We start from the raw sequence: 139,060 nt of genomic DNA, 5'->3' as shown, positions 1-139,060 counted from the left end.
GCTGCGGTTGCACACACTGGCCAACACTCAGACTTGAACCAGAGGGAAGCTTTGCCAATTCCCAAGGGTCTAAAGTCTTGGCTCTTGTCAACAATACACATACACTCAGAATTTCCTTTCAGCATTTCCAGAGCGGACAACTGGCTGGCCTCACTTGCTTAGCAGGGAGCTTCTGCACGATCTTAGGGGTCTCACATTCTTCCAACCTTGCAAGTGCAAATTCCACCCAGGCACTGCGGTCGAGGAGTACCAGTTACTGACCATCCAGGCACTGCCACTGAGGAGTACCAGTTACTGACCATCCAGGCACTGCCACTGAGGAGGACCAGTTACTGACCATCCAGGCACTGCCACTGAGGAGTACTAGTTACTGTTCACGGTATGCTAGAAGGTGTCTGAGTAGAGTGGAAACAATCAGGAAAGGAAGAAGCTTGGGCTTAGGAAGCAACTACAAACAGGGTGTGCCCAGGAACAGTCCTGAAGGACGAGGACGTCAGAAAGGCTGGGAGATGGCTGAGTCAGATCGAGGGGCAGAGTTCTATCCCTAGAACACATGTAAGACAGGCATGGCGGCAAGCACATGTAATCCCAGTGCTCTGGAGGCAGAGACAGGCCCATCGCAGCCTAGCCAACCCAATCTTGACCAATTCCAAGCCAGTGAGAAACCCTGTCTAAAAAACAAGGTAGTGGGCAGGAGAGGGCTCGGCAGTTAGGAGCACAGGCTGCTCTTTGGTTTTCATTTCCAGAACCCACATGGTGAGCCATCTGTAACCTGTCGCAAGGTCTCCATGGGCACCATATGCATGTGATGCACAGACATACATGCAGATAAAACATACACATAATACAAAAAGCCCAGGTGGATAGTCCTTGAGGAATGACACTTGCCGTGACCTCTAGCTTCCATATGCGCCCACATACACAAAGCTGTCAGATTCTGAACTTGTCCTGAAGGTGCACACTGGATGTGGAAGAGAAGATTAAAGATGCCTCAACGGGCTGGACTGGTGGAAAGAGGTTGCATGTCACCGATAGGGGGACAGTGGGTGAGCACATCTGGGATGGGACAAGGGACTATGACAAGTTCAGCAAGGCGACTTTAGCCATCAAGTGGAGAAGACAAGTAGATGAGGCAGATGGGTAAATAAATGCTGGAAGAGGTGATCAGGACATGCAGGTGCAGCCAGCATGTGGAGGTCACTTCTAGCTGACACGCTGGAGAACTATCAGGCCGAATTCAAGCCCTTCTGACTTGGCCGTCATTCCACACCACTTAGCTGCCATGAGAGCCACTCACCTACATTTGTTTTCTTTTTGTCTATTTTGAGACAGGGTTCCACTATGTCGCTCTGACTGTCTTGAAACTATGGAGATGAGGCTGGCCTCAAACTCAAGAGATCTACCTGCTTCTGCCTCTCTAGTGCTCAGATGAAAGGCACTGGCCAACATGCCCAGCCTTTGACTCCTTTTGTTTTAAACCCTGGGTCTATGTAGCCCGAGTGAGCCTTAGCTCCCAGTCCTAGCTGCAGCCTGGAGCACTGAGAGCAAGCACAGTTGTATGCACTGCTCCTGGCTCAGCTACACTCATGCCCCCCACAGCCTGCTTATTTGCTACTTGGGGAGAAAGCACAAGAAGAAATATCTGGACCAAGCTGCTTTGGGGCTGAGTCTGGACTAGCCCAGCACCATTTCCTCGGTGCCTGGATGCCTGGGCTGCCGACAGACCCAAGTGGGCCGGCCAGTGGTTGAGCTGAACCAGATACCCCAGGTCTACTGCTATGCTCACACCTACATAGCTTCAGGGTATCCCTGCCCCCTCTATCCCAGATCCCAGACCAGAACTCACTCCTAGAATGCTTGCACTGCTAGGCACTGGTGGTATGTCCTGAGATGGGCCACATCCTGCTCAAAGTCCATGCAGGGAGCACTGGCGACAACAAGGGGCGGGCAGAGGGCCCTGATGCACCATGACATGTCACAGCCTCCCCAGAGGAAGAAGCAATGTCCCACACATGCAGCTTTGGAAGCAAGAGTGAGCCAGGTAGTTAAGGGGTGTGTGGTTGGTGAACAATGCATTTTGTCAAACTGACACGCCAGGAAGAAAACGTGGGCTATGAGCAAAGAGAACAGTTAACTCAAGTGTGCTGGAGAAGCTGGGGGTCGGGGGAGGCTTGTGCTTATGGACGTGCTCTACAGGGACCCAGCGTTCTCTAAGAGGAGGTGAGGGAGGGCAGGCTCCAGAGGTAGTATGTGACCGAGTGAGTGGTCTTTTTCTGCTTTGTTTTGTTTTTTGAGACAGGGTTTCTGTGTTACCCTGGCTATCCTGGAACATGCTCTGTAGACCAGGCTGTCCTGGAACTCACAGAAATCCACCTGCCTCTGTCCCCCAAGTGCTGGGATTAAAGGGATGCAGGAGCACTGCGAGCTAAGGAGTGGAGTGGTCCTTAATACCAAACATTTTCAAGCACTACAGAGACTCAGCCATTCTGACACGCTGCAGTTAGTCACTGTGCTCTGCCTTTGCTAGTAGGGTTTTCATGATCATATGTTATATTTACAGAAAATCTCCCAGCCAAAACCAGAGATGGGGAATCACTACGAGGGATGGGGGATAAAGCTGAGAAGGCATTTCTGGCCAGGGTGGACCCAGCACTCATCACAGGCTGGGGACTCTTCCCAGGCCTCACGGAGGACGCAACAACGACCTAGGAGGGTAGGCATTTTATTACACCAGTAAATTCAGCGCCCCTCCCACAGTACCACAAGCTCTACTGCACCCCATTACCTGGGCCAGCAGAATGTCCTGTAATGACGGAGGCATCTCTCTAGGCTGTCCAGTATACAGCAGCACCGGCCCCTTCTAGGTAGACATGTGGCTGCCACAGGTGAGGAGGGAAGACGGGATTTGGCTCAAGTCTACCACAATGGAAACCATACCTTAGCCCAGACCAGATCCAGGGGGAGTTAGCTTCAGAAGCTAACTCTGGGGAAAGAGGGCATGGCAGAAAAAGCCCTGCCACTGCTCCCCTGGGGCAGGTGAGTATGAAGCTGTAGTTGCTGAAGAAAGGGAATCTTAGAGAGGGGGAACACCACGAGCACGCCGGATGAGGTTAGCCAGCCGCTTGGCCAGGCCGCCGGATTTGGGCTCTTCAATGTGGAAGGTTCGGGTGAGGAGATTGTAGAAGGAGCCATAGCACACGGCCACCACAGTGCATGTAAGGCAGATCACATTGTAGGGCATGCTGAAGTCGGGGGTGGGCAGGTTCACTAGCAAGGGCTCTGTGTAGAGTCGGACAAAGTAGCTGGAGCCATCAGACACCGGGAACCTAGGGATGGAAGGACAGTGAGACAGGGCTGCTACCCCTCCCTCCCCATCTCCCTGCTCTCCTCCATAGCGTGTGCTGCAGACACCTAGTAAGGAAGTAATCACTGGAGAGCATGCACTCACCTGATCTGATCAAAGCAGAGCAGCTGCACGGAAGCAAAGGGCCCACCTTGACTACTGCCTCAGTCTCAGCCTTAACTGCTCTCCTCAAAAAAACAGGTAACCTACTGCAGGCCACCACCGCCACCACCAACAATTGGCCCCATGGGCTGTGAGCAGGGGACCAGCCAGGTGCTCTCTGAGTCCCTGATACTGGTAAGTGTTCGCTGATGTTTGGTAGGCAATGCTACTATCCTCACCCACAGTCTTTACCTTTTATACTTCTTTACAAATGTCACAGACCACCAGGACTTTCAAGAGGGCTGGCTAAATCTCACATGACTCTGGAATAGCAGAAGGGTGTGGCACACTCACAAGGTGTTGAAGAGAGGGCTCTCTTCCCAGTCCACTGGTTTGGCTGCCACCATGCTGGGCACAAGGGCACTGAGGACAGATGGGCTGCAGAGTAGACAGATGGCCATGTTCTTCACTAGCTCCTCCCACCAAAGGGTAAGAGGTAGAAGCGGGGCAGTTAACTGGGGTAGATCCCACCTGACATAGAAGCCATGGTTGGGGTCTGGCGTGTATTCTGTCCACTTGAGCAGGGCTCGTTCAAACTGGATGGAGACCTTGGTGACGGAGTTGGCCGGCAGCTGAATGAGCATCTCCAGGAGGTGGGGCTGCTGCCGGTCCTGGGCAGGCTGGTAGTGGATATAACCTGGATGGAGGCAAGAGCCACCCAGACTCTGTATCTAAACTCAGACCACCTATGTCCCCCCAGGACACAGTCACAAGAGGCTGCCATGGAACTGCAGCCTGTCAATCTTCACATTGCTAAACTGTGGCATCTTGGCTAGTGAGATGGCTCATGAGTAGAGACACCTGTCACCCAGCCTGACAACTCTGCTTGTTTCAATCCTTGGAACCCACATGGTAAAGAGAATCAAACCCCCTGCACAAGTGCCTCACAACTGAACTCCTCCCAAAAGCAAGCAAACAATCAAATGATGAAATAATGAAATTGAATCGGGGGCAGCAGACGTCACTGTCTGATATAATACAGGAGAAGGTCTAGTCATTTGGGAATCCTTGCCAAAAATATAGGACATAAACCTAATCAGGTTTCTAATCTAACACTGGCTCACAGGAAATGCAGGGTGAGGTGCACACATTAAACAGCGCCACAAGGACAAGGACAGAATGTGAAACACTCCTCATGCATATTAGGTAATAGATGACCCAGTTTTAGCAAATAACACTTTTTTAAAAGTATGTATGAGAGAGCCATAAGAAAACCTGTTACTTTGTAAGTGAATTAAAAGATAAATTAGGCCAGGCGGTGGTGGGGCACACCTTTAATCCCAGCACTTCAAGGCCAGCCTGGTCCACATAGTACATTCTAAGACAAACAGGGCTACAGAGGGAGACCCTGCCTCAAAACCCAAGACAAATAAATACATGGATAGGTGGGTAGAATCAACACCAAAAGCTGTGACCCTTTGCAGATGAGTATTAGTTCTTTTTTAATTATTTTTTGTTTTACGTTTATGTATCTGTGTCTGCCGAGAGGGTGTGTGCACAAGAGTGCAGTACCCAAAGCAGACAGACGAGGGGTTAGATCTCCTGGGGTTGGAGCTATGAGCTGCCTGAAGTGATGCTAGGAAGCAAACTTAGGTCTGCTCGAAGAGTGGCAAGTGCTCATAACCTGCTAGGCCATCTCTGCAGTGCCCCCACCAGCAGAACCATTGTTTTTTTAAAGGAGGGGAAAGGGAGCCCAGTGGTAGAACAGTGGGCTCACATGTACAAGGCCCTGGGATCACCCCCAGCAATTCCTGGGGGCAGAGAGGGAAGCACAGGAAATGCAGCATGGAGTAACAGCAGAACTGAGTGCGCAGAGGAACAACACAGGACCTGAAACTCCCTAAAAACTAAAGCCCACGTCCTTCATGATGGACTACAATGGGGTTTTCCTCCCCGTCTTGCTTTTACTCATGGTATTCCATCTCAGCAACAGGAATCTGACTAGGACCGAAGTTGGTACCAGGAATGGGGTGCCGCTCTGACACACATGACCATGTTATAAAGAGGACTGTAGTAGGACTTTGGAACCTTGAGGTAGAAAAGCCATTAGTGTTGACAGCTTACTGAGCTGCTCTGTAGGAGCTTGGAGGATGAGGATGTTCAGAGCAATGCAGATGGTGGAGATGGCTTGGGAAGTTTCAATGGGAAACAAAGACTCTACCAGGCCATCTGTGTGAAGAATCTGTGGTGTCTGGCCAACTGGAGTTCAAGAATTGGCTGTGATTAACAAAAGACCAGAAGCACTAAGGTAAAAACCTTTGCTTTGCTGGACAATAAATGGTGGTGAGTTGGAGCTGAAGAATTAGCAGTGATTAAGAAGAGACCAGCACCATGAGATGAAATCTTCTGGGAAGTGTTTTCTGAGAGTCAGCACACAGAGGCTGTGTTCCAGAGGTAGCCAAGGTTGTACCTAGCTAGTGTTGGGCAACAAAATTTAGTAATAGAGTCACTTAGCTGGTGCTGGCTTTAAAGGTATGAAGGTGTCGTGAGAGCACGTGAGGCTTGGCACTATGTGGCAGGGTTGGGATCTCTGAAGAAAGCTCAGGAAAGTCTATTGGTGAAATGCAGCCTGGTTGCAGCAGAAGACCCAGTATTTTGGAGATGCCAATCCCCTGGGATGACCAGCAAGAACAGCAGCAGCAGCAATGGAGTGGAGCCAAGGGAGCCTAGCAAACAAGCTGTGTGTGCTGCAGCGGGCAAAGTCAAAGAGGTGACCCAAGCTACTCAAGGAGCCCGCACACCCAGGAGTGAGTCCCAGACACTGGAGACTGAGCTGTGTGTATTGCTGGATTTGGTTCTACTTTGTGAGATTGTGACTGTGCCCGGGTTCTTCCCCTTTGAAGTGAGGAAGTATTTGTTTTGATTTTATAGGAGCTGAGAGACTTTGACTTGTTTGGTTTCTTTGTGTAGCCCTGGCTATCCTGGAACTCACTCATAGACGAAGCTAACCTCAAACTCTAAAGGCATGGACCACCACAGGCTGGCTGAGACTTTGAGCTTTAAGACTTTGGGTATTTTAAAGACATGGAATTTTCTTTTCTTTCTTTTTAATTTACTTTTTTGTTTTGTTTTTTGAGACAGGGTTTCTCTGTGTAGTGCTGGCCTCAGAAGGCTCTAAGAATCAGCAGGAGTATGCGTTTTAAATGCATCTGTTACTTCTGAACCAGACACAGAGAAGCTTTCTGTTGCATTTTTGGAACCTGTTCCTTATCCTCTCTTTGTGAATCTGGAGGACCTAAAGTTGGGTGAACTGGGGTGTGCGTATGGGTGTGTGTAGGGGGATGGGGTTGGCTCCTCACTTGGTTTATTATCCTTGCCCTTGGAGGTGATGGTGAGGGTGTGCACATACAGCCGCAGGTACCAGGGCACAGCATCCAGTAGCAGCACAGGGAAGGCCCGGTAAGGATGAGAGTTGTACAACAGGGTGCTCAGCTCGCCCTTCTGTAGCCCATAACCACTCACGTACCGCTGTGCATGCAGGAAGGGCACGGGCAGGGCTTCTGCTAAGAGAAAAAACAATCAACACTGTCTTGCTCCTAAAGAGTCCCTTCCCATCCCAGCTCCCTGGGCCATGCTCAGAGTCCTAGGTAGGGGAGTGGATGCAGAAAAGCACTGGGAAGCCTGGGCTCTGGAATCATCCATCTTCCCTTGCTCACAAAGAGAAGAAAGTGCCCAAACCAGTGCTCATGTGTCCAGCACTGTATCCCCTTCCTGCCATACCATACTCTAAGCTGTTTCCTCCTTCCCCCTAGTGACAGCATAACAAACTGAGGGTTCTCTTTTCCAGCATAGGCGTGGTGAATAAGGCAGCACTATTTACTACTCTAAGTCTGCAGCATGGCATCGACTATTTACTACTCCTAGTCTGCAGCCATCAACTATTTACTACTCCAAGTCTGCAGCCATCGACTATTTACTACTCCAAGTCTGCAGCCATCGACTAATTACTACTCTAAGTCTGCAGCCATCAACTACTACTCTAAGTCTGCAGCATGGCATCGACTATTTGGCCAACTGAGTGTACAATGAACTCTGTATTCACATTAATCATTACCTCCTGCCCACCAGGGACCACTAGGTGCCTGTTTTGTTAGACATAAATGCTCAGTGGAACTAGGAACTTGCCTAGTCTCTAAGCCTGGAAAATGCGTGTTTAGAACCAGGAACATATTAATGCAGAGAGTTGGGTCTGAGCCCCTGCGAACCTGAAGAAAAATCACACCTGAGTCTGCTGCACACCCCACGTCCACAACTCACCATTATCTGGGGGTCTCTTCCATTTGAGCTGGATGTTGAGGTTTCGGGAGTTATTGATCATGGCTGTGTCAAACAAGTCATAGACGGCATAGGTCTTCCTGGTGCCCAAAATGACATCCTGGTATGTGGAAGTTGGGGGAGGGCTCACCTCCAGTGTTTCGTTGTCCTAGCAACACAAGAGCAGCACTCAGAAGCTGTCAGAGGGGCAGGCTAATGTTGGGGAAGAAGGGTGTGTGTGTGTGGCTAGACACCTTGGTACCTGGCTGTAGCCTGTGATGTCCACATAAACTAGGCTCTGAGATGCCAATGGACAGGCCTCTGTGAGAGTCCGGGAGAACATGCGGAAGAGGGACCAGTCTGAGAAGAAAAAACTGGGCTGAACGAGGGCTAGGATAAGTGGGTCCAAGCAGTCAGAGCAGGATTGCAACAGGTAGATAGAGATGAGGTGTCAAGACAGCTTACCTTTCTTCCCCTGTCCGGTGATGAAGGCATCAAAGACAACTGAAAGGGTCTGCCTCAGCTCCCAGGAGATACTGGTGCAGTGAGCATTCTGTCACGGGGCAGAGGGTAGCAGTCAGGGACCATGCTCTCATCTAACATGCAGCTCCAAGGACTGGCTTGGACGGACTCCCCCCGACCTGCTTCTTCCTATCTTCTCTTCTGCTGCCTTGCTACCATCCCCTGTGGAGCAGACCTGACCCCGAGCCAGACCCCATGTCTGCTGACTTTACGTGTATCAGTTTGATGAACCATTAAAACCACCCTCAAAGTAGAATCTATTACTCTCCTGTGACAGTTGAAAGAAGGAAGTTCGAGGAAATGAAACGACTTCCTCAAGGTCATGCCAGCTGGCGAGCGACTGGGCCAGCAGCTGCGTCCACAGGCTGCTGTTCCTGACTGTGCTCCGCGAGAAGGATTTATTGAATGTTCCCCGGGAAACCACTCAATTACCCTGGTGCACAGCCAATACCCCACGTCATGAGTATCACTGCAGCCGCTCGCTCCTCAGCTGGACTCAGACAGACTTACCTGCCCTGCCTCTCAGAGCCACTGATAACACCGACCCTCATTCCCCACGACTTACTCTGCAGATTGGCCGGATATGCACTGCCTGGGAGTGGTAACTGGTGTGGAACAATCGATCTGCTTTCAGTAGCACGGACAGCCCTGCCTGGAAGGGACGGGAAGAGACACAGGGCTGGTCAGTGTCCCACTTCACATGGGGCACAGATTCTCTTAGATGGACTCTGGCTTCCAGGCTGTGAGGGCATCTGCCAGCTGCCTTCTCGTGCTGGCCCCACCCACCCACACTCACCTTGGAGCTACAGGGCAGGAGCTTCTTCCACGGCGTGAGATTCTCGGTGCAGACGACCTCCCGGGGCAGCACAGCATAGCGCAGGAAGTAGTGGTCAGTGTCTGAGGGAGACAGACGTCTATCAAGGGAATCTCTGAGTCTTGTCCCTTAGAAGTCACACACTAAAGATGTGGGTGACCTCACCCACTCACTGCTGTGGCACTCAGTACTACTGCCCAGAGGTCCCACCTCCAGGAGATACTCCAGGGAGTAAGCAATGCAGAGACAGGAACCTTAGGAGGGAGGCTACAGGGGACCTGTATACCCACCACGGTTAGGATCTAGCCCAGCTGTGGAAGAGGAGCCCGAGGGGAAGGACACAAATGCTAGGGTGGAGGGTATAAGGAGGAAAGGCCCCAGGGGCTATCTCACCATTGGCCAGCCCCAGAGGTTTGAAGGAGGCTGTGGGAGTGACGGTATTGGTGGAGTCGATGAAGTTGAGGGACGCGCAGAAGATCCCTGAGAGGACATTACTGAGCTCCTTCCAAGACTTATCCACACTAGACAGAGACACAAACCTACTTACTGTCTTCGGTTATACCCTTGTAACTCCACATCTTGTGTGGTGGTCTCCTTCATATAGCCACAGCCAACTGTCAAGTCTATGGTAGAATGAAGCTGCAGCTCAACCGTAAGATAAACCAGATGATGGGAGTTAGAACATCACCGCTCCTGCTTAGGGATGCCCTTGCCTCGTCTTACCTCCTTAGCCCCTTCTCAGGGCATCTCAGTGGCCCTAGAGGTCTTTGTTCAAGTGATGCATCTTACCTGGGAACACTCTGCTCATGGTTCTGCTGCCTTCAAAGTACTGCTCCAGCCTTGTCCCCCTCCGCCAAAGGGCTTTTTCTGTTCTCCTCAAGCACAGTCCATAGTGTTGTGTTTTCTGAGTGTTCAAGGCCCCACTTAAGCCCCCTTTAGGAGATGGCTAGGTGGCAGTAGCACATTGCTTTAAGCACCACGCTATATCTGGTGTGTGCAATACCAACCCATATAGCAGTCCATAAACTTTAAAATTAATTGTTGGAATTTAAATGTCATTTCTCATGCAAAAGTCTGATCTCTCTTGGAAGTGACAGTCTGATCTCTCTTGGAAGTGACAGTCTGAACACATTAGGTCTCCACTGTCATATGGTTACAATCCATAGGAACGAGTGGTGACTATCTCAGACTGTCACGGACTCTTAGATCTGCCACAAACCTTAACCCTCCCTATCAGGGCTCTAAACCTGTTAATATTTTGCATTACTGATCCTTGCAGGGTAGTTAGGAGGCAAATGAGACACCCTTAAATTCTCATTCCAGGGTTTCATCAATGCCTTAATCCCTCTGTCATTGGTATTTTGTAGCCTATACTGAAATAAGTTTGCAATCTCTGCATGGAAAAATTCTACTCTAGGAAGGTCACAGCAGCTACTGGAGATTTTCTGTAGTTCACAAGCAACAGCTAGAAACTTGATTCTGCTTTGAAATGAAACTCCAGTTTCCTTTCACAAAGACCATCCTGTAGCCCAATGCTATCCCACAATGTTTTGTTAGGCATGGGTTTTTTGGTTTTTTTTTAACAAATGAATGTCTTTAAAACAAAACAAGACAAAACAAAATGGAAAACCCCACCTAGTCTGCTGATTATCACGGCCTTACATCCATCCCAAGCATGGCACCAACCACCTGCTATTTGCCTCATTAGAAAAATGCACGTAGTACCTCAGACGTGGAAGTATTCAGGAGAGGATATTCACTCAGCAAAGTAAAGAATGTCACTCAGTGGTAATGTAACTTCTTCGTGTTGTATGTGCATGCATACTTATGCAAATAGCTATGGAAGTCAGAGATCAACAACATATGTCTCTTTCATTCCCTCTGCACTTTGTTTTTTTTTTTTGGGGGGGGGGGTGGTTCTGTCACTGAACTTGGAGGTCACTGAATCAGGTAGACTGGCTTGTCCAGCAAACCCGTTTTCCTGTCTCCACCAATTACAGGATTACAAACCTGTATCACCAACCTGACTTTTAAAGTGGGGTCTGGAAATTAAACTCAGGTCCTCAAGCTTGAGTAGCAAGCATTTTACTGACTGAGACATCTCTCCAGCCATGTAACATTACTTCCCAAATCGGTTTTAACTCAGTGGGATCACCACCTATTGGAGTAGCTGATCTCAAGGCCAACGGCAAGATGGCAACACCTTCCCCTGCCACACTCCCTCTACAGCCTTTAACAGGCCACAAGGTAGGAACTCACTCTGTGACAGTGTCTTGGAACCAGACCCAGAGCTCTGCACCTGATGGAGCCTGCAGGAAGGGTGGCCCCCAGTATCGGGTCCTCCAAAAGCCTTGCGTGAATGACAGGTGTAGCTCCCGCAGAGAGTACTTGGAGATCAACTGTCCCAGGGCTTTAGGGAAGAGCCTGTAATGGGACACTGAAGAAACCAGGGCAGGTGAGTAGCGACCCAAGCCCCGCCCCCTGAGATAGCTTCTTTAGGAACTAAGCAAGGTGATGCAGAAATTTTCCTCAGGTCCTGAACTCACCTCCTTCCCGCTGCAGATCGGAATCCCAACGCGTGCGGAACTGGAATGTGGCGGCCACGTCGCCGGAAGGCAGCGGAGTGATAACGAGTTCCTCTCGCAGGCTGTCGCGTGGGCCCTCCACGCGGCCACAGCAGCCCTGCCCCACTAGCACCAGCAACAGCAACGATAAACCCAGCGGCATGGCAGCCGCCATACCTGCGGCTGCTTCCGCCTCCCAGCAGCGCCTGCGCCCACTAAAGGTGGCCATCCAATAGGAAGCGCGGGTGAGAAAGAACTTCCGGTGCCGTCCCGGAAACCACTCCGAGGTTACCGGAGGGACACGGACGTTGGTCCTCGAATGCTAGAGATTGCCGACCCAGCGTGAAGGAGTGTGGGCGAGTGGCGGAGGGAAGAGCTGGCTTGAGGGCCCACGCACCTCGAGGCGCTTTCACCAGCTAGGAAGTGCTCGATGTGCAGCATGGCCATCCCAGTACCAAGTGCTGGTGGTATTACAGGCGTGAGCTAGAACCGGCTAGTGCCTCTATTTACTTGGCTCTAAACCTAGCTGGCAACTCTGAAGGCAGAGCTGTCCTACTCCACCTCCCTGTGGTCTTAATAAAAGATTAACTTAATAAAATAAATAATTTAGTGTGCATAGCAAAATTTAAAGAATGATCAGCTATTAAACATGTAAATTCTACCATGGATATGTTGCTATGGGTACACACCAACGAGCCCACCCATCTATCTTAGCTTTGAAGTCGTCACGGAGTAAATTTCACACATGGGTATCCTGCATTCTCAGAATTTAGTTTTGTTCAAAATTCACAAAATTAGCTGGGTTTTGATTAATATAACATTGTAACTCCAAATCTTACAGAGATATAGAACGTTCATAAGAACTGTGACTGGGGATGTAACTAACTCAGTGGCAGAGTGCCTAGTAGGCATGAGACCTTGGGTTTTACCCGCCACAGCAATGTGTATTGGGGCGGGGAGACCCCCAAACTTAAACCTAAAGTCCCAGAAAATGGTTCAATGCCTCTTTCCTGTCAACATCTATCTCCAGAACACATTCTCGAGGCAACCAGTGTTCTTGTCATAGATTAATCTGTTCTAGGACTAAATGTAAGTGACAGCATAGTGTAAGGTTTTGTGTGTTCTTTCCTGAAAGGAATGAGTTTGAAACCACATTGTGGTTTGGAGACAGAAACCATAGCTTCATGGGAGTTGGCTCTGCATCCTCCTCTCATCTCCAGAGACAGTGCTGATTGGCCTCATGTTCCCATGTGTATAAAACCTTTACTGCTGTGCAGCGCTAACGTCGTATGGATAAGCCAGTTTCTCCATCCATTGATGGACATCAGGGTGCTTGGCAGTTCTGGTTATAGTGGACAAGGCTGATTACAGTCTGCGCAAGGTGCTGTGTACACTTAGGTTTATTATGTGCCTTGGGAGAATATTTAGGAGTAGGATGACTGGAGCAAAGAGAAAGTATAAGAAATCATCAGACCTTTTGCCCAAACCTGTCATTTTACTTTTCTATTAAAAATAGGGGAGTTTAACCATGTGTGGTGGCACATGGTTTTAATCCCAGCACTCGAAAGGCAGAGGCAGGTTGGATCTCTGTGAGTTTAAGGCCAGCCTGGTCTACACAGTGAGTTCTGGGACAGCCAAAGCTGTAGTGAGACTATCTCAAAACAGACAGACAAACAACACGAAGAGCTCTGGTGGCTCCACGTCCTGGCTAACATTTGGTATTATTAGATGTGAGATGCAGTGATCCATAGGATGATCTCGCGTAGGGCTAATTTGCATTTTTCTTACTAATGGTGTTGAGCACTCTTAATGTTCACTATCCATTCACTTACCTCTCATGAAAGCCGTTATATATCTTCTGTACACCTCCTTTACAAAACTTTATTATTGACCTGTAGCTGTTCCCATACTAAGCTGATTTGGCTTTTCCACTTGCCTGCCAGGAAAGCCATTCATGAATAATTTATGGACAGATAAAGCTCACAAGTGTATTTTTTTTTCTTTTCTTTTTTTCAGAGCTGGGGACCAAACCCAGGGCCTTAGCAAGCGCTCTACCACTGAGCTAAATCCCCAACCCCCACAAGGGTATTTCTAAGAAGAGCCCAAACTTTGTTATTAGGATGGCCTACCAAGAAAGACTCCAACCAGAAATGAATTGTTGAAAAGATGACTTTAGTGGCTGCAGAGATGGCTCAGTGGTTAAGCCATCCAGGTACCTGAGTTTGGTTCCCAGAACCCACACTGGATGGTTCACAACCACCTGTTAACTCCAGCTCCAGGAGAGCCAATGCCGCTAGCCTCTGAGGGTGCTTGTACCCATTTGCACGAACCTACACACAGACACATAATTTTTTAAAAATAAAATTATCGAAAAGAAGACTTCATTCTCCCACATCTAGTGTTTCTGATTCCACTAGACATGCAGGAATGAAGGAGAGATTAGATGTCAGGTAATGGTTTGGACACTCATACTGGCCTTTAATCTGTATGAGCAACCTGAGAGTTTCTTCTTCTCACCTGAAAAACCTACTTTCAAGGGGCTGGTGAGATGGTTCAGTGGCTGGAAGGACTTGCAGCTCTTGCAGAAGACCCTACTTCTATTCCCAGCACCCATGCTGGTTGCCCCACAATTGCATATCCTCCAATTCTACGGTCCCTTACACCCTTAGGGCTCAATGGATATACATTTACAAATAAAAGGAATTTAAAAAATTGCTTTCAGAGTCATCCTTAATATAATAAATTATATACGTGTTGAAGATGAACAACCACATCTCTTCAAACAACTCTATCAGTTAAGTAGAACCATCTTCATGTAATAGATTTTTTTTTTAAAGACTCAAACTAAAGTGTGGAAACAGGTAGCTTAATCTCATGGTGACTGACATAGCCAGGAATAATGGCCACATTACCATAAAAATAAAATTCCAAATAAAATTTTACAAAGGAAGCCACCGTCGTGATTATTTCAGTTTATGCTGTTTCCTCCTGAATTGTTCCCATCACCCAAGGCCCTCTTGCTGTGAAGACCACCCCCCCCCCCCGGACTCGCACTCCCACCGCTTCTCCTCCTGTAGCAGGCCACAGTCATCCATGCACTTGTACCGTGGCCTTCATTTCATTACACTCTTTTCCTGGAAGAGCTCTTGGTCAACCTGGTATTTTGTCGTCAGTGCAAACGGCAGCACACTGCAGGTGTACTCAGTCATATCTGAGCGAACAAATGAGCTCAGTCGTACCACATTCCTGCTGGCCTCACACCACCATGCTGTTTGCAGGATCCTGCACACCCGAGGACCATTCCAGGTGGTTTTGGGGACTCTGCTGACCTGTGATCCCTTCCGTTTCCTCTATAGCACAGTTCTTCCCTTTCAGAGTTAATCAGGATGTCTACCCAGTAAGCCTTGCACTAGAAAGAAGCCACACTGAGGCTTGGAAGGCTGAAAGCTGGGCCCTTTAATTTGGAGTTGGCTCTAAATCTGCATGTTGTCTCCAAGGATACTGTGTGGTTTGAGGAAACAGTCAGCTGTGGATGGAGCCTCTGAAGGCTAGCCAGCCCCCTGTGGTTTGGCAGAAGGAGAGATCATTGTCCCTACCAGGAAGTGGTCTGGTGGTACCACAGACCCTAGTCTTTTCCAGACAGAACTGGGGCTCGTACTAGCTCAACTGGAGATTTCCCAGAGACTCAAACAATCCTAGTTCTCAAGAGTACTGTAGATCCCTCCCACAAGAAGGATCCTGCCCCAAACTCCACAATCTTAGCATTGTGTGGTAGAGAAGGGAAAGATTTATTGGAATGTTGAGGGTAACCAAGCAAGTCCAGCTTCTCATCACTCACCCTGAAGGAAAGAGGGGTGGTCCCAAGGAGCCCTGTGAGAGAGCTTGGGTGGGCTCAGAGGCACAGATGAGCCCATCAAGAGGGGAGGTAGAGCTCTGCTATGCTCAGGGAAGGTGGGCACAAGACAAGGACCATTATCTGTAACAGGAGCAAATTACAAGACATTTTAACATGAGGCTGGGTTCCTGGCCCAACTTCATAAATGATCTCAACTTGAACCCAGAGATGTTAGGGCAAAAAGTATTTGTGGTACAAGTTCTGAGACAGGAGAGAGCTGAAGGACAGTCTAGCTTCCTTGGAGATCTGACAAACTTCCCAGTTTCCTAGTAACATTAACAGGACTTCCTGGTGGGAAGAAACATGAAGCTGTAAGTGGTGTCAGTCAGCCTGAGGAGCTCTGACTTGGGCTAAAGGTCATTCATCCTGCAGATGTGAAAATGAACTGGAGACCCTTAAGGCTGGGTCCTAACGTTTCTTTCAGCATTCTCAGGGCGAAGTCACTCTTACCACGGTTTTACTTCCACCCAGGCATTGATTAAAGCATGTGTGTTGACTTTTTCAGTCTAATCCTTTTTACCCAAATTCCACACTTCCTGGATCCGGGTCCCTGCTTACCATATTGTCTCAGATGTATTGAAAAACACCCAAAGTCAATACATCTGAACAGATTTATTACAATTTCAGCCCACACCCTACAATCATCCTGTAGCATGAGGTAGAAACAATACTGTGCCTTTGTCCCCTTCCTTTCAATCTCACCCAATAAAATGGTGTCCAAGTTTGCCTCTGAAGCCTAAATCCCCCACCTTCCTTTTCTCCACCAGGTCTAGCCTGACCACTCTTATCTCTTATTTTGATAAATGCAATGCTCTGGTTTGCGGGCACTTGATCCCTGTAATCAGCCTCAAGGGGCCTTCCAGCCTCTCTCTCTTACCCTAGCTCATTCCTACTTGTTATTCAGATCTCAGCTCCAGTGTCACTTCCTCAAGGGAGACTCCTGTGACCTCTCTGAATATGTTGGCTGCTTTGCCGCACTAGTCATAGTTGCAAATTTACATTTGGGCTCCACTACACTGAGCTCCATGACAGAAGCGACTTTTCCCTCATCAATACTGTATCTGTGTTTTACCCATGTTAAATACCAGCCTGCACTATTTACAGGACAAAATGATGTCAATTTGTTTATCCCCTGCTTGAGCCTGAGAAGGAAGGGTCACAGCAGCCTTCGGGACCTGCTGTGATTTTCATGTTACTGTATTCTTTGCCTGTCTAGAGCCTGCCTCCTCCTGTGTATTCTCTAAGCTGCAGTCAGAATTACCTTTTAAACAAGCAAGTCCAACGGATGAACCAGCCCGCCTCCGTCTTAGGCATGAAGGTCATCTTATGGTGAACACCAACTAGGCTCACTTGTTCCTGTTTGTGATTCAACCTGTTTCTCAGGGACTGCGCTGTGTGTCAGCTGTAACAAATGGTTCTGATGGCCTGTCCCAGGAAACATCAACCATGTTTGTTTCAAAAAGTTATGACCATCTTGGAACCCTATCTTTGTTTCTAAAGGTTGCTATGACTACCTTGTTATGACCACCTTATTCTGCTTCTGTAACCCTATTTTGCCTGCCAAATCCCCAATTTGGAAATGCCTTACCTCTGAGCTATAAAAACCTCTTCCCCACTTCCACTGTTGATCTCTTGAAGCCTGCCTTTAGGGAGACAGCCTGGGTACATGAAGAAAAAGCTTGCTTTAATTAATCTGGTCGTGGTCATCTGGATTGGTGGTCTTTCTCCTTGCATCTCTGGGGTTAACACAACCACTTGTGTTCACTATTCTCAAGAAAGTCCAAACCTTTCAACATGGCTTCCGACCATGTACACGGCTAAATGGCTACTCTCCTCTTACTCCATAGGAACAAAACCCTGACCAGTCAAGATAGTAGAGTGCCTCTGAAAAAGAGATACCCCAGCCTCCCCCTAGACTCTGTGCTTCCGAAAGATGTTAGGTGACACTGGGCCTGGTGCAGCGGTGGCAATTCAGGGACTTAAAGGGTTATCGTCTTTCCAAAAGCTACAATGTACTCTCTTGAGAATGCTGTGTTACCGTGTCTGTAAAATGTCTATAAGCTTTCTCTTATAAGATTCTGGGCAATGACTACCCAAAGACTATACATGGACTGACCCTGGACTCTGACCTCATAGGTAGCAATGAATAGCCTAGTAAGAGCACCAGTGGAAGGGGAAGCCCTGGGTCCTGCTAAGACTGAACCCCCAGTGAACTAGATTGTTGGGGGGAGGGTGGCAATGGGGGGAGGGTGGGGAGGGTAACACCCACAAAGAAGGGGAGGGGGAGGGATTAGGGGGATGTTTGCCCGGAAACCGGGAAAGGGAATAACACTCGAAATGTAAATAAGAAATACTCAAGTTAATAAAAAAAAAAAAAAGGACTCAAGAGAAATAAAAAAAGATTCTGGGCAATGAAATGTAAGTGAGCACCACTGTTAGAGCTTCAAGGTAAGAATAGACCCCAGGCTGTGCCCTTTTGGCCCATTTTCCACGGCATCTTGTTTCCTGCCATTTTCAATGCCATTCTGGCTAATGCTAAACTTGAGACACGGGCGAGAATGGACCTTACATACTGTGGTTAGCTGAGGAAAACAACAAGAAAGCAGCATGTGCTCGGCTACTGTGGACCTTCCCCAAGGAGCCCTGTATTTTTGGCTTCTTGGGTACAAGGAGGATAAATTTGTATCTTAAGTCATAATCTTTTACTAGCTGTCAAACTGAAACCTAATACAGGCTTCAAAGCATTTCACAACCTGACCTTCATTAAGCTTACCTCTCCCTGTATATTTTCAAATCTAACAATGTAGCAAACCAGGTGTGTTTTAGCTTCCTTAGCCACTTTCTTCTTGTGCTCTTCCTTCTCCTTCTCCTCTTCTTCCTTCTTCTCCTCCTGCCTTCTTTTTTTTGGGGCTTATTTTATTTTTGAGACAGTCTCATGAAACCTAGACTGGCCTCAAATGTGCTACGAAGCCAAAGCTGTCCCCCTGCTTCCACTTCTGAAGTGCGGAGGTTAAGGCGTGAGCCCCCACACCCAGCCCAGCCTCTCCAGTTAGCGTTCTAGGGCAGCAGCTTCTCCCCAATGGGATCCTTCTGCCTCTGCCTTCCTTGGCTACTCGTGTGCTTCAGATCTCTGCTTAAGAAACCATCTTGTCAATTTTGTTTCCTGATATCAGACGACTAGATCATGCTACTTACTATACTGGGAATGATATTTACCTGATTTTCTCCACCAGACAGTAAGCTCTGAAAACAGGAAAGTACTTCATCCTACTCAGAACTCTATTCCAAATGCCTTACAGAGACATGAAATTCCTAAGTACTTCTTGACAAAATGGAGTAAATGAGTGATGGAGATATGTATGGTACTAGTTAGTTAATGACAGCGGGGCTGGGATCTTTGCAATATGAAGAATGAAGTGAAATGAGTGGTACAGTATTATTTATTATTTATACCATATCCTGTTCCCAGAAAGGACTTATAGAGGCAGGATAACTGCAAAGTGGAACTCCTCAGAACTTTCCCTCAGAGACACTGGCTTAGGAGACTAGTGGGAGACTACAGGATCATTTGGGGGCAGGAGGGGAGTAAGAAAACAGTGGCATCTTGTCCCACCTCACCTTCGAGAGTCTCACTTGGAAGTCCTATCTCAGAAGAAAGCACTGTGGGGGCGTGGCAGCAGGACAGCGTTATCAGTAAAGCGGGGAGGCTAACTCTCAGGCACACCATCCACCATCCTTCCCTCCCTTTGGTGCTGATGTAAGTAAAGTGTCAGGTCTTCTCCAGAGTGCTCTGGTGGACCTAAGGTCTCCTCTCCATGGAGAACAGCCAGATCGCTCAGTTTGTAAGGGGCCTCTGCTAGCTGCAAGGTCCAGGTTCTGCCCCTCCACCGTCCCCATCCTCCTCGTCAGACTGTGCCAAGGGAGTGTCTCCTCCCCCATCACTTGGATTTGGACTGCGCAGGTTGGAGGAGTCAGAGGACAAGGAGGAGGTCCGGGATGTGGTCCTGTCTGACGTGGGTACCAGCAGGCTCAGCTCCTCTGGGTGGTCATCCACTCCTGCACAGGGAGATGAGCGGGTCAGGACTACATACAGTGCCAGAGAACTGGCCAGAAAAGCATACAGAGGGCGGGAGGGAACCTGTCTAGAATTACTTCCCCAGTCAGTGAGGAGCCAGATTAGGACCTCCAGCCCCTTCCATATCATACAACATTTTACGTTCCGGAGTCAACTCGAGAGCTCAAGATCTACCTCATTTCTTCCTGGAGAGCTTTAGGCAAGCCATTTTCCCTACCGAGGACTGTTCTTCCTGCATTTCTAAGTTTTTAGGGTAAAATCCTAAGATGTTATCAAATGTCTGGGAGGCCATCAGGAAATTAGAGCCATTTGTTTTTTTTCAGACTGGGTCTTGCTCTGTAGCTGGCTTCAAACTCGTGATCATCTGTTTTGCTTCTGTTTCCTGAGGGTTGTTATCAGAAGGAGCTACTGATCTCCATAGCAGTTTATAACAAAAATGTGAGTTTCACAGGGTAAGCATACAGGGTCTGGAGCGAGGCAGAGGGTTTGAATATCAGCTTTCTACTTCCTGCCTATGTGACTGAACTTCCTGAGCCTAATTTTCTTTTATTTCTTTTTTCTTTCAGTGCTAAAATCAAACTCAAGAGTGCTTGCCAGGCAAGCATATTGTGTAAACTGTGCTTGTGAACGCATTCCTAGCCCCTAGCTTCCTTCTTTATGAAATGAAGAGCCTTTTCCCTACCCTGACACATTAGGGTCGAGAGAAAACAGGTAAAGTACTTTAGCACAGTATTAAGAACCTAGTAAATTATTCAGTAAAATTTAACATTATAGGGTTTGGAGTGATGGGTCAGCAGTTAAGAGCAATATCTGCTCTTCCAAGGACCTGGGTTCAAATCCCAGCACCCACATGGCAGCTCATAACTATCTGTAAATCCAAGATCCAACACCCTCAAACAGACATACATGCAGGCAGACTACCAATGCACATAAAATAAAAAATAGATACATTATTAAAATAATTAATATTATAGCCATGCATGGTGATGGCCATCTTTAACCCCAACATGCTGGGAGGCAGAGGCAGGTGGCTCTCCATGAGTTCGTGAACAGCCAGGGCTACACAGAGAAATTCTATCTTGAAAAACAAACAAACCAAAAGGAAAAAAACACCCCAAAATCTGATAATAATTATGTTACTTCCACAAATGTAAAAATTTAATAAAATAGCTAGCCTTTGTAGAACTTTGGGTGAAGAATCCATACCTCAGTTCCCCCTGAGAGTCAACTTCCCTAAGGCAGAGCAGCCAGCTGCTTCTCTAGCAGAAACACTTACTTCCAACTTCTACTTCAGATTCTTCCCTGGTTCTGACCTACAGCCTCATTTCTGGCCCAAACACCCAGCTCTGGCCAAATGGTACCCCGGTCCCCAAAGCAAAGGGACGTACCAGACCTCTGGGGAGTTGGAGGAGAATCCTCACAAGGTAAGAACACATCTGCTCCATCCTGATCCGCAAGGTCAATAAATTCCACCTGCTCCAGTGTGTCCACATTCACTTCCATCGAGGAGATGCTACCTATGGGGGCTGTACATCGGGAGAAGTAGAGCACAGACTGGGCTGCGTTCGAGAGCATGATCAGACTTAGCTGTGAGATCACAATTTCAAAGTTTATTGGGGCACAAAAACAGGAAGGGAGCTGGCCCCCAAGATCTGAGAGCCACAAGAACATCTTCCCCAATCTACCCCAATTCTTCCTCAGAACTTGAAACTTACGTCTTTGTGACTCGAGATGCAGATGGGATAGGGGGAAAACAAACTCTGTCTCTGGCTGTAAAATGTCCTCGAAGAACTTCTGCCGCTCCCTGAGACGCAGCTGCTGCCGCTCCAGGGCTGCTCGTGGATTTGGGTCCATGTCAGCCCCTGGGGGTAATGGAGTAAGACACGCACAGAAGTGGGGCTGAAACAGAAAGTAGTGGGGGCCAAGGCTTAAGCAGCCCCTCGGCAGCTGGCATCCCAGCAACACAGCCTTCGCTTCCAGTCTGGACGGCTCTGACCTCAGCAGCCTCTTAATCTTTGTGAAATAAGACTCGTCCTACAAACGTCAAGACTCAGATAGAGGCAGGGCTGGCCCTGGTTCCACAATGGGGATGTCAGTTCCAGACACCACAAGAGCCTGCCGTTCATGAAGGCTGTCAATGCTGGCTAACTGCCTACATGCCCTGCTGAGAGACGGGAGGGGCTGGCCATTTCATGGACCCAGCTCCCCTCAGAAGGCCAGGGAAGGGGTTGGGGATTTAGCTCAGTGGTAGAGCGCTTGCTTAGGAAGCGCAAGGCCCTGGGTTCGGTCCCCAGCTCCAAAAAAAAAAGAACCAAAAAAAAAAAAAAAAAAAAAAAAAAAAGGCCAGGGAAGAACAGAGTGAGACAGACAGTAAAGTGCCGGGCGCTATAGCTCTGGTTCTTCCCGCCCCTTACAAAGCCCAAAGAAAGACTACACACACACACACACACACACACACACACACACACCAACACCACAATCCTCATTACCTCCAAACCCTTTCTCTGAGGGCGAAGACCTAACTTCCTGACTTTCCCTGCCTCTTTCTGGTCCCAGGGTTTCCACCGAAGGTATCACCCTATCTACCTCACACACTATCTGACAATACTTTGTGAAGGAGGACTGTTTATAGAGAATTGAGCATCTGTCCTCTGAACTCTCAGAGCTGTCCCCTCCTCTCACACATCTGTCTGGCTTATTTCTCAAGCTAGCAGGTACTAACTAGAAGGGTGGGGGCTGGGTATAGTTCAAACCAGGTGTCTAGACTCCCAACACTGAGTTTTGCAGAACACCAGAGCTCTAGGGCCAGCCCTGTGCATACATTCCCATTCGTGGTATAGTACTCTGAACCCGTCCATCACCAGGAGCAGGGTAATCTCCAGGGTGAGGACCAAATTGTCATCCTCCAAGAAACCTCATCTGGCCACAGTGTATCTCAGCTCTTGGTCAGGTCTTCGAGTACTTGGGTAGCTCAGGAGGGACCCGAAACTAATGAGCCAGGCAGGGCCAAGTCAGTGCTTGGAGCTGATGTGGCTGCCGGCTGGCCAAGGAGAAGGGAGACGCTGACGCTGACTCCAGAGAAAGGCTCTTAGAGCTGCCGCCCAGGTCACAACGCTAAAAATACCCAGGGCCCCAGGGGCGGTCTGCGGAGCTGCGGAGAAGGGAGGTGAACTCGTGAGGGAGCTGCAGATGACCCGGGACCACCCGGACTCCTCTCTCCACTCCCTTCCCCCTGACATTGTGGTCTTACCAGGTTGAAGGGATGGCTCTGAGGGGCTGCGGAGCCAATTCCCAGAGCTAGGTAGTTGTTTACACGACCATAGGGACTGGGAAGAGTAGGGATTTGGAGATAGGAGGTTGACACCCGGGCAGGACCAGGGAAATGGAGAACGAACGCCCTCTGCCCCGGCCCCACCCGCGCCGGAGGAGGCAAGAGGCAAAGAATTCCCTAAAAGGGGACTGCCGCGTGGGCGAAGTCCGGGCAGGCGGAGGAGGGCACCCCACGTTCCGGTGCTGCGGGGGCCCGGTCTGCCGTACCTGAGCCCAACCCGCATTCCCCCCTACCTGCAGCGCCCGCGCCTTCTGGCTCGCTGGGTGCGCTCCCGACAGGCGGCGGCGGGGGCGTGGGAGCGAGCAGCGCCGGCCGGGTGGGGCTGTGCCTGCGGGGTTCCCTGGGGACCGGGCGGCCCTGGGAGCCGGGAACGAGGAAGAGGCGGGAGGCGGAAGTGGGGGCGGGGCGGGCACTCGGGGCTGGCGGCGGAGGACAGCTCCTCTGAACGCCGGGACCCGTACTTGCGGGGCGGGCGAAAAGTTCCCGCACGCATCCCTCCTCGCTCCGCCCGTGCGAGGCTGCGCGCGCCCAAGGCACTTGCGGCACCCCCGCCCCGCGCACAGCGACTGCGGGCACACGCGCCGGCTCCGGCCCACGCACACTTGATGCTCTTCGACTCCAGAGCAGCGCCCACGCAACGACCACGCGCACGCGCCAGCTGCCCGCTTCTCCGCACCTCGATCACCCTGGTCGCGGTTACGCGCACACTTCTCCAGAAGGTGCGGGGTGGGGAGGCGGGAGTCGGCTGCCGCCCAGCGAGTCAAGTGCATTGCCTCGGTCGACCCCCGGGTTCTTGGATTACCTCAGCTGGCCTAAGGACCACACCGAGCCGCCGCCCTACGGGTCAGCGGAATGGGCGAGTCAGGGCTGGAGGGGATGAGCCGGCGCCGCACCCTACAAGCCGGCAGGGAGCCAACACTTCGAGGTGCTCCAGAGATGCCAGACGTCCAGCCAGGCGTGGGTGGGCGGTCCAGTCGGAAACTGCCCCCCCCTCAGCATCTCCTGGCTCAAACCAGGGATAGCAGTGTCCAGTATAGCAGCCCCTGGATCAATGCTCCATTCCCTTCCCCACTTTTTCTCTCCCCATCCATCCCCTTGCCTGACTCTCAACGCAGTGTGAGGACGAGCCATGACTCTGTGTGTGTGTGTGTGTGTGTGTGTGTGTGTGTGTGTGTGTGTGTGTGTCTGTGTGTGTTCCACTAGGAATCTGTGTTGCAGCCCAGGAAACCGTCCTTGTCATCTCCCTCTCCTTTGAGGCCCACATTAAAATACACCTCCATTTCACATCATTTCTCTCTCCTACATATCTTTCCAATACACCATTCCTCTGTTCCCACCACTCTGGCTTGCCTCCTTCTGGTTTTCCTGTGTCCTCTCTTGCCTAGCTACATTGTCCACACAGGACAGCTCAGAGCCCAAGTCTCATGTTTTAATCGCCTGTGTTAGAATAAAATCTAGGCTCTGGTATTGTAAGCCTTTCTTTTCCTCCTTTCCTTTCGACAAGGTTTCTCTGTGTAGCCCTGCTGTCCTGGTACTTGCTCCGTAGACCAGGTTAGCCTCAAAATCCTAGAGGACTCAAGAGATCCTCCTGCCTTTGCCTCTCACCATACCCAGCTTCAAGTGGTCTTGAAAAGCAGGGAAATGGGAGGGTGTGTGCAAAGGGCTGGCTGTGAGAAGCAGGTGCATCTGGGTTTCCCCACAGGGGGACAGTACTCCAGCAATGCCTGAGTCGGGGACTCTTCTGTGTGGCTAGGTTGAGAACAAGCCTGCGAGGTAAGCACAGCGCAGCTTTCTCTCGTTCAGAAGAGTGGAGCTAGTCTGTGGAAAGCAGGGAGTGCGGAGGGTAAGTCACAGCCAGACCCCCTTGTGAGTTGTAAACCATGGCAGTTCCTGGCCAGCTGGGCAAACCCTTCTCTGACTCTTGATCCTGCCTGTTAACCATGGCTAATTAATCCCGCCCTCTTAGTGTAGGACTTTGGACACACTGCAAATGCTCCATAAACCATAGCTCTCTTGGTTGGGATGGCTTCTGAGAAAGGGAAAGACTGTGTTCTACTAAGAACTTATGCCATAGGAAGGGGGCCCGGACAGTTAGCGCTTCTGTGGGCGTTACTGGTGCCTCTGAGGTAAATGTCATTATGTCCACTTTATAGACACGGAAACAGAGCTACAGAGACGTAGGGGACTGTTGACGTTCTAAGCTAGTTGGTGACAGGGCTGGAATTGGAACCTGGGCAGGCTGCCTCCTGAGCTGGCTGTCACTACAGCTCTTTTATCCTGTTGTAAGTTTCCTTTTTCAGAAATATTATACCAAGTTTGAGTCCTGATTCTCATTAATGGATGGAGTAGATACTTGGTCTCATTTTTCTCTCACAGAAATGAGGCCAACTCCAGGTGGTCTACAGCAGCTGGAGCTTAGCTCCCAAGGTCAAGGACTCACTCTCTCACCCCTTCTCCCTGCCCCGGCTTCAAACTCATCTCTGGAAGAAGGACTCTAGAAAATAGACTTTTTAAAGGCTAGTCAAATTCGGGAGTGCAGGGGAGAGTGTGTAGAACAGGAGTTCCTGTCTGGTTGAATCAACTAAGCTCGAGGTTATTTCAATCAAAGTTGATGAAAGATCAGGATGTCTGCCCCTCCTAATCCCAGATTTTCAAAAACTGGTCAGAAGAAGGCTATGTCCAAGCTGAAGTCAAGTCAGCAAGCTCCACTAGAACTGTGTCATCCAAAAGAATGATCCCGGGTGGCAAGGAATGAACTGGCCGGGAGGAGGAAAGACCAGGAAGAAGTAGATGGCTTGACACTTCTGCCTTCCAGCTGGGACGAGCATGGCCACACTAAGAACAATTTCTACAACTTGTTGGACAGTCTTCATAGCTTTTGTCAAGAGAACTGAGATTGCAAAGTAACTAATGAACGTGAATTTCAAAGGATAGGAGTCTCCATGAGACATAGAATGTAGGCACTGGCTTACTTCTGAGGGGGAATATGAAATCTCCACGCATAAAGGTAAGAGAAATTAGAAGAACCAGTTAGCTAAAATGTTTATGGAGCTGTTAAAGGCCCACTGTGGTTCAAATGGGCTACGTCTGCAGGAGTGCGGACGACAGAACAGTGAGAGAGACAACTCAGTCACTCACATTAATGGCTTCACACAGGAAAGCAATGTCCAGGCACAAGTAACACTGTGCTTGGTGCCTACCATTCTATGTACTATGTCCATGGCTTGGTCACAATACACATGGAAATACAAGACCTATGTCACGAGTAAAAGTCAGAGGCTGGAGAGTAGTGCACACCAGCACTGAGGAGGCAGACAGCAGATGTCCGAGTTCAAGGCCAGCCTGGTCTACAGAGAAGAGTTCCAGGACACCCAGGGCTACACAGAGAAACCCTGTCTTGAAAAAAAAAACAAAAAACAAACCAAAAACAAAGTCAAGACTCTTTGTCAAGACTCAAAGTAATCAAGAGGATCAGGTCTGAGCCCCAGATGCTGCAGCTGTCTGACAGAATTTAAGAGAATGATGATCCATGAAATGCTCTCATGGAAAATGGAGATGATGTAAATGAGCAGAATTTTTAGCAGAGAGCAAGAAACTATCGCAGATCATATGCAACAGGAGAGACAGACACACTCGAGGTTTGAAGAACACCTTTGACAGTATCCTCAATAAAATTCAACATAGCTAAGGAAGAAATGGGTGAACCTGAAGACAGTTCAACAGAGGCTTCTTTTTTTTTTTTTTTTTTTTTTGGTTCTTTTTTTTGGTTCTTTTTTTTTTCCGGAGCTGGGGACCGAACCCAGGGCCTTGCGCTTCCTAGGTAAGCGCTCTACCACTGAGCTAAATCCCCAGCCCCTCAACAGAGGCTTCTTAAGATGATAAAAACAGTTAAACAAAATCACAACGAGGCCTAGGGATGTCACTCGAGTAGGGAGTCCTGTGTAGAATGCACAAGGCTCTGCTAAGACCAGGGCCTGAGAACATGCAGCTGTGAGCGCAGCACTTGGAGATGGAGGCAGGCAGGTCAGAAGGTCACCCTTCATCTGCATAGTGAGTCTGAGGCTAGCAACCCTGCATCAAAAGAAAGATGTCTGGAGTAAAGTGTAGGCTGGGCGTGGTGGTGCACACCTTTAATCCCAGCGCTCTGGAGGCAGAAGCAAGTAGAACTCTGAGTTGGAGGCCATTCTGGTCTAATTTAGGGATATTAATTAACTAATGGAGACAGTGTTAAATTGTCAAAATGTTAAAATAGATAACTGGTTTGCCTTACTATTTCATGTTCTCTCTCTCTCTCTCTCTCTCTCTCTCTCTCTCTCTCTCTGTGTGTATGTGTGTACATGCCTGTGGGAATACAAGTGTGTCAGCTGTGCTTGCCGGTGTGTACATTGTACATGTGTGCCCAGAGGCTGCCGTAAGGTATCTTCCTCCACCGTTCACTCACCTTATTTTTGAGACAAGGTCTTTCTCCAGATCTTATCTCACACATTGGCTAACCTGACTGTCCAGTGAGCCCCAGGAATCTAGCTGTGGTAGCCCCCTTCCCTGTCGTCAGCAGCAGGGTTGGACTGTGGTCAGCCAGCACCCTGGCTGTTATGAATCCATCTCAGGTCCCCATGTGCACAGTAGGTGCTTTATTGCCTGAGACATTACCCAGCCCCCACCATCACTATTTTATTATTATATCCTATAAAGTCAGACTGTGTATCTTAATTACAGACAATGCAACTTCACAGATTGCTGTTAAACACTACACAGATAAACCACTAGTAACTAGTGATTACCCTCCTTGGGCCTCTTGGTCGAGCCTTTGATGAGCACGCCAGGATTCGAAAGGCCTTGACTCTCTGTCGGGATCTACCTTGAAGTCACTAAGAATTAGTCCTATGCTTTTGTTGTTTTTTGAGACAGGGTTTCTCTGTGTAGCCCTGGCTGTCCTGGAACTTGCTTTGTAGACAAGGATGGCCTTGAACTCGTGTAGATCTGCCTGCCTCTACCTCCCGAGCGCTGGGACTAAAGGCGCGCACCACTACGCCCCACTTGCTCTGCTTCTTTATGTGTTTCGTAGGTTTCAGGTTTCCATAAGACTCGTTTTGAGTTAATTTTTATAAGTAAGACCTGCATTGCCGCACTGCCACAAAGCAGGGATTTAATACAATGTGATGAAGAGATTGTCTTCTAAACCGGAAAAAGTTCTACAATGCCTTTATAATACTCCATAGCTTCACAGAAACACGTAACATCAGACATGAGTCCTGCCATTCTCCAGTCATGTTGCATTTGCCTCTCCTCATACATCTGACATTACATTGTTGATTTCCATACGGAATTCCTGTAGGATTTTGAATCTATTCTGCTTATTTTGTGAGAGCATTCTGCAGTACAGTCCTAGCTGCCCCAGAACTTGTGGCAGTCCTCCTGCCTCTGTCCCCCCACCCCACCCCATTTTTGGAACTGTGGGTGTGCACATCATACCCTGCTGTGTACTCTGCTCGTGCGCTCTGCTCTGTGCGACCCACCTGTGCATACTCATTTGCAGTTTAATTTTCCAACCTGTACCTTCCAATGTAATTTTGGAGTTCAGAAGCCTTTTCTTGCTGTTAAAAATATTTTAAAATTTACATTTATTTATTTATTTATTTACTTACGTACTTACAGCTTGCTACAGCATGCATGTGGGGGTCAGGGGACAAGCTGCAGGACTTGGTTTTCTTTTTTTTTTGGGGGGGGGTCTTTTTTTTTTTCGGAGCTGGGGACCGAACCCAGGGCCTTGTGCTTCCTAGGCAAGCGCTCTACCACTGAGCTAAATCCCCAGCCCCAGGACTTGGTTTTCTTCTCCTACCACGTGGGGTTCAGGAATCAAACTCAGGTTGTCAGACTTTGTAGCGAACATCTCTATCCAAAAGCCATCTTGCCAGCCCTAAAATTATTTTTAAAAACTTGAAATGATTATAAATTCAAAGACAATTGAAAAGTCTCCCTTGGTCTAAGAGAGATTTTCTCATCCCTCAGAACTGCCAGGGGTGTTAGGCCCTCGGACTGCAGTTAGGGATTAGGCAGGGTTAGGAAAGTGGGGCTGAGAGGCCCTCTGAAATCCAGGGCCTCACACAGCACAGCTCCTGCACCTGACTCAGAGAACATCAGGGAAGAGGAGATGGAGGACTAAATGCTGAAGCACCAGGAGAGGTGCTGTGAGGTTCTGTCTCCTAGGAATGACTGAAAGATTTGCCCATGATGCTTCAACAGCATGGCTGCCTAAGCAAGGTCAGGAGAATTACCACAGCAGTCAGCACGCTGACTTGGAAAGGGCGAATCTCAGGATGCCCCACCCCACTCATACTCAAAGAAGTCAGCAATCCTGACAGTGGGAGGAACAGTCTCCCTAGGAATGAGCTCCCCACAATTACATTGGTCAGCCTTGGAACCTTAAGTAGGAGGGGACATAGGAAGGCAGATGTAATTATATTTTAATTTCAAAAACAGTGAAAAGACAAACCATACAACCACTATGGCATCTGGATACAGAAGGAAGAGTCTCTTTTCTTTGGGTGGTGTCAGACCCCATGACCAAGGCAAATCTTAGAAAACATTTGACTGGAGTTACAGGTACAGTTACTTGCTTAAGGTTTCAGAGGGTGAGTCCACTATCATACCCAAGAGCTTTATATCCTGATCTACAGACAACAGCAGAGAGACACTAGGTAGGCCTGGTGTAGGCTTTTGAAACCTCAAAGCCCACTCCCAGTGACACACCTCCTCCCAAAAGGTTACACCTCCTAATCTTTTCGAAACAGCTCATCAACTGGGGACCAAGCAAGGAGAAGTACAAGCCTATGGAAACCACGCTCAGTCACAGCACCAGAGGTGGCCACAGGAAGGCCCCAGTGGGTGACTCTGTACCAAGCACCTTGGCAGCACTAATCAGTCTCTGTGTTACAAGGACAGGATGTTTACAATGGGAGGGAAATGTGTTGGGGACAGAGTCCAGGGGAGTTGAGAAGGAGGGAATGGGGGTAGATATGACAAGATACAGTGTACATGTATGAAACCTTCAAAGAAGAGAAGCATTCAGACGGTAGACTGTGTTCAGACTTTCTTCTCTTTATTATCCCGGGCTTCTCACCCCATGCAAGCATTTTCTCTATGGAACTAGGAAGAACGAACCAGATGGATGATGGGAAACTACTCATGAGGCACTGTTACAGAACAGTCTGGCCTCAGGTGGCTTTACCTTGACGAGGTGGGAAGCAGATAAGGAGTGATAGCGTTGACTGGGTTGGGTGTAATGGCTCACGACTAGGGTCCCAGCACTCCCAGCACTCTGGAGGCTAAGACAGGAGGACTGCAAGTTTGAGACCAGTCTGCACCATAGAGTGAGTTCCAGGCCAGGCCAGTTATAGCCACAGGAGACGGCTCAGTGCCGTCTTGCACAACTAATGATGATGAGCAACTGCAGCCCCTGGCTTTATCCTGAGGCATGGAAAGCGTGTGTCTGCATAAACACCCCAGACAGCTGTTCACAGAAGCTTTATTCATAACTGCCCACACCTGAAGTCACAAAAGATGGTCTTTAGTAGGTGAGGATAAATAAACTGAGAGGGTTACAGAAATCAGTATTATTTAGTACTAAAAGGAGGTGATCACTTGGGTTGGGGAGATGGCTCAGTGGTTAAGAGCACTGACTGCTCTTCTAGAGGTCCTGAGTTCAAATCCCAGCAACCACATGGTGGCTCACAATCATCTGTAATGGGATCCGATGCCCTCTTCTGGTGTGTCTGAAGACAGCTACAGTGTACTTATCATAAGTAAATTTAAAAAAAAAAGGGGGGGGTAATCACTCAAAAGGTATGAAAAGGCATGGAGTATGTTTAAATGCTATTATTAAAAGCACCCATCCAAAATGGCTAAATACTTATTTTATTTTGATCACAGGACATACTGGAAGGCAAAACTATAAAGATATAAGGAGGTCAGCATTTGCCAGGGCTCGGTTGAGAAGGAGGGAGGAATAAAGTGGAGCACAGGAATTTTTAGGGCATTGAGACAGTTCTGTGTGATGTAATATCAAGGACACATCATTACACATTCATCCAAACCCATACACTGCACAGTAGCAAGTGGGACCCCTACATGAAGGATGGTCTGTCATGATAAAGCTAACGCACCATCTATGTTTGTCAGAAACTAACACTGTTGGTGGAATTCGGAGGGGCTACTCCCCAAGGTGGGAGGGTGGTGGGAAATTTCTGTGCATTCTACGTAATTTTTTTTCTTTGTGAGACGGGGTCTCACTGTTTAGCTCTGGCCAACCTGGAACTCCTTATGCAGAGCTGGATAGCCTTGAACTCACAGAGAAATCTGTTTCCCAAGTGCTGGGATTAAAGGCATGTACCACCACATCCAGCTACTTAATTTTGATATAAACTTAAACCTCCTCTAAAGGACAAAATCTTATGTAAACATTCCAAAAGATGTATGAAAGAATGGAATAAAAAGGCAGTCGGGTGGGCCCAGCACAGAATTTAGCCATTGTATGTCCAGACCAAGCTCTCCTGGGGCTCTCAAAGGTGATTCCCCGGCTCACAGCCTGGATCCTAAGCACATAGCAACATAGTACCTACATTGTGTCCACTTTCCCTGTCCATCCTGCTGCACGTGGCCTAGAACACCCTTTAAATCCCCTCTAGTGAGATGGCCCTGCTCACCCTATATCCTTTGCCTGGCTAACATTTGTTTTTCCTTCAGGCCTCATTTACCCTTGTCACAGACAATGCTACATAATTGTGGGGTTTTGTTTGATTTTGGTTTTAACCTGATTATGACCTATGATTCTGCCAGACACAGCTCTAGGTGCTGGAGGATTTATCAATGAATGCAACAAAAACTCCTGCCCTTGAGAAGCTACATTCCAGAGGTGCCTACCTCCTTGGCCTAGGGGCGTGAAATGGACACAGAAAGGGGACATGCTCTGCCTACAGTGCTGCTGTCCAAGGTGCCTGGTACTGAGCAGGCACTGTAAGTGGCCTGACGGAGCCAATGGAGCTAACAGGCCTCAGAGCATCTGCAGGACTAACAACTCCCTGGATAAACACCACAGTGGCAGGAGCAGCAGTAGGATCCCTGGGCAGGTAAAATGGCCAATGAGCACTGGGGTCCACAGAAGAGTGTGCACAAGAGACTGTCCTTGACACCTATCTTCCTTCCTGATTACCCCTGTTATCTTCCATGAGGCAGATGAATGTCCCCAACAGACCTTCATAGGACAGATGGATGAAGGACGTTTAAGAAAGTCTAGGATTGGGCTGGAGAGATGGCTCAGTGGTTAAGAGCAGTGACTGCTCTTCCAAAGGTCCTGAGTTCAAATCCCAGCAACCACATGGTGGCTCACAACCATCTGTAATGAGATCTGATGCCCTCTTCTAGTGTGTCCGAAGACAGCTACAGTGTACTTATATATAATAAATAAATCTTTAAAAAAAAAAAAGAAAGTCTAGGATTGGGGTTGGGGATTTAGCTCAGTGGTAGAGCGCTTGCCTAGGAAGCGCAAGGCCCTGGGTTCGGTCCCCAGCTCCAGAAAAAAAAAAAAAAAAAGAAAGTCTAGGATGGAGTGGGTACTAAACTTGATTGGGTATCAGACTGGCCAGGTACTGGGACAGTGCCTGAGAAGCTATTTCTTGCAAACTCTTTGGATTATTCTGATGTAGCCAACCAGACAGACCATCATCCTTTAGGGTGGGCCTCAATCTATCCCTACCCACGGTAACTCCCTCTTCAATCTCATGTCCTGCTACCACAGCCTCCATTTCTTCCAGGGATCTGCTCAAATCTCGCCTTCTTGATAAATATTTCACAAACCAGACTTCGGCCTTAAGGGAAAAGTTATGTGTGTGTGTGCCTATGAGTGCAGACACCTGGGAACCGGAGGGCTGGTGGAACCCCTGGAACTGAAGCTACAGTTGGCTGAGGCATGGCACCCACAGAGGTGCTGGGAACTGTTGGGTTGGTCCTCTGTAAGAGACATGTTTTTAACCACTGAGCAATCTCTCCAAACTGGTTCTCTTTTGTCTGGGAGATAGTGTCTCCATGTGTGGTTAGGCTGGTCTTGAATTGATTCTCCTGCCCCAGGTTCTCACATGCTGGCTTATCCCATCACGCTGTTTAATACAGCAAGACCCTTTCTTTACCTTTCTTATCCTCATCCCCCTGTTTACTTTGATGCAAACATTTAGCTTCATCTGCTGTAAGTGACAAGGTAAGTCTGACTTGTAGGCTCAGGAAAGTTTACCCCTCCATTCTGAGAATCTCCGCAGGCTCATTCTAAAGTACAGCCAGCATCAAAGGTTAAATGGCTAAACTTACAATTACATGTAATACAATACTGTGCATACACTAAAGTTAAAAAAAAGTTCTCAAAAAAATATTCTCGCTTGTCCCTTTCTAACCTGGAACACCATTGTTTGTATGTCTCCCTGAGTCTTTACCCTGCAGACTTGAGAGCACAGACATGATGTATAAAGGCACGTTCCTGAATATTTTTCTTATCCTAAGTCCAGTGACACCAACTGCTAAGCTGAAATGAACTTCAGTAGGAGTGGTTCCCAGGAGAGGTAAACAGGGCAAACTAGGCTTAAAAGTATCGTTTCATTGATTCATCCCCGGTTGGCATGGGTCAAATTCAGCTCATCTGTTGTATTTATAAATAGTCTTCTTGCAATAAAACCATGCCCACTCACATACTATCTGCGGCTGCTTTATACAGAACCAAGGTAGGCAGTTACAGCTACAGCTGAAAAGTCCCACTGTAGCAGCCCTTCACAGAAGAAAATGACTGGCTGCTGGTCTGGCTTTAAGAAAGTAATGGAAGCTGGGCTTGGTGGTGCACACCTTTAATCCCAGTACTCAGAGGCAGAGGCAGAGGCAGGCAGATCTCTATGAGTTTGAGGCCAGCCTGGTCTACAGAGCTAGTTCCAGAACAGCCAGGACTACATAGAAAAAATTTCAAAGAAGAAAAGAAAGAAAAACCTGGAGAAAACACTAGCAATGTAAAGCCAGTCAGGAATGAGAAGTGTTCAAGTTTCTCTCATCGTTTCAGGGTCTCTATTATTTTGTACTTTTATCTTCTTGCCTTTCAGTTTGAATACAAATTCTAATCCTTACGTTGGCACCACACTTGTTTAGACATGACCACATGCTGGCTATGGATGGAAAGAAGACTCAGGCAAAATTCAAGGAAAGTATATTGTAAATATCGGCTAAATTGGGGGACAAACTAAGAGAGAGAGAGAGAGAGAACTAAGATAGCTCTCTGAGTTTGAGGGTAGCCTGGGCAACATAGCAAGACAATTATTTCAAAAATAAAATAGGGGGCTGGAGAGATGAACCTGTGGTTAGAAGCACATATTGCTCTTATGAACAATCCAAGTTTGCATCCCAGCACCCACGCAGATCATAACCGCCTAGAGCTCCAACTCCAGGGGATACCACTCTCTCCAGTCTCTGCAGGCATCCCCCCAACACACACACACACACACACACACACACACACACACACACACACACACACACTATAAATAAAAAATACTTAATAAAACCCAAAACAGGCTGGGTGTAGTGGTGCACGACTTTAATCCCAGCACTTAAACAGCAGAGGCAAGCAGATCTCTTGTGACTTCAAGATCAGCCTGGTCTACAAAGAGAGTTCCAGGACACCCAGGGCTCCGTCACACTGAAAAACCTTGTCTCCAAAACCCAAAACCAAAACTAAACAAAAGAATAGTAACTGAACAATAAAATGTATAATAAAGAGCATTGAACGATTATTTCTAGACTTCATCAGCAAAATTTATAATACGCACACGTACCATCTGGGGGATACTTGCCTCCACTAAAATGTAAGCCCTCTACAGCCACAGCACCCAAACTATGCCTCATTTCATCTGAATATAAGCTCACTTTATTCTAGGAATTATATGAAGAAAAAGAGGTTGCGGGTGCCAGTCAACTAGGTGGCCTGGCTGGAGCGAGGAGGTTTGGGAACTCCGGTTTTCATGGCTTGACTTGTCAGACCCACATCATGTTCTCAGCTCTACCAGCAACCAGTCATGAATTGGTAAACTGCATAACCTTTTAAAATCTCAGCTTCATTTAAAAAGAGGGTCCATCTTCTTACCTCATAGGGAGGTCACGGTCGCGTACATACCGCCTGCCTCATACTGTGTTTCTCCACAGATGGGTGTGGCCTTTTGACCCTCCACCCTTCACCCCTAGAGACATAGCCTGATGCTGTCACACATTTCAGTGACGTCACAGCTCCCCTGCCTGGCAGCTCCAGAACCATCATATGGTACTCAGCCCAAGTGCTGATGTGAGAGGGGCAGGGTGCAGGCAGCACTGGGTCCAGTCTTGCTCCTACAGCCCCAGTATGAGTCCATCTACAAAGAAGAGGCTGAAGAGTAAAGTGGCTTCTAAGGTCAGCCCTGTGCCAGAGCCCGGCAGGCCCCATAGAAGGAATCGTACCAGAGAGTCCAGCCGCAAGAAAGAGTCTTTCCAGCCTTGTGGAAAGGGGGAAGGTGAAGGGTCAATGGAGGCTGGCAGAGCTAAGATGCTCTCAGTTCTGTTCCAAACCCAACGTGATAAGACTCTAGTCTAGGACTGGTCTAACCAAACTCAGCCAAATGAGCACAATACGGCACAATACGGGAATGCGAGGGGACTCCCCTATACCAGGACGCGCTCTCTCACTTTCTTCCCATCCCTCAGATGCAAGATGAGAAACTACAGGACAAGATAAACCAGCCTGTGGGCAAAGTAATTGAGCGGAACCGACTTAAAACGGTGAGATGCTCCATTTTAGCCCCTGCTTAGGGAACCCGACCCCCACCTGAAGTGTTGCCCCAGGTGCCAGACCCAGTGACCCAAGGGAGCCAGCAGACTCAGCCCTGGGCTGAGCCAAGCAACTGGCAGGGGAAGAGGGGCTCTCCTGGGAGATCTGGAAACCTCTTTCTGGTTTCTTGACCCTGGCAGGTATTAAAAAACTTGTCCCTCTTGAAGCTATTCAAGAGTTCGAATAGCCGGATCCAAGAACTCCATAGGCTGGCCAGAAGGTGCTGGTATTCAGTGCTCAGAGTTCCACAGATCCTGCAAATCTCTGCTAGGTAAGCTCCCCCACACCCCTTCCTCATACACTCACAAAATGGACCCAGTGGCTATCTTTCCTAGGGACAGGCACTGTGGGGGAGGGTCAGAAACAGTGGCCTACTTTATAGAAGGGCTCTGTGCAACAGGTATTTACACATGCTGCTTTACTGATAGGGCCCGAAGCTCAAGAAGTGAACTGATGATAAGTGGTAGAATGAATGCCTGTTTGAAGTCTTTCCCACCTTATGTCAAAGCTGTGGCTGCAACAGTGACCATAGTCATCTGGCTAAGAGCCCACCATTGCCCTGTGTGCTGAGTGTGTATGTGGTGGGAGCTTTCCTTCCTTCCTCTCCCTGGCAGCAACTCACTCACAGACCAGTCGCCCTCTCAGTCTTGCCCAGAACCTAATTATGCGGAGGTGGCCCTAGAATTCGAGGAGCATTTTCATGAGTGCCTGCTCTCTGCTTGGCGTGTTACATATGCACCCCACTTAGTTCCTGCTTCCCAGCAATCCTAGGTTCATTACAGCACCCACTTGATGATGGAGACCCAGGGCCTGGGAGGTCACCTGATGATCAGAGTCTAGCATGTCTGACTCCAGAGCCCGCTCCAGTCTGCTGCTGCCTCACGGCTTCCTACTTGGCAGATCTTGACAGCAGTCACCCACTAGCCATCACTGTCACCAGCTAGGACGAGCTTGCATGGGGCTTGGCCCCGCTGGCACACGTACTCCTGAGGAAATCTCCTTTCTGGTAGAAAAAAAAAAAAAAAAGCTGTTTATTCCTTCCTAAGGTTCTTTCTGTGATGTGGCCTCCCAGATACAGGTGTCCAGAAAGCCCAGCACCACAAGGCTCAGGGCCACAGAACATCATAGCTTTTAAAGCACAGAAACATTTCTTAAAAATAGTTGTCCCTGGGGTTGGGGATTTAGCTCAGTGGTAGAGTGCTTGCCTAGCAAGCGCAAGGCCCTGGGTTCGGTCCCCAGCTCCAAAAAATAGAAAAGAAAAAAAAAATAGTTGTCCCTGGGGTTGGGGATTTGGCTCAGTGGTAGAGCACTTGCCTAGGAGGCACAAGGTCCTGAGTTCGGTCCCCAGCCCTGAAAAAAAGAAAAAAAAAAAAGTTGTCCCTAACTAGCCCTCCATGTGAGAGGCATCTTGCCTTCATCCTGCCTTCTACCCAGGACAGGTGAGGGTACTGGAGAAGACTCCTCAGAGCGCCATGATTTCTCAGAATCTATTTTGAAAGGAACACTGAGACAGCCTAGCACAGTGGCAAGTGCCAACAACACACTACCCTTAGGCTCCTCAGAAATTGGTCATGCTATCCGCCTCACAAGATCTCACATGCATTCTGCCTAAACTTCTCTTACACCTTCCCCACGGCACGAGAGACATTTCTTTTCAGTCTATCTCTAACGGCTTCCTGAACCAGCCACAGAGCAACCACCTCAGGACTGGGTTAGAAGGACCCTCTTAGCCGTGCTCTGCTGACAGCTCTCCTTCTCCCTCTCAGGGACAATGATGTCTGCAAGAAAGTGAAAGAAAAGAATGCAGAACTCCAAGAGGTTAGGGCCCTTGAGAAGAAACCAGACTATAAGAAGGCAGAGTCCATAAAGGAACCTAAGCAAAAGACATCCAAGCAGTGGAAACTCAAGCGAGGATCTAAGGGGACACCTGCAGCAGTGACACGGAGAAAAACACAGAAAAAATCTAAAGTCTCCAAGACGTCAAAGAGCCGAGGCTCGAGAACCAGAGCCCAGAAGAGGAAAGCATACGTTAAGAAGCCACGCGTCGTCTTCCTGAAGACCTACCATCACAGCCTCCCCATGGGGGACATGAAGCCGCTGGATATAACTGACCAGTTGGTCTGGTTCGAGGGGCTCCCCACGCGCATACACATTCCAGGACGCCGGATCATGTGCAGATCGTCTGCCTTACGCTGCTTCAAGCGTTCCTGTACCCGTTTCTGTTCTGCATCACTTTGAGCTGCCTATGCACCATCCATACAAGGTAAGTGTGACATTGCCACTCCGCCAGGCTCACACTCGGGGCTTTGGGTCTTGGTGACTGTGGCTGGCAGTACTGAGAGGCCCCACATCCAGAGAGAGGAAGCTATTGACCCGGCCACACAGCAGGCTAATAGCTGGGCTGAGGATACATCTTGGTGTGACTCTGAGCTCTAGAGGAGGTGTGCTGGAAGTGTGAGACCTGACATGTACTGTCTCATGTGAGGAGGCTTCAGAAGAGTGGGGTACTACTGTGTCTGAATCTCAAGTGATGTTTAAACTTAGGGAGAAGTAGCCACACTGGGCTTTCTGCATTTCCTCCCTGCAGACCAAATCAACTCTGATTCATTCACATTTTAAATAAGATGAATGCTAAAAAGAAAGTTCTTAAAGCAAAGACAACAAGAAACTCTCTTCATGGGTTGAGTTCCCCATGAAAGGGAGAGGCTGACTGGATCCTGAAGTCCATGTTAGTGTTTCCCTTTGGGAAACCCAGATAGCTCCAACTTGCCACAAAAAACAAAGACCCAGGCCGAGCCCGCTCACTGAGCAGCAGCGCCCTCTAGGGGCGAGTCTCATAACTAACAGGGCGCTCTGCTTGCAGGTGGTGTGACCCTGGATGGGAACTTGAAGTGTAAAAGAAGTAGAGATCCTGCTATCTATCAGCTTAGTGGAAGGGATAGGCAAGAAAGTCGCAAGTCTACAAATAAAATCTCCCCTATGACTACTCGCGCTGCCTAGCTGAGACTGGCAATCTCATAAACATGGAGCAAAGGTATCTTGGGGGAGGTCTGGGGGAGGAGGCTGGGTTGGTAAGTGTCATGAGTCTGCTATCTATCCTCCTCCATCCCTCGACTCCTAAGGTCATTCTGTAAAACGGGAACAGAAAATCTACCAAGCTGTGTCCTTCAATCTCTCCTAGCTCCCCAACAAGGTGGGTCCTTTGAACAGTCAGTGGGTCTTCTGTGAAGTCAGAGACCACTTGTCTCCTGGGTACAGGTGCCTCATAATGGTCCAGCAACCCAAGGAGAGGCAGACACTTGTATGCTATACAGCAGGTAACTCACCCAGGCTTGCTCAGAGAGGAGTCAGCAGAGCAAAATCTACCCTCCACCCCCATCTCCTGGCTTCTCTCCCTTCCATATTCCTAAGAAGAGAAAGTCACACAGAGCCTGCCTTGGCCAACGGAGTCTTCCCAGAATCCAGCTCACCACTGATTATCAGTGCATGTGGTGTCAATAACTGGGCCTGCTGGGTCACAGGTCATGGATCCTGTTCAACCACTCTAACTTAGTTCAGAGATGGGAAAGACCAGGACAGGTGGGGTTGTAGGCACAGTGTCCTAACAGTACGTTCAACACCCTTGAGCCTGAGCCCTGGCTGACTTGATTTCATAACTGTCATCATTTGTCAGTGGGAATCAGAGGGCCTTGTACACACAGCTGTGGAGATGGGTCAAAGGAACCCAGACCTCCTTCAAAGACCATAGCCCTTCTTATATTCCCCTGGAGCTGGCTCTGATGAGTGTGCCCTCGGGTGAGGCACCCAGCTTCCAAGCCATGGAAGGGCAGGCCCACAGAGTTCTCTGGAGAAGCAGGCAACAGTGACAAGATCCCCTTTTGGAGGGACAGGGATGGGAGGACAGCCTCACTTTCCCCTACACTGTTGCTCTCTCTACTGGGCTTGGCACTGCCATCAATATTAGAAGGGCAGCCTGAGACCATGGACCACCCAAACGTGGCATCGGGAGTGTCCCACCATATTGCTGCTTCTTATGGGTGGAGCCCAGGGCATCTGAGCACTCTGTACTGAACCACCCCTGGCATTTCCCAGCAGCCTCCTCCCTGGTCACTCCTCTCCAGCTGTTTTCCTGCTCAGTGGTCTCCATTTTTGGTTTCATCAACCTTGGTAAATAACCTTTCTTCAAACTCTTTCCAACCTCCTGTTTATCAGCATATGACTTCACATCAACATCCCTCAGTGGGTGGTCAGGGCACAAACTGTCTTCATGGCACCCTCTTCAGAGAGTGATTCAAGCACAGGCCCGAGAGGAGAAGGCCTGGCCAAGGTGGCCATGCTGCAGTCTGCGCCCAGGGGAGGAGTTGGGCTGAGGCCTGTGTGCAGAGGCCGAGACCCACCATGGCCTAGGGAAGGAAGAGCATGGTGGAAGACACTTCTGCCTCCCAACAGAACTTCTTCCAACTCTGCCTTGTCCCCAAGCCCTGGGCATTTGTGACTGCCATCTGCTTATATCTGAGTGCTCCCTTTCCTGAATTTAACCACTTAAGTCTGAGCTTCTCCTAGGTTTGGTAGGAGCCATTATTCAAGAAAAGAGTATCCCAGAAATGGTGTTGAACTCACTCTGTAGACCAGGCTGGCCTCCTAACTCAGATCTGCCTGTCTCTGCCTCCCAAGTGCTAGGACTGAAGGTGTGTGCCACCACACCTCGCTATTTCAATTGGTTTTGTTTGTTTTTTAAGGGACACTAGCTGGGAGAGGTGGGACCTCTAATCCCAGCATTTGGGAAACAGAGATACAGGGATCTCAATGAGTCCAAAGCCGCCCTAGCCTACATAGACAGCACTTGCCAAGGCTACAGTGAGACCTTGTCTCAAGAGGCCATGGGTGGGGGTAGCACTAACAGCCGTCTAGAGGTCTTGAAGTGAATATAGCTTATGTAGGAAAGTCAGTTTGTGGGGTGATGAAGGATTTTAGTCTTTCCCTAAACTTCCTTCACAGTTCTGTGCTATAACATCCCAGGCTTGGTTCTGTTTCTCCCTTGTGAGCTGCTACCTAATTGCCTGCAAATAAGGACTGGCTGTCAGTTTCCTAAGATACCCAATTATCGGGGGTTGGGGATTTAGCTCAGTGGTAGAGCGCTTGCCTAGCAAGCGCAAGGCCCTGGGTTCGGTCCCCAGTTCCGGAAAGAAAAAAAGAAAAAAGAAAAAAAAAAAAGATACCCAATTATCTGGATCAAGTTGGAACGGGAGTTGTGTGATGTTAAGCTGATCGAATTGTTAACTCCCTAATTCTTTGTAGTCTCTCTCTCTCCCAGTGGATTAAGTGAGAATATTCATGAGTAAGGTGAGGCGGACTGGAAAAGTCTCCTCGTCTGTAAAATGGGTATATGGGAGGGAGCCTGCTAACTTTCAGAATCATGGGTTATTTTCTACTTTCCAGATGTGTGCTACCTGTAGTATCTCATGAAAATCTCACAATAATCCAAAGGAATGGGTCCAATCTGCCCGCCACAGTCCTGAGTCCTGCATACATGGATTCAGCCAGCTATAGGTGGGAAATCCTTGTTAAAGCTGTCCCTCCATGCTGAGTAGACAGGCTTTCCTTGTACCCTGAACTGTATGCCCCACCCCCACCACAGCACTACCTTTTGCAGGGGTGGGGTTAGGGACACAATCACAGGCTGGCCAAGCTGGCCTCTGCCCAGCTGTCACTCCGCTGTAGCTCTGCAGTGGCCCAGCAGGTTGCATTCCCGCTGAGTAGGAATGCACCAGGACACTAGGCTTCCATGCCCCTCTCCTCCCTAACACTGTTTCCCTTAGCTCTTGTCCCTCTCCTACAAGCCGTGATGTTTAGTCTCTGACTGCCCTTTAGTCAGAAGGAAGTCACCCTGGAGCGCCAGAGAGCCCAGAAAGTCAGCTTCCAGGAGAGCCTTTTTGAATTATGACCCCTTTAGGACTTGGAGGGCCTAGGGCCTTCCCTAACCCCTCCCTCCAGTGTATCTTACCGATGAGGAAACTGGAATTGCCATTGCATTTTGGCTTCCATGGAGTCAGTCAGAACAGGGCTGCCTAGAATGAGTTAGATGTGTCCTCTGAGCCATACTCCACCCCACCTCACCGTCATCTTTGGGGTTAACTGTTCGGAGTGGCACAAAGTCTCCACACATCTCTTGAGTTCAGGTGTTAGGTAGAGTGAAGGGAGAGGCAGGGTCAAGACTTCAGGTCTCCAGAGGAGGGACGTTCATTCACTAGGAAGCTGGAGGTAGGTTTTAGATTGCAGCCTTCCTCCTCTGGAAATTAACACATGACCTGCATTCCTACATCACTTGTTAACCTGTGGTCCTTGTGCACTGCCCATCTGTTTTTCTTGAATAGCTAGTTATGTCTGTAAAGCTCTGTCCAACCTAACCTACAGTGACACAGTGAGATCTGAAGGTCTGACTACGATGTCATAGACTGCTGAACCAATCAGAACTTACACACCCTGATTACTGCCCTCTTCTACATGAGCCCAAATTCTGAGGCTGACAAGTTCGTTTTCTCATCTGTAAAATACGGCTGATGGCACTTCCCACCGAAGTTGTCACATGTGAGATAAGTCCCTGGCCCACTGCTACACAACACCTGTTCAGCATCCCGTGGATGCGATTATTAAAAGGATGAACTATCACCACTCCTGCAGACTGGAACTCACCTCTATAAACCATGCACAGTGTTGCTTCAGAAACTGCACGTATCTTAAGGTTATAAAACTCATGTTTGTTACGTGCTCTACTGGCTGGTATCATGTGTCAACCTGACACCAGCTGATCACAGAGAAAGGAGCCTCAGTTGAGGAAATGCCTCCACGAGATCCAGCTGTAAGGCATTTTCTCAACTAGTGATCAAGGGAGGAGGGCCCAGCCCATTGTGGGTGGTGCCATCCCTGGGCTGGTGGTCTTGGATTTTATAAGAGAGCAAGCTGAGCAAGCCAGGGGAAGCAAGCCAGCAAGAAACATCCCTCCATAGTCTCTGCATCAGCTCCTGCTTCCTGTCCTGCTTGAGCTCCAGACCTGACTTCCTTCGGTGATGAACAGCAATGTAGAAGTGTAAGCTGAATAAACCCTTTCCTCCCCAACTTGCTTCTTGGTCATGATGTTTATGCAGGAATAGAAACCCTGACTAAGACACATGTGTATGGGGTCTATAGGTTGAGTGTGGATATGCACACATGCAGGGCCCAGCAGGATATACAATTTTTCCCCCTATCACTCTCTGCCTACTGTCTTGAGACAGGGTATCTCACTGGACTGGAAACCTGTCATTTCAGCCAGGCAGGACGGTCAGCTAGCTATGGAGATATGCCTGTCTCTCTGCCCTCTGGGGGAGGTTATATAATTTTTTAAATCAACTGTCCCTCATCTCAGTCATCGTATTACTGGGATAAAAAGAAATAAAAATAAATCACCTTGGTTTCTTTAGTGATTTTACAATTTCCAAAAATCAAATAAGCAGCAGAAGGACACAGGTTTCTCATTACAAAAATAAAAAGAAAAACAAAAAAACCTTATGCAGGAAAAGTTGGCACAGCCACTAAGAGAAACTGCTAAGAGACGTTCCTGTCTGGAACATCAGAATCCACAGCTTAAGGGGGTGGCAGCCACACTCAATTGTCTACACTGTTCATTGCAGTCATGTGCCTTCAGAGTTTGGGAAGGAAACCCACCAATCCAGCTGGACCCAGGCCCTGCAGCCAGTGGGGCCACAACCCTGGGTTACCCTGGACCTCACCCTAGCTCACCTAGCCTCTGCCCAGGGACCGTCAGTCTCAGATTCTCATTCTGCCAGCTCTGACTCCTGCTCTATAGGGCTGAGAGCCAAAAGGCAAGAAGGGCTCCCTGTGCAGGAAGCTAAACTTAGCTGTGATATGCAGCTATCTTGGACAAGCTCCAGAAACCAAAGAATTACAACAAAGGCTTCACGAAAAACGTATGGTACTGTCCATGTTCAGGAATCACAAGTGTGTGTCAGAGGGGGTTGGGGGGGAACACCAGGCATCACAGAGGGAGCTGCTGGTGGAGAGTGGGATATAAGATTTTGCTTGTTTTCTTGAGATAGGGATTCACTATAACCCCCGAGTCTGTCATGTGGCCTCAAACTCATGATCCCAATAGCTCAGTCTCCAACGTCTTAGGGCCAGCAGGTGCTGCCACTCATACTCTGGCATTTAGTATTTTACCTGGAGAAGTAACTGTGGGGCCCAGAGAAGAAGGAATCCTCATTATTTAGAGCCCTTGTGCACAGGTGACGCTCTTGGTCCCAACAATGACATAAGTACAAGCCAAAGTGTGGAAAATAGTGTATTTATGCACCCAGGAAGGACAGCTGCCAGCCCTCACAGAGGAGACCACTCAAAAGCAAGCTCTAGCCTCAGCAGAGCCTCTAGCACCGTTAGGATCCCCTCTCCATACAGAACACAAACAAGACCACAAACAGAAGCTCTTGCCACAACTGAGATCCAGTGGAAGCTGGGTGCCTGGTCATTTCTAGAGCGCAGACAGTGGCTTTTATTATAAAGCTAAGGCGGGGGTTTGGGGGATGCTGAGATCTTCTCTGGGCCCTGTGTCTTTGACTCGCTATGTTGAGAGCCAGCAGCAAGGGAGAGTTCATACAGGAAATTGGAGGAAGTCAGTAATGGGTTCTTGGGGACACACACACACACACACACACACACACACACACACAACACAGGTACGTGCGTGTGCATGTATCACAGGGCACAGTTGTGCATTTTTCTTGTGCTTGGTACCTCCTCTACCCGCCGTCCTCTCTGTCAGCAGCCTAGTACTTTGTACCTACGATTCCTTCTGTGGCTATGGACCCAGAAATCAAATGTTTCCCCACACAGAATCACTGGTTTGGCAACATGGCAAAGGTACCAGCTGTCACAAGGCATAGGACAGACAACGAGAAGAGTGGTTTGTTCCAATCAGATATCCTTGATTTTTTTTTTTCTTTTTAAAATAACAGGCTGGTGACAGTATGGTGGCTCACACGACATGGTTCCAAATCTGTCACTACCCTCCGTGAGGCCCCTCACCGGCCTCCAAATACCAAGGCTCCAGCAGGCAGAGGCCGTTCTTGCATCTGTGACCATGGCTGCTACCTGCCTTCATGGCAGGACCTCACTATCTCTCCACCAACAGGCTTCACATTTCCAGGGTTCCTCTCAGACTTGGGCCGGACCCCATCTGGAGGTCTGAGCAGCCCGAGGTGATGGGGCACAAGTGCCAGCAGAGTGTCCGATGGGCCCAAGTCTAGACATTGGACTTAGGGGCTGAGCTGAGGGGGATCTCCTTGAGCTCCGTCCGCATGCACAGGTACTCCCCGATGACGGCCATGAGTGCAATGCACACAGCTTGGACCAGCCACCAGGTCAGCGCCGAGGGGAAACGGGAGCTGTAGAGCCAGCAGCCCAGGAGGTGAAAGAAATGCACAGTGACAGTGAAATCCAGGCACTGCTTCCCGCGCCGGATGAAGTACAGCAAGCCCAGGGCACTGTGGGGAGAGGATAGCAGCGAGTTGTCACTGGGTTGTCCTGGCCTCCCATCAGGTTGTTGGGGAAGTGGGGACATCATGGTGGTCAGAAGCGAGCACGGTACATGAGAAGCAAGGGTCATCCTATCAGACGCCTAGAGAAGCCTACTGGGTAACATCAAGAGTGGATCTGACGGAGGGAGGCTGGGGTGGAGAGATTGATGATAAACAGCTACCCAGGAATGGTGCAGACTGCTGTGTACTGGGAAGTATACACAGTCTACATAATGCAGACAAAAGCGATTTGCCATCTACGCGAAGCTTAACACAGCCAGGAATAAATCTGTTTTCCCACTATTCAAGAAAAGCCAGAAATCTGAGCACTTCCCCATCGTCAGTGTAAAGTCATAACATAAAGGACAAGACACTGTTAGAAGTACTTCCTAGGGATTAACAGCACTTTACAGCTATGACGTAAGTGACTGATTGGATTCGCCCTACTTTACTGATGAGCAAACTGGAGATAAACTGCCAGAGTCACTCCACAGTGGTAAGGCAGTAGAAGGTTCAAAGCCAAGTGAGTCTGCTCTTAAGTCTCAGATCTTGGTCCCTATGCTAAACTGACCCTCAAACGGAGCAATGGCCATGAGTGACCTAGGATGCTGACAGATGAGTCCAGCCCCTGGAATGTACACAAGGAGAGGAGAAAGGTGACTCGAGCAACGGCACAAAGAAGAATGTAAGCCAACCTCCCAGCTTCTGGTCTAAGTTCCCTCACCTCACATATTCAAGCAGGCCATCAGGCGGCAGTGCATACACAGTGACAGTTGAGCTTTGCACTTAATTCCAAACAACAATGGGGACCATGACAGGGCCAGTCCACAGAAACAGGCTCTTGACCCATCTTACTACCCCCAAGAAGTGCCAGCCTGCCTCATGGTTAAGTTTAGGAGGTTAGACCCTAAAAGATGAAGAGTAGAGCTGGTGATACTCACCAGGTGAGGGCGTTGAGGACGAAGGACATCATTGAGAGCCGGCCTGGAGGGGTGGAGAAGCCCAGGATCTGAAGGGGAATCACAAGGGGAAACAGGCTAGAGGCCCGGCTTCGCACAGCCAGGACCCTAGCAACAGCCTATGACACAAGCATTCTTCTCAGAGTACAGGAGACAATATGGTCTCTTCCCACGCACCCGTTATGGGATTTCGTTTGAAGCTCAAGGTATATGGGGGGATACTATTATTCTTTTACAAACGATACAAGAGTTTAGGGAAGTTGCCTGAGGCAATACCGTGTCTAGAGCGCAAGAATCAAGTCTAGAAAGCATGCTTAGCAAACTATGGCTCCACGGGTCAGGCACCCGCTTTAGGAAATACAGCTTTATTGAAACATAGCTCACAGATATTTTCTGATACATTGCTCAGGAGCGCATTTGCACTGTAAGGGCAGAGTTGAATAACCATGACCAAAAAACCTCTACGACCTCATCCTTCCAAAAGCTGTTGGCTGGACCTCGAGGTGGAACTCAGGCTGTGTACATCAGACCAGTCCTCAACAAAGCCTGATTCCCATATGCCCTTACAATAAGGATGGAGCCTCCTACAACGTGCCACTACTCGGCATCCAGTAAGTTTGCAATACTTACTGCTGACAGAGTCTACTAAACACTAAATATCTGTGCCATACTATAGCTTGCAAAGGCCTTTAACATCAATGATCTCACAATGCTACTACTGTCTCTTTGCACAGAATTAGTCACCCAGAGGCTAGTGCACACAATAGTGGCAAAAGCAAGGCCAGGTGACCTGGACCAAGAATTTTGCTTCTCATCAACCACCACTGCCTCTCCTCTCTCACAACCTCTTAGATTTCCACCATATTTTACAAAGTATTTTCTTACTCCTCAACCCCCTCTGCGCCTTTTAACGTTTTACTATAGGTGACGCGACAGGATTATCCTGCTCACCTTCCAGAGGATAAACGAGATTGGAAAGGTAAAACAACTCAAGTTCCCTCAGCTAGATTGACCCCTAAGCACAGGTGGGCTCTTCGAATGACAGTTTACTACCCAATACCAACAGTATGACATTGGAAACGGGAGAGGAATCATTTGCCCGAGTCACACAGCAGAGTGGAATTTAAATAGAGACCAAATCTAAACAGTTCCCACTCCATCACTACTGATGCCCAGTTATCGATTCCTCTTTCCACTGTGGCTCCTGACGATCCGAGCTGAGAGAAGGTTAAGTCATTTTTCTAGAGGGTCTCAAGAAAGAGACTTATCTATCATGCTTGCCTGGGACACAAGTCTGTTGACTGTATTATCTGTCATGTGTGTTCAACCTCAAGTCACAAGCTGCAGAGCTAGGAGAGCTACGAGGCTGAGTGCGGCCGCAGCCAACACAAAACTGTAAAGTTATTTAAAATCCTATGAGAGTTTGTTTGTTATCTCGAATGCGCAGTTTCTGAGCGTGAACTTTGTAGATCAGTACTTAGTTTCCCAATATCTATCTGCCTCCCTGTCCTCAGTCTTACAGATGAGCAAGGGGGGTCGGGGAGGGCACACTGAAATCCCTTCTTTTTGTAAAATGTCCACAAAATAAGAAAGTGGCACAGCCGGATCTAGAGCTCCGGGATACCCGACCACGAAAACCTACTCTATCCTGCAAAGCCTACCTCGGCGTCGAACATCTGGTCCAGGGACGGGCTGCTGCGCACCAGCGCGTCCACTAGCGCCAGCCACAGGCCCAGAGAGCCATAGTAGACTGTCTGCATGAGCACGATCTGCGACAGAATCAGCAAAGGGTCCCACACGTAGCTGCGGAACTGGCCCGCCATGCCGGCCCGCGGGGCTCGGCAGCCGCCCGCGCCTGTCAGTGCCGCCACGCCATCGTTCCGCGGCCGCTGGACTACCTGCGGGAAGACACACGGAGCTTCAGCCGGCCGGCCGTCGCCTTGACAACGCCGCGGGAGGGAGGAGGGTCTGAGACCCAGGAGCGAGCCCATTCCTGGGTGGGAGAGGCGGGGCGGGCCGACCCACCCGTTCCGGCCGCCGGGCTCCTCCCGGGTTCACTCACCCGCGACCCGCTCGGGGATCGAAGCGTCCGAGCGCGGCCGGGCCTAGGCGGTGGACTTCTGAAACTGCGCTGACAGACAGGACCATGGAGCGGAAGACCCACCGGCCTAGAGAGGCTGAATAGCTGCGGCACACGGCTATCAGCGAAGGAAGCGCTTCCGGGGACGGCTACCGAGGGGCATTGCGCAGACGCAGTGGATGCACCCCGCACGCCATCCAAGTGGGCCCATGAAAATAGCCCGGAAATAAACTATGCACATGCGCAGGAGGAAGGATGAAGGCAAACGGAAGTAAGGCACAAAACCGTGGATCTTGCGCGCCCTCTACAGGTGGGCTTTTAAACTAGCAGGTCCATTCCTAGGAGGAAAAAAGGTGGAAGGTCTAGAATATATGATGATGATGATTGATTGATTGATTGATGATGATGATGATGATGATGATGATGTGATATAGTAATAATACAATAATAATATACAAAAATAAAAAAACGTTCACTATTTGAGGGATGGTGAGATGACTCAGTGGGTTAGAGGCCCTGATAACCTGCGTTTAATATCTTGAACTGATTGCCTCCTGTAAGCGCTGTCATCTGATTATCACACTCACACAAATACAATATAACAAGGGGCTGGAGAGATGGCTCAGCGGTTAAGAGCACCATGGACTGCTCTTCCATAGGTCCTGAGTTCAATTCTCAGCAACCACATGGTGGCTCACAACCATCTGTAATGGGATCAAATGCCCTCTTCCGGTGTGTCTGAAGACAGCTACGGTGTACTCATACATAAAATAAATAAATTAAAAAAATACAATATAACAAATTAAATTTAACCAAAAGGAACTTTTTCTTTTTGAGACAGAGTCTCACTATGTAGCCCTGAATGGTCTGGAACTTGCTATATTCTAGGCCCACATGGAACTCACAAGGACTTAACTGTCTTTCCCTCCTAAGGGAAACATTTACTATTTAAACATTGACTATTTTCATTTTAGATTCTCGGTCTTTTCTTTCCTTAGTAAAGACCTTTCAGGCTCTCTTCTATATATTTTTCTTTTGGTCACTGCTCCCATCATACATGTCTTTAAACCAAAGGCCGGAAAAGAGAGGCAACATACTGTCTTAAAGACATAAAGTTTGCCAGATGGTGGTGGTGCACACCTTTAATTCCAGCATTCAGGAGGCAGAGGCAGGTGGATCCCTGTGAGTTTGCAGCCAGCCTGGTCTACAGCACGAATTCCAGGACAGGCAAGGCTTCACAGAGAAAACCTGCCTTGAAAAAAAAAAACCTTCAAAACCCTAAAATAAACAATTAAATAAAGTTAGTGGTAAAATGGGCTTTTTTGTTTTTTGTCTTCTTGAGACAGGGTTTCTTTCTTTGTGTAATTACCCAGGGTGTCCTAGAACTTGCTTTGTAGACCAGAATGGCCTTGAACTCACAAGATATCCGTGTGCCTCTGTCTCCCAAGTGCTGAAATTAAGGGTGTGTGCCTTACTGAAGCAAAGCAGATGTTATAATCCAAGTGTTTCCAGGGAGTACAATGTTGGGTTTGTGTCTGTTGGAGGCTGGGAAGGTTTGAGCACATGAGACACTGCCCTGCACTCAGATAGGACTGCATTTGATGTGGATGTTGAGATGGCCCTGCCAATGGAAAGAAAACAGATTCTGAAATCACAACTGGGATCACACCATGACCTTGCCTGCCTCCACATTCATTTTCGACCTCTGCCTTCTCTGAGACTGAGTAGTGGACAGTCGGCAAATATTTGCCCAATGAATCAAGAACAGAGAAAGGGCAAAGGCAAATCCATGACTCACTTGATTTCTGTTCCCAGAGACCCAAGTTCCCCAACTCCACAGAAGAGCACAGGAAGAGTGTGGGCTCTCCCAGCTGACGCTACCGCTCGCTAGCAGTGTGACTGGGGAGCAACTCCCCTCTTGAAACCTCAGCTTCCCTGTTTATGAAATGAGGAGTTGGAGCAGATGAACATTTTCCAACATCTCATTGACACTGCTCTAAGGATTTCCCCATTTAAACAGCTTACGGAAGGCCTCACACATCTGCTAGTCATAGTTTCCGAAGAGTGAGTGATGGCCATGTGACCACTTTGAATTGAACTAGAACTCTGGACAAAAGTAAAGAAACAAGCCTCTTGTCCGGGTATGCGACTTCTCCTATCAGTTGGAAACTATAAACAATTCACTTGGACTCTAGTCTGAAGATTGCCGAGCCACTTCTGGGTTCCATCGCCTTTGAGGCACCTCAGTTCAGTTCAGCACAAGTGTTCAGACTCCTCCGATCCACTGACTTGCAGGATCCAGTGTCTATGAGGCTGTCAGGTACACACATGAGTGATGTGAGTCTCAAAGCCCAGTGGAAAGAAACTGAAGTGACAGCGTATAGCTTTAATCTTAGCACTTGGGAGGCAGAGGCAGAGGCAGAGGCAGCGGCAGCGGCAGCGGCAGAGAGAGAGGCAGAGAGGCAGAGAGGCAGAGAGGCAGAGAGGCAGAGAGGCAGAGAGGCAGAGAGGCAGAGAGGCAGAGAGGCAGAGAGGCAGAGAGGCAGAGAGGCAGAGGCAGAGGCAGGGAGAGTGGCAGGGGCAGAGGCAGAGGCAGGAGGATCTCTGAGTTTGTGGCCAGCCTGGTATAGTGAACAAGTTCCAGGACAGAGAAGCCCTGACTCAAAAAGCAAGACAAAGAAAGAAAGAAAGAAAGAAAGAAAGAAAGAAAGAAAGAAAGAAAGAAAGAAAGAAAGAGAGAGAGAGAGAGAAAGAAAGCAGGCAAGCAAGCTAACTTAGGCTGGGTTTAAACAAAGGCAAAGCACCAAATTCCTTTCCACATGACAGGAGAAAGAAGGAGGGAGAGGTTAGCACTGTAGGAAAAGAAAAAGGAGCCATAAATTCCTCCACTCAGCCTTGAAGGATGGATCAGGGAACAGAGGTGGGGGAGGTCTAGAGAAAGCACAGCATGGAGGACTGTCTTAGTTCCCTCAGGCAGGTCAGGCTGGACTTGATCCACCACAGCTGGGCTCCGTCCACGCCATCTTGTCCCCCAAGGGAAAAGTGCTCCCTCTCATCCTGAAATAGGATTCACAGGTAGCTTTTGCGACTGTAAACAGATCGTGTCTGATGTCATTCCTGCAGCTTAGAGCCTGCCTCTGGGAAAGCCCCAGTGGCTGGCTACATCCTTTCCTGCCCTACTGTTTCCCTTTCCCTTTGGAGGTTCAGCTTTTAGATTCCTACCTTGCTGATTCTGGGAAATGGCCACCTATGTCATCGTAACCTGGCCCTGTCAAGGAAGCTAAGGGCTAAAGGGCTATGATGGTTCTCTCAGACAGCCTCCTTAGCCTATTTTTGAAATTTGATCAAAGCGTCCAGGATATGCCATTGACTTGCCATTTAACCTTGGGCAAGTCCCTTGGTGGGCCCTAATATTCTGAACCGTAAAGGAAAAGCCAGGCACTGTTTCCAACTTCCAGATGCAATGCCCAGTGACGTCTGAGCCCGCTTGAGAAACAGGGCATATTTAGATCCCTCTACAAAAGCTGAGTGTGGAGATCAGTCTCTTGGGACTGAAAGAGAGCTAGCTCAGCAGACCAAGGCACTTGTTGACAAGCCAAAAAACCTGAGTTCACTTCCTGGGACACATGTAGTGAGAGAAGGGAACTGCCCGACTTCCACAAGCGTGTGGTGTGTGTGTGTGTGTGTGTGTGTGTGTGTGTGTGTGTGTGTGTGTGTGTGTGTCCAGTGCTAAAGATCAAACCCAGGGCCTCATACATGTTATATGAACACTATGCTACTGATCTATACTTCAGTCAAAAATATTTACATTTAGGGGTTGGAGATTTAGCTCAGTGGTAGAGCGCTTGCCTAGCAAGCACAAGGCCCTGGGTTCGGTCCCCAGCTCCAAAAGAAAAAAAAATTTACATTTAAAGCTAATCCCAAACTGGGCATAGTGATACATGCCTTATACTCTGGACCCTAGATAGGATCGCAAGCTACAGAAAGCTTGGAGACATAGAGATACCTTGTCTCAACGACAACAACAACAACAACTTTAAAAGAGTGAATCAGAGCTACACATATGGCCACCCCAGAGGATGCTCTCTAATTGACCCCAAACCAGCTCCACCATCCAACAGAGAACTTCTCTGCGACCTTCATGTGTCCACGGCTCTCACCGAACTTTAGGGTTTTTTTCCATTTGTAATATGAGGGAGTTGGATTAGAATAGCTGGTCCCTGAGGGCCCTCCCCACACTGCCAAGTCTGTGGTTACAAACTTATGAATGAAATTCAAACTTTGGGTCAGAGGCAGAGGTGGCAAACAGCCACCAGCTGGGACAAACTGTCCTCTGATCGTCTGGTCATTTGTTCATTTACATCATCCCCACACGGGGACCTAACTACAAGCGTGTAAGGACAACTAGTACTAGGGTCACCTTCTGATCCACTCTGGGAAGTCACTCAGGTCCCATGAGACTAGAGTTGAATCCTGGCTCCACTTACTGCTTTGTTCTCTAACCTTGGAGAGGCTACTTCACCCCCACACCTCGACCCTGCCCCATCTCATTGTTTTTCTCTTCCATAACAGGGGTCACAGTAGCACCCCTCCTGTGGGCTGCACTGAGGATCTAGTGTGTGCCTGGCCCAGTAAACAGTCCGTGTTGTGTAAATGTTGGCAGTATTAATTACTGCTGTTATTTCTTCCTTTGGAATGTGGGAGTGGAAATACCTAAGCTCTCAGAATTGAGACAAGGATCTTACTATAATAAGTATCAGACAGAACTAACCTGGAGCCCAGGACATAGTAGAAGCTTAATAAACATGGTTCCTTCTCTGTCTGTTCATCTTTTAGTACTGGGGACTGGGCCTAGGGCCTTGCACATGGCTGGAGAATCCTCCACCATGGGCAAGTTTCCTTCGCCCCATTTTCGCCTTTTATTTTAAGGCCAAGTCTCACTATGTTTCCCAGGCTGACTCTGCACTCTTTCTGTACTCCTGGCAGGCTTTGAACTTGTGATCCTCCTGCATCAGCCTCTGGCATAGCTCAGGTGAGAGGCTTATAGCACTGGGGCCAGCGAGTGAGTGGCTTCTCTCTCCAATCTCACACCCACACTTCAGCTCCCCTCCTCTCTCTGTGGAGCTCTGCTCACGTTTCCTTTTGGGGAATAGTTTGTGGAAGTTCTCTGAAGACACGTCCTGGATGTGTTACGCAACACTGTGCTCACACTTTTTTGGAAACTCCGTGTGGGAGGTTGGCATGGGTTCCTGTTCTCCACCTCACTGACTATCTTGGACTCTGGCCAGTGAGTTCCTTTCTTAGAATGGAAACGAGAGAAAGAGAGAGAGAGAGAGAGAGAGAGAGAGAGAGAGAGAGAGAGAGAGAGAAAGAGATAGCTAATTGGCTGCCTGTTTTCTCCTCCAAACTGAGAGCACTTCGTTACCCTGACTACATTAAGGGTTATGTGTGTGCACATGTGTTTGAGAAGGAACATTTGCTGGGCACCTACTGTATGCCAGAGGCTTCTCTTATCTCCTTTAGCCCTTACTTGATTTCTAAAACAAGCCTCCGAGTAGCACACACTATTGGTATTCTCACATAGCAAATAAGGAACCCGAGGTTAAGAGAAGAGGCTACTTACCCAAAGCCACACCTCCAGAAAGGGGCAGCAGCTGCACTCCAATCCAAGTCAGCTCGACTATACCAAGTCACAGGGCGCACTGGATATTGCAGTTTACAAAAAACCCTCTCACCTCCATAACCTCATCTATGTTCCCCCAGTAAGGTGAGCCTAAATACTGCCTCCATTTCCCAGAGGACTGGGGCTCAGCCTGCGTGAGGTAGGTCTCCTCCGCAGACAGAATCGAAATTAGGAACCACAATGGCTAGAGGTGTCTCTCCGAGGTAAAGCCCTCCATTAGCACGCACAAGGCTCTGGATTCCATCACCAGTGCTGCAAACCAGGCAGAACAATGGTAACACAATTAAGAAGTGCGGTGATGGGGTTGGGGATTTAGCTCAGTGGTAGAGCTCTTGCCTAGCAAGCGCAAGGCTCTGGGTTCGGTCCCCAGCTCCGGAAAAAAAGAAAAAAGAAAAAAGAAAAAAAAAAAAAAAAAAAAAAGAAGTGCGTTGAGACTGTGCCTGCCTGCAGCCTGCAAATTTCCAGTTCTTCTCTGGACCGCAGAGGGGCACTGGGAGAGGGCTCTGTCTTCTAAGCCTGATCACTGAGATTTTTCTGCAAAGCATCTCTCTCGAGGGGTGGACAATGCCAGGCATGCCAGTGGGCGCCTGGGTCCCTGGTTGGATGGTATTATTTCTCCTAAGTACAGGACTCTGCTCCAGGTTTTTCCTGTCTAAGTTCCCGATATCTAAGACACCTTGGAAAGAAAAAAAGACAGGCAACATATTCTCAAACAATTGCCTTCTCCTTGCCTGACAGGATTTATTTGATTTGATTCTTTTTTGTTAATTGTTGTTTGTTTTGCTTTGGTTTTGAAACAAGGTCTCATTGTATTGCCCAGGCTGCCCAAACTCTTTATGTAGTCTAGGTTGACCTCGAACCCATCATCTTCCTGCTCAGCTACTCAGGGGCTGGAATTGCAAGCATGCGCTCTCATGCCTGGACTCTTAGCTCGGTTCCTGACCCCGTCCTAGAGGTAACTCCCTGCCTCTGCCTAGAAAGGACTCTTTGCTCTTAACTTTAAGGACTCAGATCTTTTTTAAGCTGTTCATTCATTTGATAAACATGCATTGGACACACATTGTCTGCCAGGAAGGGGCTCCAATGGTGGAAATGAACGAGGTTAGCAAAGAGGAAAACCTCTAGCTTCACGAAGGCCACAGACAAGGGAGTCGGGCAGTAATGTAATATTTAATGTCAAGTGATGAAAAGCCTGAAGGAGCTGGTGAGACAGAGCAGCGGGTAATGCACCTGCTCCTGCTAACTTATGCACCCCTGGGGCATGAACAGAGGGACGGAGTCTTCGAGACATGAGTGAAGAGGTTAAAGTGGGGAGCAGATCAGTCCACTCACCTGCCAAGTCCTACAAGCACCTCTAAGTGCTTCCTAAGTAGCTGGCACTGTGGGAGGCCAGCATGAACGCAAAGCAGAAATAGTCCCTCCTCCTAGGGGCCTTAGAGTATATCGGGGGCAGTGTACAAGGAACAAGGACACAGGCACAAACACAAACGCCTAGCTGTGAACATGTGAGTGTGGTGAAGGCTGGAGGGATGGCTCAGTGGGGAAAGGTGCCGGTAGTGCAAAGCTGATGCTCTGAGATCAATCCGCTGAGCCTGTTGTACCACGAGATTGTCTTCTGAACGTCACGGGGCTATCGTGACACACAAACTGCCACCCACACCCCTACCCCAAGTCAAACTGGTGGTGATGATGGTGATGATAGTGATGATGATGGTGGTGATGGTGATGACGGTGGTGGTTGTGGTAATGATGGTGATGATGGTGATGGTGATGATGGTGATGATGGTGATGGTGGTGATGGTGGTGATGGTGGTAATGATAGTGATGATGGTGATGGTGATGATGGTGATGGTGATGATGGTGATGGTGATGATGGTGATGGTGATGATGGTGATGGTGATGATGGTGATGGTGTTGGTGGTGGTGATGTGGTGGTGGTGGTGGTGATGATGGTGATGGTGGTGGTGATGATGGTGATGGTGATTGTGGTGGTGATGTGGTGGTGGTGGTGGTGATGGTGATGATGATGATGGTGATGGTGATGACGGTGGTGGTGATGGTGGTGGTGGTGGTAATGATGGTGATGGTGATGATGAAGGAAGTTGTGTGAAAGAATTTGAGCAGGGAAACACGTTGAGGAAGTAGCATTTCAGATTTATCCTGAAAGTGGGGGGTCGTAGTCAGGGTGTTTCTAATAGTTGGGTGTCAGCAAATAGATGGAGAAAAAAAGCAGGACCCTGAGACATGGGAGAATCATCATCGATGTGCACAAGAAGAAGGTGAGAGCCAGGCAGGCTTAGGCACACCGATGTGCCCCCCACAGCCCCATACTAGGGATGAACCCAAGACACACTTGGCAAGCAAGTTCCCTACCTGTAATCTTTGCCTCCCTTCCCCAGCACCATTCTCTCTGGCAACAGCTCTTTGTAAGAGCTTATTCTGATTTCAGTAACATCTGGAGCACAGGTGCACTGCCTTCTCATTGACCAGATGTTGAATTAAGGAGAGGAACTTCAAGGGAGCCTGAAAACCGGAAGGCTAAGGAAAGCTCAGCTAAACGCCCGGGTTACTGCCTCACAGTCCTTGCTACACTCGTTCCAGGAACCGGAACAAGTGAACTACACGTATGGCATTGTGCCCACTACACAGGAAGTGCCAGATGATAGTCTTTGTCAAGCACTCAGCACCAGTAGGGTGTTATGAAATTAGCCCAGGGCCAGAATCCAAGAGATGGGTTTCCAAGTGAAGCTTTGCCTCCCAGACAATTTCATTTCCTCTAAGCTTTGGTTTCCTCAGAAACTGCAACCACAGAGTGCAGCTCAGTGGTATAATGCTTGCTTGGCGTTAAATTGCAAGGAGGGGCAGAGGAATAGGGGCTGTATAACAGCATCAGCCCTTTAAAGATGATTGTGTGTGTGCATGCATGCGTGCGTACGTGCGTGCATGGATGCATGTGTGTGTGCTGCCTACAGCAGGAATCAGGGGAGCAAGCTCAATGGAAGAGAATGGGAGGCAGATAGAATTTTTAAAAAACTGAGTTTGAATCCTTCACTACCCAGCTCTTGTGATTTCTCCTTTTTCATCTGTAAAATCAGAAACTACCAACTCCATGAGCTCAAGGTAAGGTTGGTATTAACATTCTCTGCTCAGGGGATGTTAGACGTTGAAAGTCCAAAACAACTTTGAATGCAGACTGTGGTCTCAGTTATAAACTTCTAGTCAAGGAACAACAGATATTACTGGTGATGCCAAGAGTAATGGCTGTCCCCCAAGTACAGACTAGAAGAGAGACACCCACTAAGTCAATAGAAGGGAGTCAACATCCAGGGAAAAGAGGCCTCTCAAATAAAGACCATGTGGTCTTAAAGGTCTGGAGCTAAGGGCAGTGTACATCTTGCAGGTGAAAGCAGGAGTCAGCGGTCACACATAAAGACTGTCTCGAGGAGGAAGAGGAGGACAAGGGAGAGGCAGAGGAGGACAAGGAAGAGGCAGAGGAGGACAAGGAGGAAAAGGAGGATAAGGAGGAGGAAGAAGAGGAGGAAGAGGAAGAGGAGGGGAAGAGGAAGAGGAAGACGAGGAGGGGAAGGTGAAGAGGAGGAGGAAGAGGGGGAGGAGAGTTTGTCATTGTCAGGTGTGGTGGCACATACCTTTATTCTTCCCAGTACTTGGGAGGCAAAGGCAGGAAGATCTCCGACCTCTGTGAGTTCAAGGCCAGCCTGATCTACATAGTGAGTTCTAGGACAGCCAGAACTATGTAGAGAGATTCTGTCTTAGGAAGAAACAAAACAAAACAAAACAAAACAAAACAAAACAAAACCTAAGGGAAAAACAGAAACAGAAAAAGAAAGAAAATCTGTAGCTAATTACAAGCCTAAGAAATCACCATTATATGTGAGTCTTCCTTTAGTCTTGGTTCTGAGTTTTGCTTCTCTAAGTCCTCTTTCTGTTGTCTCTCCTCCCAGGAGACCTGGCCAGGGTCTTATTATGTATCCCAGGATAGCCTCCAATTCACCATCCTTCTACCTCTGCCTTCTAAGTGCTTGGATCATAAGCCTGTGTCTCTGCTTCTGCTTTTCTGGTTTCTTCTTAGCATGTTTGAGAAAGACATGTTCCTTACATTTCCAAGAGCTGGGCAGAGAGAGAGAGAGAGAGAGAGAGAGAGAGAGAGAGAGAGAGAGAGAGAGAGAGAGAGAGGTGTCAGCACAGAGTATACTACACTGCTGTGTGACAAAACTTGGTGAGCCAATGAGTTTTATTAGTGCAACATACAGAAATATAGGTAAGGGGTCTTACAGGAGCAGAAATGGCTCAAGGTCAGGGGTACTACCAAAGCCCAGTCCAACATAGGTTCAGTTCACAAAAGCTGGGAATCCCAGAGCACATTGCACAGCCTACAAGCAACTCAACTGGTTAGAAAGTGTCCATGCCAAGTGACTCTGGTCTAAACTTCTGATTTCTGCTTCTTCTAGGCAGCTGGTTTGGTCTCAAGGTCTTCTTTGCAGCTTTTGGTCTTCTGAGAGTCTTCTAGGCAGCTTGACCTTACTCTTCAGCTTCTATTGTTTTCTCTGGCAGGGAGGGGGCATTGTGAATCCTGTAAATTTCAGGGACTTCCTGAAGCTAGTTTGAGTTATTTATCTTCTCACTTAAGTTGGTTCTGTGCAGAATGGAATTTTGTTTGGTTTGATTTGTGGTTTTGAGACAGGGTTTCTCTGTTTAGCCCAGGCTGTCCTGGAACTCAGTTTGTAGACCAGGCTGGCCTCAAACTCAGAGATCTGCTCACTTCTACTTTCTGGAGTGCTAGGAATAAAGGCATTAACCACTCTATCCATCCAGTCATATGGATAGATACATCCATGTAACTTACATTGGACAGGCAAAACAGAAGAAAAGTGAAAAAACAAATCCATGACGTCAGATGAGGAAAATGTCAGGAGAAAGAAATTAGGCAAAGCACACAGGGTAACGGGAGGAGCTATTTTCAGAACCTGAAAAATACCTCTGGTGGCTGACGACTCCCAGAACTGACCTTGGTTTGCCTATCTCACAATGGGGGTACTGTTGGGCCGAGTGGTCTGGGAGGATCCCTCTAACCAGAGTGTTTCCAGTTTCTGTGGTTATGCAAGGCAGCGGCTGGACATTCCACAAGCTCTGGAAACTCCAGGCTGTCATTATGTAGAACTGGGGAGAGGTTTGCAGGGAGCGAGGAAGATCAGAAAGAGTTGGTGACATTCTGGGAGAGAGGGTGTCACAATCCAGTCCCTCAGCTGTTCTGAAAACATGTTGAAATTACCTCTTTGTCGTGTGGGGGTTGCTGCTGGAGAAAGGAATAATGTCAATATGCTTGCAAGGGAGACAACTTTGATTTTAAGTGGTTTATGGGCGAGGTGTTTACACTGTCAACATTCTCCCTATGATGCCCCAGTGGCCCAAGAGCACATGGAGGTACACAGAGGTAGTGCCTTGCTCCAGATCACACATGTAGCCCCATTCTCTCTAACTGAAGTGCCTGTGCTTTCTAACACAGGGGAGAGAGACGCTTGCCCGAAGGGAGCAACATTAGATATTGTGAAGGAAGAGACCAACGTTAGAAGGTGAAGGTTCTAGGATGTCTAGGAGATGGAGCCGCTGATGACAGTTTGGAGAGCCCCAAGCCTGGTGTTTCTGCTGTTCCAGGTATTTACCCAGGCTCAGTAAACTCTGGCCTCTCCCAAACCGTTTCATTTGTTTGAAATGAAGCTAGGGCATGGCATAAATATGTGGCCTGTGATGGTTCCTGGACTCCCTCCAACTCAGGGATAGAAAATAAGGAAACGGTAGCAGGAACCAGCACAGCTAAGTATATGCTGTGCGCTTGCCTGCCCTCCACCCTTCTTCTCCTAATTGCCCCGGGAAGGAGCAGAGGAACATACTGGCTTGCAAACCGTCCTCCAACTAGCAATTCCTGGAACCAGCTTCTGACTGTAAGAACTACGTAAGGGACCGACGGGATGGCTCAGTGCATAAAGTACTCGCTGGACAAACATGATGGCATAAGGATTCCATCCAAAAACCCACATAAAGGTGAAAGGAGAGAACCAAATCCACACACTTACCTTCTGACACATATTTTCACTACATGTATGCACTATTCTTTAATTTTACACACACACACACACGTAATAATAGTAATTATAATAGTAATAATAATAAATTGAGATTGGGGGGGTGCTGGAGAGATGACTCAATGATTAAGAGCACTGACTGCTCTTCCAGAGGTCCTGAGTTCAAATCCCAGCAACCACATGGTGGTTCACAACCATCTGTGACGGGATCTGATGGCCTCACATACATAAAATAAATAAATCAATCTTAAAATATCAATCAATCAATCAATCAATCAATCAATTTAAGTTTTTTTAAAAACTAGGTTCTGTGTTGGTCAGTTCTTCCTTTCGTTTTGGTTTTGTTTTGCTTCTTTTAAATGTTGGCTCCATTTAGGGACTTTAATTTGCTATTATAAATTGTGTGTGTGTGTGTGTGTGTGTGTGTGTGTGTGTGTGTGTGTGTGTGTGTGTGTAGGTCAGAGTTCAACCTCAGCTGTCACTCCCTAGTCGATATTCATTTTGTTGTTGACATAGTCCCACTATGTAATGTAGCTCTGTCTGGCCTGGAACTCCCAGAGATTTGCTTACCTCTGACTCTTGAGTGCTGAGATTAAAGGAGTTTTCTTTTTCTTTTTGAGTCAGGGTCTCTCTTTGGTCTGGAATTGGATGACTGCTTGACAACAAGCCTTAGGTAATCTCCCTGAGTCTGCTTCCCCAAAGCAATGTTTCTATGGAAGCTGGCCACACCTCCTTAGGACTTTTTGTGTATAATCATTGCTCCCAACCCAAAAAGCCCAGGTTTGAATCCCATAAACCTAGGGATGACTGCATTGAAACACATTTGCATCCTTTTAAGAGATTCTCGGAATTTGGAAAAGAGACAATGAAGTCCATAGATCCAGGTGTTTGGGACCATCTTGGGAAGAACTTTTACTAACTATAAACTGGCCAATTCAACCCCTTTGGGCAGTATCCTCCCCACACCCCCACAAGTTACTATTATTTTAAAGCCATATTTTAAATTTGGTAGCTTACATTTTTTTCATTAGATGTTCAAATAGTTGCAATGATCACATTTCCCAGTTTATTGTGAATCACACACTTACAAATAAAATGTTGACATTGTTCTTTTGTACATATCTAGTCGAATCAAATGCTGGAACAGTAGGCTATTTTCAACAGTCCATCTTTAAAAAAAAATAGAAAAGAAAAGAAAGGAACAGGCTGGAGAGGTGGCTCAGTGGTTAAGAGCACTGACTGCTCTTCCAGAGGTCCCGGGTTCAATTCCTAGAAACCACATGGTGGCTCACAACCATCTGTAATGGGATCTAATACCCTCTTCTGGTGTGGCTGAAGACAGCTATGGTGTATGCATATACATTAAATAAATAAATAAATTAATTAATTAATTAAATAGAAAAAAGAGAAAGGAACAGGGGCAGGAGAGATGGCTCAATAGTCAAGATCACTGGTTGATGTTGCTGAGGACCCAGGTTCGGTTCCTGGGCCCTAAATGATGGTTCACAACCATCGGTAACTATAGTTCCAAGGGGATCTGATGTCCCTTTCTTCTTCCCCACGCACCAGGCATGCATGTGGTGCACATAAATGCACGCAGGAAAAACACTCGCACACATTAACAAAACCAACCAAATCTTTAGAAAGATATATGAATAGACGAAGCTTGAGTTATTGACTTTTCTACCTAAACTTGAATTTGACACTGCCCAGTCTGCCACAGAATTTCCTCGTACTGTATTTTTTATTGGAGACTTAGTGATGACTTTTCAGTATTGCTCACATACGTGTGCTCGAGCGTGTGTGCGTCCACCAGCTGCATGCTCCATCTCTCCAGCTCCTCTGTATGTTACCTGAAACAGTTTTAGTTTACAGACCAGGCTGGTCTCAAACTCGGCATCCTTCTGCCTCAGTGCCGAATTACAGGTGCTCACTGCCACACATTATTTTACTTTCTAGAGCATGAGACCAGGTATTAAATTTTCTGTCATTACGACTGTTGTTAGAGTACGATTGATCAAAACATTATCATATTACAACTTTTTTTTCTTTTTTCTTTTTTTCTTTTTTCTTTTTTTTTCGGAGCTGGGGACCGAACCCAGGGCCTTGCGCTTGCTAGGCAAATGCTCTACCACTGAGCTAAATCCCCAACGCCTCAACTTTTTGAATTCTCGTAATAATTTAAGCAGCTTTCTTAAGGTTGAACCAACAAAATAAAGCACCCAAGGTTCACAGTGCGCACTTTGACACATACAGGCAAGAGCTGAGGTTGTAGCTCAGTGGTCAGTGGTAGAGCACTTGCCAAGCACTCATGAAGCCCCGGGGTTTGATCCCCAGCATAGCAAAAGCAAAACTAAAATAAATAACTACACATGCCAAGAGCCAGGTCTAACAAGTTCGATCAATGCTTACGAAGCAGAAAAAGTGAGATGTGGTTAGGACTGTCTGTCATACTGCTAAGTGGGGGCATTTTCTTCCCTCCTAACTTGATCGTTTAAGCCTGGATGAACATTGCTTACACTAAAATGGGATAAATTTACCCCCACAACTTTACCCCCGTTTTTCATTTTGATGTTTCCCAGATATCAGCATCAGGAGATACTTTAGAAGAATCAAATCTGGGAGCTCTGGGAGTTATTTGTGAAACCTAACTACTAGTATAAGTTAAATTACATAAACTTGCAGTATATATACCTTTTTTAAAAAGGAGAGTTGGCAAGATGGTTCAGTGGGCAAACATCCTCTCATGACCTGAGATCGCTCCTTGGGACCCACATAGTAGAACAAACCTCTGCTGCTTGTTCCATATATGGGCTGTGCCCTGCGCATCGACCCCTCCAAAAAATAATCTTTAAAAAAAGAGAAAGGCTAGCAGATGATGGCGCGCGCATGCACACACAGACACACACACACACACACACACACACACACACACACACACACACACACGTTTAGTTCCAGCATTCAAGGCAGAAGCAGGTGGATCTCTTTAGGTCTACAAGTGAATTCCAGGACAGCCAGGACTACACAAAGAATATCTAGTTATGGGTTGGGGATTTAGCTCAGTGGTAGAGCACTTGCCTAGCAAGCATAAGGCCCTGGGTTCGGTCCCCAGCTCTGAAAAAAAGAAGAAGGAGGAGGAGGAGGAGGAGGAGGAGGAGGAGGAGGAGGAGGAGGAGGAGGAGGAGGAGGAGAAGAAGAAGAAGAAGAAGAAGAAGAAGAAGAAGAAGAAGAAGAAGAAGAAGAAGAAGAAGAAGAAGAAGATCTAGTTATGGGTCTGAGGCCTTCAGAGGCTCTTGGCTCTGACAATGGGTACATTTTCACAAAGAAGAGGGGTTTGTTTCAGATACTGTTGCCAAGTCTACAGCCCAGACTCCAGGTCTCCCAAGTGTAGCAGCTAGCCCTGTTACTCAGGGATTTCCAAGGGCAAAGAATGTAAAGTAACATTCTGGTTTTGTAAGGTACGTCTTTCAGGTGTTCATGTCATCTCCAGCAAAAAAAACAAGCTTTTGTTTACCGAAGTAGAAACAGCATTTGACCTCGTGGAACCATTATCTTGCATAAACGACCGTTTTGTTAAAGTTGTACAAGCTGGGGAAGTTGTACAAGCCCTGGAAGTTGTACAAGCCCGGGCAGTTACAGAGACAACCCTTAACCACCCTTAAGATTCAGAGGTCCAGTTTTGCTTGATAGTTCATTTAAGCACAATAATATTTAAACTTTGAAACAACATAACCTTAGCCATCAGTAAAACGTTAGCCATCAACATAAGACCTTAGCGATCACAAAAAGCAGGTACAAAGAAAACCACTCAGAACTTACACTTCTGAATCTTCTCACTGGACTTCTGTTCTTGAGGTTGTTCACACCAGCATGACATGTCATAGGCCTGTTTTACCAGCTACTTGGGTGGCTGAGGTAGGGGTGTAGTGAGTTTAAGGCCAGCTTAGGGCAATGTAGCCAAATCCATGGAAAGACTGGAAACTATTTGAATTGTGAAATGCTTTCTTTCTATTACTTGTTTACTTATTTCTTTATTTTTTTTGAAACTTTCTGGTTGCGAAGCTCTGGCTGGCCTAGAACCTGAAATATAGAACAAGTTGTCCTCAAGCTCAGAGACCTGCCTGCCTCTCCTATAAAACCATGCCTGATAGGAAAGGATTTCCTCCCCCTTCTCTTTTTGAGACAGAGTCTCTCTTTATACCCCTGACTCATTGTGTAGACCAGGCTGGTCTTGAATTCACAGATATCTACTGGCGCATGTCGCCACACCCGACTCACGAGAAAGAGTTTCTTATTCTAGTTAGGGTGATTCATTTATTTTCTCAGTGCCCAATTTTTAGGGAAGTCTATTAAAATGGTTGAGAACAATTGCTCACCATTAAGTCCGGGGGTGATAAAAACCACGGTCAGTATTTGAAAACTGTTTTTCTCTTAAGGCTCTCTGCCACAAGAGACTTTCGTTCTCGGAAAATAATTAAGGACTGGAATAAGGGGAGCCAAGGAGTAGAAGAGGACTTAGTATGCCTTCTTGTATTCTTATGGAGGACGTGGTGCTGAGTAGGGACGTTGTGAGTTAAGGGGTTAGTTCAGACAATTCAAAGTGGGACAGGGGCAAGGGGTGATTTTCAACTCAGGAAAGTAGGCCGAATGCCCTAATTCCTAAATCACATTATGTGTATACAAATGTACCCTTGGTACCATGTATCTGTATGTCAAAGGTCAATCCTTTTGATCAACCGGGTAGCATGCCCCTCTCCCTACTTTTATTTTTTAAAGATTGGGCTTCACACTGACAGCAGCCGGCTCATTTTAAAACTCCGACTGACCTCTTGCCTCAGTATCTCAAAGGCCAGGATGACAGCCCATCATGGGGGGGAGGGGATGTCCCCCAATCTTCGATTATTAATTACATCAGTACCTGTGCTGGGGGTGGGGCTAAAGAATCTTACCATCACCTACTTTGTTAGGATGTTAGAAGCAACGCCTCTCGGATCCAGTGTACAAGATGACTTGAGAAATATGAGATTCTACTGAGAAAGAGAATAAACTTGCAAACCAGTTTTCAGAGAGATGAAAACAATCTCTCAAAACCGAGGTCAGTCTTTCTGTTTTTTTGTCTGATCTACTGCTAAGGATGCGTTTTTGTTTTTTGTTTTTCTATTTTTAAATGGGGGAGAGGGTGACATGTCAAACGAATAAGACTATTTCGTGACACGTGAGAATTACACAAAATTCACACTTCAGTTGACAAATCACACTGTTTAGTGCACAGGCAGGCTCTCTGCTTTGTCTTTCCAGATGCTTTTGCGCTGGCGCCCTGGGGTTGGAATAGTTTCGACAGCAGGCCGAGAAAAACCTGAACCGTTTCGTTCACAGTTGCTAATCAAAACTATCCGAATTCAAGCGCCACTTGGGAAATCCTCCCTGACTTCAGAGGGGAGCGCACCCGCTTTGAAGACTGGTATAAAGAGAAGACCCTTAGTCAATCCTACCCGTTTATGGGCCTCAGTTTCCCCAGCTATAAAGTGGGGTTGGGCAGTGATCCTCGGGTTTTAGGGAGTCTGCCTTGCAGTAGATCAGCTAACTATTCGGGCTGCAGCTCCGGGAGCCACAGATCGGGGTCAGTTCGGAGCCTGAGGGCACGCTGTGGGCGGGTCCCCGGGCGGGTCCCACGCCCGTGGTTTCCAGCTTGCCTGGCGCAGCACCCCGCAGGCCCAAGCTTTCCCGGGGGAATTCCGGGCGGTGCGGGTGAGCACTGGGGGCGGGGCGGGGCTGCCGCCTATAAGAAGGGCTGCGCGTCCGCTCGGGCCACTGGTTTGTGCTGTTGGAACCATGGCGCCTGTCTGCCTGTTTGCGCCGCTGCTGCTGTTGCTCCTCGGAGGTTTCCCCGTCGCCCCAGGCGAGTCGGTATGTGTTTGATGGATGTCTTAGAGCGGGAAGATGGGGGGTGTTGCCTTGTTTTTTCCCCCCAAATCCCGGGATACGGAGGGAGTAGGGTGCATCACGAGCTGCGGCCCCCCCCCCCAACCCCCTGGACGCCGAGACAGGGAAAACTTTAAGGGGAAACTCTGCTCTGGGATCGCAGGAAGGCTGCCGGAGATTCTCCGTGCGCCTTGCACCCCTAGCCTGTTGCTCTGTGCTCTTGTCCTGGACTCAGACTGGCCGCAGGGCTCCGGGGTGGGACGTGACTAAGTTGGTGTCAACTTTTCTCCTCCCACACCCTCACCCCTACTTTGTGATCCCAGTGCTGGCTCTGCGCGCGGAGTGGTCCTCCGGGAGGCTTGAGTCTTAGATAGTCTGGGGATGAGATGGGCAGTATGCATTCTGGAGCAGGGCTTGAGGGGACCCCTTTTCACATACTACCCTGGGGAATGGAGAGAACTGAGTCCTGGCCTTAGTTTTGGCCACAACCTTGCTATGACTGACTTAAAAAGGGTGCAAGATCAGCTCCTTCTAAGTGTCACCTTCCCTATCTACAGAACGGATCATGAGGTGACCCTGCTTTAGGTTGTCTAAAACACTGGGTTCCTTATTTTTCTGGAGAGGACTCAAAGGACAGCTTTCCGAACAGTCCCGGGCTAGAGGTTGAGTTACAACTGTTTTGGGAGAAGTGTTTTGGTTGAAACCGCACGTGGGGACATTGAGGCACCCACCTGAGTGGGTGGGGTGAAGGACCTGGAGGAGAAAAGTTCCCAGGGAGCCTAAGGAAACCTTTCCTTTTCAAGGTCCCTAGCAGAGTCAGTAAGGACCTAGGACCGTATCAGCTCTGTCCTAGTAGGAATTGAGGAGGCAGACTTGTAAGGGAAGTTATAGGACTTGACAGTTTCCGGGGGGGGGGGGGAGGGGGCGGAGGTCTGACCCAGGAGGATGGGTCATTTGTACCGTTAGTCCAAGCTTTAAGGAGAGTGAGACTCTGGAGTTTAATCGTTAATGTTCTTTTGAAAGCCACCTTTTCTCTGGGCTTATTTAGGGGACAGTGGATTGTGTTCAGGAGCCCCCAGTGAAGAATGCGTATATACAGTGCCCAGCACAATTCCAGTTAGGTACCGAACCCATTGCATGCTGGTTTCTGTTCTGATATCTTCCTGGTGGCTTTGGAATCAAATGCGTTTAACTTTGTAAAACCTCACTGTTTACTGTTCTTAAAGTAGACCCGGGGCAGGAGAGAGGTCAAGGAACTTGCTGAAGGTCACACAGCTAACAGTGGCTGAGTCAGGCAGAAGTTAGATAGCCAGGTTAGGAAATGTCTGCTTTTATCTTCTGGTCTCAGTGGCTGCTGTTAGTTTGGTCCTGTTTCCCCATAATTCAAGACTGGTCTAACATCTGTTGATGTCTGGGATTGGAGAGTCTCGAGGTATTGTGAGTGGCGTGAACCCGAATTCGAGGGAATGGCTTTTCACTAAAGCGAAAGGCGTCTCTGCAGAAAGGCTATGGTTGAGCAAGCCCAGAGAGCCTTCCTGTTCCATTAACTCCAAACACGCTGCTGAAGGCTATTCCGAAGTTGAGACCTTCCTTGGGGACATCTGAAGGAATGGTGGCCGAGCAGTGTGAGGAAAAAGGACCTAGGGGGATGGCTGAGGTCACCACGTGGCCAGTCACATGCCATTGATCTCCCCTGCTAAGCCAGCAGGTGCTTTGGGGGGGAGGAGTAGACCGCAGTGTCCCCCAGATAAGTCAGAAGGATGTGGTTTGGGGGAGGTAGGTTTCACCAGTCCTGCTTTGGGTGACCCGATCTATCAAGGGGGAGAAGCCAAGCCTTGAAGCAGCTGCTTCCGGAGGGAGGCCTCTGTCTCAATCTCTGGTCCTGACCTCAGTCGTCTCCCCTCCCTACCTCATGTCATGGGCATCTTGCCTCTAATTGGGGCACAGGGATTCCCCCGTATGTAGATTGTGGCCAGAAAAATCAAGACCGAATGACTCTTAAGATTGGAGAAATAAATGATGTTATCTGCCTTTCTTCCTCTCTTGGAACTAGAGAGAGAGAGGGAGAGAGAAAAGGAAGCCTGGGGAGAGGGTTTGGCCAACAACTGTTATGATTTATGGAGCACTTTCTGATAACTGAGTAATTAGGCCCTCACCAAAAGAACAAAATGAAACAACAACAACAACAACAACAACAACAACAACGACAAACATCACACATGACTATGTTATTGTATCCTCTTTTCCAGAAAAGTATGTTGAGAGATTAAGTGATGCCATCTTTTAATACATAGTATCCAGGCCTGCCGACAACTCTCTCACAGAGTAGTCTTTTTTCTTCATGTTAGGAGGGCCTTTTCTCCAGATTTTAGGTTTAGTCCTAACCCAGATTTGGGGAAGAGAGCCCAAGCTAAACACCCGCTGCCCTCTCTTCTGCTTGGCAGGGTTTGCCATCATAAACCTGTTCTTCCTGTCCAGCTGGGAGCATTCCCTGATCTGCCTCCTGCCACTCCCACCCTGGCCAATTAAAGGCAGCCTTGTTTTGGGATGGGGTGGGGGGTGAGGGGTGTGGGCCAAGGTGTTGCTGCCCAGGGGCACAGCCCACTGACTTGGCACCAATCCCAGGCAGTTCTGAGGAAGAATCTCCCACCCACTGGTGCTCTTCAACTTAGAGGCATTTCTCGTCTACCTGAGAACTCTCTCCTTGACCTCGGCAGCACAGAAGTAGGGAGTCAGTACTAAAGCCTAGGAGGTTCTAGGGCCTATGAGTGGCTGGTGAGACCTCTTGGAACTTCTTGGGAACCCATAGAGGTAACCGCACATCCGGGAAAATGTTTGGACCATGATTTGGAGAGCTCAATAAGGTTGGGAGAGATCTCTTAACTCAGAGGGGTCTTATGCAAAATGGAGATGGAGCGACGAGGTTTCAAGAAGAGACAGCCCCCTCCCCAACCTCATTCTTGATTGTTGCTTTGCTACCGTGTCGTATGGGTATTCTGCCTGCATATAAGTCTGTGCAGCATGCCTTGATCCTGGACCCAAGGAGGCCAGGAGAGCATTGCCAGTTCCCTGGAACTGGAGCAAAAGACAGTTGTGTATCTTAGGGAGATACTAAGAGGGTGTCAGGAATCCAACCCAGGTCCTCTCCCCGAGCCACTTCGTTAGTCCTCTGATTAATAATTAAGCACTAACTATTCAGAGGGAGCTATTGGAAACCTCATGACATCTAAGGCGTTCCCTCCAGGAAATGAAAACATATCACCGAACTCTGGAAAGGGGAAGCCCCCTCCCCCCATTCACATCTGGAGCCAGAATTCTGCTTCATTCATTCTAGTCAAGCCCCTACCTTCCCATGGACAGTGATCGTATGACTTAATAAACTCACACATAAAACTTAGTTCTAGAAGGCGCTCCGAAGTCACTTCCTGCTAGGATGACTGACCATAGCTTGGTACTGCAATGTAGGCGTCTTTATCTCTCAAAGGTGACGCTCAAAGGAGTGTAGTGTTTTGCCAAGACCAGGAACCAAGTCTGACCGAGAATGCTAGGTGTCTGTTTAGGTTGTCCTTTAGAGAACATTCTAGGTAGGTGACATCAGATAACCTTGGTACCTACTTCTGTGTTGCTTGCAAACATACCTGTGTCTAGAGCTCAGTGTCCTATCTCCAAAATGAGGAGGCTGGACCATTGCCACCTGAGTGTCCTTGCTCCACAGCCCAATGGGGGAGGGGAAGGGGAGTTCTCTTGGCTTCTTTGGTAGACTCTAAACAAGTCCCTGTCTCAGAAGAGAAGCAGGGTGGACATTCAGCTCCTGCCATCCCCAGCGCCTAGAAACAGGAGGCTTTTCCAAGGACTTGGAGCGCTGTGCTGGCTTGAATGAGGAGCCGGGGGAGCTGGGCTCTCTGTTGGAAAGGAATGGCCCCCTAGCTGTTTTCTCAGCCTCTTGGACTGATTGAGTTGCTGTGATTTCCAAATGAATGCTTAAAAGTATGGGAATGGAATGGACTGGGCTCTGTAAGTCAACTGAGTCTTACTACAGCCAGTCTGAGTCATCCACTTCCTATCAGTCTCTTGGCTAATAAGACGAATAGCCCTGTGGTAGGAATGCTGGAGTGGGCATGAAGGTTTGAGGGGCTTTGTTCCGGTTTGTTTTTAATCGTGGCTTTTGGGAGTCAGCGTCAGTGTCTAGAGCTTTTGAACATTCACAGTGCCTTTGTGTGCACTTGGATCCTGTGCTACAGGGCCGGTACGACATAGGTACGCCTCTCCAAATCCACACCCTACAGTAACACCGAGGCTTCAACTGGTCAGAATTTAAGGGCCAAACCAATGTCATTCAGGTTTGATTTGCACTAGGATTCTGTGACATTTTTGGAGCTGCTAGGAGTGTGACAGCTGGCGTGCCATTTAACCTCCTGGTCTGTTGAGGCTCCGACTTCAAGTCCCTAGCACCAGTAAATAAATAATAAATTAACTAAGAGACCGAGTGAAGAGGCTTCAAGGCGATGAGCTCGCAGAGGAGACTCAGTGTAGCTCCAAGTAGTGGAACAGGAGACATTCCTCAGTGACCCGTTCCCTGACTTGCCTAGGACCTCCTTCCTCCCCCACATCTAGTCCTGCAGCTGCTAGGTGGGAAGGGTAGAGCCTAGGGGTGGGGCTGATGGAGCCCAAATCTTATATTTGTTTATCTTCCAAGTGGGCTGTTTGCAGGTTATCAGATGGGTTTATATTTAAACAAGAACCAGTTCCTGGCAGCCCCACCTCTCCTGCAGAATCCGCAGGTGCAGCGTGTGTGTGTGTGTGTGTGTGTGTGTGTGTGTGTGTGTGTGTGTGTGTGTGTGTGTGTGTTTTACAAGGGTACCAGGTCTTAGGACACAGTTCAAGCTAAGACTTGCACCACTCTCCCTGAGAAAGGCAAGAGTCTTGAGGCAGCTGAATGACTACAAGTAGTGTTCTGGGCTTTGGTGGACAAGCAGAGGCAATGTTCTGAGAAGGCTTTTTTTTTTTTTTTTTTTTTCTTTCCTGCTAGTGACTGGGAGACTCCATTGGGGTCTGATTTAACCCTAGAGAAACTTGACTTGTAGAGCTGGTTTGTTATTAACCCACTGGTGACCTTTGGGCACTTGCCTGCCCCTTGCAGACCTGTCTGGTAGTGTCTGCTAGAGGCTGGGGAAACAGGAAATGTGGGTACATTTTACAGCCAGAAAGCCTCTTGAGTCTCTGCCCCAGCTCTGCCACTCATCCAGGGACACACAGGGAGTTAATAAGTCACTCTGTTGATGGAGAGCCCCAGTGTCCTCTATAAAACACCTGTGTCACTTGATGGCCATAATAGTTATTTAGCAAACTTATAAAGTGTTGGCTTCAGTTGAATTTATTATTCGTGACTAGACAAGCGCTCCTGCCTTGGCCAGAGGTTGGCTTTGGGTCATGGTGTCTGTGTATGTGCAGAAAACATAAATGGACCAGAATGATTCTCAGAGTTCAGAACATTTATCTTAGAGGGCTGTGGGATTCAAAAGATCACGGATTATGCCCCCCACCCCCGAAATAAAGTCTCATGTAGCTCAGGCTGGCTTTGAATTCTCTATGTAGTTGAGGTTGGCCTTGAATTTCTGATCCTCCTGCCTCAGCTTCGCAAGTGCTGGGATTACCATGGACCACCACAGCCAGCCACCTTTGACACTTTGAAAGTGTCACTTGTCACTTCTCTACAGTCACCCTCCAATATCAGTTTCTTTCCACCTCGAGTTACAGCGTCTTATTGAACGCTCCCCCACCCTTTGCTCTCTGCCTGCCCCCTCTCCTGTCCTCCTAGTGTAGGGAGTTGGCTGCCCTAGTTTTCTCTGGCAAAGCAGAGGCTGCTGGTCAGGTGACACCCAGGGTAATGGAAAGGGAGGTAGGGAGAGGCTGGTGCTTATGGAAACACTGACTGGGTGAAGCTCACTATAATGGTCTAACCTGTGGGGACTGACTGCCCCACGCCAGCCTCTGGGCTGTAAGCGAATGGCTGGGCTGGGCACTTAGAGTGAGGACACTCCTTGCCTCCAGGGAAGTCCAGCTTCAAGATGATTGAGACGGATTGACCTGGTCAGAATCCCCGGCTTCCCTCATCGGGGGAGGTGCAGGGGCCTGTAAGCCAGGCTCTGATAGATCTAATCCGTTGCAACAGGACTGCAAAGACCCTGGACTCTGTTCTCAAAACACAAGAGGCTTGTTTGCATGCTGAGAGTCTTCTGACCAGCCTCAGATCCAGCGGGCATTTTTGGATCTGCTGCCTAGATTACAAGCCCCAGCTTCAATGCACCTCTGTCTCAGAGGCCTTGAGGGAGCCAGTCCCTCCCCAGCTGTCTCCACTGGTAATCGGAGCAATGCCCAATTTGGTAACCAGGCCTCAGGACAGAGGGAGGCTTGTCTCTTTGAGAACTTTTACAGGTGGGGAAACCAAGGCCCAAGAAAGGGAATCCACCACCAGGGACCACCTAGGTAGTGATGGGGGGTACTGGGTTGGTCCCTGGGAGGGATTTGTCCAGAGGTTCCTGACCAATCCCCCTCATTCCTGGCTGGCACCCCATGATCCTAGAGTTCTTGTGGGAATGGGCTGCTCTGGGGCTTGGTGAAAAGCTGACTGCTGACTGTGCCAGGCCTGGCTCTCTACTGGGTGATTGTGTTCAGAGTAACTTGACCTTGAAGTGGGCAGAGCCGACATTTGAACCCTCACTCAACCCCCACTCCCCCAGACCTTGCTTTAACCCTTTCAGGTCCCGGGGCATCACACTGGATATTTGGTGTGTGACTTCTTTTTGCTTTTTAGATTTTTGTTTTGTTTTGCTTTTACCCCCCAAGGCAAGCCAGGAAATAGAGAGGCTGTAGGTCAGAAGAAGAGTTTCAGATATCTCTGGTTAGTGCCTTGCACTATTCCTGGAAAAACCACACATTTTCCTCTGTCTCTGTTTGCTTAGGATAATGTGCTCAAAGCTCACACTGAGTCGGAAGAAGCTGACCTTTTCAGTTGGGTATCTGGTCTCAGCAGTAGAAGAAGCATGGTTGTCATACCTCTCCTCTAGCTTGCAAAAGCACCTCCCACCTGATGGCCAGGGCCTCCCCAGCCTTGCGGCTGCTTCAGCAAGATTCCTCTTTGGCCCACTGAGCATTCTTCTCCCCTACGCAGAAGGAAGGTGGGTGGGGTTTAATAATGGTCATCATTGAGCACCTGCTATGCACCGGTCACCTGCTGGGTCACCTGTGCACTTGGATACATTCATTCCCCTGCATCTTCATTCTGCAAGGTGCTCACCAGCCCTGATTACAAAAGAGGAAGCTGAGGACTTAAAGCCAGAACAAACCCCCCAGACTCACAGGAAACAGCTGGACTGTGATTTGCATGTGGCTCTTGGCCCACGGGGGTAAATGGAGTTGGTGGGGGCTGCAGAACCACTTGGGAGTCCCGGAGTTGGTTTATGGGCGTTCCCTTGGCCCTAACCTGACTCAGCCCATTATCATCCTTCTGGTCTCTTCCTCAGAGTATGCTCAGGTGTGGGCTCGACCCTGCCTTCTGTGGGGAGGAGGGAGGCAGGTAGGAAGCTCTCACTAGTTCACAGTTAGCCAAGCCCTCCTTGGTTCTCCAGCCAAGTTTCTGTCCCTTTGTTTAAAGCAGCAGCAACATTTTCACCTTTGTTTATTACTGGGCAAGGGAAGGTGGGGTGCCCTGGAGCTCCAGTTCAGCCAGTCTCCAGTGGGCTTTCTGGTTAGGCTAAAGGTGAAAAATGGGTGGGTGGTTGTGAGGAACCCGGCTTTGGTTAGAGCATGGTTTAGAGAAAGGTCTGGGTATGAATCCAGTGTTGAATTGCAGCTGTGACCCTTGGATGAACGACTCACCCGTGTGCTAGGTAGAATGCCTGGTGATGACTGTCCTTACTCAGGGCAGGAGCCTGCTACAGAGTAGGGGACTTCTGCTAGTCACCCCAATCCCATGTTTTTCCTGAGGTGATGGGCATCATGGGACTTGGGGATAGGACCAGTGGCTTTTCATCCTGGCTGCTGCAGGCAACAGCCTGTGTTATTTGCTGAGAATTCTGGGATCAGCCAAGGCTCTGGAAAGGGGCCGGGGAGGCCACTTAACCCGGATGGTGAGACCTAGGTGGTCAGCCCAGCTCTGCTGCTTGCTGCCTGGCTGACCTTGGCAAAGTAATCTGTCTCAGAGGTCATAAAACCAGACGGTTGAGCCCCGGCCTCAGATGCCTTCTGCTGGCAGGTGTTAAGCTTCCTATAAAACAAAGTACACTTACCTCTGTTCTTTCCCCCTGGACGGTTTCAGAAAGAATTCAGGATCTTTAGCGATGAGCACTTGGTCAGAGATGTCTATCAGCTACAAGGCCAGCAAGATCTTCGGCACCCAGACCCACCCCACCTGGCCTTACTCATCCAGCTTCTGGCTGTTTGTGAAAGGGACAAAGAGGAGAGCCGAGGATCCAGAAGGTGTGCATGTGTGTGCATATACACGTGGTCACACGTTCCTGGGCAGGGTTGGGTGAGCTGAGGTGAACAGACCACATCTGTAGCCAGGAGCAAGACTAGGTTCCCCCTCTGGTTAAGGTTGGGTCTGCCCGCTGGGTGGCCTGGTTTTTCAGAGCCACCCCAGACGACTGAATGGACCTTGTTTGAAAAGAGAGTGGGGGAAGGAAAGGTTGTTGGTACCTTCTCAGCCTTACAAACAAGCAAGCAAATCATCCCTCTCATCTCTTTGGGCATTGGCCTTGGCTGGTTCTGTCTTGACATCTTGTCCTGAGTGACTCCTGTGCACTGTGCAGTTTTTCGATTGTTAAGAGATTGTGAATGTAAAAGGAACCAGAGAGAGGCCAAGAGAGAAAATGCCTTCTGAGCTCCAGGAGACTGAATTTCTCATGTCCCATCACCTGTCCCAGAAGCCTCTCACTCCAGGAAGAGGTTAATTCTTCCAAACTCTGGAAGGAAGGGCTGGGTGGGCTGGGCGGTGGATCCTGGTGTGATATTTATTCCTTTCCTCTGGAATTTAACATAAAGATGAGGAAGGTAGGGAGTTGCGTATGGTGGTAGAATTCCTTAAATCCTAGTACTGAGAGGCAGAGGCCAGCTTCTTAGTTAGCTAGTATGACGAGTGCCAGGCCAGCCAAGGCTACTTAGAGACCCTGTCCTAAAAAGGGGCTTGGGGTACCAGGTGTTCCAAAGGGGACTGAACCAGTAACACATCTTGGTTTCAGCCTCAGTTTACCACAGTCAGATCTTGACGGTTCCTGCCCGCGACACCCCTCCCCCCCATCTTGAGTTTCTCTCATGGAAGATCGAAGTAATCACTACTAGCCCTCGTGATAGGCAACGAACGGGCTTATTATCTCCAATCTCCTGGGCTGTTTTGAAACACCCGGAACACTTTCACGTATTAAGGAGGTTTGGTGTGTGGCTGACATTCCAAGGCTCCTTCCCAGGGGCGAGGTGTGGGGTAGGTCTGACCGGAGCTGGAATCCAAGCCTGCAGGCTAAGAACCTCCGCGTCTGCCTTGCGGAGTTTGAACTTCAACATCGCGTGACCAGTCTTGCAGGCTCTGGTGGTCAAAGTATCTTTACCTGCCTCTCTCCTTTCCTCCGCCTCCTCATGCCCCCACCCCTTGCTGGATTAGACACGCCCAGTTAGGGTTCCTGTCTAGCCCCAGGGCAGGCTGGTAACCCTAAGCACAAACGGTGTTTCTGTGTTGGGTCTGGGCTAGAAGCCCAGGTGATCTATGCCCTGCCTGCTGGTCTTGTTGGTCACTTTTGCTTTTGGGCTCTTAGAAGAAATGAGTTGCCTTTCCGAGCTGTGGTTTCCACTCTTGCCAAAAGGGTCTGCGTCATCCCAAGTGCGTGCATGTTAAGGCCTGGCACACTGTAAGCCATGGAGGCCTTGCTGTGGCGGATTTTGAACCCTAGAGAATTTGTAGCGAGGCGTTGGGGGTTGGGACCAGGCCTGGCGTCTAGGGCACCACGGAGCAGCACTCTTGCTGTGCTGCCAAGCCAAAGCCACAGGCACGGGCCCTGTGCGGGGGCTGGAATTCCAGTACCAGCAGCCCCACAGCTCCCGATTCCGGAGTCATGAAGTCATCCGTAAGCAGGGCTTAACCCCTGCCGGCTCCCCACTCCCACACGTACCAAGCACTCTGCATTGATTTCCCTGCCCTGGGGGAGAGAGGGGATGCCTTCCTGACTTCCTCCCAACTCCCTTCCCAGAATCTAGTTTCCTGAGCAAGGGGGTGGGTAGAGGGCACAGTCCGCTCTTGCCTCCTCTCCCCGGAAGCCTGTGGGAGAGAGTGGAGGAGGAAGCTTGTTTCCCTAAGCTGCTCTCCTGCCACTCAATCTTGGATCTTAGGGGTAAACGGACATGCCTTCTCACCATGTCCACTATGTCACTGTGGTCTTGGTTGGGTGAAGGACATCCTGGGGCTGGCAGACACAGACCTGGCCACTTTCTACCCTAAGTTTTATGTGGCCTTAGTGTAGTCTCGCTAACCTTACTTCTGGTTTGAATTCTGCTTAAGAATTCTGTGAAAGAACAGGGCCTCCACAGCGCTGAATTTCTCCAAGCAGGGCTCCGTCTCCTGTGGTGCTGGGTACTGGAGGAGGGAAAAACCTGGAAAAAGTGGACCAGTGACCCTTGCACCTGGTTGTTTACAAGAACGAGCCTGAGTTCACTCAGAGTCCACTGACTAGCGCAATAGGCACCCTGCACCCTAGAGCCGGAGAGAAGCTGGGCTAGAAGGCAGGATGGGGGAGGGGGCAAAAATAAGTGGTGTCTGTTGGGGGTTTCTTGGATAGTTTTCTTTTAAAAGCTGTTTGGTGGGAATAGACCGCAGGCTCTGGGGTGGCTAGCTGGATCTCCTTGGGATGGGAGGTGAGTGACATGCTCTGTGGGAGTGCACCAAGCTGGCAGAAGACTAGACATTTGAGAGAAGTCCGTGAATTCAGGAGTATGCCTTTGAGTCACCCGGTCTGAGCTCTGTGGTTGTCTTGGGGTGTGAGTGAACCTGCCCTGCCTATTTCAGCCCAATCTGACTCAAGTTGGGAATGTGTTCCAGACAGGGTAGGCCCAGTGCCAGTAGCCTACCTACCTTTCATCCGGAAATCAGCAGTCATAAGACCCTAGACTGGGTCTGCCTGTGTGCGTGGGAACCTCTGGCCTGAAGTCAGGCGGCCCTTCATGCAGTTCTGCCTGCCGCTGGCCACTTGTACCACCAGAAGAGAATGATTTAGAGCTTTTTGCGCTGGTTCTTAGCTGTAAAATGAATTTAACTGCTATTATAAGCAGCCTGAGACATTGTAGGGTGGCTCAGTAAATGATACCTAGAAATATATAAACTTATTTGTTACCACTTGAAATATTTATTAGTCTAGAATGGTGAAAAGACTTGTATAGGGTTTTACACAGGAGATGGTGGACAGGGCCCACGACAGCTGATCTGGTCCTATAATCCTGTTTCACTCTATGGTTCTGGGGCTCTCAACCTCCAAGGGTGTCCGGAGGGAGGAAGAGGAGGATGAACCTTTTGGATGTTTGAAACCCCTTCTCTTTCTAGATTCGAGAGACTGAGGTCATAGACCCCCAGGACCTCCTGGAAGGCAGATACTTCTCTGGAGCCCTCCCGGACGATGAAGACGCTGGGGGCCTTGAGCAGGACTCTGACTTTGAGCTGTCGGGTTCCGGAGATCTAGGTATGGGGGTTGTGCTTGGGCAGGAAGGGGGGGGCTGGACTGCAGGGAATTATGGCTGCAACAGTGGGAGAGGTGGATTTTAGTAGAGATTTTCCTACAGTGCTTCCGCCTCCACTTCAAAAGGGGAAACAAAAGTAACATTTTCCCACCCCCAGGGTCTTTGGGGGTGAGTTGTAAACAACTTTGAATTCATTCCACTCAGAGTTTGCAGGCACTAGCCTGAACCTGTCTGCTAGGCTCCTCCCTCTGGTGGAGGGTAGAGGGAGCCTGGGGAAGGGCCCGGAGAGTTTTCCGCTCCCCCCTCCCAATCTTCGGAAAGGAAAAGTACTGGCTCGAAAGTGTGGGTGGAGTGGGAGGCGCGTGTTTGGGTGAGATACGGAGAGGGGAGCCGGAAACAAGCCCCTGCTTCAGATGAGGCGGAGGGTTTCTTGCGGGTATGACCAGGTTTCAGGGCTTTTGTGGGCTTAGTCTTTGTGTCCTCTGGATCAGACAGCGCTGAGTGTCTTCAGGGCATTTGCATAGTCCAAAATTCCAGCCTCACCTTCTACTTGGTTTTCTTACTATGTACAAGGAGTGTGGGGAAGACTGTGAATCAGTTGTGAACTGAACTGAGTTCCAGCTCTCAGCACTGAACGTGCGCCCGGTATTTTTAGAAGTGAATTTTGTATACTGCGTATACCGAGTATACTGTGACGTGTACCTTTATGTCCTAGGACAGTCTACAAAGGGTTGCAGCCAAGACGCAGGCTAACTCTGTGGCTACTTTTACGTTTGCGAACCGTGGTGTTACCCATTACAGTTAACTGCTTCCTTCCCAAAAGTTAATTCCCTGGGGAGCCTGTTCAGCTGTAAATTTTAATGTGGCTCTCTCTTTCCTGATAAGAGATTGAGCCTAGGGCCTGGCACTTACCACTGACCTTACTCTAATGTTAACGTTTGAGACCAGGTCTTCGGGTGTGGCTCAAGGTGGTCTCGAACTCTGTTCTGGGATTTCTGATGTATGCCATGTAGTGCAGGGACACTCTGCTTTTCTAACCAGCTTCCAGATACTGCTTTTACCCATAGACCCATACTTTACCTAGTAGGGGTTTAGAGCTCGCAAGAACACTGGCCAACTTTGTGTATCGCCAGGGTACAGGCTCCTGTGAAAGAGCCAGGTGTCCCAGGAGTGTTGTGTTTCAGTCTAGGTGACTAAAATTGCCTGTGAGGTGGGACCCTACTAGCCATAGCTGAGGGAGTCGGTTCCGGAACATGATGGACCTTGTGCTCACACAGCTGTTCTAACCTTGCAGATGACACGGAGGAGCCCAGGACCTTCCCTGAGGTGATTTCACCCTTGGTGAGTGCTGTGGGTGCCCCCCAGCCCCTACCCCACTTTGCTTTTGCTCTCCTGAGAGTGACAGAAAATACAGCCCTGTGAATGGATAATGGGACCTGAGTCCGTTTCCTGAGAAGGCTTTTTATTGGGGTGCCAGGCTCGTTGGGGACACGCGTAGGCAGGGTGTGTCTTCTCTGTGGAGAAGATCACTGTCAGGCCCAGCTTCATCGTCGTGCATTTGTGACTGTTCACCAGCACTGTTTTCAAGTCGTACCAGAAACTCTGACCCCCACCTCCCCGCAGCACTCCTGTCTCCCTGCATCATTTAACCCCCTCATCATTTTTACAGCTGCGTCCTGTTCCTCTGGTTGACAAAATGGTCGTCAATCGATTTTGGTACCCTAAGAGTAAAACACTCCAAGCGTTTGACACACACTCTCTGCCTTAGGAGAGCCTTGCAGGTGCAGAGTCGCCTTCCTGAGGGGCAAGTGGGCCCACATGACCTGTACTGGCTGCTCCAGCGTTTGCCTACCGAGGCGTGAAGGCTGCCGCTCCCCCACGCCTCTGCCTGTGTTCATTCCCGCCTGAGGCAGATGTGACTCCCACCCACCCTGTGTCATCTTCTAGGGTCCCCTTCCACCTAGCTTCCTCTCCAGGTGTGCTCAGTGTCCTCTCCATTTTCAGGTGCCACTAGATAACCACATCCCCGAGAATGCCCAGCCTGGCATCCGTGTCCCCTCAGAGCCCAAGGAACTGGAAGAGAATGAGGTCATTCCCAAAAGGGTCCCCTCCGACGTGGGGGATGACGATGTGTCCAACAAAGTGTCCATGTCCAGCACTTCCCAGGGCAGCAACATTTTTGAAAGAACTGAGGTCTTGGCAGGTAAGACTGTTTCCTTCTCTCAGGTTCTGGAGGGAAGAGGGAAGCAGACAGGCGGGCATGGGTGTGTCTTTTGATTTGCATTGGGGCAGCTAAGGGCTTTATCTCCCTGAAGGGGTGGTTGGGAGGGATAGTCGAATGCATATTAAAGGCTTCTAGAGAATAGAACAGGAGTTGTTTCCTTAGGCCCCTTTGGTGCTTTTCAAAGTCTTTTCCCCTGGCATCCGGAGTTAATTATTTAAGGGTTAATTTCCCTTGAAAGCCTGGAAGTCCGGACTGGAATTAGATTGGATCCCCTTTCACCCTCCTATCTATCTCTTTATCTCTCCATAGCAATGACCTTGGCTGGTTGCTCTTTGAGTATCCTGCCTTCATTTACCCCTCTGTGAAATGGGAAGGATGGTGCCTCCTTCTGTGAAGGGCTGTGCTGTCTTCAGAACTCTCGTTTGTCTCTTAGTTAGGACACAGGATGTTTTTATGGTACAGAACTAGAATATGATCCTTGTCAGGGGGATGTGCTGCCTTGCATGAAGCTTTAGGAGAGGCTGTGTCAGGCCTGGATGAGGGACATTAGTCGGGGGTAGTGCCACTCATTCAGGCCGCTCAAGATGAGTGGGTATCTCTATACCAGGTTGTCTAGGAAGGAGCAAACTTTCCAGTGAGGCAGGCAGTCTGGGAGGACTGGCTGGTGAGGAGGTGTTGGTGCTGCAGGCCCTTGCTAGGTATTTCCTGTCTCCTGGAAACCAACTGGGCCAGAGGAGACTGAGGTGTAAATAAGGACCCCTGTGCCCATGTCACTGTCCCATCTCCTTCCTTCAGGATCTCACTGGCCTTGTCTTGCAGGCCCAGTGACAGGGTCACAGTGTGGTTCTGCCTCTGGTCTTGTCAACATTCATTCAGCTTTTCCTTCACCAGTCTGCCTTGGTGGCTGTCAGAGCAAGGGCCCTAGAGACCGTTAGGCCTTGTTTCGAGCTTTGTGGAAACAACTGTTCTGTGGGGCTTCAACCGCAGAGTTTCACTCTCTCATAGTTTAGACCTGCTGGTTACCGGTTTTATTTACACGTGGTGTTTTAGATTGGTTCATTGGTCTTTTTTTGTTTGCTTCTCAAGAAAACTTCGAAAACCAGTCATTCTTCTCTGTGGGGCTCACAGAGCTAGAGAAGAACTAACCCCAGGCTAGCTCACTTTTCCACCCTGTGGTCACCCCAATGTAAGATCTTCCCTAGGAAAGATCCATTTCTCTAGCTCCCGTGGCCTCACCATTGAAAGGACAGTGAAGTCCGGCTGGAACCCTCCACTTCAGTAGCTTTTAAATAGCGCCTAGGAGTTCTGTGACGTGTGTGTTCTGTGGCTCCTGTGCACTCATGGAGTCTCTACGGTTTCCTAAAGTGGAACCTGAATAACTGGTCCAGGTCACAGAGCCAGGACATAGTGAACTCTGCTTGGATCTGGAGCACACAGTTGGCTTCTGAACCTGCGGCTGGTCCTTGCCCCTGCAGGGTCTCCCAGGGCAGATCAAGGGCCTGAAGGAGAAGTTGAGTTCTGGGAGGGAAGGAGCTGGAGACAGGCTGAAGGTAGCTTATACTTTTTCTTTTGGTACCCAGCAGCATTTTTGTTCTTGGTTTGTTTGTTGGTAGAAAAACTCTTGTTGGTACTTCCGGCTCCCCTGCACCAGTCTCTGTGTAGATTTGTAGCGTATGCAGGGCTGGGAAATTAATCTTCTTAGCCTAGGGTAAAACCGAATTAGGAGATTCAATCTGCCACGGGAAGGATTCTGTCCCTGCCCCTGACAAACAGAAATGAGTCATTCGGGCCACCTGGAGGGTAGACAGATGCTCACCCACGTGGAGAAGTGTACCACTGCCTGGCTCTAGTCAGGAGCTCTTCACAGAGCTGGAGGGTGAGGGCCAGGGTGAGAGTTGTGAGGAACAGGAGAAAGCCAGAGGTTTACAGCTCGGAGGGCACTGGGCACTTGAAGTAGATTATCGTAGTCTGAAGGGAAAAATGTAAGAAAGGGGTTTGTTTGCTGTTGCAATGGGAGAGAGGAAGAAGCTTGCCTCGTCAGCTATAGTAGCTGGGAAAGGTGTGGATTTCAAGGAGAAACCAGTGGGAACCACTGTTGAAGACACAGGAACAAAACCATGAGAATCGGAACTAGTTTGCACTATGACAGTCTAGACATCCGTGTGTTCTACGTGTTCGTAGACTATGGTGGCTGTCCCTGGATGCATGGGGCTAGGTGGGACCTGTGCACTCGGGGGAAAGGCAGAGCGTACCCCGTGGTAAGGACGGAAGCATCTACATGAGTTGCTGCCACCCGCCAATTTCCTTGGTCCTGGCTTAATGCTGCTGTTGCTGGAGAGTGTACGTGATGTCTGGAGAATGGGCCTGAGGTTTGGACTAGGGCAGATGTGGGATGGAATGTGGTGTTGCTTTGTGATCCACTCTAGCTGTGGTCTTACTGCTTCGTCATCTCCTGTCTGGTGGAAGCCGTGAAGGTCCACGCCAACGAGGTGTCATCTTGCTTGGTGTAGGGGGTGGTCTTGTCGAGATTGACTGATGGTGGGGGGAGGCGGGAGGGAGAGCTCGTGGACCCTGAGGTTGCAGTGACCGCCCTCTCAACGCTCACTCCTTGCTCTCCCCTACTGCAGCTCTGATTGTGGGCGGCGTAGTGGGCATCCTCTTCGCCGTTTTCCTGATCCTGCTGCTGGTGTACCGCATGAAGAAGAAGGATGAAGGCAGTTACGACTTGGGCAAGAAACCCATCTACAAAAAAGCCCCCACCAACGAGTTCTACGCATGAAGCTTCTTCCCATGAGTGCTGCTTGGACTTCATGGGGAGAGGAGTTGAGGATTGTGGACAGTGGACATTGGCAGAGAGAGGGCACCTTAATACTGACTTGTATCTCCATCTCTGGTCACCTTTCTGGTGTCAGAAGAGATATGATCTTCTACTGTGCTGCCTCAGAGAGAGAGAGAGAGAGAGAGAGAGAGAGAGAGAGAGAGAGAGAGAGAGAGAGATGGGATGGGGTGCGGAGGGAGTGTCCGTGTGTGTGTGTGTCCGTGTGTGTGTGTGTGTGTGTGTGTGTGTGTCTGTCTGTCTGAGTTGCCCTGGCAGAAAAATGGGGTTAAACTTGTTCTTTCTTGAAGGCAAGCCTGGAATTGGGTCTTTTTGTTGTTGTTTCAAATTTCTAGAATAGAATGTAGGACCAGTTTAGTTCCTGCCGTTAACATGTCTCATTTATGACTGCCTTTATTCTAGAGGCAAGGAGTTGGGGGCAAGGAGCCGGAACCCGCTGCACCTTGAGATGTGTTCACCCGAGTACTTCCTCACACTACAGGGTCTCTGTGGTGTATCTCGGGGCATTCTAGGCTCAGTGACTTTTGAAATTCAACCTTTTTTTTTTTTTTTTTAAATCCAGGGAGGGTGGGACTGAAGTGCTGACAGCTCATGCTGAAGTACACTTGTAGAAGATTTGTAAAATGTAAGGTTTTTTTTTTTTTTTTTTTAATGGTCCATTCCTTCATGGGAGCGTGTGCGCCTGGGCTGAGAGCGTGGGGATGCACAGATGTTCTTTCTAGAACATATCCGTTGCAACAGCTAACTTTGTGTTTTCATGGTTTTTTATGTTTTGTTTTGTTTTTTTGAAAATGAGAGAAGAGCTGGAGAGATGATTTTTATGATTTTTTTTGTTTTGTTTTTTACTATTTATAGCTTCAGACGGGGCTGCTTTTCTCTACCTTTCTGTCTTTACTGTTTCCCACTATTTTTTTTTAATGTTCTGTGCTCTTGTTTTTGACCCTGGCCCTTTCTGAAGTTGCTTTATCTTAAAAAGTAGCTACAGTGTTCTAGCAGATTCCAGAATATAATGTAGGGGGTAGCGGGATATTTGTGTTCTTGTAATATATATTATCCTTCCTCGGTTCTAGGAGAATAGATAAATATATTTTTTTAGGATATAGAATGATACTACAGGTCTCATGTTGGCTGGGTGGCTGCGTGAGTGAGTTTTCGTGCGGCTGAGTAAGCTGTTGCCCTCTTCTCTTGCCCTGCTCCTGGTGCCTTCTCGAGATCGAGCTGGAGTGACTGAGGGTACCTGACTCTAACCTCACTGTGCCTTCTGCCGGGGGCTCTGCCCAGGAGCCTCTGGGTTTGCTTTCTCCAGGCTCTCTAGATGCACGATCCAATACAGTGACCTCCTGTGGCTGTATCAATCAGTTCACTTGACTATGTGATTGGAAATCATTCCTCTGTTGCACTGGCCACACAATTTAAGTGCCTAGTCACCATCCACCGAGCACAGAGATTGAGGCTGGTTTAGCAGGTTACGGTTCAGTTTTGCTTGTCTCCCCGGGCAAGAGAAGGGGACTTAGGAGGAAGGTGATGAGGTCCCAGGGACTCCTGTCACCCAGGACTCTCCCTCTTACAGAGGAAAGACCTAGTAGCTTAAAAGGTCTGGGCTGTGTGGGGGTGGGGCGGTCATACCACTCCCTCAACCATGCCCTATGCCTGTAAGCCCCCATCACCACCTCCGTGCAGGGTCCTAGCTGGCTGGGTCCTCTTCTAGCCTTGTGCCTGCTCCTTTTCTGTATCCCTTACTCTGTCGTCTGTTACTGATTTTTTTGATAAAAAGATAATAAAACCTGGTACTTTCTAGATCGCCAGCCTGTCGTTTTTATTTTATTTTTGGGTTGTCAGTGGTTTCTCCGTGTAGCCCTGGCTGTCCTGGAACTCACTCTGTAGACTGAGTGAGCCTAGAACTCCAGAGATTGACCTGCCTCTGCCTCCCATGTGCTGGGATTAAAGACGTGTGACCCCATACCCAATGCCATTTTAAAGTTTCGTTTTTAAAAATTTATTTTACGTGTAGGAGTGTTCTACCTGCATGTACACCTGCATGCCAGAAGGGGGCGCAGCCGGCGCTCTTAACCTCTGAGCCATCTCCCCGGCCCCGTTTTAAAGGGTTTAACGAGCCATTCTTTCTGTAATCTTTGAACTTGGTGAAGCCAGAGAGACCTTTTGAGGTGCCAGACACAGGCACAGACACAGCAGCAGGCCTTTGGAGCTGGGAAAGAGGCCAGAAAATGGACCTGATGGTCTGGACAGTACATCCTGTCTCTCCCCATTTTAGTTGAGCAACACTAGGTTTAAAAACAAACACAAGAAGCCCTGAGGCCTTTGGGGATGGCTCAGAGTCTAAGAGTACTTGTCGGGCCAGCCTGAGAACCCAAGTGTGATTCCTGGACACAGAAGGAGAGAACCAGCTCCTGACGTCATGCTCTGCCCTCCACACGTGTACTGCAGAGGTTGCACACACTTGGACACGCATACTACTTAATAGAGAGAAAAATAACTCTCAGATGACTCACTGCGTGCAGAGATCAGCCACAAACGTCTTCGAGATTGAGGAAAAATACACTTTGCCAATTGTCAAGTCTGCACTACGACCAGAAGAAGTGGCTGAGAGGAAATGGCCCCAGACTGGCTTTTTCATGACACGGTTTCTGCATATTTCCGTGTCACCTGCCTGGTCTCTGTAGGCCATGCTATAGCTGTCATACTTGATCATGCTGAGTCTCACAAGCAGTAAAGAGCCTGTCACCAGGGCTCCAACCTGCCCTTAGCTTGTCTCTACAGAGTGGAGCCTCAGTTTGTGGTCCGCTGACCTTGGTGATTTGGGTTTGGCGCGCGCACGCGTGCGCGCGCGCACACACACACACACACCCGTTGCCCCGTGGGGAAAAAGCACACACACACACACACACACACACACCCGTTGCCCCGTGGGGAAAAAGCACACACACACACACACACACACACACCCGTTGCCCCGTGGGGAAAAAGCACACACACACACACACACACACACACACCCGTTGCCCCGTGGGGAAAAAGCACACACACACACACACACACACACACACCCGTTGCCCCGTGGGGAAAAAGCACACACACACACACACACACACACACACACACACACACACACACACACACCCGTTGCCCCGTGGGGAAAAAGCACCAAGAGGAATTACTACACCATGCCAGGAACTCAGTGTTTCACGTTGGGGCATATTAGCACAGCAGTACAAAACAGCTGCTCTTAACAAACAGAAAAACTTCATCTGAAAGGTTAAAGTACGCGCCCAAATGGATAGTTTACCAGTGTCGGAGGTAGGATTTGAATCCATATAGTGAGCCCCTGGATTCTACTCATAACCACGGGGTCCGTGTTGTGCCTTCACTGGGCATGCTCAGCCCTCACAGCCCCTCTGAAGCAGTAGATGTAGCCCCTCACATTTCTCTAGGGATCCTACGTTGTTTCCCCGAATCCCTTGGGTGAGTTTGTGGTTCTTGTAACGTACTGCTTTTCCTGTAGCATGCGCTCTGAATCTCTTAGATCTGCTCAGTTTACCCAGTCAGCCACCAGCCACTGTGGGTCTTTAAAACTTAAAAATAAAAACTGAGTTGCAAAACCTCTTCCTCGATGCTCAACAGCTACCTGTAGCTGGTGGCTGCAGGATGGTGTGGACACAGGATGTCCGCCCGTTAAGGAATTTAAAGTGGCCATTGATACCTGCATTTGGACTTCAGATTCCACAGCTGTCACCTCGCTTTCCCACAGCCTGCAGTGGGGAAGGCCAGAGGTTGACTGTGTACCAAGTGCCACTCCTTTGAGTAAGAGACTAACGTCAGAAACATTAGTTAACTCTTCTATGGAGACATTGTGCTTAAACATAGGGCCTTAGAATAACAAACATCTCTCATGGTTCCTGTGAGTCAGAAACTCAGGAGCTGCTGAGGTGGATGGCTCTAGAGGTTGAAGGGTGGGTCTCACACAGTCATGATCCAGATATGGGCTACGTTATAGGCATCTGAAAGGCTGACTGGGCCGGAGGATCTATTTCCAACAGAGCACATTCACATGTCTGGAAACTTGGCTCTAGCCCCTTGGCAGGAGGCTTCAGTTGCTCACCTCTCGGGTTAACATAGAAATGTGTGTCCTTGTGACATGGCAACTGGCTTCCCAGAGTCAGTAATCCAAGAGAGTCAGGTAGAAGCTACAGGGCCTTTTATGTCCTAGCTTTGGAAGCCACCCACTTCCCCTTTCATAATGTCTCCCCAGTCAGGCATACAGGTCTGTCCTGTTGACTACCACAGAAAAGGGTACAAGGCAGGGATGCCATGAGAGGCAAGACTGACTGGAAGCTCTGCTAGTCACACTTCCTGACAGACCAACTTTCTGAGAGAAGGGCATAGGGATGGATAGACTTTGACTTGAGGAGATCTGTCCTTATCTGACTCTGTGTTTCTGGGCCTCGGATGAAACAAAAACACGGCGCAAAGGCATGTTGGGGCAAAGTTGCACACCTCCTGGTATGCTGTAAGAAGTGACAAGGAATCAGGGACAAACATAGCTAATTTTTAGGGTACACCTGTAGTGACCTACTTCCTCAAACTAGGCCCCGCCTCTCCCGTGTACCACTTCCCAAGAATGCTGTTATAGATCCATTAATGAAGGGGTTAATCCAGTCATTTCCCCCAACCGTTGGCAACCAAGCCTTTTAAGCCTGAGCCTTAAGGAGGTGGGCACTTCATATCCAAATCAAAATAGAAACCACCCTACAGGTTGGTGACTGTACACTTTTTACCTGTCACTCCCACACTGCGGTTAATTCGTCTGGCAGGCTAACACTGACGTCATTTCTGAGAACTGAACAAGGATTATAGTTTTGGACCACTCTTACCTTATGGTCTGCCAAATTCCAAAAACCGGTGGAGCACTGACCCCATCCACCAGACAGTTTCTTACTGGGGCATGAAAAAAGCTTACTGGTCAACCCGATATCTCCTGTCAGTGTTTGCAAGGATGCGTGGGGGGTGTGGGGGAAGCCTGAGCTTCAAGATGGCTGCAAGAGTTCTTCCTGCCCGCATGACACAAACACCTTATACAATTCCCCCATCTTTCTCACTCTCTTTAAACATTTATTATTTTATGATTTAAAAAAATTTTTTTATCTCGTGCATTGGTGTTTTGCCTGCATGTATGTGTGTGTGAGGCTGTCAGATCCCAGGACTAGAGTTACAGAAATTTGTGAGCTGCAAGGTGGGTGCTAGGAATTGACCCTGGTGTTCTCGAAGAGCAGCCAGTGCTCCTGACTGCTGAGCCGGCTCTCCAGCCCCCTATTTTATTATTTTAAGTTGTGTGTGTGTGTGTGTGTGTGTGTGTCTGTGTGTCTGTGTGTGTGCGCGCACGCATGGGCTCCAGTACCTTTGAAGGCCTGAGACGTTATATTCCCCAGAATTGGAGGTACTGAGCTGTGTGAAGTGAGTACTGGGAATGGAACCTGAGTTCTTCAAGAGCAGCTAGTGCTCTCTAACCACTGAACAATCTTTCCAGGCCCCTAACTCTCTTGCTGTGGGGTAGGACTTACAAATTATGTAGGATGCCTCTGGGTTTATAATAGGTTACATTACGTAGCACAGGTAAAGGATTTTGCAGACGTATTAATGTCCACAATTAATTGAGTCATGAGTTAGCAACAGAGAGTATCCTTGTGGATCTGACTTGGTCGGTTGACCTCAGCAAAGCAAGATACCATGAGTTTAGTAGCTTCAAGAAACTAAATTTGCGGGGCTGAGGATTTAGCTCAGTGGTAGAGCGCTTACCTAGGAAGCGCAAGGCCCTGGGTTCGGTCCCCAGCTCCGAAAAAAAGAACCAAAAAAAAAAAAAAAAAAAAAAAAGAAACTAAATTTGCCAATAGTCACGTGAACATAGAGCAGGACTTCTTCCTTAAAGAGACCTTGATTACAGTTCTGGGAGATCCCGAGCAGACCAGTTAAGCTGCGGTTGGACTCCCTGGAAACCTCAGACAATGTATATGTGTTGTTGTAACCTGATAACTTTTGTGGTGATTTGTTATGTAACAGACACCGGTACAGAGAGGCCATTTACCCCCTGTGAGCTATTGTTTGCCCCAGCTGGCAAATAAGAGAATATTTTCCACTTTGAAAGGTGTTGATGTGGGCCAAGCAAGGTGGCACATGTCTTTGATCCTAGCTCTGAGGAGGCAGAGGTAGAGGGGTCTCTAAGGATTCCTGGCCAGTCTGGGCTACGTACTGAGATCTTTCTCCACCTCCCCACCCATAAACAAACAAACACTAAGAACAGCAGCCACAGCTAGCCCATCGGCCGTGTGGAGAGGCCTTCTCCTACACTGACTATTTAATTCTTCGTGAATTTCTGAATATTTTATTCTTTGTGACTCTTTTATGAAGCGGAAACTGGGGTGCAGAACTGTTAAGTAAGTTGAGGCTGTGGAGCTCACCTCGTGGACACACGTGACTCTGACTCTGGATCCAGCAGCGATTAGAACGGCTCTTCGTCATCGTAAGACACCTCTGAAAATGTGGGTGGGAGTGTAAAGAGTATACATTAAACACATGCAGTGTCTCTGAACTGGGCAAAACTGTGTGCAGAACACCCAGCCGGACTACCAGCCAAAGTCAGGGAGAAATGAGGATGAATTCATTGGGGAGGGGCTTCACCTCAGGGCTCTCCCTCCCTTTATTTTGACAAGGTATCACTTAGCTTAAGTTGGCCTTTAACTCGATGTGTACCTAGAAGATGACCTTGAATTATTTCTTGTCTATTTGTGGGGTTTTGTTGTTGTTTGTTTTTGTTTATTGATAGAGGATTTCTTTGTGTAGCCCTGGCTCTCCTGGAACTAGTTCTGTAGACCAGGCTGGCCTCAGACCTCAAACTCAGAGATCCACTTGCTTCTGCCTCCGGAACGCTGGAACTACAGGCATGTGCCACCGCTGCCGTGTGACCTTGAATTTCTAATGCCTCTAATTCTACCTCGTGAGTGCTAGGGCTGCAGGCATGTGCCATCCAACTTGCCTGTTTCATGCAGGCGGGGAGTGAACCTGGCTTTGGGCAGGCCAAGCAATGACTGCCAACTGAGCTCTGACCCCAGCTCCCTACCAGAATACTCTTTAGCTGGGGTTAATCTAGGAAGAACTTGATCACAAGGCTCTGCCTTCTTCAGAACTTGCACCCCATCCCCCAAACACCCACAACAAGCAGCCAATTGCAACAGGTGTTTGCCACTTCACCCATTAAAAGTATTATTGTACCACCATTAACCTTACTTTGTCCCTTGGGGTCTGGAACAGAGCCAAACTTGACTAGAAGCTGGGTGGGGGGAGGAGGGAGGGAAGGAAGGGGGGAAGGAAGGGGGGAAGGAAGGGGGGAAGGAAGGGGGTAGACGGCAGGGGGGGGGGTGTTTCACCTCACATTCTTTTCTCTCTTTTTTTTTTTTTTTGGTTCTTTTTTTCAGAGCTGGGGACCGAACCCAGGGCCTTCATTCTTTTCTCTCTTGACACTTTCATGGTCTATGCTCCCAGCCATCTGCCCCCTCCCCAGAAACAGAAACAATCTTGAAATCACGCCATGTTATTTTAACCAATTTCTCTTTGTAGAAAACCTCACTTAACAGAAGCAAACCAAGAGCAGCGCTTACCCCACAGCCTTTCTCGGGGGCAGAACTGGCGACCTTAGGAGAGATGGGGGAATGGGATTTGGGGAACAGACTAGTATCTTTGCTATTATTTGGCATCCACCGACCCTGTCCTCCCTGTAGCATACATGTTCCAGCCCAGTGTGGTGTGACAGCTAGGAGAACCTTAGCTATCACAGACTCTGTGTCAGGCAGGGGTGCAGGACTCAAATCAAGGACAGGTTGTGTCATCAACCTGCTATGAGCTTAGTCCTTGCTTGGAGCCTCAGTTTACCCATCCACAAAAGGGGGAGAGAATGTGTACCATGGTAGTGATTCCCAGCTTTTTTTTTTTTTTTTTTTTTTTTTTTTTTTTTTTGGCAAGGTCCCTCTGACTATCCTGGAACTTATTATGTAGACCAGCCTGGCCTTGGACTCACAGAGATCTGCCTGCCACTCTCTGCCTTCAGAGTGCTGGGATGAAATGGGTTTGCCACCACGACTACTAAAGATAGCTAATTTTTACAACTAACTTGCTGAGCCTAGTGAAGTAAGTAAACGTACAAGTGGACTTTAAGGACTTTGTAAATTTCTTGGAGCTACTCAGAACTGAGCACGTGACCCTCCAAAGAACCCCAAAGCCGTGAAAAAGATAATCTTGAAAGATTCCTATTGATTTTTTTTAAAACAGCCTGTTTGTTTGTGAGGGGAACAGTGCCACCTGGTGGTATTTCCTTGCATTTGCAAGCTGTTATCTGGTAATGCAACACGATCCCCCCCCTGAGCTAAATCCCCAACTTTCCAATGCGATTCTTTAAACAAGGAGCCTCCAGCTTATTGTGCAAGGCTTCGTGTTGCAGAGAGATAAACAAAACAAATAAGCAAGTGACAGTCTTATTTTCATATGACCCTCGTGGCCTAGAGGTGACAACTCATATAGGAGGCACAATAGAAGGCGGAAACCTGTAGCCAGGGCTGGCTTCATGAATCTGTTAAACCTTTAGAATAGGTCTGGCCCCGAGCTCACCATCTCCTGTCTCTGACTGAAGTTACTAGTAAGATTTGGACGAGGGCCTCATGAGTTTTCACTTTACACTTGGAAAATTGGGAGATCCCGTGGCATTCTCCTGGCTGTGGGAGGCAGAGTAGTTGTGAGGTACAGAGGTGGGAGGAGCTATTTTGCTATGGAAGAAGAGGTAGGTTCCTCAAGCCTCAGTGAGGGGATTGTGTGCCGGAGAAGCAGAAAGACGTGCCAGGAAGAAGATGGAGAGGGAAGGGTTTGGTTTCAGCGGACTCAGACCCCCGTAGAGGAACTCAGATCAGTTGGAACTCAAAACAGCGCAAATTTGGAGCTCTGGGTTCAGACTTTTAGGTGGGACCAGGGGTTGTCAGGTCTCCCCAGAGAGCTAAAGAAGACCACGGGATGCATGCCGGGGCTTGGGACGCAGCAGAGACATCCCAGAGGGTGACTGACTGAATGGTCCCCTCGAGGAACAGCGTGGTGGTCCCTTTCTTTGTTTCCTTCTTGTGTCACCGTCACCATGGAACGAAAACACAAACTACATACAAACTACATGAGTACTTTCACGTTGGGGACACGGGTCATCAAAAATGTGCCCTGTATTTTTTTTTTTTTTTTTTTTGCTAAGATTCATTGTCTGGTGTCACAGGAACAAGTTTCTTCCGTGCTTTCTGTGGTAAATTTCAGTTCGTCAAAGGCAGACTACAGAAATCAGTGAAGAAAACAACAACAACCCAGAAAGAAACCAGAGAGGACTCTGTGAAGTCTTTTTGTTTGAGACAAGGTTTGTCTGTGTAGCCCTGGCTGTCCTGAAACTCACCCTGTAGAGCAGGCTGGCCTCCAACCCAGAGGCCTGACTCTCCCTCCTGAACCCTGGGATAAAAGGTGTGTACCACCGCTGCCCTGCCACTCTATGGAGTCTTATGAACAAATTTATTGCTGCTTTCATATGGGACTTTCCACACTTGGGGGTCAGGAGGGGGTTACAGGAAACGAACTCTTCCTCCAGAGGTTAAGGAAAGTTCCAGATCACTAGAGCTTTGAACCCACATTTCAGATGAAATCTGGCATGTTCAGGGTGTTATGGCTGTAGACTGACCCCCATATTTCAAATCGGTTCTTTCTACATGGCAAGACCAGAGCCTGGCATCCGTTATACCAACGTCTTTGGTTTTCATAGCCCAAGCCAGGCTCCCACCCAGTTTTCTCTTCCATGTAAGCACAGAGTAAGCAGGGTAAGGCTGAGGTTCCAGCATGGGTCTCACATAGAGAGGCTCATTTCCCAGTTCTATCATTGTCCTGTTGTCCCGTGACTTCTGTCTGCCTTGTCCTGGGAAGGACATGGTCTGAAGAGGCCCTATGTTTGTCTCTGACTCTGCAGTATTTTCTTGTTTCCTGTGCTGGTTTGAATATGCTTGGCCTAGGGAGTGGCACTAAGTGGCTTTAAGACCCTCCTCCTAGTTGCTTGGAAGTCAGTCTTCAGCTAGCGGCCTCCAGATGGAGTAAAACCCTAACCAAGACACTTGGCACGGGAGGATAGCTAGTTGCTGGCTGCCAGGGTGGCAAGGTGGCCTCTAGGCTTAGGATATTTGTGGCCTTGGAACCCCATTTCTTCCCTACAGAGAGTCATAAAAATGGCAGCATCTCCATCAGGCTCTGACTTGGTCAGAATCCTGGGAGCACTCAGCCCTCTCCCTCCCTTACCCCTGACCATCCCTCCCCCCAGCACAGTGTTTTCTCATTCACTTATACCTGGATACAGAAGGATATCCTCAGGCTCTTCCTATTGGTCCTGAGAGAAGTAGCTGTGTGGGACAGTGAAAAAGAGCAAACCTGACCACCGTCCTCAGCCTCTGCCTGATCAGAGACCAAAGCCAGGCGTCACCACGGGCAGACACATGCCTAGCTCTAAGAGGGATCTCACGGGACCAAGCCCAAGCCTAGTTTTACTTCAAGTAACTTGTTTTCAAGTGGGGACACAGGTGCCTGGAGAACAAATCCCCTAGGCTTCCATACTCAAAATTGGTCGCCGACACATGAAGAGGCAGAAAGAGACAAAGACAGAAGAATAAGCCTACAGGTTTACAAAAACAGGAAGCACGCCACACCGTGAAGACATTAGAACATTACTCATGGGTTGGGGATTTAGCTCAGTGGTAGAGCGCTTGGCTAGGAAGCGCAAGGCCCTGGCTTCGGTCCCCAGCTCAAAAAAAAAAAAAAAAAAAAAAAAGAACCAAAGAACATTACTCATGATTGACAGTTACTGTATGTCTAAGGACAGCAAGTGGCCTGAGGTCAGGCGAGATATCGTCATCCCTCCTGCTCTTTGGTAGCGTAAGGGAAAGGACGCCCTGAGGGACAGCTGGGGGCAGCGGTCTGGAGCCAGCTTCAGTGGCACTGACTAGGTGGGGCAGAAGAGGTGGAAGTTGGTGCGTGTGAACTCATGGTGGATGCTCTCCAGAAGCGCATCTGCGTCAGGGGCAGGCTCTTGGGCGTTGGGTGGCCGTGGCCGCGTGCTGTATTCCGGGGTATAGGTGAAGGAGAAAGCGCTGGGGTAGAAGAGCGCGTCAGCGCGCAGCAGGCTCACGGGCACCGTGATGGGAGTGCGCAGCCAACGCCAGTCGCTGCCGAAGGCCGCCACATCTGGCACTACGCACACCAAGGAACGAGGGCTCCTGCGGGCGGGCGGGGCATGGAAGTTGCTACCCGATCATCGATTGCAAATATTTCAGTCTTTGATTCCTCCGCCCAAGCTGCCACCCCCACCCCCACCCCTGGCCTATCTGTACCTGTACATGGTTTCTGCCTCCACATCTCCGAACCACACCTTGAGCCCAGCGTGGAAATTTTCTCCGTGCAGCTCCAGCGTGGCCACATCACCTCCGCCGCTCAGCTGGGGGTGGATGGGACCAGATGCAGGTGACGAGGGAGCAGGGGGTTGGGGTGGGGGTTGAAGGAGCCTCCTGTCCTCCCTGGACAGCCTCCCCATTCCCAGAGCAGCCAGACCGCACACACCGCCCCGCAGATTCACCTCCAGAGTGCTGATATGAGGCACTGGAGTGACAGGCTCCGGAGTACAGGCCAGGCTGGTGCTGAAGGAGAACTCCACCGACTCCGTGCCAATGATGGTCCAGCAAGAGCTGTCGTTGAGCAGTGCCCTGTTGGCCTCCTTGGGGCAGAGGGACGCCTGGCAGGAAACCCAAGGGATGGGACTGAAGCTTTGCTAATGGTCCAGCTTATCAAGTTTTCCTTCTAAGCTTCCCAGTTTATGTGCATGCATGCATGCATGCATGTATGTCTGTCTGCATGTATGCATGTATGCATGCATGTATGTATATGTACATATATAAAACCAGTCTTTCTTCAAAACAATATTTTTTATTTGTAGTGTGTATTGGTGTGGTGTGTGTCTGTGTGTGTGTCTGTGTGTGTGTGCATGTGTGTGTGTGTATGTACAAGTGTGGAGGCCAGAGGCAGCTATCAATTGAGGTGTCTTCCTACCTTACTTTTTGAGGCAGTCTCTTACTGAGCCAGAAGTTAGCTCATCTGGTTATACCGACTGACAAAGGAAAGACTTGGGATGCTCCTGTCTTTGCGAGACAGAGTTGGGATTTCAAGCGTGGGCCACTCACTGTGTTTAATTTTTTGAAACAGATTTGAGTTCCAGGGTATTGGATGCCAGATGCCAGATGCCAGAGTTGGCATGGTAGATGCTTTACCAACTAGCCATTTCCCCAGCCCCAAGATTTTAACATTCTCTCACTTAAACTAAATCTGTGAACCAGCTTAGTTTCTAATACACTAGTTTTCTTAAGCCGTCCTTTCTTGGCATTGGGAACTGCGCCTAGAATTCTGCACATGCTCAGCAAGCGCTTTGTCCGTGAGCTGAACCTCCATTTCTCCTCTCTTTCAGACAAGATTTCTCTAGATTGCTCAGGCCGGCCTTGAACTCACTGTAGCACAACAGGCTTTGATCGCTCCACGCTTTAACCATAGCCTCACAAAGAGGGTTACAGCCCACATCACCAGGCTCCTCTATGCAAAAATTATTTTTATTCATATGCCTGTGTGTGTGTTTGTGTATATGTAGTGTGTGTGTGTGTGTGTGTGTGTGTGTGTGTGTGTGTGTAAGTATGTGTCACGTGTGCAGGTGCCAGCACAGGACACAGGAGAGTGTCAGATTTCCTGGAACTGGAATTACAGAGAGTTATGAGCCGCCTGAATTGGGTGTTGGGGACCAAACTTTGGTCCTCTGAAGGAGCTGCAAATGCTCTTTACCCACTGAGCTGTCTTTCCAGCCATATCCACTGTCCTTTAGCATTGTACAATTCTGTGCCTTAAGCAGGTGCACCTTTAAACCCAGCCCTCGGGAGGCAGAGGCAGGCAGATCTACACAGTGAGTTCCAGGACAGCCAGAGCTACACAGAGAAACCCTGTCTCCAAGAAACAAAACTTCTCTGCCTTAACATTCTACAATTTTAGCTGGGATTAGTGGTACATATGCCAGCATTTGATAAGTGGAGGCAGGAGGATTATGAACTCAAGGTCAGTCTTTACTTCTTAGAGAGTTCAAGGACAATTTATGAATAAAACTTGTCTTGAACAAACACACAAAACCCAAAATAATTATAATACTTTCTGTGAGGAAATATTGCCCAATAATGATTTTTCTCCCCTCCCCCCTTTCTTTCTTTTTCAAGACAGGGTTTCTCTGTGTAGCCCTGGCTGTCCTGGAACTTGCTCTTTAGACCTCGATCTCATAGACCTGTCTGCCTCTCCCTTCTCTGTGCTGGGATTTCAGGCATACATCACCTGGCTATATTAGTTGTTTTCTATATTTAATATGTTGTATCTACTTAAATCCAGACTTATATTTTTTGGAGGAATATAACTTAATAATTATTGTTTTCCACACCGTATGACTTTTGTGCCTTGACATCCTACAACTTTGTTCAACATTATCCAATACTATTTTCTACTATGATTTTCTTTATATGCTGCATTTTTCTTTTTATTTATGTAAATGATTTTATGCCACGTATGTGTGACATTCAGAGGATAGAAAGAGGTGTCAGATTCTCTAAAGCTGGAGCTACAGGTGGTTGTGACGCTGTGGGCCACCATGTGGGTGCTAGGAATTAAACTCAGAACCTCTGGAAGAGCAAGTGCTCTTAACCACTGTGCCATCTCCAGTCTCTATGGTCTGCAATTTTGTATCCCAGTGTCTTAAAGCCCCTGGGAAGAAGTATTGTTGACTAATAGTAATGACATCATCTTTCTACATTCTATGATTTTTAATCTTCCAGGGGCAGCGCTAGTCCCTTAAGAGGCAGCCTCCATGGAGAAGAGCTTACATTCTATGGTTGTGTTCTGCCTAGGTTGCTTGGTGGTCTCTGCTTCTCACCTGGAATCGCACCACCTTCTCTGTGGAGAGGCATAAGTAGGTGCCGGCCCCTCCTGGGGTGTCGCCTGGGAACTGGAACGCGCACTTGTGCAGCTGGGATATGGGTTCGTCCACGTCAAGGAGGGCACACTGCTTGGCCACTTTTCGGATGATCTGCGGCAGAGAGGAGAGAGAGAAAGAGAGAGAGAGAGAGAAAGAGGGAGAGAGAGAGAGAGAGAGAGAGAGAGAGAGAGAGAGAGAGAGAGAGAGGGGTCCCCAGAGGCCCCTCACCCAGCCAGGCAGCTCTATTCTCTGATAGCCATGAGGTCAAGGGGCACACTCCCACTAAGCACTGAGAGGTGTCTTTATGCTTTGAGGCCCCACCCTCCAGCCCTGTCTGTCCACAGTGGCTAAGCCTCTGCACTGATCTGTGGTTACTGGTCTCATACCATAGGAGGAAGTGTGATGCCCGTGACAGTGCAGACAAGCTGCACCAGGGAACCATAGCGGATGTAACCTTCCTGGGGTGGGAAGTCCCCTTGGGAGCAGTGCCCATCAGCTGGAGATGAAAGAAAGAAAGGAACAAAGGTTCATTACTCCCCAAACCCTGTCTCTCCACCCCTGGCTTTACCTCGTGTGGCAGCTGGCCACGAGGAAAGACGCTAAGACCAAGATTCTAATCCTGGAGAGGTAGTCTGTGGTCATCCCTACAAAGGTGTGCTCCCCGGGGCAGTCACATTTGGCTTGGCTGACAGAGGAAGGGCATAGCTAGCCACTGAGATCAGAAGAGATCGGGTTACTGACTGACTCATTAGGGCCAAGGGCAAGCCTTCATCTTCTTCCCCAAGGTTCAGCTACCCTGCTTTATCTTCCTGCAGTATTGATTAAATATGCTAACACACATGGAGTCCCCAGCCCGCACCTGCTCATGTGATTACCCAGGTGGAGGGTGAAGGCAGCCCACTGTCTTGCGCTGGCCACAAAGGCCCCATCTTCCACAGAGAGGTAGCGCGTGGACACTGTCTGGGAGCGCAGGCGATTGAAAAGGGAGACCTTTGAGCCCGAGGAGATACACACTGTGAGGGGAGTGTGGAATCAGTGCCCTGGCCTCCTGTGGTCTCTTAGACTCCACAGATAATCTTCTGACCCACGTGACAGCCTGGCAAATATGTCCCCTGGCCTCGACACAATGGGTATTTGCATTTCATAGCCTTTTGTCCTGGGCCTGTTCCTGTATTGATTATGGGCTTGCCAGCTCCCTGGTACAAATGGGCTTCAAGAGTTCATCAAGTCACTCAGGACTGCTTTGTAGCGGGCCCTGTGCTGGGTACTGGGTACTGAGGCATGAACTGGGTCCAGCCGTGCTCTGAAAGAGTTCGTAGCCTGGAGGGCATACATACAAAATGCTAACTCTGCGTGCTAAAAGCTAAGTTAACGAGGCCTTCTTGGGGGAGGGGAGTGTGGAGCAGGTAGGAGTTGCATAGACGGCTGCCAGGTAAAGACCACATGTGTGAAAGAACAAGGGGACTCTCCTAGAGCTCGGCAGGTCTTCTAGCCTATGGCACACTCCCAGATTCATTTCTCACTGAGCTTAGACCGGCTGGGGATAAGGTACCAGTCCAAGCCCCTTCCGTGTGATTTCTTATACAATAGATCCTTCCTTTCTCCCCCCCCTCTGTGTGTGTGTGTGTGTGTGTGTGTGTGTGTGTGTATGTGTGCAGGTGTGTGTGGCTGGATGCACCCTGTTGTGTGAGCGTGGGTGCGGAGGCCAGAGCTAGACTCCAGGCATCTCAATTAGTCTCCACGTTATTCTCTGAAACAAAGGCTCTCGCTGGATTGAGAGCTCACTAGTTTTGGGCTAGAACTTTCTAGCCAGAGAGTCGGAGGCGGATCCTACTGTCTACTTGCTCAGCGCTGGGATCACTGGTGCCTGCAGCCACACTCGTTTTTTATGGGTATCCGGACCTCAGGCTCTTGGGTTTGTGTTGCAAGCACGTTACACCAAGCCATCTCCCCATCCTTCGATTTTCTAAATACGTACATCAGCCCAGTTCATTCTCTTATTTCCATATCAGAGATCAGGCTGCCCGAGATCAGGCGTCTAGCAAACATCAGGACAGGATTAGAAGCCAGACCCACAGATCCTGCACTCTTAACCATTACACTAGATCACCACGTCAATGACCTTTCCTGAGTACCAAGGGCCAGCTAGAGCACTGCTTGGGGCTGGGGCATCCCACAGGGCTTTTACATGGCATGAGGAGCTGAGTACTGGAGTCACACTGACTGAGTCATGGTCACTTCCAGACTGGGGGTGACTTTCTGGGCAGACAGTCTCAAGCAAGCCACACGGTATGCTACACTGAAATCAACCAATCACTCCACCCCCTCTCCTTCCTTATCTACATTCTTCTTTCCTTTCCTCCCTCTCTCCCTCCCTCCTAGGCTGACCTAGATGGAGATCAGGGTCCTCCTGTCTCAGACTGATCTGTAAGTACAGGAATTACACACCATTTTCGGCTCATGCAACTTCCTTAAAGTCATTTTTAGTTTGCCATGGGTTTGGCACCTGGTTGCAGCACCCCCCCCCCCCCCCCCGAGCTGGGGACCGAACCCAGGGCCTTGTGCTTGCTAGGCAAGCGCTCTACCACTGAGCTAAATCCCCAACCCCCTGGATGCAGCTTTTGTCTGTTCTGAGTCCCCCACTGTCATCCTCAAGTCTGGTATCTATCCTCTTTCCTATGTCCTGTCTGGAATCTCTATCTGTTTTTTTCTCTTGGTCTAGGCCAGCCACCCCAGACTCCTCCCTTCTTTCTACCCAGACTCCACCTCTAAGCCCCGACTCCACACTTGCACCCTCCTCCCACTTTTGCAGCTCTGTGTTGAATCGCACCCTTCCACCCCACCCCTTCTCACGGTCTGTGTTTTTCAGCGACTGCTTCTTCTGTGAAGGCTTGGAGATCACCTTGATGAGGCGACTGTGGAACGTGCCCAGCTCCCGGCCTCCCCTCTGCACCAGCCGCAGCACCAGCCGGAAGTGCTTCCTCTTGTCGGCGTCGGAGATGAACAGGGTCTTGGCGCAACCAAATTCCTACGGGACTCAAGGGGATGAGACCAGTCTTATCGCACCTCTTTGCCAGCGGATGAGCCAACCTTCCGCAATCATGACATCCTTACCATTAGACATGACTAGAAGCCATAGTAGCCTAGGCTCTAGGTCAGAACCCACCCTCTGGCTTCCCCAATTGCCTCTTGGCTTCTGGAGGGAACTTGGGGAGTCGACAGTCTTGCCGCCTCTGCAAAGAAGAGGCAGGACTGAGAGCAAGAATCAGATGCTCTCTCGTGCAGTCTCACCCTGGAGTCTGGCTGCTCTTCGAAGTTCAACTTCTGGGTCTCGGGAGCGCTGCCGGACGCGCCGTCCAGTCCCATGTAACCGCAGACGGTGGGCCCGGTGTCCGCAGACTGGTGGACTGGAAAAGGACTGGAATAAACCTTGGAAGGACTGGGGAAGACTCAAGTGCCGGTGAAGCTTAGTTCTTGCCGCCAGAGGGCGCAGCGAGACTGCGCCCGCAACAGTCTGGGCTCCTGGGCCCTGCTGAGGCCTTCCTGTTGGTCCTTCCAGAAGAGAAGGTGCCACAGCCCCTCAGGGCACTCTCACCTTGGTCTTGCATTGGCTTCACCCTCCAGCCAGGGCCGGCGAGGTAGACACAGGGCGGAGGGCAAAAGAACCTAGGAGCACACATCATTTTCACTGTCTTAAAAGTGTCTCAACTAAAGACTCATGATTTGGACTCTTCTCTCTCAGAGAAGAAGTCCGTTCTTCTGCTTATTAGACCCCATCAGTAAGTCCTGCCCACTCCGTCTTCAAAACATCTCTGGACTCTGTTAGATTCCTACCAACTCCTCCTTGGTCCTAGCCACTATCTCTTGCCTTCCCCACTCTCAGCCTTCCAACTGTCTCTCCCTTGTTACTGCTGCCTCTTAATTTGTTTTCCACACCGAGACCAGATTATTTTTTAAAAAAATTATTTATGGATATGAGAGCTCTGTTTGCATGTATACCTGCATGACTGAAGAGGCCATCAGACAGAAGAAGGCACCAGATCCCATTACAGATGGTTGTGAGCCACCAAGTGGGTGCTGGGAATTGAACTCAGGTCCTCTGGAGGAGGAGTAGCCAGTGCTCTTAACCCTGAGTAGTCTCTCCATCCCCAGATGACTTCTTAAATGACGGTTGGCTCAGTAGGTAGGATGCGTGCCAGGGCAAGCATGGTAATTTGACTTCAATGCCCAGAACCCATCGAAAGGAGGAAGAGAACCAACTGTATAACTAATTACACAGGTTATCGTTTTCCCTCCACAGGAACTGTGGCATCCATACATCCACACTGCACCAGCACCAGCGCCAGCACCAGCAGCACCAGCACCAATGAAAATAACAGTCAAGGGGTAGGAGAGATGGCTCAGCGGATAAGAGCACTGGCTGCTCTTCCAGAGGTCCTGAGTTCAACTCCCAGCAACCACATGGTGGCTCACAACCATCCGTAATGTAATAGGATCTGATGCCCTCTTCTGGTGTACAGACATACAGGTAGACAAAATACATACATACATACATACATACATACATACATACAATACATAAATAAATCTGAAAAGAAATAACAGTTAAATTAAATTGGGTGTGGTGGCTCATGTCTGTAAAACTAATCCCTACATGGACGAGATGAGACCTCTGAGGCAGGAGGATTAGTACAGGTTCAAGTGCAGCCCGAGTCACAGAGTCAGAATCTGTCTTGTCCCCCCAAATCTAACAAAAATAAACATTATTAATAATAAATGAAAACGGTGCTGGAGAGACGGCTCAGCGGTTAAGAGCACTGACTGCTCTTCCAGGGGTCCTGAGTTCAATTCCCAGCAACGACATGGTGGCTCACAGCCATGTGTAATGGGATCAGATGCCCTCTTCTGGTGCGTCTGAGGACAGCTACAGTGTACTCACATACGTAAAATAAATAAATAATAAATAAATAAATTAAATTAAAAAAGAATAATAAATGAAAACTTGAGTCAAATTGTGATGCCCTCTTATCAACATTCCTTAGTGGCTTAAAATCCCATCTCCTGCTCATCTTCTCTAATGTCCCCCTCTTCTGTCCAGTCTCCCCCTTTCATCCTCTGACAGTACCAGTTGTACAGACTCGATCGAGGTCCTTGCGTTTTCTAGTCGGAATGGTTCGGGAGTCTTTTTCAGGCCTGGCTCCATTTTGGCACCGGCACCTCAGTTCCATCGTCACTTCCTAAAGAGCCCTTTGGCCTCCTTGACCTTTCGAGCTAAGGTCTCCCTCTTCCGGTTACTACTGTGTGACTCCACTCTGTTTTCCTTCTGGCTCTCATTACAATCCGGGGCACCTTGTTTGCTGGCTTGTGGGGAGGTGACTGCCTCTTCCACACCAGAAGGAAGATGCTATGGGCGCAAGGACTGTATCTGTCTTGTCCAGCTGGAGGCTTCGTGCCCAGCAGTGACCCTGGTGCACGACCCTTAGCAGAATGAATGTAGAACGGTTGGGGATGTGGGGGTCTGATAGTCACTGTCAAGTTCTGCTCTAGATCCCAGTAGTCAGCTATTGTTGGCTGGGGAACAGGACCCTGGCTGGACAGTAGCTGAGGTGTTAGCCTTGAGGCCTCCAAGATGTTAAATGGTGGTTGGCTTGGAGGGATGCATAGGGCTGAAGGCTGTGGAGACCCCGGAGGGGGATGGAGCCACCTACCGCTTCTCAGTTCCATAGGATTTCTGAGCCACCTTGGCATGCAGGATCCACACAGTCTGCTCACATCTTTGCTGCAGGCATGTACGCACGCCTTCCCTTAGGATGGTGGCGTGCTCTGGGGGTGACCTAGGAATGGGGTTGGGCCAACGGGTCACAGGAAGGAGAGTCAAAGGTTGAGTGGGCACAAAGCCCACTGCTGGTGAGTGAGCTGAAGTGGGAGGTGGGGTTGATTGACATTCTCCAAGGGGTCTGGGGAAGAAGCTTTAGGCAAAGAGGAGGACTTGGGCCAGTAGCTAAATATTTGTGGTCCAAGAGGCCCGCACAGATCTCACCAGCATCGCCCAGGTGCTACACGATGTGGGTGGCTTCCTAGCTGCGGTAGTCTGGGGCCAAGTGGAAGAGATGTGTTTAAAAGCCCTACATTGGGTTCTCAGATTGAGGTGGGCTTTGTGGAAATAGTAATTAAGCTTTCAACTCATAAGGGGAAACAGCCTTTGCCGGCTCCAGGCCCAGAGCAGGGGCACTGGTGTAAACGCGAATGAGACTCCAAACCGAATTACGAGGATGGGGGCGGATTTGAGTCTTTCTGATGCCCAAGCAACACCCCTGGCTTAATGCTAAGGGGGTTTTCTTTTCTTTGAATGTAGCATGAACCGGGTCAGCTCTCTGGGGTCTGTTGCTTGTCAGCCTGAGAGTTGACAGATGAGGATGGGTTCTCTCAAAGCCTGCACAATTAGACGGAGCATTTAAACGAGTCTATGGTGGGACCTATTTGGGAAATTAGTAGGTTGGACCCTGAAGAGAGCTCAGAACTCCGAGGATGTTCTTTTGAGTCCTTTTACCCTCACGGCAGGACCGAGTCTCGGTCTTTCATCACTCCTAGGGACAACGGAGGGCAAGAGTCGGGCGCGTCCTCGAAAGCCCAGCCAGGCCAGGCAGGCGGCGGCCAGGACCGCTCCGCCTCTTGGGGCTCTCCTCTGGGAAGTGTCTCGTGTAGGATTCCAGAGCATTCCGGCTGCCCGAAGTGTCGCCGCCCGACTCCAGCTGTAGCCGAATTCCAGCCTGCAGCTCCCGCCTGCAGCTCCCAGAGCAGCAGGAGAAGGGGGCGCCGCTCTTGCGGGGGCCCGGGTGTTGAGAGGAAGGGGGGGATCGCTCCCTGCCAGTGGGAGGGGTCGCAGCCCGCGCTCCCCCTCCCCACCCGCCCGCTCCAGGTTAAATGCAGCTGCCGCTTGGGCTCGCCCTAGCTGTCTGGCATTCCCCACTTAGGGCAAGCTGCCCACGCCGCCGCGTTACCTGGTCCAACTACCCAGGAGGCTGGGCCCGTCGTTCTGTAGCCGCACCTCTGAGCTGTCCGGCAGGCTCAGGTGAGTCAAAGGGCCCGGGGGCACCGAGGGGTCTGCAGGGAAGCCAGTGTAAAACCCATAGGGGGGACAGTTCTTAACAGCCTACGTGTCCAGGTCTAACCTGCAGTACCTTTTCCAATCCTCTCCAGCGAGGCCAACAAAACGCAGGTTCTCCTTGCCTAATCTCCTCCCTCCACGTCTGGCACCTTCCCAAAGTGTCCATTCCGGGTTAGCTCTTGAACTCATAGACCTCTTTGGAGTGCACTTTCCCTATCCTCGGGGCATCTGAGAAACTTTCTCTTAAATTCAAGGATCCTTATCTGGAGATCTGGGTTCACTCTAATGGGCTACCACTTCAAAGCAAGCCTTTGAACGATGACTCTCTTTGCCCTCCCTCGACCGACTTTCCCCCGTGGATCAGCGGGTTTGGAAAGCTGAAGTCCAGACCGCAGCTGTTTTGACTTTTTAAGAGACCTGGGGTGCAAGCGAGGTGACATCAAGTTCGTGTTGATTTAAGCCAAGAGCAGGATAAGGGAGCCCTTAGTCAAGAGCCAACCCTGAATCCAAAGGCCCGGTGGACCTTTACTCAGATGCTTGCACTGCGGTGCTGCCTTCGCTATGCCTCACTCTACAAAAGGCTTGCCCTTCCGTCTACCTCCACCAACAAGCCGCTGGCACATCTAGCTAGCTCGTCACCATACTACGACAGACCCTGCCAGAAGGAGTTTTGTTCCTCTACCCTCCCTGGAAAGCCAGAAGGGAGAAGAATCCTGAATAGGAAGCCGGTCTGGAGTCAGCCACTCATCGGCCTTGCTCAGAATGGGCTCATTCAAGGAAGTTGGGGGGGGGGGAGGGGGAGCGCTGGGTTAGGGGGCGCTAGCCTACTCTGCCAAGAAACCACAGAAAAGTGGATAGAGCAGGCTCAGTGTGCCATGTGGGTGTGGGGTAGGGAACGGAAGAAAGGCTTAGTGATTCTTAGGTGCAAGGGAACCAGGCTGCTCTGGGGGAAGAGACAGAGATGGGGTGGGAGGTGGGGGGTAACTACTGGGTTTAATTCTGTGCCTGGAGCCCAGCTAGCCGCCTTATTGGGCCCCTCATTTTCCATCCATACTGTGTGTGTGTGTGTGTGTGTGTGTGTGTGTGTGTGTGTGTGTTCCCTTCGTGGTTCTCAGAGGACCTAGTTAAGCTACACAGGAAAGAGAAGGCTCACCTGTTGTCTCCCCGGGGTTCATGGCCGCCGTCGAGGCCCAGGCCGCTCTCTCGCTGCCCTCTGGGCACGTCTACTGCCACTGTCTTCGATACCGTTCACACCAATAAGCCCCGAGCCGATCCTCGCTCTGGATTTATCGCGTCCAAGCCTAATCTTCAAGGTCCCGGGACTCCCAGCCGCTGTTTGCTCTGGGCAGGGACACCTGCTGGGCAGATGTAGGCTTCCCACGGCGTAGAAGCCAGATCCAGTATGCGCCCCCTGGCGGCCACTTTTTTAAGAGCAGGCAAGTAACAGGCATTTCTTGTGTAGGATTTACTGGCCCACCACTAACAACTCAGACACCAGGAGTTGCTTTCGGTGTGGCAGAGCTGTGGCCCAGGGTGTGGGGAAGATGGCGAATGACCTCTGTCTGTAGAAGAAGAGCATGTGAAGCACCTTGGCTGACTCACACACCAGATAGACAGGACTCTATCTCAGCCACAGCCACTTTCCTGCTGTAAGGGGGGGGGGATGTATGTTATATATATGTATATATATGTATTTGTATATGTATATATACACACATGTATATATGGTGTGTATGATCTGTAATATATACTATATATAATTTTTTAAAAATTTATTTATTTATTTATTCTATATGAGTACACTGTAGCTCCCCTCAGACACACCAGAAGAGGGTCTCAGATCTTATTTACAGATGGTTGTGAGCCACCGTGTGTTTGCTGGGATTTGAACTCAGGACCTCTGGAAGAGCAGTCGGTGCTCTTAAGCACCGAGCCATCTCTCCAGCCCCATATAATTTTTTTTTTTTGGTTCTTTTTTTTTTTCGGAGCTGGGGACCGAACCCAGGGCCTTGCGCTTCCTAGGCAAGCGCTCTACCACTGAGCTAAATCCCCAACCCCTAATTTTTTTAAATACAGGCATTTGTCTCCTTTTGAGCTTTATGTGATTTTGTCTACTTCTTATTTACTTGGTGTCCTGTAGTTCTGCAAAATGTCATTTTCTACAAAGGCTTCCCTGTGAATTTCAGCAATCCCAGTGTGGTGATGTCAAAAAAATTATCATGAGTCTTTTTGTCTTGTTTTGAGACAGGATCTCACTATGTAGCCCCGGCTGGCCTGGAACTCACTGTGAAGACCAGACTGGCCTCAACTCCCAGAGATCTGCCTGCCTCTGCCTCCTGACTGTGCTACCAATTCGTGGCAAGACATTTTGAATAGATGCAAAACCAAAGTGTACATCCCCTGATATAAGAGTGAAGTCCAAACGTTACCAACTTCTTTCTGCCTGCAGGCTGTGACACTTCGGTTCTTCATCCTTCCAAGCACCATGAAGGGCCCTTTTTGCTGGCCACTGCCTCTGTTGCTGCTTTTCTTGCAGTCCTGGGAAACCCAGCTACAGCCTGCAGGTGAGCTGGATCCCAGCCCTCAGCATGCGAGGAAGGGAGCAGAAACAGTTTCTCTATCCGCGGTGAGCCAGCATTTCCGGAGGGGGTGGCGCAGGGGACTGACAGACGGACTGACAGACGTGTGTATGTGCTAGGGACGGAGGGGGAGGGCTGGGATTTGAAACACACCGGGCTGGATTCAGGCTTCCCTTTCATCCCTCCGGTGAAGTTTCCTCACCTGCAGTATGTGGCAAAGTTTTGTGTTTACACAGAACTGTTCATTCGGTGTTGACTTTCATTGAAGCTTATTGAAACCATGGAAAAAATCGAGAGACACCACATAAAAACCCCTATTTGAAAATTTTCTTGAAAAAACAAAAACCAAAACAAACAAAAGCCTGAGGACCTGCTTGCGGAGGCAATCCAAGTTATCAGGGACACAGGAGATGTAGCATTATAGATATAATCCAACCAGTTCATTCATTTATGATGTATGGCTGGTTCTTGTAGGTATTTGAGACGGCGACATCTTTTTGTTCACCCCTCAATACATAATACAAACTCAGAACAGCTCTCAGAACTGCATGCGGGGAACCCGTGCGATTTCCTGGCTCAGGTCCCCTCAAATGATGGATGAGGGACTATCCAAGGCGTATTTGTTAGGTCAATAACCTGCTGGGCGCTGTTCCATTCAGATAACAGCATTTCTTCCGGCCTTTCCGGAGAGATCAGCTTTAGTTGACCCTTCCCCATCTCCCTGCAGGTCCTAGGTGCTATACTGGGCCCCTGGATTTGGTGTTCATGATTGATAGTTCCCGCAGCGTGCGCCCCTTCGAGTTCGAGACCATGAGGCAGTTCCTTGTGGGCCTCCTCCACAGCCTGGACGTGGGTCTGAACGCCACGCGCGTTGGTGTGATCCAGTATTCTAGCCAAGTGCAGAGCGTCTTTCCCCTGGGCGCCTTCTCGAACCGCGAGGACATGGAACGCGCCATCCGCGCGGTGGTGCCGCTGGCTCAGGGCACCATGACCGGCCTGGCGATCCAGTATGCCATGAACGTGGCCTTCAGCGAGGCCGAAGGCGCGCGCCCATCGGAAGAGCGAGTGCCGCGCGTCTTGGTCATCGTGACGGACGGGCGACCTCAAGACCGAGTGGCCGAAGTGGCCGCTCAAGCGCGCGCCCGCGGTATTGAGATCTATGCAGTAGGGGTGCAGCGAGCCGACGTGGGCTCTCTGCGCGCCATGGCTTCACCACCGCTGGACCAGCATGTCTTCTTGGTGGAGTCCTTCGATCTCATCCAGGAGTTTGGCCTGCAGTTCCAGGGCCGGCTGTGTGGTGAGTTAGAGTGGCGCCAAGCTCAGGCTATGCAGATGCTCCATTCTAGTTTGCAACATTACAGGCGATCCCTCAGTTTTACTCTGCTCTCCAGGTACTAGTAGTTGTGGTCCCTTCTGCAGAGTGGTGTGTCGCGCAGCAGTCAGTCATGCTGTGTCAGAAACTGGCTCCGTCACAAGCTAAATGTCAACCCTCACAGCAAATGTCTTTTAATCAAGAACCACTCAAAATCGAGAGTACTATCTGTCAGACCCCGCCCATCCGAGTATGTGCTACTCTAAGCCCCCTTTTACACAAGCTATGAGAACTCTCTTTGCCACCTTGTGGGGTGTGTGTGTGTGTGTGTGTGTGTGTGTGTGTGTGTGTGTGTGTGTGAGAGAGAGAGAGAGAGAGAGAGAGAGAGAGAGAGAGAGAGGGAGAGAGAGATTTCTTGTAACCTTGAAGTTGATTTGTAGCTGAAGCTGATCTTGAACCACCTATCCTCCTAAATCCACCTCCCAAACTCTGAGATTACAGAATGTACCTCTGTGCTGGCTTTGTATTCACACGTTGTTACTCCATCTACTGAGTTTTTTTTTTTTTTTCCTCCGGAGCTGGGGACCGAACCCAGAGCCTTGCGCTTGCTAGGCAAACGCTCTATCACTGAGCTAAATCTCCAACCCCTATCTACCGAGATTTAATACCTCTCCATCTTGCTGCAGGACCCTCTCCTCTGTGTGATCCTAGTCTATCCCCATCCCTTCCACTGAGACCATTTAAAAGGACCACTTCAGTCCTATTCTTCCTCTAACCCTCTCACCTGGACTGACCCTCTCACAGAAGCGATTCCGTATCATACCTAAGTCCATACTTGGGAATGGTATTTGCTTCAGACCTTACCCCTGCCCTACTCTTCAACCCTCCCCTTGAATGCTTCTCCCTGTCTGTTCTCTGCTGATTGCCCCTTGTGTGTCCTCAGGGAAGGACCTGTGTGCTGAGTTGGAGCATGGCTGCCAACACCTGTGTGTCAACGCCCCAGGAACATTCTACTGCGCCTGCAACTCTGGCTACAAGCTAGCGCCAGATAACAGGAATTGTTTGGGTGAGTGCCACCCCATCCTGCGGTCTCATTGTCTTCTTTGGCTTCCTAGCACCCCAATAACAAGTTGGCAAGTTCTTCAGAAGTAAAAGCACTCTCCATTCATTGTACAATCCATAGAAAGACGGAATAACACTTGGGGCCACACAAGTCTTTGGTGGACTGGAGCTTGGAGTCTTTTTTTTTTTTTTTTTTTCCGGAGCTGAGGACCGAACCCAGGGCCTTGCACTTGCTAAGCAAGCGCTCTACCACTGAGCTAAATCCCCAACCACCCCCATTTTAAAAAAGATTTAGGTTGAAAAAAAGAACCAAAAAAAAAAAAAAAGAAAGATTTATTTATTTTATGTGAGTACAGAAGGTGGCAACAGACCCCATTACAGATGGTTGTGAGCCACCATGTGGTTGCTGGGAATTGAACTCAGGACCTCTGGAAGAGCAGTCAGTGCTCTTAACCGCTGAGCCATCTCTCCAGCACCCTTAGAGTCTTGATCTCCCACAGTTAAATGTTCTCCGGTCTTGCCTCTGCGCTTCAGTTCTCTCTGTGGTAATTCCTCTCTGCAAATCCTTGAAAATCTTCTGAACAGCTATGGTGTGTGATGCCTTGCTTAGATGATTAATTGGGTTTTTCCTGTGGGGGAGGATTATATGGTTCTGTTCCCGTGACTGTGTTTTCTACCACTCACAGAGCGCCCGTTGTTGGAGAGCCTTCTGCACATTCAGAGCAACTAGTTCCACAACTTTAGCTTCACAATCTGGAAAAAGGGAGGGGGGGTCACGTGATCCCAACAACTCAGTCAATACATGGGTCTTCTTGTATTTAGAAACTTGAAAAGGCTGAGGGCTGGGCTGGAGCAATGGCTCGGTGATTAAGAGCACTTGCCGTACAGTCATGGAGACTTTGGATCTCAGCGCTCATGAACCATACAAGCATCTGGCAAATGCCTGTAACTCCAGTCCTGAGGTGGGAAGAAAGGAAGATCACTGGGGCTTGCTGGTTTCCAGTATAGCCAATAAACTGGTCCAGAGAGAGACCCTGTCTCAAAGGAATAGATAGAGAGTGATGAGGAGGGCATCCAACATCTTTTCTGAGTACACATACAGTTGTGCACACCAGCGCACTCACATACACATTAACTAACTATCTAAAAGTCAACTTAAGAAGTTTAGCATGAACCCCCATTAGATTATGATGGACATTAAGTCTTTTCCTAAGATATCTGGAGAATTCATTCTGGTAGCCATATCTTGATCTGGGCTTTCCTTTCCTTTCTCCCTCTCTTTCTTCTTCCCCTTCCTCCTTAGTCTTTCCTCTTCCTCTTCACTCCTCTCTTCTCCGTCCCCCTCCCCTCCTCTCTTTCCCACCCCCATTTCGCATGTGCTGGCCTCAAATCCTCCTGCCTTAGTCTTCAGAGCACTGAGGCCACTGACACACACCGTCATGCCTCGTCCTGCTGCATTCTTTTCACTCACAATCTTTCCTCATTTTCTTTTCAGTCCCACATGGCTACCTTGTTGCAGTCTTTGGTCTACACATGTGCACACAGAAGGCCACACTTTTGTTTGTATTTTTACATGTGTCCATTCTGTTAAAGGTGGAAGTGGGCAGGGAACTAATTAATGTAAAAGTCAAAGGTACAAGGGGAAAAAACATTACTTGCAATTGCTGTTAGATGCCCCTGTTCCTGGACGACATCAATTATTCAACTACAGAGGTTTTCCCATTGCATCTTTAGCCCTCAGGGCTATTGGACCTCCTCCCATCCCTGTTCCACTGCAGCCCCTTTCCCAGGAACCCCACATTTCCGCAGCTTTCCTCAGTTCGGGTCTAGACCATCTTCACAGGTATTCCTCTACATGCTGGACCAGAAGTGGGCTCTTCAGCTTTGGAATGTGTCCAAGGTTCGAATTGAAAATGTTACTTGAGGGGTTGGGGATTTAGCTCAGTGGTAGAGCGCTTACCTAGGAAGCGCAAGGCCCTGGGTTCGGTCCCCAGCTCCGAAAAAAAGAACCAAAAAAAAAAAAAAAAAAAAAAAAAAAAGAAAACGTTACTTGACCCTGTGGAACTCACAGATGTCTGGGTAGGACACCAGACTAATGCATTATGACCTTTGGGGTAGGGGCAAGGCATTGGTGTTAACGTTTTTTTATTTTTTTTTATTTTTTAATTTTTATTAAAAAGTAATGCTGCACACGTGTATGTGAGGGCCTGTGGAGGCCAGAGGTAGATGTCAAGTATCTTCCCCTACCACCACCCGCATTATTATCATTTAACGATTTTTACTTATTATTAGTGTGTATGTGTGATCTGTGAGCGCAGGTGCATGGTGTCACAGGGTTCACGAGGAGGTCAGAGGACAAACCCTGGACTTGATTCTCTTCCTCCATCTTTAAATGGGTTTTGGGGATTGAACTCAGGTCACAGGCTTGTGAGGCAAGGGTTGTGTTGGCCATGGGGCCATCTCCTGGAACACTCCATGTGTTCTTGTTGTTGTTGTTGCTGTCATCGTCATCGTCATCATCATCATCATCATCATCATCATCATCATCACCACCACCACCACCATCATCATCACATTGACCAGTTCTCTCACTGCATCAGAGCTTACCATTTGGCTAATGTGGTTAGCCAGTGGTCTTTGGAGATCTGTGGCTCTCTGCCCATCCCAGGGCAAGGGCTACAACGAACGCACTTGGCCTTTACAGGGATGCTGGGGATCCAAACTAAGGTCCCCATGCTTCTGAAGCAGACACTTTACAGACTGAGCATCTCCCTGGTTCTTAGTTGGGCTTTGTTAGAGCGAGCTTCAGAGGGTCGTGTGGCTAAGGCCATGAAATGAAGCCCTGACCAAAGGCTGACCTCATCCTCTCCCCAGCCATAGATCTCTGTGCTGAAGGAACCCATGGTTGTGAACACCTCTGTGTCAGTTCTGTGGACTCTTATTTCTGTCGTTGTCGAGCTGGCTTTGCACTCCAGCAGGACCAGAGAAGCTGCAGGGGTAAGTAAGTCTCCCACTGACCCCTCTCTGAGCATTTTAAACAGAGGCCCTTGGTGGCTATACTCAGGAGTGATGTCTTGCCATTTCTTCCTTCCTTCAGCCATTGACTACTGCAGCTTTGGAAACCATAGTTGCCAGCATGAGTGTGTGAGCACTTTAGTGGGGCCACAGTGTCGCTGCAGAGAAGGCCACGACCTGCTGCCCGATGGGAGAAGCTGTCAGGGTGAGGAGATGTCTCTCCTGTTTGTAGGGAATGGAAAGGGATTCTAGCTGCTGGGATCTAACCTGACCGGTCCTACTTGGTGTCTCCTTTAAAGTCAGGGACTTCTGCAATGGCGTGGATCATGGCTGTGAGTTCCAGTGTGTGAGTGAGGGTCTTTCCTTCCACTGCCTGTGCCCTGAAGGGAGGCGACTTCAGGCTGATGGCAAGAGCTGTGACCGTGAGTTATAGGGCAGAGGGTCTGCTCCTGACCCATTGCCTGCCTCTTCTTCAATGCCCAGTTACAGCCCCAAAGATGGCGGTGTGTATGTGCGTGTGTTGGGGGTGTGCTTATGCCCAGCTTCTGTTCCAACCAGTCTTCTATCCTGCTGTCAAGACCGATTTCCAAATCCATATCCGATCACATCCCTCCTTCACTCAAAATCCTTTTGTGGCTCACCAGTGTCTACAAAATAAAGATCAAATGCCTTCCCCTTGAATTTTTCCAATGCTGGGCACAGCCACATCAATGGATAATGAAACCGAATTAGTGGGTCACAACCAGCATTTAAGGGAAAGAAGAGAAAACTAGTTTCCTGAGTTTAGGAGAGTAAATATTGCTTCATGAAGTGGACATTCAGTTTTGCGAAATGCACGAGGCTATATTATAACTCTAATTTTCATCATGGGCTGTGGTCAATTTTGAAACCATCACTTAAGTTCATTACCATCTACTTTAGCCAACTCTTTTTTTGGGGGGGGTTCTTTTTTTTCGGAGCTGGGGACCGAACCCAGGGCCTTGCGCTTCCCAGGCAAGCGCTCTACCACTGAGCTAAATCCCCAACCCCTACTTTAGCCAACTCTTTAGCCCATCTCTTGCCACACTTGAACATTTTGGTCACACTGGCCTGTCCCTCTCCAAATGTGTCATGTCCTTCCCAGCCCCCATTCCTTTGTACGTGCTGTGCCAACTTTCTAGAATGCCTCTCTTGCCTTGGCAAATTCTTGGTCATCCTTCAAGACTGTGTTAGTCCATTATGGTTGCCATGTGGCCACACTGATATGCATTGCTATAATGAAAATGCTCAAAGCGGGTCAATTGATAAAGAATAGAGCTGACCTTGGCTCACAATCTGGAGGTCTGGGCATAGTGTCAACATCTTGCTATTGGCGATGACCACATAACTAGAGAGAGAGCCCTTGAGAGTAAAGAGTATGTGTGTCCGAGGGTTCAAATACAGGGGGTGGCCATCCTTTGTAACCATTCACCGGCAGGGTCATTCTAGTGTCCCAAGACCTACTCAATTCTGTGATATAGGCGTTAATTTCTCCCTAAGGCGGTGCTTCATGACCTAATCATCTCCTAGAAGGCCTGTAATGGTTCAGATATAAAGTGCTCCCTCTCAAGGCTCACACATCAAAGGCTTGGTCCTTAATGCAAAATGTTTAGAGCCTTGGATCTTTTAATTGAGTAACCGAAAGGTAGACTAAACATGAGAGTAGATTCTTAGGGTGTTGGGAAATGGAACTGTAGAGGATGGGCCCCAGGTTAGGGAAGTGGGTCACTGGGTCACTGGGGGGTGTGTATCATTTTTTTGAGACAGGGTTTATGTAGCCCAGGCTGGCCATGTACTAGTTACGTAACTGATAATGACCTTGGGCTTCCTAATCCTACTGCCTCCAAGTGGTACCATGTCTCCTTTTCTGCGGTGTTAGGGATCTAACTCAGGGCTTGGTACAAACTAGGCAACCATTCTACCAAATGAGCTTCATCTCTAGTGCTTGGAGACTGGGATTTGGATGTGTATTCCAGGCTGGTCTTGATCCTGTCTGCCTCCCAAGTGCTGGGTTTATAGGCTTCTGCCTCCATGTCCCGTTTGAAGAGTGTCTTGCTCTAGCCCCTTCCTGTCCATCTGTCCATCCATCCATCTGTCTGTCTGTTTGTCCGTCTGTCTATCTGTCTCTGTTTCCTTCTATAATGAAGGATGTTACTTTCCTCCATCGTTCTCCTGCTGTCATGATATCTGGCTTCTCCCCAGGACAAAAGCCATGGAGCCAGATAGCCATGGACTGAAATCTCCAAAGTCGTGAGCTAACACAAATCTTTCCATCCTAAAGTTACTTAGGTCACTACAATGGAAAGACCGTAAGACCCCTGGGTCTCAGTCACTTCTCAGTCCTGTTACTTTGGGGACCAAGTTCCTAGCACATGGACTCTTGGGCGCAAACCATATCTAAGCCACAACAGCGTCTTAAATGTTTATTTCTCAGTTCTGGAAAGGCTAAGACCAAGATGCTGGCAGATATGGTGTCCCAGGAGGCTCTGCCTCTTGGCTTATAGTTTTGTCTGTGTTCTCCCTTGATGGAGGTAGCAGAAAGTCTTGTAAGGACATTAGATAATTGCATCCATGAAGGCTTGACCCTCATGTCTGCGTCGAATCCCAATTTCCTCCCAAAGATGATCACACCAGAGGAGAGGGCTCTGGCAGATGCGTTTTGAATTATACAAGTATCCGATTTGAATCAAAGACAAAGTTGAACCTCACCACTTCCATGCAGCCTTGCTCAACCACCCCCAGGAAAGTGATTCATTCCTGTCTCAGGCTCCCTTACTGTCTCCTCATATTGCACTCTCCTTAACTGTGGCAGATGGCATGCCCGCCCCGATCTCATGGGTCAGGATTATGTTTTCTTTGTCACTGAGCCCCCTTCTGGTTCTCCTGAAGTTCCTGGATCAGAACAAAGGAAGCAGTGTCTTAGTGAGCAGCTTCAGCTGTTTGTGGTTTAGATGATCCTGCCTTCCAATCTTGGCTTCGCCACTGTTAACTATGGAGGCAAGTCACAAATCACTTTATCCTCAGAACCTGGTTTATAGAAAGTGGGGATAGCACTCAAGAAGGAAGTGTGTAAAATGCATGTTTCAGTGTGTGACACATGGTAAACATCAGTAAATGTTTTTGCCATTGTTATTAACACTGATATGGTGCTCAGAATTGTGGCAGATACCTGCTAGGTGATCAATAAATGCTAGCTATTGTGGTACTTTTGCTCTTGAACCCAGAGGCGGTGGTGTTTGCCTTTGATCTCTGCACTTGGGAGGCAGAGGCAGAGGCAGAGGCAGAGGCAGAGGCAGAGGCAGAGGCAGAGGCAGAGGCAGAGGCAGAGGCAGAGGCAGAGGCAGAGGCAGAGGCAGAGGCAGAGGCAGAGGCAGAGAGGCAGGCAGATCTCTGAGTTTGGAACTAACCTGGTCTAATTCCAGGACAGCCAGGGCTACACAGAGAAACCCTACCTTGGGGGAGGGGGGAAGCATTTGTTCAATGCTAAGCACTTAATCATCAAAAGCTATCATACAAGAGAGAATGCTGGTTATGTAATGATTGCTGGGCACACACAATCAGGACACATAACTAGTATGAGTTGTATAATAAATATTGGTGATTAATAACTATATGAGTATGTGGCTGTGCTGGGTAAAGAGAGCCCTTCATCCAAGTCTTCTCTTTGGCAGGGTGCCGGGAGGGCCACGTGGATCTTGTTCTCCTGGTGGATGGCTCCAAGAGTGTGCGTCCACAGAACTTCGAGCTGGTGAAGCGCTTCGTGAACCAGATTGTGGATTTCCTCGACGTGTCCCCTGAGGGCACACGTGTTGGGCTGGTGCAGTTCTCTAGCCGGGTGCGCACTGAGTTCCCTCTGGGCCGCTATGGCACCGCGGCTGAGGTGAAGCAGGCAGTTTTGGCCGTCGAGTACATGGAGCGCGGCACCATGACAGGGCTGGCACTGCGTCACATGGTGGAGCACAGTTTCTCAGAGGTGCAGGGCGCGCGGCCTCGAGACCTCAACGTGCCTCGTGTGGGATTGGTGTTCACTGACGGCCGCTCTCAGGATGACATTTCTGTGTGGGCAGCTCGTGCCAAAGAGGAAGGTAGGTTTGGTGTGGGGTTGGAGTGGAGACTGGAAAGCAGTTTTCTCTATGCTTGGAGCTCTCTCTTGAGTGCCTGGGCCTTATAGGTATCGTCATGTATGCTGTGGGCGTGGGCAAGGCTGTGGAGGAAGAGCTGCGCGAGATCGCATCCGAACCATCGGAACTGCACGTGTCCTACTCTCCGGACTTTAACACCATGACACATCTGCTGGAGAATCTCAAAGGCAGCATTTGCCCAGGTGAATGCATCTCTTCCGGGGTGGGGGTGGGGTGGGGGTCGGGGTGGAGTGGGGGCGTGGTCTCTTGTCTTGTCTAGACTCTGCTAGATGCCCTGGTCCTCAGCACTTCACTACCCTTCCAGCTATGGCTCTCTACACAGAGCTTGTTATTTAAAGTGGGGACCAGTTCTGTCACCTTGCCATGGCTTGTCAGAAATGCAGCCCCGGACAGTGAAGCGGCCCCTCACATGCTTTGTGTGCACATCAGAGTCAGTGAAGCATGTATGTACGGGCCTGGTCCATGTGGAGGCCAGAAGCGGGGGTCAGTTTCGTGGGGTTGAAGTTACAGATGGTTGTGAGCCACCATGTGGTTGCTGGGAATTGAACTCATGACCTCTGGAAGCGCAGCCAGTGCTCTTAGCCACTGAGCTATCTCTCCAGGTTGAGAGAAAACTTTGAAAAGCAAGCCAAATTTATCATTCATAAACAGAACTGATTATAACCCTCCAGCTTGTTGGGATTCAACTTTATAGACTTGGCAAAGTGACAGGACAGGGTTGTTTATTTATTTTATTCTATTTTTACAGTGGCTTGCACTTTCAGGGGGACATAGACCATAAATGCCATTACTGTAATGCATTTGGTCTTCAGCTGCAGGGAGAAGGATCCAGACGTGCCTGTGGGGAGCAGTTGGACCTTGTAGGGGACCAGGCAGGCCTAGCTAGCCTGGACACATAGAGAGGCAAAGCCAAAGAGAGACCCTGACTCAAAAAGGTGGGAGGAGAGAGCTGACTCCCAAAAGTTGTTCTCTGATGAGTGCTGTGGTCTGCTCTCACGCATATAATAAAAAAATAAAAATAGAAAATGGTGTGGGCTAACAGTGATGCTATCTCTGTAATAATCACCATTATTTTCTGTACTTTTAAGGAATTGTAGGCAATCAAGTTTATCTGAATTCTGCTCTTAGATGTTGAAGTACATGTGGAGATAAACTCAGATCCATAATTTTTTGTTTTTTGCTTTTGAGACAGTGTGTGTGTGTGTGTGTGTGTGTGTGTGTGTGTGTGTGTGTGTGTCTGTGTAGCTTTGACTGTCCTGGAACTCACTCTGTAAACCAGACTGGCTTCAAACTCACAGAGATCCACCTGCCTTTTGAGCACTGGGACCAAAGGTTTGCACCACTGACTTGGGTCTGTAATTTAAACATTAATTTCACCAGAATCAATGCAATCACAGATTGTTGGGCGGCATCCTGATTCAGTAGGGTCTGGGATGGGGTTTGGTAATTTGCTGTTATGACGAATTCCTAGGTTATGCTAATACTGCTTACCCACAGACCACAGCTTGAGGTAAACTGGTTTACTTGAAATACAGAATACAGGGTTGATTCGTGCCTGGCATTACTCTAGATACTGTGCCAATATGGTGTTCAGTCACCACATGTGTATAATGAATTACAATTGGTCACGATAACACAAAATAAACACTGAGTTCTTCGGGTGCACCAGCCACATTTCAAGTGTTAAATAGCTCCAGGTGGCTCGTGGGTATTGAATGAGGCAGGACAGATACAGAACAGGTCTATTGTTTGTCGTGTCTCATTTGGAGAGAGCTCCTCCATCTGGACTTTTTCTAATCAAAGCGAAACCCGTGGACTTCAGTATTAATGTGTTTTTAGGAGCTTATTGAAAATACAGATTCTCAGTCTGAATTGCAATCTGGATTCTAGCAAGCTCCGTGGTTATCCCAGCAGGCATCAGGGTTTGAGAATTTCTCTTGCAAGTGGATACACATACATAAATCGTCTAACCCCCACAACCATCAGTGGGTAGCCTCTTTCATTATATCCATTCTATGGATGCGGGGAGAATCAAGACTTAGAGGGGCTGAGTTTCTCCCAGAACTTCTGTGCTGCTTGGCTGGGATTCAGGACAGGGCTAAATCCAAAGCCTGTATGTACATACTCAACCATCGACTCGGTAGAGGTGTATCAGAAGGTCAAAGCCACATCCGGGTGGGCTTCCGTTGGCTTCTCATTCTCTTGACTCTTGGCTTTCTCTGCTTGCAGAGGAGGGCATCAGCGCGGGGACAGAGCTTCGGAGTCCCTGCGAATGCGAAAGCCTCGTGGAGTTCCAGGGACGCACGCTGGGGGCGCTCGAGAGCCTGACGCAGAACCATATCCTTTGGGGCTGGAGGCGCTGGTTGCCGGGCAGGTGAAGGGATCTCTGAGACCAAATTTTCCTTAACCGCTCACTGGCCCGGCTGACAGAGCGCCTGGAGGAGCTGGAGAATCAGCTGGCTAGCCGGAAGTGAGGGTCGCATGCTGTCCGAGCAGCCAGCGAGGCAGAGCCCGAGCCTGGACCGTCCGGGAGGGGGCGCTGGCGGGCCCCAAGCGCTGCCTTCGAGCTGGGCTCACCTGGACCAGGAGCCAGATTTAGGGGAGAGGGACAAGGGGATGGGGAGGTGCTGGTGGGGAAGGACTGCTACACTCGCCGCGAGCTTTGTTGGATTTCTTTTTTGTTTTTCTTTTCTTAAAAAAAAAAAACAAAAAACCCACGTTGGTCTTCACGGGGTCGGTTTGTGGCTATTGCTATGCTGCCAGAGGGAGGGGAGTTCAGACGGAGCGTGCTCGCAGGCGCCCGGGCGGCGTCCTCTTGGAGAAAGGCGCATTGTGCAGTACTGGGGCTGGGGGCAGGGGGCCGCTGCTTCCCGTCTCTTGTTTATTCAGCCCAGAACAGATGGCCCGTTATGCAGGACGTGGGGAGGGAGGGGGTGCCCCGAGAACCTTTGGGTCCGAGGAAGTCTGAGTCCCCCATCCTCTAACACTTCGTTTTCTTGCTATTCCTGTCTTCTGGAGCCAAAAATGTGGCTCAAAGGCCGCTTGGGACCTGCCTGGGGAGGTGGGAGACTCGGTTGAGGCCCTGAACAGAAAGAGTGGGGGATGAGAGATGCGCTCCACCTGGCTTGTATCATCTGCCTCTGGCACTTGGTGGCACCCCTGAGCCTCTAGTTCTCCCTCTGCCACTCCTTCGAGAAACAAAGCTGACCCACGCACACACCCCACCTCTACCAGCAAGGAACACAAACTTCCCGGGTACACGCTTTAGATAAACTAAAGCTTAAAATACTTTCAGTTCCGAAGAGCCTCAGATAAACTCTTCTGGGTTTATTCTGCCATTGTTAAAGCTGGGACAAGGTGTAACTGGGAGAAGCAGGGCTGTGGCTAGAGGAATTTATGCTAAGGTACCTGACATTGTGACCGGCATGTGTTTTAGGTCCTTCGTTTATGGTAGTTAGCAATTATTCTTACAGTAATACGTCTTGGACATGGTTTTAAGTGATTTCATAATATCGCCATGGTATCTGTTTGTACCCACGCAGCCTTGTGAGATAATTAGTATCTTAGGTGGCAAGATGGCTCAGCTGCCAAGCACAGTTACCCAGCAAGCTTTGCGATCTGAGTTCGATCATCAGGACCCACATGGTAAAAGGAGAGGACCAACTCCCTAGGTCATTCTCTTGACTTCCACCCCACCACCTGTTCCTACTTCACCAGAAGGGTCAGTGACGGGGCGTGGTCAGAACGGGTGAAAGGGAGAGGCCTGGACTCAATAGAGAGAGGACTAGGGAGGGGAAGGACATGAGTGACAGGAGCCTTGTGTTCTCTAAAGCCACGTTCCAGAAGGGCAGGAGGAGAGAGGGAGTGGAGGGCAGTTGGTGTGTGAACCAAGGAACAGCCACGATGATGGTAATGGTCCTAATAATGTGAAGATAAATGCTAAAAGTAATTATTGCCTTCATCGTTCCCATTCTGGACAAGAGGAAATGGAGCCATGGAGTTTCCCAAAGTCCCATGTCTAGCCAGAGGCTGAACTGACATGTTATCGTTTTCCCATTGCTGCTATAACAAATGTGGGCCTTAAAGGCAAAATAAATCCCCTGTCTTACAGTTCCCGAAGCCGGAAGTCCAAGATGGGTTGGCAGGGCTACATTCTTTCTGGAGGGGTCTGCTTTCCTTTGTAGCTTCTAGAGGCCTCCCAAAGCCCTTGGCTCACAGTCCCATAGCCCTCTGATCTTAACACTCCTCGCTCTCTCTACCTCTCCCTCTCCTCCCTCTCCCCACCTCCTCTCTCTCTTGTGTGTATGTGTGTGCACATGTGCATGCATGTATGTGATGATGTTGTGATTCTTTCTCTGTGATTATATTGCTATGACTTTGACACTTCTACTTAGAAAAAAAAAAAGACCTGTAGAAGTCTCCTTTGTTGTGTAGAGTTACAGGTTTATTCACAGGTGCCCATGATTCCGACATGGAAATTGTTGAAGGGAACACGATTCTTCTACCATACAGGGCCAAGGCTAGGTCGACTGATTTCTGTACTGCTAAGGCTGGACTGGAAGGGAGACTCGTGTCGCTGAGGAAAGCTGGAGGCTGGAGGGGAGGGAAGTCCACTATGTACAACTGTATAGAAAAAGGGCATGTCAGATAAAGGACAGTGAAAGCAAGAAAAAAGGGGTGGTCGGGAGCTTTGAGCCAAACCTTAAATGGTATAGTGATACTTTCTGTGATTGGCCATGTGGGTCAGGAGCAGCTCGGCACAGGAGCTGAGGTGATCTGGACCTTTCTTAGATACCATGATCAGATAAAGTAAGCAAGCCGGGTAGAGCCTGGCATGAGATCTCACCTTGCTCAACCCCTCAAGTTTAAATTTAAAGAAAGTCAGTCCCAGGGGCCACAGGTTCTTGTCTGAGAGCACACCCACCGTGAGTAAACAGCAGGGCCAGACAGAAGACTTGCGTGGGTGAGGGACTATGGCACTTCCTGTTGGGGAACTGTGAGGACTGGTGGAAGCTAGAGCCATTCCTCTTTCCTGAACGCAGTCAACACCTACCTCTCTGCTTCCTGTCCTCACCATTTCTTTATGTCTGCAATTTCCCCAGTAGCCACAGGATGGCGCCTGAAGCTCTGATTTAGAGCCGTATCTCAGAGCCCCAGCAGGCGACCTTTGGCCCCTGGAGCTTGGGCTAATGATGACCCTTCTCTTTAACGCTGAGAGTTTAGAACTGCAAAGAGGTCCGTGGCCCAGGGAGGAAGGAAGTCTCAGCTAACTAATATGGAAGACATCGTTCACTCTTGGTCCATTTCCCCGAACCAAGCACACTTTCTCAGTGTTGGATCGTACTATTTTGCTTTGGACTGGAGGGCATCGTCGATTCACCCTTGTTAACTTGCTTGGCTGTTCCCTTTTCCTAGGAGCATTTAAAGCTTATGAGGAGCCAAGAGGGAAGAGAGAGTGATGGTTGATCCAAAGAGAATACATGGAAGGGTTTTAGACAGGTTTCAGACAACCAAGGCCGTGTGAGCCCCTGGATCACGTGACCCTCCAGGATCTCAGGTGATTCTCAAGGCAACACTGTGGTGGGTAGTTTGGAGCATTGTCCCTTTCATTGTCAGAGGAAGCAACTGGTGAGGGAGGGGAAGACAGGTGTCCCAAATCACTCACCAAGCCCTTAATGTCCAGGCCCCTTCCTGACTCATCAGAATGGTTAGAAATAGGGCGTGGTCAGAACGGGCGAAAGGGAGGGATCTGGACTCAATACCCGGTGACAGAAGGCTGGATACCTTAGAGGAGAGAGAGGACTAGGGAGGGGAAGGGCACGAGTGACAGGAGCCTTGTGTTCTCTAAAGCCACGTTCCAGAAGGGCAGGAGGAGAGAGGGAGTGGAGGGCATTTGGTGTGTGAATCAAGGAATAGCCATGATGATAATAGTGCTAATAGTCACCGTGACTGGTGTTTATGGTGATCCACAAGGAAGTTTCCCATCACTTGCAGCTCAGCAGAACCACATGCCACCCAAGGGGGATTACAGGGCAGTGCTGTTGCTGCTATTTTACTGAAGGGAGACATGGGCCGCAGAGGGGAGGGTGCCTTGCTCGAGTTTATATGTCAAATTACTGCCAGCGCTGAGCTGGATGGAGACCTCCTGGCTCCCAGCCACGCACGGGCTGCCACACGTGGGCTCCAGCTGTGGCCAGTCAGAAAGAATGGGGCCTTTGTCAGAGCCGAGATCAGGCACATGCCTCCAGCAGCCTTGGGTTGAAGCCTAAGGAGATGGTTGGGACAGGAGGCTTGAGGTATGAGGGGATAGAAGGATCTGGTTAGAGTGAGGAGCTGATCCTCAAATGACCTGTGTAAGTCCTTCGGGCTTCCTTACACCTGTGTTAGCTGATCTGCCCCCCGGTCGGAGTCCGTGACTTTGGTCTGGACTGTGTCTCTCTCCTTTTATTCCCCTCCTTCCTCCTTCCCTCTCTCAACAAAGACTTACTTGGTAACTTGACCCAAACTTTTTAGTCCTCCTGCTCAAAGAAAAGGAGAGTTCTTAGCGAGTAATGTCCACTGAGTTCTTCTGTCAGGCACTTTTACCTTTGTGGTCTCTGTGTGTACCACACCTCCACCCTTCTGTGATCAATTTTATTTTCTCTGTTACCTTCCTACCCCGTGTTTGAAATGGACTGTGATTCAGGGTGGAAATTCTTTCCAGATTTCATTAGTGTGCAGGGTGGCTTTCAAGGAAGGTCATGGCAGGGTGGTGGCAGTGGCTATTCCCAGAATTTTGTGGTCTTTAACCAGACATTCTTATATTAAAAAAAAATCTAACAATCAAAAGCCTACTATGGAGCTGGAGAGATGGCTCAGTGGTTAAGAGCACTGACTGCTCTTCCAGAGGACCTGAGTTCAAATCCCAGCAACCCCATAGTGGCTCACAACCATCTGTAGTGAGATCCGATACCCTCTTCTGGTGTGTCTGAAGACAGCTATAGTGTACTCATATATAATTAATAAATAAGTCTTTTTAAAAAGGCCTACTATGTAGAATGTGCTAGTGTTGCTCTTGAAAAGAGCCTGCATCTGGACCCCAGGTGTCAGCCCCAAGCGAAATAGAATCCCCAGTGGATTTTATCCGTCTGTCATGCTTACATATTATCTCAGACATGGGAAACACACAGTGAATGAGAAAGCAGAAAGGAAACGACAGTAAACAAATACCACTTTTAAAATACCTGAGGTGAATGGGATGCCAATACTGATCAATAAAAACTAGATCAAGACCTTAGTCACATTCTCCAGTAGAAGCCATCCAATCCATCCTCTTCCAGGAAGTGTCCCATCTGTCCCACAGGACCTGGCTGTCTCCTGGAGAACAGAAGACTCATGGGCCCTTGAATCCCTCTGGTGTCTGATGTTCTATGTACCCATGGTATTTCCTTATGCTCTGCATCCTAGAAAGGGGTGGCCTCCAGGCCCCAGAAATAAAACCTGTAATCAACCAGAAATACTATCTGCATCTCTATAGGTCAAAGATAAATAATATGACTTCGAGCTTCATAATTCCAATCACCTGAAGAGATTTTATAAGGCTTTGGTGCATTTCTATATTACTCTCTCGAAGGAGTACAGCTGCGTGTTTTCCTAACTTGGGTTTTAAGTAATTCCAAGGAGGACATGTTTCTCATGGCAAGAACAAAGGTTTAAGGCCAGACCTACCTGAGCTTGAATTACTTCTCTGCCACGCTTTTAGCTGTATGTCAGGAGAAAAAGTCACTTGTACCCTTTGAACCTTAACTTCTCTGTAAGATGATGACAGCACGTCCTCCATTGCAAATCCCAAGCCTAAATGCAGGGATTCCACCCCAGCATGCATGAGGAGCACTGTTCCCAGGACAGCAGTAATTACAGGGATGACAGTAACAATCATTTGCGTGCTTGCCGTGTGCCAGGCCCTAGACATCCATCACTGTGGTTAATCTCAGAATTGGCTCACAGCATAGATGTTGTAATTCTCATTGCACATCTGGGAAGGGGTAAAATGAGCACCGAGCTCATCATTTGGTGCTGTGTCAGTGAGTGAATGGTGGCAGGATAGAGATGAGGTCAGGAACTTGATGAGTCTCTCTCTGTGTCTCTGTATCTCTTCGTCTCTGTCTCTTTGTCTCTGTGTCTCTGTATCTCTCTGTGTGTCTCTGTGTCTCTGTCTGTATGTCTGTCTGTCTCTGTCTGTCTGTCTGTCTGTTCCTCTCTCTCCTTCCCTCCCTCCCTGACAGGGTTTTGCTCAGGCTCAGCCGGAGCTTTTGTTCTCCTTTTGTCTCTGTATCCTGAGCTCCGGGGTTATGGTCAGGTATACACCACTTTCCCCAACTTTGGAGAGCCTTACAGAGAGTCCTGTACCCTGGTACAAAGGAGGAAGCTGGGCACACCTCCTGATTCTGAGATTAAACTAGAAGATGTGCATCTTGTGGGCATGGGAGGCACAAGGAGGCAGGGGAAAGCACAACAAGGAAGCTTTTTTTCTTTTCTTCTTCCCCTGACCCCAACCTCAAAGACTGGGTTTCTCTGTGTGGCTCTGGCTGTCCTGGAGCTCAGTCTGTAGACAAGGCTGACTTTGAACTCACAGAGATCTGCCTGCTCTGGTGCTGGGACTACAAGTGTGCACCACCATGGTGCTCTTATGAGAATGAGGATAGAGATCAGGAGCTGGGTGTCAGGGAGCCGGGTGTCAGGGAGCTGGAAGTTCAGTGGGATGGAGACTAATGCTTGCCAGCCGATGCACCTGGGAAGGACTGCAGGCCAAGCTGTGTTAGATCGTCGTATTAAGAAATGGAGGTGAAGACAGAACCTTCCGACCTTCTTTTGGGGAATCATTTAATTTAGGAAATTACAGGTGCTTCAAATTCAGTTTCACAACTACATCTAAGGGCAGTGCAAGTCAGGTTTCCCAGTGGATTACACAGAGCATTTGAAAGTAAATGAGTCAAATGACGTCAAGGCTTTTGGTCTGAGTGACTCAAGGATGATGTCAGCATCAGAGACAGGAAAAGGTAAAGCCGATCCGGGATTCAGTGTTAGAGCCATTAAACGGGAGAGGCGTAGGAAGCACTCAGGTTGAGAAATCAGAAGTCAGTTGGGTTTGTGAGCTGGAAGTTAGGAGAGAGACTGGAGAGACAAGTCATCATCGTGTAGCTGATGTGGAGGCTCCGTATCGGATGAGATCAGACGGGAAGCGAATGCCTGTGTGTCTAGCAGACCCAAACCTACCCTTGCCCTCTCTGCTGCCTTGGATGCAGAGCCTGGGGAGGAGAGGAGCGATTAGCGGAAAATCTGAGGAGCACCTGGAGACTGGGGAGGAAGGGGTTACATTGTAACACCGTGGTGTCCTAGAAGGAAAACTATGGAGGAAGACTGTGGGATTAGTGACAGAGGCTGAGCATGGTGGGGGAAGTCAGTAGTGACCCAGCAAGGACACAGTGGAGGGATGCGATGTTGGTCGTCTTAGGAGCTGATTGGAATAGGCATAAGAGAGAGGAGGGGAGGGAAAGAGTTAGAGATCATGTATATGTATATGTAATGTGTGTAAATATATAAAACATGATTACATATGTACATTATAGACAGATTATACATGATATATATATAATATATGGTATTTTATTTAGGGAGAGTATATATGACATATAGAGATTTTATATGCTATGTAGCATGTAATATATGCATAGTCATATATATTATACGTAATATATGGATATATACACACATATACAGAAACATATATATATATATATATATATATATATATATATATAGAGAGAGAGAGAGAGAGAGAGAGAGAGAGAGAGAGGGGATTTTTTTTTTTAAATCAAGACAGAGTCTCAGTATGTGGCTCTGCTTGGCCCGGGACTCTCTTGTGGACTTTGGCTCACAGAGATCCACCTATCTTTGCCCTCCGAATGCTGGGATTAATCACCAGGTTTGGTGAGCATGGGTGGAGTTTGAATCACTGTGTATTTGTTGAGATTGTAGCGCAATTCCATTATTCCCCCTTATTCTTCTCTCAGGCCAGAACCTCTCCCGTACCCATTCCGTGGCAGATAAGAATGCCCTGGCCAGGAAACTTAACTGTAGAGATAAACATAACAAGTGTGTGAGGGAGGTGGAGGGACGGCTCTGCAGCCAAGCGTACTGGCTGTTCTTTCAGAAGCCCCAGAGTTCAGTTCCCAGCGCCCACAAGGCGGCTCACGACCAGCTGGGACTCCTGTTCCGGCAGGTCCTGATGTGGAGCTCTCCAATGGCCTCCTCCCGTACTGCATGGACATACATGCAGACAAAACACTCACAGTCAGAATGTTTGTTAAGGACTAGATTTTAAATCCACAGAGCACCTTGAGAGAGGTGGAGTCAGGCAGGCAGCCTTCACCCTCTTATGATTGTCTCTCGTGATTTATTTACCTCAGCAGACGCACCAATCGGACAAATTGTTGTAGCGTCAGTGTTTTTTTTTCTTTTACATTTTCTTATTATTTTTCCAATATTATATGAATCTACCCAGGATTTATTCTTGTATTTCCAGAATGTTTCCACGACTTTCCTTTTTTTCATGGTAGCCTTGATCATTTAAAAATTACATTTATTTCTTTATTGTGTGTGTGAGCTTATGTATTCCAGGATGCACAAGCAGAAGTCAGAGAGTAGTTTGTGGGAATCTATGGAATCCATTGTCTCCTTCCGCTGTGTGAGCCCCAGGGTTTGAACTCAGGTTATCAAGTCTTCTTGGTTTTGTTTGTTTGGTTGCTTGGTTGAGACAGGGTTTCTCTATGTAACTCTGACTGTTCTGGAACTCACTTTGCAGACCAGGATGGCCTCAAGCTCAGTGATCCACTTGCCTCTACCTCCACAGTGCTGGGATTAAAAGTGTGTGCCACCACGCCGGGTCGGGTCATCAAGTCTTGACGGCAAGTGCCTTTCACTGAGCTACCTCTCTGGCCTGACTTGGATAGTTTTGAGGAGTGTAAGTTAGGTGCTTTCTAGGTAATTTGTGAATTGGGGTCCATACAGTGTTTTTCATGTTTAAAAGTGGGATATAAGATTTTGTGAGGTAGACCAGGGGCGGGCGTGTGTGAAATTATATCACAAAAGGTAGCTTGAAAACTTTGAGCTAGGTGGTACTGGGGCTAAGGGAGGAGTTTGAGGCCCCGTACAACACTCTTTCTAGTCACACCACTAAAACACTGACTTTACATGAGGGGAGTCCCAAGTGGTGAGGAGGAGCCATGATCTCCACAAACCAAGGACAGAAAGAGTCGAAGAGGTTAAAGCTTGGACTTCCGACATGCTTGTTCTTAGAGCAGACGGTGTCCTGCCTTTACTGACATCAGCCCTTGGCACAGGGGTGAGTCTTCAACCTTTCTGGTTCCCACCTTTGGTCTTTTTGGTCTCCTCAGGTGTTTGTTATATCCCAGGAACCAAGGTCAGCAATGGAACAGAGAGAACTTACATGGGGTGTAGTTTTAAAGCAGCGAGAACGAGCCAGGGTAGTCTGTCTTCACAGAAGATCAGAATGTCTCAGACGCCATCATTGTCTCCGATATGCGGATGTATTAAAGGGAGGTGGAAAAAAGGGAAGGGACTTGTTTGGGAACACATCTGGGAAGTGACAAAGTAGGACCTAGACTTAAGGCCAGTGTAAATCAAGCTTAGAGTTCTTGTCACCACTGGAGAGATGGCTAAGCCTGTCACACACATTTATTAATGTGTTCTAGGGAGTATCTACTTGGCTAGTATTCTCAGCCCTCAGGTATGAGGCCCGGAGTCTGTTCTCTGCCCTTCCTGCTATTACAGAGGCAACCCAGTTTAGTCACTGAGAACAATGCTAAGTCTCTTTCAGACATACAGAGGAGAGTGTGCTTATTACTGTATTTTTCTTGGAAAACAGTTTTGCCATAAGCATTAAGAAACTTACATCTTGGGCTGAAGAGACGACTCAGTGGTTAAAATTACTAACTGCTCTTCCAGAGGTCCCGAGTTCAATTCCCAGCAACCACACGGTAGCTCACAACCATCCGTAATGAGATCTGATGCCTTCTTCTGGTGTGTCTGAAAACACCTACAGTGTACTCATGTATACAAAATAAGATAATATTTTTAAATGATTTCTTTATATCTATGAGTACACTGTAGCTGTTTTCAGACACACCAGAAGAGGGCATCAGATCTCATTATAGATGGTTGTGAGCTAATGTGTGGTTGCTGGGAATTGAACTCGGGACCTCTGGAAGAGCAATTGGTGCTCTTAACCTCTAAGCCATCTCTCCAGCTCCGATATTTTTTTTTGAAAGAAACTTTTATCCTTAGTTCTTTTACTCAACATGCTGCCGAGCCTAATTCTTGGCCAGTCAGTGGTGCACACCTTTATTCCCAGCACTTGGGAGGCAGAAGCAGGGAGATCTTTGTGAATTTGAGGCCAGTCTTGTCTGCAGAGTGAGTTCCAGGACAGTCAAGGCCACACAGAGAAATCCTGTCTTGAAACACCAAAACCAAAAAAGAAAACCAAAACAAAACAGAAAAATAAGAAAACACTTTACATCTCTACATGTCTGAACACATCTACCCTAGGAACTATGGGCTTAAGAATAAACATAAAACACAGACGATGTTTGTATTTTAACAATCTACGAACACAGACGGACACATGGCTCAAAACTGGCCAAGGACAGTATAGGAAAGGCCTATACAGGAGAAGATGATATCATTAACCACCAGAAAAACATGAATTCAATCCACAGTAAGACATCACTTCATGCCCGCCGGAGAGTTGAAGATGTGACACTATGAAATGCCCATGAGGAAGTGGAAAAAACATTTTTCTTTTCATAGAGTTATGGGGATGAAACCCAGGACCTCACACTTTTGTGGCAAGCAAACAGAGGTGTTCGCTGAGCCCTGCAAGTGGGCCTGGCTATATGACAGGGTGGCTTCAAACTCATGATCCTCGCCTCTCTAGAGCTGTGCCACCATGTCCAGCTCCTGGAACTCTTGCACCCAGCTAACCATACACTAGGGTCACCACCTCATACACGTGCTGCAGAGCTGTACGATTACTTTGGAAAACATTTGGTAGTTTATAATGAAGGTAAGTGTATGCCCACTCTCTGACCGGCGATTCACGTCAGGTGTGTATGCTCAAGGCCGGACACAGATTTTTATTAAATCTGTACTCAGAATATCCAAGGCAGGCACAACCCCTGTGTCTACTAATGGAGACTCGTATATACACACAGTGGAATATTACGTAGGGTTAAAAGTAGCAGCAGTCTTTCAACCCAGGCGACATCATTTAGGCTCGGCAGCATGTTGAGTAAAAGAACTATGGATAAAAGTTTCTATAAAATGTGATTCCATGGATCTGAAATTTCAGCAGTAACAAAATGGGTGTATAGTGAAAGAAACCAAGCGGATCTCAGGATTGGGGTCTTAGACCGGATGATGAAGGAGCACAGCAGGGAATGACCTAAGGGCGATGGAAATATAAAGTTAAGTGTGCATTCACTTGTTAAAGCTCATCGAATTGTACACTTTAATCTGTGCACTTTGCTGAGGCCAATCATTCTTACCAAAGCATCAAACACGACTTATTCTCTGGTGAATGCTTCAGAGCCTTCTCGGCCTGGCCCCAGGTCTTTCTTGAGGGTAGCATTCGGCTCTAACTGGCAGATGCTTGATTTCCAGTGAGATTTCTTTCAGGTCTCTGGTTCTCAACCTTCCTAATGCTGAGACCCTTTCATACAGTTCCTCATGCTGTGGTGACCCCTCATGTTGACATCAGAGACTGAATTTACAGTCACCAGTCACCTCCGAATCCAGCAATGGTGTCACCCCTAGGCGGCAAGGACCTGCCTGCATCTGTTGCTATGGCAACCGCCACACAGTCCCAGCATACACTTCACCTGTGCTCCATCTCACCTGAGCACAGTAATGGGTGTGATTACATCACGGCCTAAATAAAAGGCAGAGACCCCCAACTGCATCCCCCTCTTCTCTTTCTTCATTGTCCCCTTCTTTCCTTCTTCTCTTCCTTCCTTCCCCCAATAAACCTCTTCTCACGGAACTGTGCTGGCCTGGTGTGATCTGTTCAGATAGGAGCTGCCGTCTAACACAACACCCCCACCATACAGTTATTTTTGTTGCTACTTCATAACTGTGAGTTTGCTACTGTTACAAATGTAATGTAATATACAATGTAAATATCTATGTTTTACAATGTTCTTAGACAACCCTTGTGAAAACATTGCTCGGCCCTCAGGGGAGTTGTGACTCACAGGTTGAGAAATACTATTTCAGGTCTTGTCAGACTTCTAAAAAATCAGCTCACTGTGAAGACCTCGAGATTCCTCCACTAAAGACTCAATTAAATGAAATGTTTTCCCAAGTCCTTGAGAGATTTCTGGAAAGGCCCAGGGCATATTTCACCACAGGTTGTGTCTGGCGTGCTTCTTGGTGGGAAGGCATTTGAACTCCCCCAGTGTGGGTTACCCCATCTTCTCCCACAGAAGGAGCTCTTGTCTGTCTTTGCCTAAGATTCTACTTCCTGTCTCCCTGAGACCCGAGCATCCCTGTGGACATTCTGCTTTAGAAACACAGCTTTCCCAGCTTACAAAGATCATATCCCCAGAAACCTAGCCAGCTGGACAAAAGTCAAAAGTGTAAATCAGGACAGGCTCAATCAGGGGAACCCCGGACAAGGAGTGGCTGACCTGGAAGACTCCTCTGTGTGGGAAGAGTGGTTATCAGAGAGGACTCAGAACAAACCTGATTGTTCCTGTTTTTACCGCTCACCCAAGAGTCCTTTTTGTGGGAAGAGACTTTGGTTATTAGAGAGGACTCAGAACAAACCTGATTGTTCCTGTTTTTACCGCTCACCCAAGAGTCCTCTTTGTGGGAAGAGACTTTGGTTATTAGAGAGGACTCAGAACAAACCTGATTGTTCCTGTTTTCACTGCTCGCCTGCCCCTCCCCCTATTGTCTTCCTCACTCAGCTTAGCAGAAGTGTTTTTACCAGCAGGAGGGCATGGTGTGTGTGTGTGTGTGTGTGTGTGTGTGTGTGTGTGTGTACACGTTTGGTGCACATGTATGATGTGTGTGCACATGTGTGATGTGTATGATATGTGTGGTGTGTGTGTGTACACGAGCATATAGGATATGTGTGATGTATGTGTGTTTGTGTGTGCACACTTGGTATGCATGTGTGATACGTGTGTGCGTGATATGTATGGTGCGTGGTGTGTGTATGATATGTGTGGTGCCCGGTGTGTGTGATGTGTGAGAGATGAGATGTGTGTATGTGATTTGTACGTTCCTTCCTTCCAATAACTCTGGTCACTAACTTTTGACCTCAGTGTCTGCAGGACTAAGCAGAGCTGGAGAGGAGGGTGACCTTCTCTGGGTATAATCTCCCAACCATTTCTTCATCCAACATATTTTCTACCGTTTTTAAAGAACAATATTTTTATTAATTCTTTGGGAATTTCACATCATGCACCCCTATCACACTCATCCCAAGTCCTCCCATGCTGGCTCCCCAACTCTTGTGGACTTTCCCCCTCCAAAACAAAAGAAATAGAAAAAGAAGTTCAATTTGCATTATCTATACACCCCGCCCCCAACATGGTCCAGCTCTCAGTGGCCTGGTCCTTAAATACAATGGAGCCCTTCCTCTTCTTTATCCCTGCCCAAAGCCATCAACTGTGGCGAGCTAGCATCAGCATCCTTAGCACAGTTTTTAACGGGTTCTCTTTGATGGCTTCCTGTTCAGGCTGCTACTTTTTCGAGGGGTGGGGGTGGAGATAGGAGTTGTCCCTTTTTCTCAACTGTGTGTCTTCAATCATTGGCATTTCTGCAAAAGTAGCTTGCTCGCTCTTTACAGTTAGTGGGATTGGGTCATGGGCTTCTACTTGGTTTCTGGTGACAACACAGACATGGCCCTTGGCTGCAGAAGGCCCACAGACTTAGGCAAGGTCCTCAGAGATAGCCCAGACCATCAACATCACCATGGGCTCAGGTGGCATCACGGACTTCTCACATCAATATGGCCCTGGTGGCAGTAGGGCCCATGACCATGGACATCCAAGTGGCCCTTGGTGGCAACCTTGACATCAACATGGACCCTGGCCATAGTAAGCCCATGGATCCAGACATGGCCCTTGGAGGTAGCACAGACCTGGGCATCACCATGAACACAGGTGGCAGGGCAGGTCACTCACATCACCTTGGTCCCCATGGCTGTTGTGTCTCCAGTACCACATCTGTCCTCATGTACCCTTCCACTTTCCTCTCTTTCTTGTCTTTCCATCACACATTTATTCATTGTAGTGGTGCCCACTCTCTGCGCTGTGTGGCAGGGTAGCCTGGCTGGTTTCCACCAACAGTGCCTTAGGGTGGGTGACCTCCTTATTTCTGCCTTTAAGTTTATTGAATATGGGGTTTTACTCTTGTCTCTTGTAGCTAAAGTTAGGGAAAAAAAAAGAACCAAAAATGAGTGGACCTTTGTGCTGGGGAGAACATACCATGACAACAGTGGTATAGATTTCATTTGTGCGTGACTGCTTTTCAGTTGACCTTGGTGTGCATAATTATTCTATTATATCTGACTTTCCTACTCCCTTCCCCTTCTGCTCTGGTGAATTTTGTGAAACTAGTTGTTCCTTGATGTAATGGTTCTTAAACAATTAAAAATCGAGGCATGGGGCACAGCACAGCGCAGTCATAATGGCCCAGGTGCGTGTGGTATGTTCTCATCTTGGAAATAATTGTAATATCTGCACAATGGTAGTTCCTGATTAATGTTAGACTTGTAGAGAAAGTTTGAAGGAGTCATGTTTAGAAATATTGGAAAATGAGACAGAGTCACGTACTGCTGGAGTCAGATAGAGTCCATTACCAGAAACCGAAGGAATTTACTGGAATTATGAAAAAGCCATAGTACAAGAGACTCAATCGTGGAATAAGAGAACACAAACATGGGATACTTTAATTCAGAAACTAAAAAAAACTATTAAAGTTATGAAATGAGTTTTGCACAACATTTGAGAATCATTCCCGGTCTCCTTTGGATATGTAGGGATAAGAAATTATAGAATGCATAAAGTTATATATTAATAAAACTAAGTCAAAACACTGGGACTCTTAGGAAAGTCATTGTGTGCAATGTGCGGAAGCAGAAAGCTAGCGGAACCACTGAGTTAAGGGTTAACCTGACTCTTTCTGGCCACTGCCTGGCAGCTTTGCCCATGTCATTTATCATTAGAGCTTCACAGGACAATGCAAGTAGCTGACCTCGGAGCTCTGAGCTCTGAAGTATAATAAGTCAAAAGTTAAAGTTTAGATAATGATAAGTTTGCAATTATTATTATTATTATAATGCAATTATTATTATCCCCAGGTCCCACAGACCTGGGAATAGGGGAAGCTTGAAACTTTGGGGGAACAATTGTAATTCTTGATTCTTTGTGGGGTGTAGCTACTCTTTTGAATTTGATTTGGCAATGATTGTACAATGTCTTTTTTTTCCTACCTGCTTTCGGAGTATCAATAAAGGACTGGGACGAGTTAAAGGAGAGAGAGCGAGTGGAGAGAGTGTGGAGAATGTGAGGAGAGAGAATTCGGGGTGTGTGTGGAGAGAGAGAATGTGGTGTAAGAGTGAGTGAAGGGAGAATGTGAGTGTGGAGTGTGGAGTGAGTGAGAGAGTGTGAGGAAAGAGTGTGTGTGTGTGTGAAAGAAGAAGCAGCACAGTGTGTGTGTGTGTGTGTGTGTGTGTGAGAGAGAGAGAGAGAGAGAGAGAGAGAGAGAGAGAGAGAGAAAGGGAGTGAACGAAAGAGTACAGCCTTCATCCTGAGGAGGGAGCAAAAGCACGTGCAGTTTCAAGCTGAGAGAGAGAGAGAGAGAGAGAGAGAGAGAGAGAGAGAGAGAGAGAGAGGAGAGAGGAGAGAGAAGAGAGAGAGGAGAGAGAGAAGAGAGAGAGAGGAGAGAGAAGAGAGAGAAGAGAGAGAAGAGAGAGAGGAGAGAGAGAAGAGAGAGAGGAGAGAGAGAAGAGAGAGGAGAGAGAGAAGAGAGAAAGGAGAGAGAGGAGAGAGAGGAGAGAGAAGAGAGAGAGAGAGGAGAGAGAAGAGAGAGAAGAGAGAAGAGAGAGAGAGGAGAGAGAAGAGAGAGAGAGAAAGAAAGGGAGTGAATGAAAGAGCACAGCCTCCAGCCTGAGGAGGGAGCAAAAGCATGTGCAGTTTCAAGCTGAGAGAGAGAGAGAGAGAGAGAGAGAGAGAGAGAGAGAGAGAGAGAGAGAGAGAGAGAGGAGAAGAGAGAGAAGAGAGAGAGAAGAGAGAGAGAAGAGAGAAGAGAGAGAGAAGAGAGAGAAGAGAGAGAGAAGAGAGAGAGAAGAGAGAGAAGAGAGAGAGGAGAGAGAGAAGAGAGAGAGGAGAGAGAGGGGAGAGAGAGAAGAGAGAGAGAAGAGAGAGAGGAGAGAGAGAAGAGAGAGAGGAGAGAGAGGAGAGAAGAGAGAGAGAAGAGAGAGAGAAGAGAGAGAGGAGAGAGAGGAGAGAGAGAAGAGAGAGAGGAGAGAGAAGAGAGAAGAGAGAGAAGAGAGAGAAGAGAGAGAGAAGAGAGAGAGGAGAGAGAGAAGAGAGAGAGAAGAGAGAGAAGAGAGAGAAGAGAGAGAGAAGAGAGAGAAGAGAGAGAGAAGAGAGAGAAGAGAGAGAGGAGAGAGAGAAGAGAGAGAGGAGAGAGAAGAGAGGGGAGAGAAGAGAGAGAGAGAAGAGAGAGAAGAGAGAGAGGAGAGAGAAGAGAGAGAGGAGAGAGAGAGGAGAGAGAAGAGAGAAGAGAGAAAGAAGAGAGAGAAGAGAGAGAGAGAGGAGAGAGAGAAGAGAGAGAGAAGAGAGAGAGAAGAGAGAGAGAAAGAGAGCAACTTTAAGTCTTGAAAAATTGCCCGTCAGTTTGTACCCCAAAAGTAGTCTGTGTATATTTATCATGCGCCTTCCAGATATCCTGGCTTCCAGCTAAGAACTCCAATCCTGTGTCGAGCTGGAGTCCGGACACCTTTGTGTTACTGGGCACTCACACCCTCAGTCACTGGATAAATACTGGCGTGTGCCAGGTTCCTGAGAACACAGAGGTGGAGAAGGCTGATAAAATCCCTAATTTTAAGGCATCTTAGTCTAGTTCTGGGTTATGCAGGTCAATGGAGGAGTTTATAGCTCCGAGCAAAACACAGCGGAAATTTGAGGAAGACCAGACAATCACCCAGCCCAGAAGAGGAAATGAGAAGCTAAGGGACAAGAACTGGATCTGAAGCAATGGGCTTTAACCTTTTTGTGTCTGAATCACTTTCTGATTCTGATGGACTCATCTGAAAAACTCACATAGCAGTTGATCCTTAGTTTCTGAGATTTGGGGATCGGGAGGAACTACAGAACTCATGGAAAGAAGTTCCGTCAGAGGCTGGAGAGATGGCTCAGCAGCCAAGAGTATGAACTGCATTTGCAGAGGACCAATGCTTGGTCCCTAGCCTCATACTGGGTGATCGACAGGGTGACCCACAATTGCTTGCAACTCCACGTCAGGGGATCTGACACCCCCTTCTGCACTTCCTGGGCACCAAACTCATATGCACACATATCTCACAGACATACACACATATTAAAAATAAAAACATATCCTGAAAGAGAAGATCTGGCAAAGTGACGGAATCTTAGAACCAAGAGGGACCAGAGATGGTGATAACGGTTCAATTTCAGAAGAGGCCTCTTCCTGTCCTCCAAGAAGTATGCCTGGGGCCGGGGGTCATAGACCAATGACCGTAAGAGCTTACTGTCACTGGCAGGTTGGAGGCTCTGATTGACTAAGGGAGCAAAGACAGCACTCCTAGTAGTGCCCAGGGATGTCAACGCTGGGAGAGGCTTCATCTTTAGCTAACCCAACAGAAGCCTTTGTTTAGATAGGGAAGTTGAGGCTCTTAATGGGGTAATGCCCAGGTAAGATGACAGCATCCCTAATGTTCAGATCTCTGGATGCCAATTAAAGGAGAGTGTTGGGTTCCCTGGGATTGGAATTACAGACGGTTGTAAACCAGCATGTGGGTGTGGGGAATTGAACCCTGGTCCTATGGAAGAACAGCTAGGGCTCTGAACCACTGAGCCATCTCTCCAGTCTCTCTCTGTCTCTGTCTGTCTCTGTCTCTGTCTCTCTGTCTCTCTGTCTCTGTCTCTCTCAACTTTGATTTTAAAGAAGGGAGGTCTTACAACCGTTTCCTAATCCCTCAGTGCAGACATGATTGATTGGCTGTGGTGAAACCTATTTTGATATCTCTGTCCTCTCTGAGGCAGGTCCTGTTGGCACACCCTTCTCAGCTCTGGAGCTTTAAACAAACAGCCAACTGGCACGAGTGGCTTCCCGTGGCAATTTGTAATCACTTCATCTTCTACTTGTTGTAACGTGTAAGGTTTATGTTTATGAAAGACACATGCTGATCTCAGTATAACCTGCTTGCTTGTTAACACTCTCCTGGTTTTTAAGTCAGTAGAGATGAATACTTTCTTCCTTTTCGGTGAGTGTTCGGAGGGTCCAGACTTCGAAGAGACATTAGAGTAAGCACTTGAAAGGACAGCCAATAAACGTAACAACGAGGAGACTCAAGATAAGTGGATGGAAAGACTAACTTCACACACACACACACACACACGCACGCACGCACGCACGGAATAAAAGGTTGTAAAATAAACCAGGTGGGTTTGAATCAAGAGCAGGCGCACCATGGGAAAATACGAGGATGTAAGCACACTCAGTTGGACTTAGAAGCTGGGTGTTTAAGGAAGTGGTGGGGGAAGTTTCTAGAATGGAGGGAAACTATGGACGATGAAATCAAACCCACCAAGTTGGAGCAAAACGAATAATTTGCCATCTACACAACAAGATGTTTGCCGTTGGATATGCATCCGTGGCACTGCTTAGAAGTAAGAAGCCAGAAGATGACTCCAGTTACTGGTTGTATTGCCAGGGGAAGTTGGGTGTTGGCTAACAGGGAGATTGCATTTTCCTGAGGGCAGTTCTCTGGCTGCGTTGCCCCAGCAGGAGGAAACGGGTGAAGCAAGAGCATACGGCATCCTGTGGCCTTTTGTTAGCCTTTTGTTATCGATGATCTGGAAGCACCAGAGGCCAGTTTGGGATGCCAAACCCCTACATAACCGGGAGAGGAAGGGCCCCTGCTGAGGTCACTTCCAGTACTTTGAGGTAATGCAAGAGAAGGCAATGTGTTTCAACCATGAAGAGTCCAGGGGTGGCTGACCTCCTGTGACCTCCCCCCACCCTCGTCCCACCACCCCAACTCCCACCTCTGGTGGCCTGAGAATCAGAGAGAAGTCACCTGTCTGGTCACACTGGGGAGACAAGTGCCCGGCACTTCTGTTTTCAACCCTTTCTTTCACCATCCATCTCTCTCTTTAATTTAAACAAAACTTACCATTTTTTAAAGAAAATGTGCATGAGAATTTTGCCTTCAGAGGTCAGAAGAGGGCATCAGATCCCCTGGGACTGGAGTTACAGTTAGTCACCATATGGGTGCTGGGAGTTGAAGCAGAATCCTTTGCAACAACAGCAACCAGCGTTCCTAACTGCTCACCATCCACCATCTCTACGGTTTTACCCAATGCCCCAAGGTTCTGATGTGGGAGAAACTTGAAGCAGCAAAATTGATGCTATAAAAAAATCCACTATTAAACTTGCCTAGGAAATATTGCTATGTGAAGTAGAATTAGCTAAAGGAGCCTCGCCTCCCACATGAGTGGGAGAGCTGTTGTGTACTGATCAGGTTGGAAATAGTCAGAAAGGTAAGTTTGCAACAGTTGAAGCTTAGACTTGCTAAGGTTTCCGCGAATGTCTACTCACTAAGATCGGCCTCCGTTAGGCTCCGTTCTGTAATAAAAGGAGGCGAGCCTGATTTACAACCAGCCTTCAGTTTCATCTTCCCATCAAATTCCCCAGAAAGGGAAGCCCCCCTCTGGGTGTCACTCCCCCACCACTAACACCCCCCACCTGACGTCCCACTCCCACCCCCACCCCCATGCCTTTAAAGGATAGCTCAAGGGGGCAGCACAGGGTCCACAATCCTGGTCTGCCATCAAGTCCCCCGGCTTTTATCAGGAAAAGTGTAATTCTGCCAGGTGAGCATAGGGACTCCAGGGAGCAAAAATTAGACAAGAATAACACAGGTGTACGTACGGTAAGTACTGGTAACATCTTTGCTGTGCAAGTCTCCCGTCTGCCCACGCAGCCAAGCTTACGTTCTCCCGTCTCTGTTTAAAAATTTGAAAGTGGGCTGGCTCGGCGGTTAAGAGCACTGACTACTGCTCTTCTAGAGGTCCTGAGTTCAAATTCCAACGACCACATGGTGCCTCACAATCATCTGTAATGGGTTCTAATGCCCTTGTTACTCATATACATAAATAAATAAATCGTTAAAAAAATTTCAAGGTATAACCTGGGGCTGGAACTTGAGAGATTTAACGATGACCTTGTATATGTAATGCATAAGCCCAAGGTCTATATAAGTTAGAAAAATCTATTTGTGGCTGGCTAGAGCTGGACAGACACTATTCTTAAGAAGGTTTTCCTATTATTACTATTATTATTGCTAAGTGTGCATTGATTTCTCCCTGAGGAAGCAGATTATCTCTATAACAGCACAGCTCAACATCAATATTATACGTTAGCTTGACATCTGATAAGGGGGACCTAGACTTTTCTTTCTTTTTA

General features: G+C 48.7%; 7 protein-coding genes across 14 annotated transcripts; 3 read left to right on the top strand and 4 right to left on the bottom strand.

The window, feature by feature from the left end:
* Positions 1–2,706: 2,706 nt before the first annotated feature.
* Pigt (phosphatidylinositol glycan anchor biosynthesis, class T) lies at positions 2,707–11,872 on the bottom strand. 2 transcript variants are annotated; one of them, XM_006235532.5, is made up of 12 exons: positions 11,642–11,872; positions 11,355–11,532; positions 9,489–9,616; positions 9,078–9,178; positions 8,847–8,933; positions 8,225–8,312; positions 8,022–8,119; positions 7,763–7,928; positions 6,805–7,008; positions 3,977–4,142; positions 3,800–3,883; positions 2,707–3,326 (listed from the first exon to the last, which is right to left on the bottom strand). In XM_006235532.5, exons 1-12 carry the CDS (start codon positions 11,832–11,834, stop codon positions 3,074–3,076), a joined length of 1,746 nt encoding a protein of 581 aa, XP_006235594.2. In that variant the 5' UTR covers positions 11,835–11,872; the 3' UTR covers positions 2,707–3,073. The 2 variants fall into 2 exon arrangements, with proteins under 2 accessions (XP_006235594.2, NP_001100010.2); NM_001106540.2 differs by having other exon boundaries at positions 2,708–3,326; positions 6,805–7,005; positions 11,642–11,866.
* A 7,104-nt stretch (positions 11,873–18,976) lies between these two features.
* Positions 18,977–24,425, bottom strand: Dbndd2 (dysbindin domain containing 2). Of its 2 annotated transcripts, XM_006235614.5 has the most exons (4): positions 23,194–24,425; positions 21,345–21,528; positions 21,018–21,155; positions 18,977–19,610 (listed from the first exon to the last, which is right to left on the bottom strand). In XM_006235614.5, the coding sequence occupies exons 1-4, from the start codon at positions 23,728–23,730 to the stop codon at positions 19,411–19,413; spliced, it is 1,059 nt and encodes a 352-aa protein (XP_006235676.2). In that variant the 5' UTR covers positions 23,731–24,425; the 3' UTR covers positions 18,977–19,410. The 2 variants fall into 2 exon arrangements, with proteins under 2 accessions (XP_006235676.2, NP_001040576.1); NM_001047111.2 differs by lacking the exon at positions 23,194–24,425 and having other exon boundaries at positions 21,345–21,736.
* On the bottom strand, positions 21,352–48,644 carry Sys1 (Sys1 golgi trafficking protein). 3 transcript variants are annotated; one of them, XM_063284553.1, is made up of 4 exons: positions 48,431–48,644; positions 48,030–48,266; positions 46,351–46,418; positions 21,352–21,491 (listed from the first exon to the last, which is right to left on the bottom strand). In XM_063284553.1, exons 2-4 carry the CDS (start codon positions 48,189–48,191, stop codon positions 21,485–21,487), a joined length of 237 nt encoding a protein of 78 aa, XP_063140623.1. In that variant the 5' UTR covers positions 48,192–48,266; positions 48,431–48,644; the 3' UTR covers positions 21,352–21,484. The 3 variants fall into 3 exon arrangements, with proteins under 3 accessions (XP_063140623.1, XP_063140624.1, NP_001386494.1); XM_063284554.1 differs by lacking the exon at positions 21,352–21,491 and adding an exon at positions 26,687–36,843; NM_001399565.1 differs by lacking the exon at positions 21,352–21,491 and adding an exon at positions 44,166–45,376 and having other exon boundaries at positions 48,431–48,568.
* Tp53tg5 (TP53 target 5) lies at positions 35,303–38,824 on the top strand. The gene is made up of 5 exons (NM_001426987.1): positions 35,303–35,426; positions 35,717–35,791; positions 35,981–36,111; positions 37,607–38,103; positions 38,704–38,824. Exons 1-4 carry the CDS (start codon positions 35,379–35,381, stop codon positions 38,076–38,078), a joined length of 726 nt encoding a protein of 241 aa, NP_001413916.1. The 5' UTR covers positions 35,303–35,378; the 3' UTR covers positions 38,079–38,103; positions 38,704–38,824.
* Positions 48,645–66,052: 17,408 nt separating the features above from the next.
* Sdc4 (syndecan 4) lies at positions 66,053–84,737 on the top strand. The gene is given in 5 exon segments (NM_012649.3): positions 66,053–66,142; positions 77,739–77,874; positions 79,167–79,213; positions 79,877–80,075; positions 82,724–84,737. Coding segments are annotated over 5 exon segments (609 nt in total). The 5' UTR covers positions 66,053–66,067; the 3' UTR covers positions 82,876–84,737.
* Positions 84,738–93,106: 8,369 nt separating this feature from the next.
* Positions 93,107–105,587, bottom strand: Rbpjl (recombination signal binding protein for immunoglobulin kappa J region-like). 4 transcript variants are annotated; one of them, NM_001108604.1, is made up of 12 exons: positions 105,304–105,478; positions 104,044–104,146; positions 102,751–102,876; positions 100,638–100,708; positions 100,334–100,449; positions 99,896–100,070; positions 97,918–98,055; positions 97,429–97,538; positions 97,001–97,153; positions 94,628–94,783; positions 94,386–94,489; positions 93,107–94,271 (listed from the first exon to the last, which is right to left on the bottom strand). In NM_001108604.1, exons 1-12 carry the CDS (start codon positions 105,323–105,325, stop codon positions 93,998–94,000), a joined length of 1,548 nt encoding a protein of 515 aa, NP_001102074.1. In that variant the 5' UTR covers positions 105,326–105,478; the 3' UTR covers positions 93,107–93,997. The 4 variants fall into 4 exon arrangements, with proteins under 4 accessions (NP_001102074.1, XP_006235660.1, XP_063140288.1 ...); XM_006235598.5 differs by lacking the exon at positions 97,918–98,055 and having other exon boundaries at positions 93,666–94,271; positions 105,304–105,587; XM_063284218.1 differs by lacking the exons at positions 104,044–104,146; positions 105,304–105,478 and adding an exon at positions 103,593–103,724 and having other exon boundaries at positions 93,666–94,271.
* Matn4 (matrilin 4) lies at positions 103,992–119,010 on the top strand. Its single transcript, NM_001106539.1, has 11 exons — positions 103,992–104,114; positions 106,600–106,714; positions 107,457–108,026; positions 108,985–109,107; positions 111,978–112,100; positions 112,201–112,323; positions 112,418–112,540; positions 115,808–116,221; positions 116,308–116,460; positions 118,508–118,615; positions 118,694–119,010. The coding sequence occupies exons 2-11, from the start codon at positions 106,636–106,638 to the stop codon at positions 118,750–118,752; spliced, it is 1,875 nt and encodes a 624-aa protein (NP_001100009.1). The 5' UTR covers positions 103,992–104,114; positions 106,600–106,635; the 3' UTR covers positions 118,753–119,010.
* Positions 119,011–139,060: the final 20,050 nt, after the last annotated feature.

This window comes from Rattus norvegicus, chromosome 3, assembly GCF_036323735.1.
Source record: "Rattus norvegicus strain BN/NHsdMcwi chromosome 3, GRCr8, whole genome shotgun sequence".
Taxonomy (NCBI): Eukaryota; Metazoa; Chordata; class Mammalia; order Rodentia; family Muridae; genus Rattus; species Rattus norvegicus.
Note: the sequence above shows the minus strand (reverse complement) of the source record. Positions and strands in the feature narration are given on the sequence as shown.

Excerpts from the sequence above, each read along its gene's own strand:
- Dbndd2 (XM_006235614.5), bottom strand. The coding sequence starts at position 23,730 with ATGCACTTGACTCGCTGGGCGGCAGCCGACTCCCGCCTCCCCACCCCG. Across the intron at positions 21,529-23,193 it reads AGAAGGCGCGGGCGCTGCAG|CCCCACTTCTGTGCGTGTCT; the intron begins GTAGGGGGGAAT and ends TTTCTGTTTCAG. Across the intron at positions 21,156-21,344 it reads GCATCTCGAGTCACAAAGAC|CCCCCATAGGTAGCATCTCC; the intron begins GTAAGTTTCAAG and ends CCCGATGTACAG.
- Pigt (XM_006235532.5), bottom strand. The coding sequence starts at position 11,834 with ATGGCGGCTGCCATGCCGCTGGGTTTATCGTTGCTGTTGCTGGTGCTA. Across the intron at positions 11,533-11,641 it reads CGATCTGCAGCGGGAAGGAG|TGTCCCATTACAGGCTCTTC; the intron begins GTGAGTTCAGGA and ends TGGTTTCTTCAG. Across the intron at positions 8,313-8,846 it reads ATATCCGGCCAATCTGCAGA|AATGCTCACTGCACCAGTAT; the intron begins GTAAGTCGTGGG and ends GCCCCGTGACAG.
- Matn4 (NM_001106539.1), top strand. The coding sequence starts at position 106,636 with ATGAAGGGCCCTTTTTGCTGGCCACTGCCTCTGTTGCTGCTTTTCTTG. Across the intron at positions 108,027-108,984 it reads GTTCCAGGGCCGGCTGTGTG|GGAAGGACCTGTGTGCTGAG; the intron begins GTGAGTTAGAGT and ends GTGTGTCCTCAG. Across the intron at positions 112,324-112,417 it reads CGATGGGAGAAGCTGTCAGG|TCAGGGACTTCTGCAATGGC; the intron begins GTGAGGAGATGT and ends TCTCCTTTAAAG.
- Tp53tg5 (NM_001426987.1), top strand. The coding sequence starts at position 35,379 with ATGAGTCCATCTACAAAGAAGAGGCTGAAGAGTAAAGTGGCTTCTAAG. Across the intron at positions 35,427-35,716 it reads AGAGTAAAGTGGCTTCTAAG|ATGCAAGATGAGAAACTACA; the intron begins GTCAGCCCTGTG and ends CCCATCCCTCAG. Across the intron at positions 35,792-35,980 it reads AGCGGAACCGACTTAAAACG|GTATTAAAAAACTTGTCCCT; the intron begins GTGAGATGCTCC and ends TGACCCTGGCAG.
- Rbpjl (NM_001108604.1), bottom strand. The coding sequence starts at position 105,325 with ATGAACCCCGGGGAGACAACAG. Across the intron at positions 104,147-105,303 it reads GAACCCCGGGGAGACAACAG|ACCCCTCGGTGCCCCCGGGC; the intron begins GTGAGCCTTCTC and ends GCTTCCCTGCAG. Across the intron at positions 97,539-97,917 it reads TGCCTTCACCCTCCACCTGG|CTGATGGGCACTGCTCCCAA; the intron begins GTAATCACATGA and ends TTTCATCTCCAG.
- Sys1 (NM_001399565.1), bottom strand. The coding sequence starts at position 48,191 with ATGGCGGGCCAGTTCCGCAGCTACGTGTGGGACCCTTTGCTGATTCTG. Across the intron at positions 46,419-48,029 it reads ACCAGATGTTCGACGCCGAG|ATCCTGGGCTTCTCCACCCC; the intron begins GTAGGCTTTGCA and ends ATTCCCCTTCAG. Across the intron at positions 45,377-46,350 it reads GTCCTCAACGCCCTCACCTG|TGCCCTGGGCTTGCTGTACT; the intron begins GTGAGTATCACC and ends CTCTCCCCACAG.